The 143,843-nt window shown below is 44.1% G+C and overlaps 5 protein-coding genes across 16 annotated transcripts in view; 3 read left to right on the forward strand and 2 right to left on the reverse strand.

Annotated features, from left to right (window-relative positions):
- Positions 1 to 7,678: 7,678 nt before the first annotated feature.
- Positions 7,679 to 18,272, forward strand: LOC139409212 (perilipin 3). 5 transcript variants are annotated; one of them, XM_071154050.1, is made up of 8 exons: positions 7,679 to 7,813; positions 13,591 to 13,695; positions 13,993 to 14,188; positions 14,295 to 14,374; positions 14,513 to 14,789; positions 16,633 to 16,979; positions 17,095 to 17,313; positions 17,468 to 18,272. In XM_071154050.1, the coding sequence occupies exons 2-8, from the start codon at positions 13,627 to 13,629 to the stop codon at positions 17,588 to 17,590; spliced, it is 1,311 nt and encodes a 436-aa protein (XP_071010151.1). In that variant the 5' UTR covers positions 7,679 to 7,813; positions 13,591 to 13,626; the 3' UTR covers positions 17,591 to 18,272. The 5 variants fall into 5 exon arrangements, with proteins under 5 accessions (XP_071010151.1, XP_071010148.1, XP_071010150.1 ...); XM_071154047.1 differs by lacking the exon at positions 7,679 to 7,813 and adding an exon at positions 8,382 to 8,492; XM_071154049.1 differs by lacking the exon at positions 7,679 to 7,813 and adding an exon at positions 8,437 to 8,560.
- Positions 18,273 to 18,595: 323 nt separating this feature from the next.
- Positions 18,596 to 54,483, forward strand: LOC139409213 (AN1-type zinc finger protein 5-like). Of its 3 annotated transcripts, XR_011634380.1 has the most exons (7): positions 18,704 to 18,752; positions 23,009 to 23,218; positions 23,411 to 23,525; positions 23,733 to 23,851; positions 24,035 to 24,139; positions 26,071 to 27,225; positions 54,436 to 54,483. XR_011634380.1 is itself a non-coding variant. In XM_071154054.1 (6 exons), the coding sequence occupies exons 2-6, from the start codon at positions 23,059 to 23,061 to the stop codon at positions 26,217 to 26,219; spliced, it is 639 nt and encodes a 212-aa protein (XP_071010155.1). In that variant the 5' UTR covers positions 18,596 to 18,752; positions 23,009 to 23,058; the 3' UTR covers positions 26,220 to 27,369. The 3 variants fall into 3 exon arrangements, 2 of the variants coding, with proteins under 2 accessions (XP_071010155.1, XP_071010154.1); XM_071154054.1 differs by lacking the exon at positions 54,436 to 54,483 and having other exon boundaries at positions 18,596 to 18,752; positions 23,009 to 23,209; positions 26,071 to 27,369; XM_071154053.1 differs by lacking the exon at positions 54,436 to 54,483 and having other exon boundaries at positions 18,611 to 18,752; positions 26,071 to 27,369.
- LOC139409214 (abhydrolase domain containing 17A, depalmitoylase b) lies at positions 40,618 to 48,687 on the forward strand. 5 transcript variants are annotated; one of them, XR_011634382.1, is made up of 6 exons: positions 40,961 to 41,893; positions 42,092 to 42,465; positions 44,065 to 44,259; positions 44,639 to 44,818; positions 45,804 to 46,372; positions 46,442 to 48,687. XR_011634382.1 is itself a non-coding variant. In XM_071154057.1 (5 exons), the coding sequence occupies exons 2-5, from the start codon at positions 42,095 to 42,097 to the stop codon at positions 46,027 to 46,029; spliced, it is 972 nt and encodes a 323-aa protein (XP_071010158.1). In that variant the 5' UTR covers positions 40,618 to 40,684; positions 42,092 to 42,094; the 3' UTR covers positions 46,030 to 48,687. The 5 variants fall into 5 exon arrangements, 3 of the variants coding, with proteins under 3 accessions (XP_071010158.1, XP_071010157.1, XP_071010156.1); XR_011634381.1 differs by having other exon boundaries at positions 40,962 to 41,893; positions 42,089 to 42,465; XM_071154057.1 differs by lacking the exon at positions 40,961 to 41,893 and adding an exon at positions 40,618 to 40,684 and having other exon boundaries at positions 45,804 to 48,687.
- A 6,845-nt stretch (positions 54,484 to 61,328) lies between the features above and the next one.
- On the reverse strand, positions 61,329 to 98,719 carry LOC139409216 (ral guanine nucleotide dissociation stimulator-like 1). 2 transcript variants are annotated; one of them, XM_071154058.1, is made up of 17 exons: positions 98,213 to 98,719; positions 76,884 to 76,994; positions 73,649 to 73,857; positions 73,273 to 73,347; positions 72,887 to 73,080; positions 67,818 to 67,951; positions 67,000 to 67,319; positions 66,802 to 66,886; positions 66,602 to 66,691; positions 66,376 to 66,462; positions 66,121 to 66,153; positions 65,885 to 66,006; positions 65,658 to 65,747; positions 65,224 to 65,410; positions 64,765 to 65,013; positions 64,531 to 64,645; positions 61,329 to 64,447 (listed from the first exon to the last, which is right to left on the reverse strand). In XM_071154058.1, the coding sequence occupies exons 1-17, from the start codon at positions 98,366 to 98,368 to the stop codon at positions 64,260 to 64,262; spliced, it is 2,445 nt and encodes an 814-aa protein (XP_071010159.1). In that variant the 5' UTR covers positions 98,369 to 98,719; the 3' UTR covers positions 61,329 to 64,259. The 2 variants fall into 2 exon arrangements, with proteins under 2 accessions (XP_071010159.1, XP_071010160.1); XM_071154059.1 differs by lacking the exon at positions 98,213 to 98,719 and adding an exon at positions 79,057 to 79,309.
- Positions 98,720 to 109,655: 10,936 nt separating this feature from the next.
- LOC139410163 (procollagen galactosyltransferase 2-like) overlaps positions 109,656 to 143,843 on the reverse strand; it is a 44,932-nt gene continuing 10,744 nt past the window's right edge. Inside the window, exons 2-12 of the mRNA XM_071155614.1 lie at positions 127,644 to 127,754; positions 127,352 to 127,469; positions 127,012 to 127,146; positions 126,614 to 126,818; positions 123,551 to 123,670; positions 119,382 to 119,455; positions 117,636 to 117,742; positions 117,355 to 117,487; positions 117,109 to 117,236; positions 116,799 to 117,005; positions 109,656 to 110,707 (exon numbers count right to left, since the gene is read on the reverse strand). Of these exons, the coding sequence (XP_071011715.1) occupies positions 110,428 to 110,707; positions 116,799 to 117,005; positions 117,109 to 117,236; positions 117,355 to 117,487; positions 117,636 to 117,742; positions 119,382 to 119,455; positions 123,551 to 123,670; positions 126,614 to 126,818; positions 127,012 to 127,146; positions 127,352 to 127,469; positions 127,644 to 127,754 (1,618 nt within the window). The 3' untranslated portion in view covers positions 109,656 to 110,427. The remainder of the gene's footprint in view (positions 110,708 to 116,798; positions 117,006 to 117,108; positions 117,237 to 117,354; positions 117,488 to 117,635; positions 117,743 to 119,381; positions 119,456 to 123,550; positions 123,671 to 126,613; positions 126,819 to 127,011; positions 127,147 to 127,351; positions 127,470 to 127,643; positions 127,755 to 143,843) is intronic.

Here is a 143,843-nt window from a genome sequence, read left to right on the forward strand (position 1 = left end):
AAGGCCACTGGCGTTCCCCACAATGTGGGGGGGGCAAACAAGCTCTGGACTTTTGTTGTTGTCATTGTGTTGGAGTCCCCCTTGAAGTCACCCTGATAGAATTAGGAATTAGAATAATGGAATGGACATGAACCTTCCTATGATGGGGTAAAAGTTGGATATATTTGTCAGGGAGTTGGTCAACCATGGTTTGCCAGTGCTGTGATAAGATATTGTGTCAAATAATTCATTTTGTCAGCTAGCTAGCCATCCAGTTTTAAAGGAATGATTCCATGTTTCAAATTAACTGCCAATATGACCACATTCCATTCAAACAATGCAGTCAATCCACTGCCGTACACTGGCTGAAGTCAGATAAGACTTTAGACAAGTTGTAAATGCAACAAGTACTGATATTGTATCATAATAGCACTCTCAGCTTTTCAAGAACACTACATTGAGACATTTATGGTCTGTTTACATATATTTTAGTGGCTATTTATACAGAACATTTTTATAAAACCAGAATAAACTGTATTTATGATTATATGACAATATTTTAGTTTGACAATTATATTACACAATTCCTGATATATCACAAGCCTTCGTTTTATTTGCCTGCATAAGTAAAACCAGGATTATCCCTACTGCCATTCATTCCAATTAGACTGGTTTGGATTTCTTCCTGACCTATATAGCTGCCATTTTAACCCCATTCTGGACATAGCCCCACCATTTATTTTACAGTACGTCACCTTGCTATAGTTACTCAGTGTACTGCAACACATCCGTCCTTTGTTTGGCGATAGCACAGTTGTAGGCCATCACTGTCAGGACAGATCCAGTCATATCCCAGCCTGACAATTAATATTTCAGGGCTAGTCGTCTCCCCCGTGTTCCCATCACCTCTGCTGTTGCCTCTGTGCCATTGGCAACCCCCTCTGCCCAAATAATCCCACTAGAATAAACAGAGGCACACCAGTCGCGTGTGTTTCAGACATGTTGAAAAGTAATCAATTAGGAGGCTATTGTTTCCCAGGGAGGAAACTGTGCCTTATTTGTTACTTTTTGTTTTGTATGATGTTTTGGGGGCTTTTTTAGTTTGTTGTTTTAAAGAGCCAACAGAGACTCAGTAGAATCATATTGTCAATATCGTACAACCTGGAAAAGATGTATCTCATTTAAAGTCTCAGGCTGTTCCAACTTCCTCAACAGAGGCCTTTGTGGTTATAACTGAAAAGATTCAAGAGACGTACACTTACACAGAGCCAAATACAGTTAATGACTATGATGAGTATTCATTTTAAAAGAATAAGGATGAGTTCATGCTTCTTGAAAATGTAACATTTGAATGCCCCCTGATGCACATAATTAGGACAGTTTTTCCATCCACTATTTCTAAGACATGATTTTTAATCTGAACACATTGTTCAAAGGTAGAATAGGGAAAAAAGCCTTTAGAAAGAGCTAGAGAGTATTAGACACACTAACCTCAAAGCTGTTTCAGTTTTCATTATGCATTGACAAGCCACATCATTAAACCCCCCAAAAACATTGAATCATTGTTGAGAAGCAATCAATATGGGTTATTCATTCATTGGAACAGGAGATATATATATATAAAAGACCTTGTACTCTCTTAGAGGATAAGGGTAGATGGAGGCAGGTAGGGCTACAGTATACTAACAGTATAGTACGTGTGTGGTTGACTTGACCACCTCTGATGCATGGTCAACCTCTGCTCTCTATATGAGCTATGTTCTTGGTCATGTCTAAGACCTACATCAGCTCAGCCAAGGTTACGCCTTATTGATGTGTTATTACACCATAAATTGCCAGGGCAAAAGCTCATATCAAGTTTCAACCTTGAGATGATTTATAATGGTGTGGTCCATGTTACTGATACCTGATGTTGCAGCCAGGATGCCCAAAATATGTTGCAGTTGAAAATGCATTGAAAATAGGACTTCTGCTGATGGTGTGTAGAGGGTCGATCTTACATAAAAACAGACTTGAATTGAAATGGGCATAAAATGGAGAGAGGGTAAAGAATTCAAATAGATTGAAGATGCAGGTCTTTTGACCTTAGAATCAACATTCAGGTGTTGCATTTACAAAAACTAATTTTAATGCAAGTGTGGGGAAGAAGCTTTTTAAAGCTTTTTTTTTTACATTCTTCGTGTAACACACCTGTACCATCTGTTTTTTATGTAAACATGAATCATTACTTTGTAATTCTATTGCATTTTTGTTTTGCAGAGTGATCACACTAACATTACCTCACAAAGCCTCCCTTGGACCAATTCATCTTCCAATGCAAAGAAGTGTATCAATTCTACCCGTTTGGGCCTTCTTGAAACCTTTATGGTGGATGTGTCCTCATCACTAGTCAGTTTATTGGGTTTGGGTAAAATAAATAGAATCCTAATCAGATTTTTTTAACCCTGGGCTTGGTTAATTTGACCCAGACATTTTCAGTAATGCTAAAGTAATATACAATCTTGCTGATAAAACTAACAGCTGCTGCACCATACAACCCTAGCAACCTGGCTAAGTTGCCAATTTAGTCTGCTCATCTAGAATGGTATGTTCTCAGACACAGGGAAAGTTCTAATTGTCCTAAGGGATCAGTCATTCTCTTGTTATCTCCTAATCTTCAATTACTCAATATCCAGAACAATTTGGCCCACAATCAATTGATCCAATGGAGCAGAGTCAGAGTTAAGCAGAAACAGATGACACTATGGGCCTCCAGGGCACATGCTGGTAACCCCCGTCTGGGGAAATTGAAGGAGGTGGAAGTAAGAGGACACTGGGGAACATTAAATTCCCACACTCTCCAAAAACACACAAACTAATAACTGAAAAATATATGATAGAGGAGTAGGAACACAGACACCCCACTGTTCTCCAGCTAGCAGACTTGTTTAATTTCTCATTCCTTAATATGTCTGCATGCTGTGTGAATGTTTACTTTCAGAAGGGTTGGTGATTATAAATGTAACCACAGAATTAATTTCACTTCAAACATGAACCAAAATGTAACTGCGGAAGCCATTCAGAGCATCTCTGATAGCAATATTAAAGTAATCTCTCTCTGCATTTTGGCCTAATAGCTGTGAAAATATAAAAAGGCAGATAATGAAAATTATAATGGGTCATATTTTATCGTGATTAGAATCTCCTAATGAAATGGAGGAGTTTTTGTGGAAATGGAATCCTGCATAACAAATAATGGTAATGGAAATGATTGTGCCTGGCATGCTGGGATAACATATTACCAGCCACCAGTAGCCGTGCGTGGTAAAATCACTGGGGAAGCCAAGCCAGAAAAAAAACATATTACAATCTATGTGTTGTGATAATTGCATTGTTGGCTCTAAAACCTGTTAGTTCATATGCATTGAAACCGTGATATATAGGCCTAAGGCCGAGACAATGAGAAGACAGTGGCAGAATAAATTCAACCACACATTTGTTTCATCACAAAACCGGAGAGCAACCTCTGTCCAGTGAAGTCCACAAAGAATATTGCAATGTAACAAACAGTTACATGACCTACAGCAGGGTCAAGTAAGTTAATGTTTCTGACATCTTCGGACTACTAAACAAATATTGATTTAGAACCACGGCGAGTTACCACAAGTTGCAAAGAAAACAGCACCATTTCAACTTCAACATTTCAACATCATCAAATCACCTACTGTATGCTTAGTCTAATATAGTGACAACTAAAAGATAAAAACAATTTAGTCAGTCATTGTAAGCTAAATGGATATATATTTTTTAATTTAACCTTTATTTAACTAGGCAAGTCAGTTAAGAACAAATTCTTATTTACAATAACCGCCTACTCTGGCCAAACCCGGACGATACTGGACCAATTGTGTGCTGCCCTATGGGACTCCTAATCACAGCCAGTTGCAATATATATTGAACCAGGGTCTGTAGTGACGTTTCTAGCACTGAGATGCAGTGCCTTAGACCACTGCGCCACTCGGGAGCTCCCAAATATGATGTGGCTGTCCGTGGTTCCGATTTGTGTGCTTGTGTTTGTGCAAGTAGAAAAACATGTTGACTCACCTTACTTGTAGAGAAATTCTAATGTGATCCTCCTCTCTATCATGTTGACGAAACAGTCTATGATTGTCATACAGTACACACTTTTATTTTTTGTTGTTCTAGGCTACCTGGCTAAATTGCTTGCTCGCTAGACTAACTTCCTTTCATGGGCAACGTTAGCTAGTTAACATTAGACTTCTACATCTAGCTACTGTTGAAGTCGAAAGTTTACATACACCTTAGCCAAATGCATTTGATCTCAGTTTTTCACAATTCCTGACATTTAATCCTAGTTTTGTGCTGGCCACCAGCTTTGCGCTGGCCACTCCAATACCTTGACATTGTTGTCCATAAGCCATTTTGCCACAACTTTGGAAGTATGTTTGGGGTCCTTGTCCATTTGGAAGACCCATTTGCGACCAAGCTTCAACTTCCTAACTGAGGTCTTGAGATGTTGATTCAACATAGCCACAATTTTCCTCCCTCATGATGCCATCGGTTTTGTGAAGTGCACCAGTCCCTCCTGCAGCAAAGGACCCCTACAACATGCCACCCCCATGCTTCACGGTTGGGATGGTGTTCTTTGGCTTGCAAGCCTCCCCCTTTTCCCTCCAAACATAACGATGGTCATCATGGCCAAACAGTTCCAGTTTTGTTTCATCAGACCAGAGGACATTTCTCCAAAAGGTATGATCTTTGTCCCCATGTGCAGTTGCAAACCGTAGTCTAGCTTTTTTATGGCGGGTTTGGAGCAGTGGCTTCTTTTTTTGCTGAGCGGCCTTTCAAGTTATGTCGATATAGGACTCGTTTTACTGTGGATATAGATACTTTTGTACCTGTTTCCCCCAGTATCTTCACAAGGTCCTTTGCTGTTGTTCTGGGATTGATTTGCAATTTTCGCACCAAAGTACGTTCATCTCTAGGAGATAGAACACGTCTCCTTCCTGACCGGTATGACGGCCGTGTGGTCCCATGGTGTTTATACTTGCGTACCATTGTTTGTACAGATGAACGTGGTACCTTCAGGCGTTTGGAAATTGCTCCCAAGGATGAACCAGACTTGTGGAGGTCTACAATTTTTTTTCTGAGGTCTTGGCTGATTTCTTTTGATTTTCCAATGATGCCAAGCAAAGAGGCACTACGTTTGAAGGTAGGCCATGAAATACATCCACAGGTACACCTCCAATTGACTCAAATGATGTCAATTAGCCTATCAGAAGCTTCTAAAGCCATGACATTTTCTGGAATTTTCCAAGCTGTTTAAAGGCACAGTCAACTTAGTGTATGTAAACTTTTGACCCACTGGAATTGTGATAGTGAATTATAAGTAAAATAATCTGTCTGTAAACAATTGTTGGAAAAATTACTTGTGTCATGCACAAATAGATGTCCTAACCGAATTGCCAAAACTCGGCATTTGTGGAGTGGTTGAAAAACAAGTTTTAATGACTCCAACCTAAGTGTATATAAACTTCCGACTTCAACTGTACATATTAAACGTCCATCCTCTCAATCCAGGGGCACAGTGTATGAATTTATGGTTTGATCAGAATCGCTGTTATAATCATTGGCCAGTAAGGAGAATTAAGTAATTCCATTAAGGAGAATTAAGTCCAAATCCCTTATCTCCATCCATGGCTAATTTAGAAAAGGAACAATTTTAGCTAGCTAGCTAGCTAGCCACAGGAGAACAACAACACAACAAGGTGCAACAATTCAAGTTGTTTCTGTCAATTATATATTTATCTTTATATATTTATCTTGATGCGATGTGATTGGAGTGAAGCCAAATCCAAACTGGCTTCCCTTGACACATTTTGTTGGTGAGCCAGGACTATTCACAGTTGAGCTCGCTCAGTTTAACTCAACTCTGATTGGCTATTATTTTATATATATTTTTCTTATTAAGGCAGGCCAAATGCTCGCTGGCTTCCCTTGCATTCAACGCTACAAGTGGCAACAATGTCATAATCTTTATGACCAGACAGCATCAGATAGATGGCCTACAAACACAGAAACAGAGGTGTGCTGTTTCTCTTGCTCGGATGCTTTCTCAAGTGAGATATTAAGCCTCTTGCGAATTGAAGAAAATTCTGAAAACACAGAGTGACGAAAGCTTAAAAAAAAAAATTGGAAGCCTGGCTTCCCTTGACATCCATGGATACACTCCACTGCCAGCCAAACAGAGAGACACATTGTTCTAGCGTTTAAAACAATGGGAAGAGCTTATATCATATGAACTCCACATGTCAGGGAATCATATCATTTTTATCTACCTATGGACAATCCTCACTAGATATATTTTATAGAGATATTCTACATATGTATACCATACATTTTCTGTAAGCCTCACACTTGCATTTATAAATGCATCCACATGCCCTTCTCTTTCATCGGCTTCATAGTGGATTTACTCTGTTCTAAAATATAAAAATAAACTTGTAGTTAGAATTTGTTTAAAAGGATCCTCTCAACAAGTCTTCAATATGGGTGCCAAGCAGACTTGAAAGACCTTGCAGAGGTTCAGCCACATACAGCGAGTGAGGCTGCAGCACATTGGCCTCTCTTTGTGGGTAAAGAATGCCCTCTTCAGGTGTAGCTACCCATTGCAGTTACACTGCATTACACAGAAATACTGTACAAAGCCACTCTTGTTGCTGTAGTAATTATTACTTGCGTCACAGATAGAACAATTAGACAGATATTTCACCAGATGTATAAATGTGAAGCATCCGTTTCAACTCACTACCAAATTTGGTAGGAAAATGATGAAAGGAGATGGATTTTGGCCGACATTCTGAAAATTTTATCATCAATGAAATATTTGATCTCAATACAGTTTTCTGTTCACAAAACTAGAATCTGTTTTGAACAGAGTGGACTAAGTTTTGTAGACTTTGGCTCTTGACAACGTTTTAAAAAATCGCGTTGTTTAGAAGTGCAAAGGCGAATTGAGTTATTGCACACGCGCATTTCAGAGTAGGCGTTCCCTAACGGAAATATGCAAATATTTACTAGAACAGGAAAATAGGATCTCGCTATTTCGTGCTTGGCTCTGCCCACCTCCTTACTTGTTCTGCCCACTATGACTCATTTGTTCCCACTGGAAACGACATGCTGTGGTCTATCTTGGTTTAGTTATACAAATCTTTGCTTGAATTTTAATCACGGCAACCCAGAAGCAAAATATCACCTTAACTACTAGATTAGGTTCTAGGCAGGGAAGAGGTGAGAAATACGAAACGTTGTCTACCACGTCAGACTTTCCACGATAGATTTTATTTATTTAGATTTTCTTTAACCTTTATTTTATCAGGGAGTCATATTAAGATCACTGTCTTTTTTTTTTAACAGATGAGTGCTGAATTACATACAATACTAAAAATACACACAATCAACATATAAATACAAAATATAAACAGAAAGAAAAACACGGTCATAAAAACAAATACTTAAGTTATTTACTTAATTACTAACATTACTTGCTAGTCAGAACTAGGAAAGTCGGACATTTCCGATTTACTAACCGCTTGTAGTTGTAATATTCAACAATTCAGGAAGTCCGAGTTTCCTTGTTCAGCCTAATATTTGAACGAGGCACTTAGCCTACCTGCAATGGCGATTTCCGTCATTGGTGCAGGTTGAAAGTTGTTCATGAGGCGTCAACATTAACCTAAATGTAGCAGGCGTAAAATAAACCGTCCCCATAGGCAATTGGCTTTCAAGACATAGGGTAACATATTTGGCTGGCCGATGTTCGTATTTATTGCAGGTAGGCTATAAAACATAAATTATATATACAGCTACTTTGCATAGAACAAAATACCATACAACGTGATTTGAGGTAAGAATCACAACTGCAACGTTTGTAACAGTTTATGGGTCTTCAAGATGTAAATGATTAAATATTGCTAAGTCTAAATCATTTATTGACCCTTAAACCAGATTTCATTGAAGATGTGAGGCACCTGATTGCATTGAAGGGTAGGCCTAATAATCACAACAGATGTTCTGTGATTTTAACCGGCTTTATGAAATCAGTAAAACTCACGTTTGTGTGACATTTTTCAACACCTGATGATGCAATGTGAGGTTGTGTTCCCCATCTATTTATAATCTAAATGTATTAGCCTATACCAATAATTAGTCTCATCATCAATTATGACATGAACACAACACTAACATAAATAGAAATCCACAGACATTATAGATAACGCTGGATATTCCAAAATGTATAATCATACAGGCACACATATTGATATCATAATTGTTAGGCTACATGGTTTCATGTAACCTAACTACATTCATTGGCTACTGTTCCGTATAGCTAGTTTCGTTTCAGTTTACAGTGATTGGTTAACTTTCAGGAACAATTTGACAACCCCGCCTTTGCTCTGACCATGTTTTGCCAAGTGTGCTGTCAGGGTTTGTTCGGGTCACGGCTATCTGGGGTAAACTTCGCAGCCAAGTCAACGGAGGACAGGAGCATGCCAAATATATTATTTTTATTATCAGCGAGGTCAGTGACTAAATTGACAACCTGTCTGGAAACTAATATTTGGAAAAGCATGCGGAGCTGTATAATGCGGTAACATTAGAATAACAACTTGTAACCTTCTAGCTTCGTCTTTGACCAGGCTTGCTAACAAACTCTACTGTTATTCTAGATGTCTGTTTAAGTGCCTGTTTTAATGTATATTTAGATAAAAGTTAATCAAACTACTGTAGACTAGTTGCTCACGTTCTCTACCAGAGAAGCTATTCATTTTACTGTACTGGGAAAATCACTTTTGTGGGGTAAAGTTCAATTTTTCAAAACACTTAACGATGGCTTATTTTCAAATTGTCATTTGGGCACTCAGACCTCTTATTTGCTTATTTGTGAAGTAGTATTTTTTTCACACTTTCACCTGTCATAATTGTAAATGATTTGACTGGAATTGGAACGTTGTAGGCTGCTGGGACCAATCATTTATATGACTGTGACCCAAGTCTTTCTTCATACAGTCAGTCATTGCTTGCATACCAACCTACTGCCACCTAGGCCTGCTCTACTGGCTTTAGGGGTCTCACAAAGGGGTAAATCCATTTGAATTCAATCACTTTTTGATAGAATTCCTTTTGATTTGAACGAAACCTCCCATACATACTTGCCCCTTGTAGAATTGTTCAGAATTTGTATATATGTATTGTTTTTTACCTGAATGGAAAAACATACAAGACACAAAGGTGTTCAAGGTTGACCCATATTTGGTGGGGTGTATGCATTTTTGCATACCCCACCATCCATGTCGAGTTTATTATTTAAAGTGGTGTTACCACGCTGCTTGCTGGTAGAAGGCTCCGCTACACTATCCTCAGCATGGCCAAGTGCAGGCAGCTGCATCAGTATGCACATGTAGAACTTCCTAGTGGAGAGCTCTGCTCATGTCCATGTAGTAGCATATCTGTTTCCACCTCCTCTGGCCAGACAGCTGCTGGTAGTACTGCATGCACCTCTGCCAGTACTCCTCCTGGCTATAGCACCCTGGGTGACTGAATGAAGGGGCCTGCCATGGACCAGGAGAGGGGCCTGCTGAGGTTATGAGCTGGGGATGTCCCAACTGCTTCCTTCCCCTACGCCAGAAACGGCCTTGAGTGGGCTCAGCAGAGGGCTGTTCTTGGGCTGCTGTGGAGGTGAGGCCTGGTCAGGAGCCTGAGGGAGGTTTACGGTTCCCAGGTAGGTCAGTGTCAGAGGCTCATCCGGCTGGACCTTCAGACCCTTTAGAGAGCTCAGACGACTGATGAGAGAGAGGAGGCATGTGGAAGATCCTTCATGATGACCACACATCGAATATGGGTGTCTGGATGGGTCTCCTTTACCTTTGGGGCCTGCTCTGAGGTGGGGGGCAGTTTGCCTGTCCCACGTAGGTCAGGGCATCCACCAGTGAGACCTGGTGAACAGGGTCAGTACCAGAGCCACAGGGATGGTTGCTGCCACAGTATTGGTTTGACCTGAAAATGACAAATCCATATTGCTGTTGCTATAAAATAAAAAAAACACATATAGACAGTAGGGATTTCAAATTGCTTTGAAGATCTAAGATTTTGGTGACATTAGAATACGTTTTTCAACTGTCCATTGGTGATATTTCCACCAAATGGATTTGTTGCGGATAAAAATCAGCTTGTAAATGTAGTGCACACAAAATATATACTTTTCACTTAAGTTTTCATGTACCAAACAAATGTCTAAAGTTCAATGTGTTTCCATTGCATTTTTAACTTTAGTGATAGATTTCTCACAAAAAATGCTGTTAACTGTTGTGCATACTCTGGTCTTGGCACATGCTCTCTAGCCAACAGCTTGCAGATACAGCAGGTAGTAGTCTACATGAGATTATAAATAGTGAGAATATTTTTATTTGTCAAACGGCAGTCAAGCATCAATAATCATGTCACCAGAATAAGACCCTCGATATTTATTGTACAGGAGCATCAAGATTACCGTGCACTTTCACCACTTTATGAAGTCATAATTTAATCTGTAGCCTAAAACTGCGTGGTTTCCCGAGTCGCAGTAGAAGGACCACGCACCATATCATCACGTAACTCCAAGTTTACTGCGATATGATGGTTATTATACACTATGTATACAAAAGTATGTGGATAACCGTTCAAATTAGTGGATTTGGCAATTTTAGCAACACCGTTGCTGATAGGTGTTAAAAATCAAGCACACAGCCATGCAATCTTCATTGACAAACATTGGCATTAGAATGGCTTTACTGAAGAACTCAGTGACTTTCAACGTGGCACTGTCATAGGATGCCACCTTTCCAACAAGTCAGTTTGTCAAATTTCTGCCCTGCTAGAGCTGCCCCGGTCAACTGTAAGTGATGTTACTGTGAAGTGGAAACGTCTAGGAGCATAAATTGCTCAGCCGCGAAGTGGTAGCCCACACAAGCTCACAGACCGGGACCGCTGAGTGCTGTAGCTGTTGTCTGTACTTGGTTGCAACACTCACTACCGAGTTCCAAACTGCCTCTGGAAGCAACATCGGCACCAGAACTGTTCGTCGGGAGCTTCATGAAATGGTTTTCCATGGCTGAGCAGCCGCATATAAGCCTAAAATCACCATGCGCAATGCCAAGTGTCGGCTGGAGTGGTGTAAAGGTCGCCGCCATTGGACTCTGGGGCAGTGGAAACGAGTTCTCTGGAGTGATGAATCATGCTTCACCATCTGGCAGTCTGACGGACAAAGCTACCTTCCCAAATGCCTAGTGCCAACTATAAAGTTTGGAGCTGTTTTTCATGTTTCGGGCTAGGCCCTTTAGGTCCAGTGAATGGAAGTCGTAACGCTACAGCATACAATGACATTCTAGATCATTCTGTGCTTCCAACTTTGTGGCAACAGTTTGGGGAAGGCCCTTTCCTGTTTCAGCATGACAATGCCCCATGCACAACCAGGTCCATACAGAAATAGTTTGTTGAGATCAGTTTGGAAGAACTTGACTGGCCTGCACTGAACCCTGACCTCAACCCCATCTAACAACTTTGGGATTAGTTGACGCCAACTGCGAGCTAGGCCTATTTGCCCAACATCACTGGCCAACCTCACTAATGCGCTTGTCCCTGCAGCAATGTTCCAACATCTAGTGGAAAGCCTTCCCAGAAGAGTAGAGGCTGTTATAGCAGCAAAGGGTGACCAACTCCATATTAATGCCTGCGATTTTGGAATGAGATGTTCGATGAGCAGGTGTCCACATACTTTTGGTTATGTAGTGTATCAGTATTTGCTCATAAAGGCGTTTCCACTGCCATTTCTCGCATAATAAATTTTACTGACAAGATGCCAACACGTCAAACTAATTATCTGTCAGCATTTATAAAATTGTACCGAAACTTCCAGTTTCCATCATAGCAGTTTTTTTTACAGTATGACTTTACTCACATAAAAACTGTGGATGGAAATGTAATTGGTACACAATAACCACGTCTCAAAGACACATCAATGACATCTGCCATTCTACAATCCTAAGACTAGACAAAGCAACAGCATCACCATACAATATTTTACGATGGCCCTGCCCTCCGGAGGAATAAAATGTTCTTAGCATTATGGATGAAAGTAGATGGTCTTGCTGGAAGATCTCCCTGTCCCATCAATGGTACAGACTGATCATCTCCCTGTATATATATTATATATATATTATATATAATATAAATATATATATATTTCTACAGTTCTACAGGATTTAAATGTTCAATTGTGATGTCATCCAATTGACATTTTTGCCAACATTTTTCAGAATCTTCATAATAAAATACAATTTTGCCAAGCATTTAGTTTAAGGTACTGAAAAATCACATGATCAAAATGCCACATTATTATATAGACAAACATCAAATTGATGGCCTACATGAGCAAATTTGGTATGCAGTGAAACAGAGCCAGGGCCCAGACAAATGTGTAGTGGAGGAGCTCCTAGTGCTACTGTTTGTAATATTAGCAATTATTGTATCTGCCTCCATCATAATGATATATTTTGGCTATGTTTTTTTGTCCTTCCTATGGCATCAGGTGCTGTAGGTGTCCAGGATGGTGGGAAGTTTGCCCCCGGTAATGCGTTGGGCAGACCGCACCACCCACTGGAGAGCTTTGTGGTTGTGGGCGGTGCAGTTGTCATACCAGGCGGTGATACAGCCCGACAGGATGCTCCTAATTGTGCATCTGTAAAAGTTTTAGGTGTTAAGCCACATTTATTTAGCCTCCTGAGGTTGAAGAGGCACTGTTGTGCCTTCACCACACTATGTGTGGGTGGACCATTTCAGTTTGTCAATGATGTGTATGCCAAGGAACTTGAAGCTTTCCACCTTCTCCACTACGGTTCCATCAATGTGGATAGGGTGCTCCCTGTGCTGTTTCCTGAAGTTCCTGATCATCTCCTTAGTTTTGTTGATGTCGAGTGAGAGGTTATTTTCCTGGAACCACACTCCCAGAGCCCTCACCTCCTCCCTTTAGGCTGTCTCATCGTTGTTTGTAATCAAGCCTACTACTGTTGTGTCGTCTGCAAACTTGATGATTGAGTTGGAGGCGTGCTTGGTCACGCGGTCATGGGCCCCAGTGTTGAGGATCAGTGAAGAGGTGTTGTTTCCTACCTTCACCACCTGGGGGCGACCAGTAAGGAAGTCCAGGACCCAGTTGCACAGGTTGGGGTTCAGACCCAGGGCCTCGAGCTTGATGAGCTATAGTCAATGAACAGCATTCTTACATAGGTATGCCTCTTGTCCAGATGGGACAGGGCGTCCTTGTTCAGTCCTACTTCTGTCCAGTGACGTGAATCATTCTATAATTCAGCCCTATCCAGTTCCATCCTGGCTGTATCCTGTTGCTTGACAAATGAAGCCGACGTGACTGGGTTGTCTATAAACGGATAGATGGAGGGACAGCGCAATAAATCCCCTCACTGCTGTTCAGCTGCATAATGAATATCTGTCTTATGAAGCAAGTAAAAGTTGTCTCATAAGCCATGTAATTTGAGGTGAATCTCCTCTTTTTCATGTCAGAAATTTAAAGAGATATCCTTAAACACATCCTGCACAATGGCCGACAGCGGGAAGACTGATGAGCCCAGTACAGTCACAGCCCAGCCAACTAATGGAGACCAGCAGGTGAGGAGCACCATCACTACGACATTAGTTTACCCGACAACACAGCTCTGATGAAGGGTCTGATACACAAATAACATTGAAACCAGCATTCAGTATTTCACTCAAGTGGATAAATTGGAAATATGCAAGCACTCAAGGATAATATGTGCATGTACACAAAAAAACTCCAGGTGCAGATTGAGTGATCAGACAAATCAAACAAAATATGCAACATGCAATTGCTGAAATTGGCAACACAAAGGCTGTTTCTCCTCTAGTAACTCAGGCTAAATAATAACCATTGTGTTTTGTTTCCAGAGTGTTGTGTCCCGCGTGGGCAGCATCCCCCTGGTAAGCTCTGCGTGTGGTGTAGTGTCCAACGCCTACAGCAGCACTAAGGACAGCGTGCCCCTGCTGAAGGGGGTCATGGAGGCTGCCGAGAGCGGGGTGCGCACTCTTGGGGCAGCCGCCACAACCGGCTCCAAGCCACTCCTGGACAGACTGGAGCCACAGAGTGAGTTCTACTGCGTAGTGACCACAGAGGGACATCACAAAAAAACGTATTTATTTATTTTAGTGGATAATGTTTTTGTTCTGAGTTAATGAATGATTTGTTGCAGTTTCTGTGGTGAATCATTATGCTATGATGGGACTGGACAAGGTGGAAAAACTGCAAATCCTGCAGCAGCCAGCTGATAAGGTGAGTCTCCAAATCTAGTGTTGACTAGTCAACAATACTGCCTCGTGCATCCAATTCAACTAAAGTCCCCAAGAAAACACTTTACTTGATTTAATACCTTGTATATTCATAACAGCTTTTTAATTGTTTCTCCCTCAGCTAGTTTCAGATACAATAAGCATAATGTACCAGTCTGTGAGTGGGACAAAGGAGGCCATGACTGGGGCTGTAACCGGGGCCAAGGAAACCATGACTGGGGCTGTAATGTCGGCAGTGTTCGGGGGTGTGGAGATGACCCAAGCAGCAGCCAGTGGATTGTTCAGCTCATTCATGGTGACCGGTGTGGGCCAGATGGTCAGCAGTGGGGTGGGCCTGGCCCTCAGCCATTCTGAGAACTGGGTGGACCATAACCTGCCTCTCAGCGACAGAGAGCTTGGTCAGTATGAATGAGAAAATAAAACTAATAACCTCTGAATGGACTGTACTTAAATGGAATTGAACCCATCCCTGGTGTGGGTGCTGCTCAGTCGGGTCTAGAGCTGCAAGATGGTTAATTTATGTGTAGCTATGCACAGTTGGAAGTTTACATAAAATTAGGTTGGAGTCATTAACTCCTTTTTCAACCACTCCACAAATTTGTTAACAAACTATAGTTCTGGCAAGTCGGTTAGGACATCCACTTTGTGCATGACGAAAGTCATTTTTCCAACAATTGTTTTAGACAGATTATTTCACTTATAATTCACTGTATCACAATTCCAGTGGGTCAGAAGTTGACATACACTTAAGTTGACTGTGCCCTTAAACAGCTTGGAAAATTCCAGAAAATTATGTCATGGCTTTAGAAGCTTCTGATAGGCTAATTGACATAATTTGAGTCAATTGGAGGTGTACCTGTGGATGCATTTCAAGCCCTACCTTCAAACTTGGTGCCTCTTTGCTTGACATCATGGGAAAATCAAAATAAATCAGCCAAGACCACAGAAAAACAATTGTAGACCTCCACAAGTCTGGTTCATCCTTGGGACTTGGGATTTCCAAACACCTGAAGGTACCACGTTCATCTGTACAAACAATAGTATGGATAATTAGTATAAACACCATTGGACCACGCAGCCGTCATACCGCTCAGGAAGGAGGCGCGTTCTGTCTCCTAGAGATGAACATAATTAGGTTCAAAAAGTGCAAGTCAATCTTAGAACAACAGCAAAGGACCTTGTGAAGATGCTGGAGGAAACGGGTACAAAAATATCTATATCCACAGTAAAACGAGTCCTATATTAGCATAACCTGAAAGGCCACTCGGCAAGGAAGAAGCCATTGCTCCAAACCCGCCATAAAAAATCCAGACTACGGTTTTCAACTGTACATGGGGACAAAGATTGTACTTTTTGGAGAAATGTCCTCTGGTCTGATGAAACAAAACTGGAATTGTTTGGCCATGATGACTATTGTTATGTTTGGAGGAAAAAGGGGGAGGCTTGCAAGCCGAAGACACCATCCCAACCGTGAAGCATGGGGTGGCAGCATCATGGTGTGGGGGTGCTTTGCTGCAGGAGGGACTGGTGCACTTCACAAAATAGATGGCATCATGAGGGAGGAAAATGATGTGGATATATTGAAGCAACATCAAGACATCAGTCAGGAAGTTAAAGCTTGGTCCGAAATGGGTCTTCCAAATGGACAATGACCCCAAGCATACTTCTAAAGTTCTGGTAAAATGGCTTAAGGACAACAAAGTCAAGGTATTGGAGTGGCCATCACAAAGCTCTGACCTCAATCCTATAGAAATGTTGTGGGCAGAAATTAAAAAGCGTGTGTGAGCAAGGAGGCCTACAAACCTGACTCAGTTACATCTGCTCTGTCAGGAGGAATGGGCCAAAATTCACCCAACTTATTGTGGGAAGCTTGTGGAAGGCTACCCAAAACTGTTTGATCCAGGTTAAACAATTTAAAGGCAATGTTACCAAATACTAATTGAGTGTATGTAAACTTCTGACCCACTGGGAATGTGATGAAAGAAATAAATCTCTACTATTATTCTGACATTTCACATTCTTGAAATAAAGTGGTGATCCTAACTGACCTAAGACGGGGAATCTTTACTAGGATTAAATGTCAGGAATTGTGAAAAACTTGAGTTTAAACATTTGTCTAAGGTGTATGTAAACTTCTGACTTCAACTGTATATGTAGACAAGGCGACACTAAAATCACTAGCTCTGATCTCAGACCGTGAATTATCGTTTATAGATTATCGTTATTTTTTTCTGCATACAGCTGCTTTGGCGGAGCCTGCAACAGGTGAGGTGACTACTGCACCAGTGGTGAGCTCTAGCTACTTTGTCCGTCTGGGCAAGCTGTCCTCCAAGGTGCAGGAGCGGGCCCTGGAGCAGTCCCTGGTGAGAGCCCGGCACGCCAGAGATGCCACGTACGCAACTTTGGCACAGATCACCAGCACCCTGGACCTGCTGGAGAAAGCCCGCTCCACCCTGGCCACTGCCAACCACCAGCTGGGAGGGGCACCAGAGCAGCTGCTGCAGCGCTGGAAGGAGTGGCAGGAGAAACAACCTAAACATGGTGGGGTAGAGATGGGGGAGGTGGATGATCCCAAAGACCAGACTGAGGTAGGGAGTCCTGAGTTAGTATTTTCTGTCCAAGTAGCCATGTGAATGAATGTACTTGAACTTTATAAACACTTATAGTTTCCACAGATACCTGTAAATGCCTATGTTTGTGTAGCAGTTGGAGTGGCGAACCCTCTCGATGGTGCGTGGTCTCAGTGACCAGTTGCGGTCTGCATGCTCTGGGGTGGTGTCCAGCGCCCAGGGCTTACCCGGTGCTGTCCAGGACCAGCTGGCAAATGCACGGAAAGCGGCTGAAGAACTGCACTCCTCCCTGGGCAACACTAGCACCCTCACACCCCCCCTCTTGGAGCAGACCCGTCACCATCTAACACAGGTATACCAAACTCTGTTGCTCCATTTCTCCTGTGTGCATTCATTATGAATACACCAGCTGCTGGTTTCTCATTATTTATTGTATGTACATCACCTCAGAGTGATTCATAATTATCTGTTATTTGTGTTGATTGACACATTTTAAATGTTCACAGGTGCGACAGTCTCTGGATGGTGTCGTAGAGTATCTGCTCAATAACACTCCTCTCAACTGGCTGGTGGGACCCTTTGCACCCCAGATCACAGAGAAGGGGGGGGGGCGGGTGGGCTGCGAATAAGGGGGCCCCCCAGAACTAGATTTAGAGGAGGACCGAGAGGTTGGAGTAGATTACTCCAAAAAGGCATCTCTGAGGCCTGGCATGCCTGCATTTTTTGTACAGTGCAGTAAATGTGCTTTCTAAGAACTTACTGCCCGCATCCATAAGCTATGCTGATTTTTTTTTTTTTTACTTTATTTAACTAGGCAAGTCAGTTAAGAACAATTTCTTATTTATAATGACAGCCTAGGAACAGTGGGTTAACTGCCTTGTTCAGGGGCAGAACTACAGATTTTTTTTTTTTTACCTTGTCAGCTCGGGGATTTGATCTAGCAACCTTTTGGTTACTGGCCCAATGCTCTAAGCACTAAGCTACCTGATGCCCTGATGGTAACATATGGAAATCACAATACTGTGTTATAAGGGGAATCTACAACATAAAACTGCCATATTTGGCGTCTAGATCACACTCCAATCTGTGAATGTTGAGAAACGATTTAAAAACAAACAGTAATTTTGTTTCTGTAACTGTATGAAATGCAGTATAAACCTCACATGCAACTGATCTTTAGTCCTCTGAAGTTTACAAATTGGTGTGTGACATTTGTATGTCCTCTCTGCTGTATGTGTAAGCTCCAGCAGGGTCTTGCTGTTGTTTCTGAGTACTGATACAGTAGGCTAAATAAAGTCATTTTGGCTCTGGTCCTGGGCTTCCATTCCATTATTTTAGTTATACAGGATTTAATTTACCTGCATCTTTAACTCATTATAGTTCATACTGCCTAGTGAATATTTAGAATTAATTATGTTGTACTTTGCTGTCATTTTTCGTTATTCCTATAACTCAAACATGTTTCCAAGAACCTGTAACTTATTATAACGCTGTTGTCATTGCTGATATTGACGCCAATGTTCAATGTCACAAGACTCATTAACAAGCATTTTGGATATAAGAAAGGGCCATTCCTTTATATATTTTTTTTGTGTGAAATCTCTATTTTATGTGATACATTTCGGGGGCCATTTATGTGAGGGAAAATAAACGCTCAGAATGACGTCATGGTCGTTGTCTCGAATGTCGGGAGCTAGCGCTTGTTAAGAGGCCGCGCGCACAGAAAGGAAGGATTTATTACTACATTCTGGAGAGCAAGGTCGTCGGCATCTGCAGCACTTCGTATTTCAGGTACTGCTTTGCCGTCGTAAAAAATTGGAAGGTTTCGTTAATGTAAACCGATTCGATGCATTCTCCGACCAGCTTAGAGCTTCATGATAGCTAGCCAGCTAACGCAACGTTCGAAAGTCGTGTTATATTTTAAAGGTAATCTGTCTAATTCATTTCAGACATTACCCAGGTAAACTAGGACAAATTACTTCGCTTGTCATTGTTTTCAATCAGTTAACGTTAGCAGGTCTCTAGGGCAGGCTAAAGTTCTGTAGGCCGAAGTCGTTATGAGCTGAGAGGAAGGAATTGTTTTGAACGTAACCCGAACTGCGTTAATGACTGTCAGCTGTAGTTACTAATTTAGCTAGCTAGCAAGTTAATTTTACTAGCCAGAGCTATTTTTATTGTCAGTTTATGGCAAGTCTAGCTAGCTAACTAGTCAGCAAAATAATGCAGACATCTTGTGTTTTCAATTTTGCTTGTCCAGACCTAGTTATGGACCGCTCAACTCCGTTCTATGGAGGAAGTGTTGAGTTTTGATAACTGGTCGCCGGAAGTCACCATTAGTCGATCCTTGTAAAAATTTCAATTCTGAAGACCCTTACCTATACCAATGCTTGTTCTGTAGAACTGCAGTCCTTCCGCGATGTGCTGAAATTCATACTTTTAATAAACGTAGCGAATACAACCGACTTTTTCCTCATGTTTTGTTCATACAATGTAAACATATTCAATTTGCACATTCCAGTATGGAACGTTGTTTGGGTCTTTGAGTGTCAAAGATACACGTTAAATAACACCGTTTAGTTGTAGAATGTTGTAGAGAGTTAGCTTTAGCTTGGTACCTAGCTAGCACCAATACAACCAGCCTGAAAACAATGACCAGTAGAAACTGCAGTCATCATTATTCTTAACAATGGTTTAGGAATCCTTGTAAGTATTAGCCTGGTAGCCACTTGTTTTTCGCTTACTGAAATTAATTTTACTTAATGAAAATAAATAGCTAGCCAGCTACTAAACCGTGTTGCCCAAAGCTAACCTTATAAGCAGCCAGTTAGCTTCATGGGGCTCGACCAGACTGGGTTAATGTTTGTGAAGGTAGCGACAATAAGGATTTAGGCACCATAGTGGAATATGCGGTCTTGCTTCAAAATAAAAATATATATTTGAAAGTGAAGGATAGAATTGGTTGACTCATGCCATATTTAGAATAATGTTAAACAAGGTTGGAATGTGAGTCAATGAAATGGGGTATCGGTCTACTCGGTGACACCAACAGAACACAACTGAAGAGTATATGCAAATATAAGCGCTACAACACTAATCGCCTCCCCAGTCAGCCTATGTGTGTCCACATTCATATTGCACTGTACAGCTTTACCTAAGGATTGGGTATCCGTCTACTCAATAAGCAGTGTATCCCCCCCCCCCCCCATGTCCTCAGTTATCAGACTCCAAAACATCCACACAGTATTGTTTTTCCTTTGGAATAGTGTTCAATACATATAGGTTGACAGTAAATGTGGCTCATTTCAGTTGTTTGAGTCCCACAATAAGGGCTACGACGCTGATGTTCTCTGGGTGTCACGGAGTAGACCGATACCCCATATCATTGATCCACAATCCATGGGTAAGGTTGTACAGTGAAATAAGTATGCCCCCAATGCAATTCTAGTCTAATACATCCAGCATGATTTGTCAAATTAACAAATTGTTTTATTTTGTGTAACATTCCAACCTCGTTTAGCATGATCTATTCAGTTATGGCATAGTTCTAGTATTCATTCGCATCACTGTCAATGACACTTATTTTGAAGGCTAACCTTCAAAGTCCATTTGTGGCTAATCCTTATTGTGGCTAGCTTCACATAAAATGGTCTGACCACCATTAAGAACTGTCTTATACATTATGGTTATTTTAGATGACACCTAGCTATATAGTTAGCTAGCTAACAATAGCTACTGAAACAGATTGTCGTTTTTTGGAAAGAACATCGTTTGCATCCATGAGCTAGCTAGCTTTTTTTTTTATGACCAGCACTGTAGGTGCCGGAGACAACTTTACCAGCATCACAGCAATGAATCCTTGTGACATATGAAACTTGAGTGGTATTGTAATCAATGTGTAATATCTATGTCAAAATCTATGAACTTGTTAAATTATGTGTATTCAGGTCCTGATTGGTCAACAAGCTTGTGACCCGTCAAATAGTGTTAATTGACATGTCAAATAGTCTTAATTGATGCATATCTTTTTGGACACGCAAAGACACAAATGAGGAAACCGTTGGTTGTATTCGATACAAGATGAAGAGGGGTATTGCGATATGTACAGTGCATTCGGAAAGTATTCAGACCCCTTCCCCTTTTCCACATTTTGTTACGTTACAACCTTGTTCTCAAATTGAGGAACATTTTAATTTCATCTACACACTATCACATAATGACGAAGCGAAAACAGGTTCATTTTTTGAAAATGTCTTAAGTCTTAAATACAAAAAAAACATACACTGCTCAAAAAAATAACATCCTAGATCTGAATGAATGAAATATTCTTATTAAATACTTTTTTCTTTACATAGTTGAATGTGCTGACAACAAAATCACACACAAATTATCAATGGAAATCAAATTTATCAACCCATGGAGGTCTGGATTTGGAGTCACACTCTAAATTAAAGTGGAAAACCACACTACAGGCTGATCCAACTTTGATGTAATGTCCTTAAAACAAGTCAAAATGAGGCTCAGTAGTGCGTGTGGTCTCCACGTGCCTGTATGACCTCCCTACAACGCCTGTGCATGCTCCTGATGAGGTGGCGGATGGTCTCCTGAGGGATCTCCTCCCAGACCTGGACTAAAGCATCCATGATGTCCCAGATGTGCTCAATTGGATTCAGGTCTGGGGAACGGGCAGCCCAGTCCATAGCATCAATGCCTTCCTCTTGCAGGAACTGCTGACACACTCCAGCCACATGAGGTCTAGCATTGTCTTGCATTAGGAGGAACCCAGGGCCAACCGCACCAGCATATGGTCTCACAAGGGGTCTGAGGCACTCATCTCGGTACCGAATGGCAGTCAGGCTACCTCTGGCGAGCACATGGAGGGCTGTGCGGCCCCCCCAAAGAAATGCCACCCCACACCATGACGGACCCACCGCCAAACCGGTCATGCTGGAGGATGTTGCAGGCAGCAGAACGTTCTCCACGGCGTCTCCAGACTCTGTCATGTGCTCAGTGTGAACCTGCTTTCATCTGTGAAGAGCCTCCATCATTCTTAAATGGAAGAAGTTTGGAACCACCAGGACTCTTCCTAGGGCTGGCCAAACTGAGCAATCAGTGGCAGCATCATGCTGTGGGGATGTCAGTGGCAGGGACTGGGAGACTAGTCAGGATCAAGGGGAAAGATGAACAGAGCAAAGTACAGAGAGATCCTTGATGGAAACCTGCTCAGGACCTCAGACTGGGGGCGAAGGTTCACCTTCCAACAGGACAACGACCCTAAGCACAAAGCCAGACCAAGCAGGAGTGGCATTGGGACAAGTCTCAACGACCTTGAGTGGCCTGGACTTGAACCCGATTGAACATCTCTGGAGATATCTGACAGAGCTTGAGAGGATCTGCAGATAAGAATGGGAGAAGCTCCCCAAATACAGGCATGCCAAGCTTGTAGCGTCATACCCAAGAAGACTCAAGGCTGTAATCGCTGCCAAAGTTGCTTCAACAAAGTACTGAGTAAAGGGGACTGAATACTTTTGTAAATGTGATATTTCTGGGGGGGGGGTTATACATTTGCAAAAAAAATTAAAAGCCTGTTTTTGCTTTGTCATTCAGGGGTATTGTGTGTAGATAAGAAAAACAATTTATTCAATTTTAGAATAAGGCTGTAACGTCAAAGTGGAAAAAGTTAAAGGTTCTGAATTCTTTCCAAATGCACTGTAGCTACTGGGTTTCCAACTGTCAATGATATCAGACCACTCAAGTGAAGTGAATAAGTTGATTTTGTGTTTTCAAAGTTAATGTATGTTATGGGTGTCAAATTCTAAACCTAATTTAACAGAATAAGTACAGCCTCTGGATTGGGTAGCCTCCCTGCTAGTAACAAGAAACGGTATTTGTATTGTATCTAACAAATTGATCACTCATATACTAAACCATTTATCAATCATTCTTAGCAGAACCGCTCCCCTGTTGGTCTCCAAGCTCCTTTAGCCTGTTAAGAATGTTAATGTGCACAAATGGCCACTAGTTTGACTAACTCTTCAACCTCATTTCAGGAATATCCTGCCCCCCCCCCCCCCCCTCTCCCCTCCCTTTTTCAGAGAGCATGGCTCAGGAGACCAATCAGACGCAAGTGCCAATGCTTTGCACTATGGGCTGTGGTTTCTATGGTAATCCCCGCACCAACGGCATGTGCTCAGTCTGCTACAAGGAACACCTGCAGAGACAACAGGGCGTGGGCCGTTCCAGCCCCCCAGGTGAGAAAGGTAGGGAGAGGGACACAAAATGGGGGGGCTGGAGAAGGAGGTAGCAATCGCTACTAAAACCTTGGCATTATAAAGCAATAGTGATTTATCCGTTTGTGAAACTTTTTTTTTTTTTCTTCATTGAAGCCATGATTCAACATAAGTAAAATGTCAGTCATAGTCACAATCAATGAACATGTGGTTTGTCTACAGGCTCGGTTGCTTCATCGCCAGTGGGGTCCCTGGGAGCAGCTGGTGTGTCGGTGAAGCGCCAGACAGCGGAACCCAGCGCGGAAGGGGTCACTCTGCCCGAGGAAAGGACATCCAGGTATGCTGCCAGAGAATCAGCTTGTTTCTGCAAACAAACACAGACTGCTAAATGGAAGCCATTCAATTGACAGTAAGCTGTTGCTCAAGAGGCTTTGGTTTATCATCGTGTTTTGGAGTTCCCTAGTCATCCTCCTGAGCTTAATATTAGATTATGGTTTCAGTTGATCAACTCATTATTGGTCTGAGTGTGCATGTGTGTCTTTAGTCCCAGCTCCCCCAGCCCAGTAACCCAGCAAATGACAGCCATGAGTATCTCCCAGGATACTGGAGCCACTGACTCAGACCAGGCTAATGGGGAAGAGGAGGGGACATCCAAAAACACAGGTTAGAACAACTGGGGGGGGGCTCAATACTTTCTTGGTTTCCAAACTGTTTCCCATGTCTATATCATCAGTAACATTATGTGGCATGCCTCCTGCCTTGTCTTGTAATACATAACTACACTGCAGCAACAGTCCTATATGGGTATCTTTGTTTGAAGTTCAGTCAGATGTTGTATTTTAACAGAGCCAGTGGGTGAGGCAGCCCAGACCTTGTCTGATGGTGATCAGACCCCTGACAAAAATAAGAAGAACCGATGCTTCACTTGCCGGAAGAAAGTGGGCCTCACGGGTAAGACTGAAGAGGGTTTTAAGCCAGGTGGACACTACACGTTTTTAGTCAGATCTACAGGCTCCTGATCGGCTACTGACACATTTTTCCAAATTGGAGTAAAACTTAGAGCTGCAGCCTGTAAAAGTGTAAGCACATACTTGATTTGCGTTTGATTGCTGTAATAGGCTCCCGGGTACCTGCGTGTTCCCAATAATTTAACATGTTGAATATATTCTACCTCAAATCGACCATTGTTTCCAAGTGTGAACAATGCTCAGAGCAGATGCGAGACATTTCTCACCACCAGCCAATAGCAGCTACTCGGGACAATAAATTGTTCTCTTCACCTACATTACAAGTTCATCTCTAACCATATTTCGTCCAACCTTTTTATGCAAGTAAAGTACATGTCGGATAAAAATAATGCTATGACAGCCCTGATGGAAACTGAACATTTTTCGCCGAACTTTGCATATGTCAAAACAAAATACGCTGCCAGGGGCGTGCTAGAACTCTTAAAAAATATATATATATATATTATTATGTTAATGAAAGTCGGTGCCCAAATATAGCCTAAACCTATTGTTTGATAATTTTACAATGTACAGTACCATTCAAAAGTTTGGACATACTTAAACCCTGGAATGAGTTTCTTTATATTTACTATTTTCTACATTGTAGAATAATAGTGAAGACATCAACTATGAAATAACACATATGGAATCAAGTATCAAAATATATTTTGAGATTCTTCGAAGTAGCCACCATTTGCCTTGATGATAACTTTGCACACTCTTGGCATTCTCTCAACCAGCTTCATGAGGTAGTTAGCTGGAATGCATTAACAGTTGTGCCTTTTTAATTTGTATAATATTTTTCTTTAATGCGTTTGAGCCAATCCGTTGTGTTGAGACATGGTAGGGGTGGTATACAGAAGATGGCCCTATTTGGTAAAAGACCAAGTAATGGCAAGAACAGCCCAAATAAGCAAGGAGAAACGACAGTCCATCATTACTTTAAGACATGAAGGCCAGCTAGTCCGGAACATTTCAATAACTTTTAAAGTTTCTTCATGTGCAGTCGCAAAAACCATAAAGGGTTATGATGAAATTGGCTCTCATGAGGCCCGCCACAGCAAAGGAAGACCCAAAGTTACCTCTGCTGCAACGGTTAAGTTCATTAGCATTAACTGCACCTCAGATTGCAGCCCAAATAAATGCTTAACAGAGAAAAGCAGCCAACAAATGCTCAGCATATGTGGAAACTCCTTCAAGACTGTTGGAAAAGCATTCTTCATGAAGCTGGTTGAGATAATGCCAGGAGTGCAAAGCTGTCAAGGCCAAGGGTAGTTACTTTGAAGAATCTAAAATGGAAAACATTATTTTGATCTGTTAAAAAAAAAAAAATCTACATGTATGTGTTATTTCATAGTTTTGATGTCTTCACTATTTTACAATGTAGAAAATGGTAAATTGAGAAGAACCCTTGAATGAGTAGGTGTGTCTAAACCTTTGATTGGTACTGTATTTCCACACTGAGGTTTGAATAATACTGTGAAAATTGTTATAATGCCCTTTTTAGTGTAAGAGCTGATTGAAAAGACCGCCTGAAGTTTCAGCCTGTTTTGGAGGGAGTGAGTTTTGGCCTTCCATGTTGACATCCTCATGTGGTGAATTAGTCAATAGACCAATAAAGAATTCCAAACCGCTCTACCAGTAACAGCTCATGTTCAGTTTTCCCCTTTCTACTCAAACAAGCAGTTAACCCACTGTTCCTAGGCCGTCATTGAAAATAAGAATTTGTTCTTAACTGACTTGCCTGGTTAAATAAAGGTAAAATAAAAAAAATAAAACCACTCCCAGAGAGTCCTAGCAAAATACCTGCTTGAGAAATTGCTATTTTCTAAGAAGCCATTTTAATTTAACTTTGTCTATCTCCTCACTCACTAGGCTTCGCTTGTCGCTGTGGTAACCTGTTCTGCGCCATTCACCGCTACTCTGACAAACATGACTGTCCTTACGACTATCGAGGTGCTGCCGCAGCACGCATACGCAAGGAGAACCCTATCGTGGTGGCTGAGAAGATCCAGAAGCTATGAGGACTGAGTAGAAAGGTCTGATGTGCAAATTGTGGAACAATTGCGGCATGGAATAATACCAGATAAAATTGTTTCATGGTAGGATAAGGTGGGTGGGGTGGCGGTGTCACAGCCCCTGCCCAGCCACTTCCTTTAACATCTCCCTCTCTCTCCTAGGGTGACCGCTTGAGTGTGAATGCCTGTGGTGAGATGGTCTGTGTGTGTGCAGTAGGGTTTGGTGAGCATTAGAAGTCTACTGTGGGGAAGGAAGACATTTCATTTTTAACCTTTTTATTGTTTCTTAACTTGGGGGGACTTGAGTTAGTTTTTATATTACCCCCGTGTGGTGGTTAAAATGAGCCAGAAGTAACATGTTGAAGAGCATGCTTATCTCCGATAAGGACATCAGGGGGTCAAGTTAAGATCCATGCTAGGAGTTTCTGTGTATCAGCAATATATTTTGAGGGCTAGAGATTAATTTACTCCCAGAGAAAAACCCTTGTCCAGTTTCTGACAAATGGGCCTTTTTGTTGTAACTTTTCTTTCCCTTCTAACCCTTAGATGAATAGTTCACAACATGGCAACATTTTTTCAAGAAATGTTCTTTGACTTACTGATATTGGGTGCATGAAAGAGCCTCGATATGAGTGATTGAGATTGTTTTTATGAGTGTATGACATCAGATCTATATTAATATATTGTCCTTAGCTTGAAGTTTTTTTGAATATTTTTTTTTTAAATATAATTTGGTTGGTTTGTACTGGAGGATTAGCAGCATGTCAGAAAATCACTTGTTTTCTACTGAACCTTTCAATGATATTTTAGCATTTCCATCTGATTTATGTAACCATTTAAAAAATCAACTTCTTATTGTGATGGAGTGGAGTCCTGTTAATATGTTCAGATTAGGACGGTGCAGAAAATTCTATTTATTATGGAATCAAAGCACAACAATTAAAGTTAACTGCAGAGCATAAGGCATTGAATGTGCAAGTTAACTTACTCAGTTGTTTTCTTCAGCATCTGGGTCTTTATACACTGCTCAAAAAAATAAAGGGAACACTAAAATAACACATCCTAGATCTGAATGAATGAAATATTCTTATTAAATACTTTTTTCTTTACATAGTTGAATGTGCTCACAACAAAATCAAAAATTCAAAAACAAAAATGATCAATGGAAATCAAATGTATCAACCCATGGAGGTCTGGATTTGGAGTCACACTCAAAATTAAAGTGGAAAACCACACTACAGGCTGATCCAACTTTGATGTAATGTCCTTAAAACAAGTCTAAATAAGGCTCAGTAGTGTGTGTGTGGCCTCCACGTGCCTGTATGACCTCCCTACAACGCCTGGGCATGCTCCTGATGAGGTGGCGGATGGTCTCCTGAGGGATCTCCTCCCAGACCTGGACTAAAGCATCCGCCAACTCCTGGACAGTCTGTGGTGCAACGTGGCGTTGGTGGATGGAGCGAGACGTGATGTCCCAGATGTGCTCAATTGGATTCAGGTCTGGGGAACGGGCGGGCCAGTCCATAGCAGGAACTGCTGACACACTCCAGCCACATGAGGTCTAGCATTGTCTTGCATTAGGAGGAACCCAGGGCCAACCACACCAGCATATGGTCTCACAAGGGGTCTGAGGATCTCATCTCGGTACCTAATGGCAGTCAGGCTACCTCTGGCGAGCACATGGAGGGCTGTGCGGCCCCCCAAAGAAATGCCACCCCACACCATGACTGACCCACTGCCAAACCGGTCATGCAGGAGGATGTTGCAGGCAGCAGAACGTTCTCCACGGCGTCTCCAGACTCTGTCACGTCTGTCACATGTGCTCATTGTGAACCTTCTTTCATCTGTGAAGAGCACAGGGCGCCAGTGGCGAATTTGCCAATCTTGGTGTTCTCTGGCAAATGCCAAACGTCCTGCACGGTGTTGGGCTGTAAGCACTACCCCCTCCTGTGGACGTCGGGACCTCATATCACCCTCATGGAGTCTGTTTCTGACCGTTTGAGCAGACACATGTACATTTGTGGCCTGCTGGAGGTCATTTAGCAGGGCTCTGGCAGTGCTCCTCCTGCTCCTCCTTGCACAAATGCGGAGGTAGCGGTCCTGCTGCTGGGTTGTTGCCCTCCTACGGCCTCCTCCATGTCTCCTGATGTACTGGCCTGTCTCCTGGTAGCGCCTCCATGCTCTGGACACTACGCTGACAGATACAGCAAACCTTCTTGCCACAGCTCGCATTGATGTTCCATCCTGGATGAGCTGCACTACCTGAGCAACTTGTGTGGGCTGTAGACTCCATCTCATGCTACCACTAGAGTGAAAGCACCGCCAGCATTCAAAAGTGACCAAAACATCAGCCAGGAAGCATAGGAACGGAGAAGTGGTCTGTGGTCACCACCTGCAGAACCACTCCTTTATTGGGGGTGTCTTGCTAATTGCCTATAATTTCCACCTGTTGTCTATTCCATTTGCACAACAGCATGTGAAATGTATTGTCAGTGTTGCTTCCTAAGTGGACAGTTTGATTTCACAGAAGAGTGATTGACTTGGAGTTACATTGTGTTGTTTAAGTGTTCCCTTTATTTTTTTTGAGCAGCGTAGTTTAGCTTGATCTCTCTCTCTCTGCAGGTTTGCTACTGAGAATAAAGCATGTTCTGCCAGTCCAGGCAGGACATAATGTAGTGTTCTCCTTGAACGCCCTCTTCTGTTCCATAAAGCCAACAGTGAACCACCTTGTTCCCTAACCACCAGCAGATCACTGATATATGCTGAATGATAACAGAACTGGTTGGCAATTAGTCCAAGAATTTGTATATGTGTGTGTAGTAATGTTTTCATAACTACCCTAAAGAAAGAACTGCCGTGGCACTGCTTTCTTTTCCTTGTATTTTCTTTCACCCACAGGTAATTCCTGTGTCTTTGAACAGGGGGTGGAATTTAGTCATAGGGCTAAAATCACTCTGGATGACATTTATTCAAAAGTGTCATTCTAGGTTGCTTTCCTGTTCCTCCTGACTGCCCACATTCGGTGAATCTATTGACAGACAAACACAACCCGTAGTACCAGTAATTTGGACATGTCTCAATCCTCGGCCAAGGGCCTTCGTGTCCCTGTGGTTATTTTCAGGATTGGTCACACTAGTTTGGTTCCAAATAATTAGTGGCAGTTTTGCATTTTTAGGTGAATCAAATGTTTCATAGCGAATGTAATTGAAAAAGAGTTGTGTGGAAAAAAGCAGATACTGAAAAACATCACGTGTGACACCTGGCAAAACAACGAGGCCCTTTTGAGAGAAAGTCTGAATTGAATGAGCTCTCTTATATGAACAGGAAAACATTGGGACTTGACGCCAGGCACCACAGGTTGAAATTACATTTTTGCATCTACTGATTGAGATTTGTTGGTATTTTTGGTCCATTTATTATTTGTATTTTCACAAAGTAAACAATTTCAAACTTGCTGAAAACTTATAATTTCTTTAGTTTGTCATACTACTGTCATCAAAATTGTTATTAATTTTAACCACTAAAATGAACATGCATCATTCATTTCTAAGCCCATTTCATAAGAGATTTACAAACTGGACTTTCAAGGGCTGTTGAATGGGTTTAAATAGACTTTTGGTGTTTGGTAGTCTTCAGTGTATTTGCCTTTAACTGTCATTTCCCAAAAGTCACTTTTCCCACACGCCAACAAATTTCTCAGCTTCAGAAGCATCTGCATTCACCAAATGTTTTGTGGTTATCCTTAGATACATTACATGACCAAATATATGTGGGTACCTGCTCTGCGAATATCTCATTCCAAAATCATGTGCATTAATATGGAGTTGGTCCCCTCTTTGCTGCTATAACAGCCTCCACTCGTCTGGGAAGGCTTTCCACTAGATGTTGGAACATTGCTGTAGGGACTTGCTACCATTGTGAGGTCAGACACTGATGTTGGGCGATTAGGCCTGGCCCGCAGTTGGCATTCCAATTCATCCCAAAGGTGTTGGATGGGGTTGAGGTCAGGGCTCTTTGCAGTGAAGTTCTTCCACCCTGATCTTGACAAACCATTTCTGTATGGACCTCGCATTGTGCACAGGGGCATTGTCATGCAGAAACAGGAAAGGGTCTTTCCCAAACTGTTGCCACAAAGTTGGAAGCACAGAATTGTCTAGAATATAATTGTATGCTGTAGCATTAATTTCCCTTCACTGGGAAACATGAAAAACAGCCCCAGACAATTATTAATCCACCAACCATTCCTGTTGGCACTATACATTGGGGCAAGTAGTGTTCTCCTGGCATCTGTCAAACTTAGATTCGTCCATCGGACTGCCAGATGGTGAAGCATGATTCATCACGCCAGAGAACGCGCTTCCAATGGCGGCGAGCTTTACACCACTCCGGCCGACGCTTGGGATTGCACATGGTGATCTTAGGCTTGTGTTTGGTTGCTCGCCCATGGAAACCCATTTCATGAAGCTCCCGACTAACAGTTGTGCTGAAGTTGCTTCCAGAGGCAGTTTAGAATTCAGTATTGAGTTTCGCAACCGAGGACAGACGATTTTTATGAGCTTCAGCACTCGGCGGTCCTGTTCTGTGAGCTTGTGTGGCCTACCACTTCACGGCTGAGCAGTTGTTGCTCCTAGACTTTTCCACTTCACAATGACAGCACTTTCAGTTGACCAGGGCAGAAATTTGACGAGGGGTGCCACGTTGAAAGTCACCGAGCTCTTCAGTACGGATTATGTTTGTCTATGGAGATTGCATGGCTATGTGCTTGATTTTATACGCCTGTCTGCAACAGGTGTGGCTGAAATAGCCGAATCCACTAATTTGAAGTGGTGTCCACATACTTTTGTGTAAATATAGTGTATATTCTCCAGACATACCCAGAGGGAATTGTTTATATGCTGTCGTAAAAAAAAAAAAAATCTAGTTAACATTTTAATTTGGAAGAATGTTCCAAAAATACTTTTATCTACATGTCTTTATTTTACAGATAGAAAGATGGATAAAGTATTTATCCACAATCTTCTCTGGCCAAGTCCGGTCGTGGGTATCTTTAACAAAAATATTTATTCGGACTTCGTCCATTGTCCAGAAAAATGTATTTGTCTTATGCAAATATGAGCATATTTAATGATATCACCTTTATTTGCATATATATATATATATAATTTTTTTACTCAGACGAAAATGTAATAAAACAATTTTGTGTGTGTCTACATCCAACTGGTAAAAGGTGATTTGTGATATGATTGAGAGAGAAAAATCCCTATTGGGATGTGGTGCCTGGTCTGGATTTAGATGGACCTGTGATTGGAGCATTAGCCTGGGTTGTGTTGCCAGTTAAAGAACGGCTTAGTGAAGGAAAGGTCTAAAATGGCTCAGTCTTGGCATGCAAACACCAAGGTTGCCTGTTGCTGAGCCAAGCCAGGAGCTCAAAGCCCCTGTGGCAAGAGATGAGTCCTCTTGGTTCTCATTTGGAATTTAGGCACTTGGATCTTTAGGTTCCCACTATATAAAGTATCTGAGTGGAGATGGTGCAGTGCCTGTGATACCATGTAAGAAGGGCACGCGTATGATGGACTAGACTCCTGTCTGTGAGAAAAATATATATATACTTTGCTGTAGGTTTTATTCCCTATTGTGATGTTACTGTTTTAAGGGCATGCAGTAAACTGGCTTTAAAGTGGGCAGAGATGTGGCACCGGGGTTACCTGATGAGTATACCCTGTTTTAGGCCAAGGGAACAGAGTTGGTTTGTCCTTCAGTTTGGCTGATTTTGTCTTCTTTGCAATTATGTTTCGCAGGTTGATAGTTACCTTGACTACTCGAACTACCCCAGCATTTAAAAAGGTGAGCAATTTGAATGTTACCAACAGGGTTATCAAGCTATTTTTTATCAATGGAATTGACCAAACAAGATTTCTTTAAAATAAACCTGTATTTATCTAGGCAAGCCAGTTAAGAACAAATTCTTATTTACAATGATGGCCAAACCCAGATGACACTGGGCTAATTGTGCGCTATGTGCCCTATGGGACTCCCAATCATGGCCGGTTGTGATATAGTCTGGAATGGAACCAGGGTGTCTAGTGATGCCTCTAGCACTGAGATGCAGTGCCTTAGATGTGCTGCGCCACTCAGCAGCCCCTGTTGGATCGTTGCAATTGTATGTAAATGAATCAACTTAACCAGCTCAGAATCAGCGCATGATGTTATGAAAACATCCACTACAATTTCAATCTGTTATACTTTAACCTCTACAGGATCGGTGTCTCCCCGTTGGGAAATGTCCTTGTTACTTATGCTCATGTCTTATATATGGACAGAGAGCTTCAATTCTTGTTAATCTAACTGCACTGTCCAACTTATCAGTAGTTATTACAGTGAAAAAAGACCATGCTATTGTTTGAGGAGAGTACAAAACAAAACTTATCACAGCAACTGATTTGATATTCACCTCTGAAGGTAAATAATGTACTTACATTCAGTAATCTTCCTCTTTGTCATCCTGAGGGTCCCAAAGAGAAAATAGCTTAGTTTTGTTTGCTCAAAAAAAAATTATATTAAAATGTAGGAACTGGGTTCTACAGTTTGAACCCTAAAGTGTTTCCATTCAAATGGTATCAAGAATATGCATATCCTTGCTTCAGGTCCTGAGCTACCCAAATCTAACTGCCTGTATGTCATTTTAGGCTAAAGGGTCCGACCCTTTTAACAATGTCATTAAGCTTGTTTGTAGCACAACATAATCATTGTCTGCATTTTGAGGCCATTACTACAAAGCATTTGATCCATGATGATGAGTGACCAAATCTGGCAATATTTCTCTGTCACTGCAGAACTGATTTATTATAATTGACAGTGAAGTACTTTACTCATTTCACTGATGTATGAGAAATGATAGCGTGGACAATAATTGTGTTCCAGAATGTTCAAAGTAGTAGATCTGTCCTGCAGGAAATTGCAGAAGTGCAGTCAAGTCCTTTGGCTCAGAAACACCACCAGATATTTTTTGTTTTTAAAATGTAGGACTGTATGAGTAAGTATAAAAAATAAAAGTTTATTTTAAATTGACACCTGACTTTTGTATTTATTTGTACAACTGAGGTTAAGCAGTACAAATCTGGTAAAGCAGAGGCAGCCCTGGGATGCCAAAAGCAATTTTCCCGCATGGGTTCAGACTTTCCTCTCGAGACAGGTTAATCCTATAAAAAGTCAAACATTACATCACTACCTCCCAATGTACTGCAGTACATTCAATGGACAACACTTAATACAGTAGTCTATTGTTTTACAGCTATACCTTAACTTTTTTCTGCTGTGTTTCTCTGACTCAGCCAAATGCTTAGATGTAAGGTCTCCAACTGCGTGGTTCTGGCACCGGTTCTGACTGACATGTTCTTATAAATTGATCTGTGGATACCGTACATCGGAATGGCTTGAATTGAGCGTCAGCCCTGGTTCTCACAGAAACATTTTTTTTTTTTTCTGAGCCTGTGTGATGTAGGACGTTAGACCTAAAACCACTTCATGCTGGGATGTCCCTCCTACCACTTAATTCGCTCTTCCGACTGTCCATAAACTCCTGGCTGAACCCTACATCACAGGCAAATCATATGCCTGCAATCCTTATATCGTAGTGGTTTCATCATGGTAGCACATTCAGAGATCGATTTTATAGTCATTAACCTAAACTAGATTATATTTTAAACAAAACACTTTCCGTTTGTCATAGATGAACAAGGTTAATGTGGCGGTCTAAGGCACTAAATCTCAGTGCTAGAGGTGTCACTAAAGACACCCTGGTTCGAATCCAGGCTGTATCGCAACCGGTCGTGATTGGGAGTCCCATAGGGCGATGCACAATTCGCCCAGCGTAGGCAGTCATTGTAAATAAGAATTTGTTCGTAACCGACTTGCCTAGTTAAATAAAGGTTAAATGAGATGAAAGGTGAATTCAGGAACATATGCCATGTTTTTCTTGTGTGGGCCTCCCCTCTCTCTACGTACTCACTTAGTCCTGTCTGCTCCCCTCTCTTCCTTGCTGTCTGAAGTTCTGCTTTCCTGGATCTCCTACATTATTACAGAGATGGCATACTATCTGCAGTAGCAATATGGAGTATTCTGAACTGACCAACACACACACTTTGAACAACAGGCATCATTTTTAGCTAAATTGAGCTAAAGGTTAAATCCGGGATAATTTCCCCTATTCCTTAATTATAAGCAGTTCTCTCAATCTTAAACTTGATTAACATTCAACTGTCTTACCCGCCATGTTTGTCTCCAATGTTTATTGAAAACATACATTTGCACAATGACCACTTGTATTTGAAACATTGTTCGTTTTTGGTTAGCTATCTAGCGAATTTTAGCAATAGTGGCATTGACATGAAATTAATCAAAACACCTCAAAACAAGACATGGTATCAATAACATGATGAAACAAGCCATTTATGAGTCCCCACATGGCAGTGTCATTCTTGCTCGCAATCTGGCCATCCAGAATCACAACAGGCTGACTTATGCCCCATAGAACAGCGCACATCGTTTTCGTGACATCAGCCAAACATCTGTTAGCTAGATGCTAAATAATTGTATTGTAAAAAAAACACAATCTACTCACGTTAAATGTATTGAACCTTTTATTTAACTAAGCAAGTCAGATAAGAACAAATTCTTATTTACAATGACTGCCTACCAAAAGGAAAAAGACCTGTGGGAATGGGGGCTGCGATTAAAAATACAAAAATGTTAAAATATGTAGGACAACACACAAATCACGATAAGAGAAACACTACATAAAGAGAGACCTAAGACAACATAACAAGGCAGCAACACAACATGGTAGCAACATTGGGCACAGACAACAGCACAAAGGGCAAGAAGGCAGAGACAATACATCAGGCGAAGCAGCCACAACTGTCAGTAAGAGTGTCCATGATTGAGTCTTTGAATGAAGAGATTGAGAACTGTCCAGTTTGAGTGTTTGTTGCAGCTCGTTCCAGGCGCTAGCTGCAGCGAACTGAAAAGATGAGCAACACATGGATGTGTTCTTTGGGGACCTTTAACAGAATGTGACTGGCAGAATGGGTGTTGTATGTGGAGGATGAGGGCTGCAGTAGATATCTCAGCTAGGGGGGAATGAGGCCGAAGAGGGTTTTATAAATAAGTATCAACCAGTGGGTCTAGCGATGAGTATAGAGGTGACCAGTTTACAGAAGAGTATAGAGTGGAGTGATGTGTCCTATAAGGAGCATTGGTGGCAAATCTGATGGCCGAATGGTAAAGCACATCTAGCCGCTCAAGAGTACCCTTACTATAAATGATGTCTTCGTAATCTAGCATTGGTAGGATGGTCATCTGAATCAGGCTTAGTTTGGCAGCTGTGGTGAAAGAGAGTGATTACAATAGAGGAAACCAAGTCTAGATTTAACTAAGAATGGAATGGTCTACTGTATCAAAAGCTTTGGCCAAGTCAATAAAAATAGCAGCACAACATTGCTTAGAATCAAGGGCAATGGTGACATCATTGAGGACCTTGCAGTGACACATCCATAACCCAAGTGAAAACCAGATTGCATACCAGAAAGAATACTACAGACATCAAGAGAGCCAAGAAAGTTTTTCCAACACTTTTTTGATAAACAGGGCAAAATAGAAATAGACCTATAACAGTTAGGATCAGCTTGATCTCCCCCTTTGAAATAAAGGACGAACCGTGTCTGCCTTCCAAGCAATGGGAACCTCCCCAGAAAGGAGAGACAGGCTTGGCGATGATAGGGGTAGCAACCTTAAAGAAGAAAGGGTCCATCTGACCCAGATGTTTTTTTGGGGTTAAGTTTCCGGAGCTCATTTAGCACCACGGACTCAGTGACTGTCTGCAGGGAGAAACTTTGTAGTGGGGCAGGGGAAAAAGAAGGAGAAGCGTCGGGGCTAGTCGCATAAGAAGGGGTGGGAGATGAGGCAATGTTGGACGGGCAAGGAGGCATGGTTGAGTCAAATAGGAATCCTGACTTAATGAAGTGGTGATTAAAGAGCTCAGCCATGTGCTTCTTGTCAGTAACAACCACATCATCAACAGTAATGGACATGGGAAGCTATGAGGAGGAGGGTTTATTCTTCAGGTCTAACTGTTTTCCAGAACTTCTTGGGGTTAGACCCACAGAAAGAGAACTTCTCCTTAAAGTAACTAACTTTTGTCTTCCGGATAGATTGAGTGCACTTATTTCTCATTTGCCTGAATGAATGTTTGGAGTCATACCTTGTGGGATTGGTAATAATCTGAGAAAGATTTAGGGAGTCCCATTGCTTTAGGACTTGGTCAGCATGTCCCAGTTTAGGTCACTTAGCAGGACAAATTCAGACTTAATGTAAGGGGGGCAGGAGAGAGCTTAGGGCAGGTAGGATACAGGCCGGTGCTGATGGAGGATAGCACCCAGCAACAGTCAACTAAGAGCTATTTGGAAGTTTAATGCTTAAAACCAGCTAATCAAATTGTTTGGGGACAGACTTGGTGGAGACAATCGAGCACTGAAGGTGATCCTTGGTAAAGATTGCCACTCCCCCACCTTTGGAAGATCTGTCTTGCCAAACAAGGTTATAACCAGAAAGTTTAACATCAGTATTCAGAACACTCTTCCTTAACCACATCTCAATACTGACCAACATTTGGATTGGAGCTGTGAACCCACACTTTCAATTGATCCATTTTAGGTGATAAGCTTCTAGTGTTAACGTGCAGAAAACCCAGGCTTTTACAAGAGCAGAAATCAGTGAAGCAGATATCAGAGCCAGAATTGAAGCTTGCAACAGTAGATGGGCCAGGGTGTACATGCACATTTCCTGATATCATCAACAGTAATACAATCAAGGCACGGCATAGGACAGGAAGAGCTCTACAGTGCTGATTTATGACATCTGAATGTGCATCAGATGGCAACAAGATCATATTGTACAGCAATTTCATCAGGTAACATGAATACAAAGCAAGGGGTGGTTAGAATAGGATGGGGAGGCCAAAAGTCTAAGTAACCAATAGAGAGTCAGAGTCCCAAGTATGAGAACAAACAGTCTGTCCCACGGTTGGTTAAGAAAGTTCGTAGTCAACAAGACATGCAGGAGTCATGAGGCAAAATGCACAATTTAAAAAATATATATATATAACGTCTATGGGCTAGCCATTGTAAGTTCAGAGTCACTCGCCCCAACAGTGCGTTTGTGCTGGAGGTGAGCGAAAGCTCGGGAGTGTGGTGGGGGTACCTGTACCAGAGGGGGAGACAGGCCAGGGCAGATGGTGAACAGATTGCCAGGTGGAATCCAAGCAGCAGTGCAGCAGGCAACGGGACTAGGTGTCACACCCACTTGGGAGATGCTTTTATTTCTGGAATAAGATTTCTTGTAGAAAATACCGGTGAATGGTCTTTGAACAGCGGGAGGGGGCTTCAAAGACTCCTGCCACTTGTTGGACCCAAAGGCCTCAACACCTGTCACTTTACTACACCTCAGTGCTAATTAAAGTTGTTTCTGGTCTATCCTAGCAAGCCTGGCACCCTTAATTCAGCATTCAGTCCCCATAAATTAAAATATATAATTGCACTTTATTGTAAACTGGTCTTTTTTTTCTCTTGGCTTTCAAAATAGCATCAGACCAAACACTACTCACTCAGATCAAGGTTGGATAGTGTCTTCAGGTCTCTGCTATTTGTTTGCTTGACCACCCTCCGTATAGCTTGGAAAAAGGAATCCTTGGTAGCAGTAATCCCTCCAGGTAATTTTGGGCAAAATTAAGTTGTAGGTTTGGAGTTTTGATCTGGAATGAAGGCCATGCTGTGGAGAGTAGCATCATTTATTTTTATTTTTTTATTTTACCAGGCAAGTCAGTTAAGAACAAATTCTTATTTTCAATGACGGCCTAGGAACAGTGGGTTAACTGCCTGTTCAGGGGCAGAACGACAGATTTTGTACCTTGTCAGCTACCTTCCGGTTACTAGTCCAACGCTCTAACCACTAGGCTACCCTGCCGTCCCTGCTGAAAATGCAAGTTTATCTAACTCCAAATCTATAATTTTCTAAAAAACATGTTGAAAATATGAAAGCTCACATGCATCTGTTTCTCTCTCTCTTTCTTCAGTTTGCTATATCTTAATGTGTGGCCATGAACACACGTTTCCATAGTTGTCAGTTACCCAACATTGATCCCTCAGCAGCATTTCACACTACACACAAAGAGTTAGCAAATACACAGAGGCCAAAGAAAAATATTGGAGCCCAAAGACAATATCTTGCGCTGAGAGCCGTCTCACAGCATCAGTTCCCCAAAACATTATCCTGAAAAAACATTATTCTGTGCCAGGAATATTTCATTATGGAATTCTCCTAGAACAACAGTTTGCTGTTCCCCCGTTTGTGTGTGTGAGGTTGAAGAGACACATTTTGGGCGAGTTACGCCTCTTGCTTCTCCTCTTCCTCCACTCCTGCAAATACAACAACCGTCTGTGTTTGATGAGCTGCATCTCTCGCCAACTTTCTCAATTAGCTAGCTATCTGTTGAAAAAACAAAGCTGGATAGCTGAGTAAATTTTTTCTCACATTAATTTATAGAAGATGGACATACAGAACATACATTCCATCTTCTATAAATTAATTAGAGAAAAAATTTACTCAGCTATCCAGCTTTGTTTTTTCAACAGATAGCTAGCTAATTGAGTTGCCTTTAACAAAAGTAGCTAACGTTATGTTAGCCTTAAGTACCTACAACCCACACAAGTGGCTCAGGTAGTGCAGCTCATCCAGGATGGCACATCAATGCGAGGTGTAGCAAGAAGGTTTGCTGTGTCTGTCAGCGTAGTGTCCAGAGCATGGAGGCGCTACCAGGAGACAGGCCAGTACATCAGGAGACGTGGAGGAGGCCGTAGGAGGGCAACAACCCAGCAGCAGGACCGCTACCTCCGCCTTTGTGCAAGGAGGAGCAGGAGGAGCACTGCCAGAGCCCTGCAAAATGACCTCCATCAGGCCACAAATGTGCATGTGTCTGCTCAAACGGTCAGAAACAGACTCCATGAGGGTGGCATGAGGGCCCGACGCACACAGGTGGGGGTTGTGCTTATAGCCCAACACCGTGCAGGAAGTTTGGCATTTGCCAGAGAACACCAAGATTGGCAAATTCGCCACTGGCGCCCTGTGCTCTTCACAGATGAAAGCAGGTTCACACTGAGCACGTGACAGACGTGACAGAGTCTGGAGATGCCGTGGAGAACGTTCTGCTGCCTGCAACATCCTCCAGCATGACCGGTTTGGCGGTGGGTCAGTCATGGTGTGGGGTGGCATTTCTTTGGGGGGGCTGCACAGCCCTCCATGTGCTCGCCAGAGGTAGCCTGACCTCCATTAGATGAGATCCTCAGACCCCTTGTGAGACCATATGCTGGTGCGGTTGGCCCTGGGTTCCTCCTAATGCAAGACAATGCTAGACCTCATGTGGCTGGAGTGTGTCAGCAGTTCCTGCAAGAGGAAGGCATTGATGCTATGGACTGGCCCGCCCGTTCCCCAGACCTGAATCCAATTGAGCACATCTGGGACATCATGTCTCGCTCCATCCACCACAGACTGTCCAGGAGTTGGCGGATGCTTTAGTCCAGGTCTGGGAGGAGATCCCTCAGGAGACCATCCGCCACCTCATCAGGAGCATGCCCAGGCATTGTAGGGAGGTCGTACAGGCACGTGGAGGCCACACACACTACTGAGGCTCATTTTGACTTGTTTGAAGGACATTACATCAAAGTTGGATCGGCCTGTAGTGTGGTTTTCCACTTTAATTTTGAGCGTGACTCCAAATCCAGACCTCCATGGGTTGATAAATTTCCATTGATAATTTTTGTGTGATTTTGTTGTCAGCACATTCAACTATGTAAAGAAAAAAATATTTAATAAGAATATTTCATTCATTCAGATCTAGGATGTGTTATTTTAGTGTTCCCTTTATTTTTTTGAGCAGTGTAGTTAGCTTATCGTCACTGCAGCTTTTGAGTCAACATCTTGAAATGTAAATGACAAATCTTGCTTACTGTGAGGTCAATAACTCTGAATAACATCCTCATGGGCTGTAATAGTAGCAAGCTAACAAAGTTTACCTCCGGTTCTCCTTCTCATTTTTGTCTCTCTCCCCCAGAGAATGAACAGTCGCCCGCGTGCGCCAAAATATTATTTATTTGGACGAATTAAAATTCACTTTGGAAAATCACTTTGACTCCGCCTCCTAAAGTACACAGTAAAACTGGCTTCAGGCACCACTAAAAGTGCATGGCAGGCCGGCGCTTATGTTTGGAGTGTAGCCTAGCTTGTTTTACACCACCCCAGCAGGGCAAAAGACTCCGGGCTGAGACCAAAGCCTGGTCTGGTGACTTCAGTTCTTGCCACTCCTGTCATTTACCCCATAGCTGTGACTTCGGTTTTGGAGATGGAACACTCAACCATTAACGGTGATTGTATATCTTGCCTTTCATCTGTTTTATGTGTGTTGAGTTGCATTTACTATACATATATCGCCTATGAGACATAGCTTCTAACTTCTATGTGCTGGAAGAGGTCCATGCAACAACAACAGATAGTGAAAATATGCTGACAACTATTTTCCAGAGAAGTAGTAAAACTCCAGAAATTATACTGTACATTGTAATCTGTTTGATAACATTACGAAGTTCCCCCTGTTTATCATTGGAAGCTGCCCTCTCCGTCACGTCCTGTACCTGTCATTTCCGGAGATGAAAGAACACTGCACATCCAATGGATTAATAAATGACAGTAGCTGCTAATAATTTCAACCACTAAAAACCGATTTGATTATCAAAACGGATATTCGTGACGCTTGTTTTTTTTTTTTGTTCCCAGGCTATATATTTGCGTCGGTGTCCACAAATGACTGTCCTCCTAAAATTTGTGTTTTCAGATCTGAATAACTTAACTAGCTAGCTAGTTTGCTAGCTACCCAATGCTAGCTGCTTAGCTAATACATTTCTGTGACCTAATTTAGCTAACGTTAGCTGGCTACTTAGCCATACAAAAGGTGTTGAAAATTAAGCTTTGATTTGGTTTCTGTGGTTAAAAATAATATTGTTTTTGTGTGTCGTCATTAGCATTGCCGGGATGTGTTTACTTATTCCTTTGCAGGCACGACTTTACGCTTTGAATCATTTGGCTGTACTAACGTTAGCAGTAGAAGGTCAATATTGTTGATGCCAGCTCCAGCTAACTATAGTGGAATACTTCTCAACAAACCGTTAGGCCTATGCGCAATGAGATGTAAAGCTACTGTTAGGCTATTCGATATGAGATGTAAACAGAGTGGGGGCTTCAGCTATCCAGATTCACAGTTGCTCATTAGTTAGCTAGCTAGTCATTTGCTAACAGGAAAAGTAGCCATACCCAGTGTTGGCTGAAGTTAACCTTACTCGAACACCTGAAAACACCTCAATAATAACAGCCAATACTTGGAATATGGATTTCATGTGGACTTCAGCCATACTACAAAATCACCTTATTCTACTTTCAAAATAACATTTTCAGACGACCGTCTTAATTTCAGATTTTTGCTGACAGGAAAACTTTCATGTAGGGGTTGGCTTTGGATCAATTGTTGATTTTTGCCTGTGTTATAGCTTAATATTTTTGCAAATAGTATCCTCTCACAGGTAGGCATAACTTTTTTTTATTCTTTAACATAAAATGTGTTTTATTGTTAGTTTGAGTTGACGATAACTACTTAAAGTATTTCTGAACAATTTTAACAGTAGTGTAATTGTAAATACAACTTTGCATGTCACATTTTTTTGTACTCCTTTGTTTTGAAATCAGATCAACATACAATGTCGTCTTTGCCCCCACAGTAGAAAATGAATGGCCTATCTGTCAGTGAGCTATGCTGCCTGTTCTGCTGCCCTCCCTGTCCGAGCCGTATTGCCGCCAAGCTTGCCTTCCTGCCTCCTGAGCCTACATATTCCCTCTTGCCGGACCTCGATGGGTCTGCGGCCCCAGGGACAGCAGGGTCAGCGGGGCTGAGATCCAGGGGAGGGGTACCTGGAACAGCTGTAGGGGGTTCAGGCAGCACTGGTCCTGCAGAGGGAAAATGGAAGCTCCACCTGACAGAGCGAGCTGAGTTTCAGTACTCCCAGAGAGAGCTGGATGCTACAGAGGTGTTCTTCACCCGCTCCAGCCGTGGCAATCGAGTGGGCTGCATGTACATCCGCTGTGCGCCCACCGCCAGGTTAGTTGCGCAGAACAGTGTGTGTGCACGTGCGTGTACCTTTGCTCATTTAGGTCCTTTTGTCTGACCATATGTCTCACTTCATCTGAACTCGCCCCTTTTTCTCTCGTCTTCGTTTTGTAAAGCCATTATTTTTCCACTCCCTTGTGTCCTATTTCCTTTCTTCCTGTACTGGCATCCTCATTGTGTGTGGCTATCTCAAATCTGTTATCTTCCTGCTTCTGGCATTAATTTGTTTAGGCCATCTCTTTTGACCTACAAATACCATTCTACTTATTCTTACCCCAATTTATGCTAAAATGTTTGCCTGTGGTTCTGTCAGATTTGTCAATTTGTCTTTGATAGTCTGGTTGGCTGAGTTTATACCTCAGTATGTCTTCAGGTAGCAAAATTGTTTCTCTTGTTGTTGTGTTCAGTAATCAACTAAATTGCTTTTCGAAGACATGGACTGGGTCTTGTTACACTTGAGTAATATCAGTGTCACGCATGCAATGTAATATGTATTCCTTGTTCAGGGTCACATTTTGAGCAAAACACCCAAGAGCAAAGATATAACTTACTGTATGGGAGAGGCCCAGTCTATTTAAAGAATCGAGAGTATCCAGTTGCTTTAGGGAGCACAGTTCACATTCATGAATATAAAGCACATGGATGATGCCTAGGGTATAGCAACCCTGTTAATCGTGTAGTACAGGACAAGCAAAAATACCTGATTCAAACTTAGTGAACTAGTCCTCTCTTGAGTCTGTGGCCATAACCAATTTACCTTATACAGCATATTCATGTCCCATGCAAAGAGGTCATTCCTGAGGTTTCAATGGAAATCTGCTGTTCACACAATGCAGGTTAGGATAGGTAAAATACCAGGTAGAGTCCATAGCCGCAGGAAATAGGGGTGTTGGTGGTGCTGCAGCGCCCTCTGATAAATTTGAAATACATTTGCCAAAATTATATAGTGTAATTACTCCTGTCTGTAGCCTACAGACATCAACAAAATCATTCAAAACACCAGAGAGATGCAATTTGGGCAGACAGCGCCTAGTACTTGTTGCTATGCAGCCATAGAAATATAATCTATAGAATGGCTTTGGAATCTCTAACCCTGGCAATTTGACTGGTAAACTCATGGGTACACTCACAATGGTTGCCAGTCATGACTTGAATCCGAACCTCCATTCTATGGATTCTATTTTTGTGGTTGTGAACAGCTATAATCTGCCTTTTGCACATTTCTAAATACAATCGTGGGAAAAACAAAGTTTATAAAGCAAATGCCTGCTGCTGAAAATAGTAGACTAATCTGTCTATAGAAACTACCAAATGTTTTCGCAACAACTCTACATCTTAGGCATAGGAGCATTAGCCATCACCGGTGAGTAGCCTATCTTCATTATTGGGTGAGTCGGTGCCACTCGATAGTTTATTAAGTAGCCTGTACTGTAGCTTATTTATATTTCATCCTAATATTGTTCAATCTTTGTCTCCCCTCTTTTCATTGGCTTGGACTTTTGGTTGCACCCCCAACTCAAAACATCTTCCCCGCAGCTATGGTAGCGTCCATCTTTTTAACCTAGTCGTTGCTCTGTGGCCTCTCACCAGGTTTACAGTGCTGTTCTCCCATGGTAACGCGGTGGACTTGGGCCAGATGAGCAGCTTCTATATCGGCCTGGGCACACGCATCAACTGCAACATCTTCTCCTACGACTACTCCGGCTACGGTGTCAGCACTGGCAAGCCTTCCGAGAAGAACCTCTACGCTGACATTGAAGCCGCCTGGCAGGCCCTGCGCACACGGTACATACGGCACCGCCACTTCGCAGTCAGTGTGGGAGACCTTACAGAGAGGGGAGGAGGGGTGGTGTGGGTGGAGTAATTTCACACAATAAGCTAATGGACTGTCATTAGATTGATGGGATGCTGTGCTATCAACGGCTGCCCTTGGATGGATGTTAGAGTTATGGAGCTACAGCTGGTTTTTGTATTAGGCGTGCCATGTTCACAGACATTTGTTACCTGTCAACTCCTGAATCAATGTGATAATATGGAATGATAATATATATTTTTATCACAGTTTAGGTTTCATAGGAGTGATTTAGGTTCAAATTGTTTGCCACTACAAGCTTTTCCTTGACATTATTGTATTTTATTCCACTCTCTTCCTGGTTGTGATCAGATATGGCATCAGCCCAGAGAACATAATCCTGTATGGGCAAAGCATTGGCACCGTTCCCACGGTTGACCTGGCATCACGGTATGAGTGTGCTGCTGTGGTGCTCCACTCCCCCCTCACCTCTGGCATGCGGGTGGCCTTCCCAGACACCAAGAAGACATACTGCTTTGATGCTTTTCCCAAGTGAGTCATCTACCACACCTTCCTCTTATCTCCATCTTCACATTATTGCAGACTTGTCAAGATTAGCAGATCATTATAGAACTAGAAATGTCAGTGAAAAAATATTTCTGTCCAACTAAAAGAAGAGCTGCAATCTCTTTCATAGCTTCCATGTATTTTATTATTCAGCCTCTCTCCGTCCTCCCTCCCTCCCTGGGGAATCAGCCTTAGTAAATAACGAAGTCATCTCTCACTCTGCATCAGATCATAAGCAGGTGTCAGAAACACTGACTCCTCCAGTCATTTGTTGTATCATCGCCCGTTATTATGTCAAATGTGGTTGTGTGGTATCTGAACCATTAAGATCACATGCTGGTTCACTGAATAGGATTCCATTACAGTCCAGTTCCAGTACCAGGCAGTGCAGTGTGGGAGTAGAGTAGGTGGTGGAGAGGGAGCTGGGGATGCCTCTTATCTGTGGTGAAAGCCTCCGGTGTTCTCCTCCACGCTCCTGAATTCTCCCGCGCCTGTTGCCCAGTTGGCACTCCCCAGCCCACACAACACTCAGCTCCTATACTCAATACTCCATCTAGTCAGAGTGGACTCCAAGTGAAGTGATACTAGCTTGGTTCAGATCTGCATTTGCTGTTATGTGGGGGATGGAGGACTCTCTTCCATCTGAACTAGCAGATGGAGCTGATCTGAGAGGCATTTACATGCAGCAGGATTGTGTTCTCATTATTCTCCCCTTCCTGTCCTGTTTGTCCCTCTACCTGTTAGAGAACAGTTGCTGCTCAGTGCTCAAGGCTGCAGGGCATTTTGAACTAACTGGCCATGCTAGAACAGACTGTACAATGCTTTCTATCCACGGTTACCCTTTAAGAACATACTTGCCCATTAGTTATAACAATGTTACATAATTCCTACCGTACATTGCCGTCTAGGGACTACCTTTGCTTCCCTTATCCCCAGTCACTAACTCCTTTGCCCATTGTGTCTCTGTCAGCATTGAGAAGGTGTCTAAGATCACGTCACCGGTGCTGATCATCCACGGGACTGAGGACGAGGTGATTGACTTCTCCCACGGTCTGGCTCTGTTCGAGCGCTGTCCCAAGGCCGTGGAGCCACTTTGGGTGGAGGGGGCGGGACACAACGACATCGAACTGTACAGCCAGTATCTGGAGCGCCTGCGCCGCTTCATTGGCCAGGAGCTGGCCGCACAGCACGCCTGAACACCCCCACACCGCCTCCAGGCTCCAACCCTCCTCTGGCTCTCCTCTGTTCCCCTGGGTCTCCTCTGTTCCCCTGGGTCTAAGTGGGTCAGGAGGAGTGGATGGCTTGGCTCTCAGAATGAATGATCCTTCACCTTTTGGGGCGACTTTGTCTGGATGTTCGGCAGCCCTGTCTTAGTTGTTTTCCTATTTTTCTGTCTCTGTCACCTGTCATTAATCCTGGTCAGAGAATCTATTCCACCTCCCGCCCCTTGGACAGTGCAAGAATGCACCCAGGCATGGAGGACTCTACCTTCTGCCTGTTTTATTTCTATCTGTCTAAAGCCCCTCTCTATTACCCCAGGCATGGAGGGCTCTCTACCTTCTGCCTGTTTTATTTCTGCCTGTCTAAAGCCCCTCTCTATTACCCCAGGCATGGAGGGCTCTCTACCTTCTGCCTGTTTTATTTCTGCCTGTCTAAAGCCCCTCTATTACCCCAGGCATGGAGGGCTCTCTACCTTCTGCCTGTTTTATTTCTGCCTGTCTAAAGCCCCTCTCTATTACCCCAGGCAAAAACAACCTCAAACAGGTTAGGTGTTCTAAACACATGTACTGTATATCATCTTCTGAGACGTTTACACATGATTCAATTTGAACTAACAACCCTAACATGGGCAAATCCTTGAGTAATGAAAGTCTGTTTTGAGCACTGACATTTTGGTATTTAATTTGAATGGGGAATGTGTGTATTTCTCTTTTCTAACACAACGATGACACTGAGCCACTACTTTACAAATCCTGTGGTGTTGACGTATGAGTATAACTGTCCTATTTGAAAGCAGTTTTGTTGCTAATGTTTCTTGTGGAATCTTTTTTCTTTGCTCTCCTCTTCTTTCTCTCCTCCTGTCTCATCCTCTCCTCCTCTGTCTCATTTACAATTAAGCTGTCAGATTAATAGTCCGTGTCTATGAATAATTTCTTTCATAGACAAATCTTACGTTATTATTAATTATTAAGCATGGTTTAATTCTAATCTAAAAAGTGATTAGAGCATAAGTCATTTTTAAAAAGTTGCTGAATATTGCTTTGGCTAAAGTCCAAAATCTCTCTGCCAAATTAATTGTTTCAAAAGCATCATTAAGTCGCTAACATCCCTCTAAGACGTGATTGATTTCTAACTCTGCAACCACTCTCATGTTTCACTCCCTGATTCATATTCTACAGTAGTTGTACTACAATTGATGTTATGGACATGTGAGTTTACCTTTAGAACACAAACTAAGTCCTGCCATGTTCTCTGAGTTAAGGAGGCATTAGTTGGCCTTTACTCACACAGAACTCAATTCACATCTTACTGGGTTTCTATATGGGATGTTTTCCAATGGATTTTTAAAATCTTTGTAAGTGATTTAGAGTTGTACATATTCAATTTCACTTGAGTTATTTCATCCCTCTAAAAACACAAAATCATTGTAAATTACTAGGCTTATGCTGGTAATGGCCATTCGCATAGTAAATTGGGTCAGGTCAGTTGAGATTAAGCTGGTTGGGTGGATGGAGTATTAACTGAACTTGCTGCTAAAGATGAGGATAAATGGATTGAAAAGGGTCAAACCCTCCACATCCATTGTATACATTAATGCTGCTTAGTTTGAGGGGAAATGTAACAGTCATACATGTTATTTTACGCTGTACAGTGGAATGGATCCAGTGATGTACAGTACTCTTTGCTGGTGTCATGTTGCATGTTTGATTGGTTGCTCTTTTGCTTCATGTTAGGGGTAATAACACTTCATTATAACACTAGTAGAGCTATGGAATAAGATGTGCTCTAATTTATTATTCACTAGGTTTATTTCCAGCAGGCTCCCTTTTCAGCTCCAACTAGCCCTTTTCACTGACTTCCTACTGTTGCCACTATTTCAGACAGACTTAAGATTCCACAATTTCTGACCGACTGTGTGAAAGTCGACCGAATGCCCAACTTCCCTGGCATACAGGGTCCACCACAAGATAGTGGAGGTCCTTTGTTTGGGTTGGGTTTTGGGGGAGTCAGGATTACTTGTACACAGCAATCAAATTTTAACAGTAAATGTTCTGTCTTGAACAAAGCATACCTCTTATGTTCATCAGAACCAAAGAAAGTCCTTCATCACCCATAGTACTTGGGTTTATTGTCCATCACCACATAAAGTTAGGGAACAAAAGTTGTGCGCCCTGAATCAGCCAGGATATGCTCTTGTTCAAGCTGCTAATAGTTTGGTTTGGGACAGCTTAAGCGTGTTTACTCTCTATGGACGATTGTATGGAGAATACAAGCAATACAGCAGATTTGTGTGTGTCTGGGTGGCCTGAGAGAGGAGTGTGTGTAGCAGATGATGGACTCTACTTCGAGTGTGAGGAGTTCCAGACACACATTCAGAGCTTTTGTTTAAAGAAACTAAGTTATAGAAATGTATTTTTTATTCAAATGTGTTTACTATATTACATTGTTTGCAGATTGTTTATTTTTTTGCTGAGGGTTAGGATCCAAGTGGATGATGGGGGTTGGTATGTTATTGTATCCAGTTATGCATTGTTTATTATTTACAACTTTGTTATATTTAGTTTAAAATGTTTTCCTCACCCCCCCCCCCAAAAAAAAAACATCTCTGAAAATAAAATAATGAATTGATAAAATTTGACTTCCATGTCTGACTTAATTTCTAGGATGTTAACCCCATTTGGTGTAGCACAGCTCTCTGTACATTTAAGGTTAAGTCCACTCTATTCACTAGTTTCCCTTTAATCTCTGTGATTCAGCTTTGGCATGCTGTAAAGAAAGAACAGAATGAGTGTTGGATCAGGTTTCAGAGGACTAGTCTACCAGATGCTTGCTATACATATACTGCTGGTGGGTGACCAGGTGACAGGGCATTGTATTGGGGAATGGGGAGCGCATCAAAATAGGCTTAGCTATTTATCTGTGACAAAAATATTCAAATAATCTGTCTGTTTTTATTTTTGTAGTACAAGCCCTTCCAGTCTGTCCAACCTCTCTTCGCAGGCTAGGATGAAGAGTAGGGGGATGTAGCACTGCCAGATGGGATTTAAGCGCTGCTCCCCCTTCCTGCAAACACACACACACACACATACACTTCTCCCAACTCTTCTCAATGGGCTACATACATGAGCACACAGTCTCTCTCACACAAATGTGCTTATCGCTTTGCACAGAGATTAAGGCAGATGCAACAGCACTCCCCTTCTGCCAGGCTGCAAACAGCACAATAGGAAGTTAGAGACTGAGTGACCCACTGTAGCAGTACAATCACATCCACTGTCACCGCCTTGCACTTATACAGTCTACATGGACCATTCATGCATCCATGTTAACTTAGACATGCAACTAGCAGGTTGCTACTAGTAATAGTACTGCTACTACTATTGCAAATAGCAAGTGTGTCCTTTTTGCTAGACAGAGCAGTCAGAACTGTTCATACATTCTTTACATAAATTAATGGAAGATTTTGCAATTTTATTAAGTCTATATAGGCTGTGTTTCCAATATTTTCCATTAATGTCACTGATACAGATGGCTGAATAAACCATCTTGCTGCCACCTGGTATATTCTGCCAGATCAGCGCTCATAGAGGAAAGGACACGAGGAAAGGACACGAGGAAAGGATTGTGGACTCAAATTAAAATTATTGAGCCACAGCCGACCCTGTTGCAGGGCACATCAGATGTATATATTAAAGTGAAGTGTCATTTTCCAGGAAATAGCCTTGTAGTTTTTTAACTTTTGTAAGCTTTTTGAATGGTATACAATGGGGAAAAAGTGGCAGAAGTAAATTCCTCAAACAGGAATATAATTGTATATATCGTAAATTACCTTGTTTTCACAAGTTTGATGACATAATCGTCAAGCCAATTCAAAAGAATAGGGGACAGGACCCGGAAGTATGACTTAGGACAACATTGTATACAGTGACCTCCGTAATTATTCAGACAGTGACAATTTTGTTGTTGTTCTGCCTCTGTACTCCAGCACTTTGGATTTCAAATTCTACAATTATTATGAGGCTAAACTGCAGACTGACAGCTTTAATTTGGGTATTGTCATCCATATCGGGTGAACCATTTAGAAATTACAACACTTTTTGTGCATAGTCCCCCCATTTTAGGGGACCAAAAGTACTGGGACAAATTCACTTGTGTGTAATAAAGTGGTCACAAGTTTAGTATTTGGTCCCATATTCCTAGCACTCAATGATTACATCAAGCTTGTGACATTTGCTGTTTGTTTTGGTTGTGTTTCAGATTATTTTGTGGCCAATAGAAATGAATGATAAATAATGTATTGTGTCATTTTAGAGTCACTTTTATTGTAAATAAGAATAGAATATGTTTCTAAACATTTCCATGATTACAGATAGTCCTGAATGAATCGCGAATAATGATGAGTGAGAAAGTTAGACGCACAAATATCATACCCCAATACATGCTAACCTCTCACCATTACAATAACAGGAGATTAGCATTTTGGGGTGGGAGGGGGATGATATTTGTGCATCTGTAACTTTATCACTCATCATCATTCAAATCAAGACCTGTAAGTGCCTTACTAGTTGAGGCCGGTGAAATGCCTTTGGACATGTCATAGAATATTGGGCATGTCACTAGCATATTGGGTAAGAGGGTGTGATTCTGCAACCACAGGCACTTACTTCTATGTCCTCGGGTCAATTTTGGGGATTTTATAAAAAATTAAACAAATACAAATATTTGTATGTTAAGTTCACACTGGAATCACCCCATACATTTTTAAACACCTCTCTATCAAGTATTTTAGCTACTTTTCAGATGCATTTTACACCTCAATTTCACTATTTTGCCCTTGTCCCATACCCAGACTTTTAAGCTTCTACTATGTTTTTCTGTGAGAAAACAATAATTACACATTATATAATGTTATGTACTACAGAAAGAGTCAATTAATTACAATCTATATCAATATTTATTGTGAGTATGCCCTTTATATTTTTTTTACACAAAATATACCTGTCCTTTGGGAGTGGTGTTATTTCCACCACTGATGACACATTCCTTATTAATAAAGTTTTTTCAAGAGAATGTTAATTTAGTTACCATGGAAACATATTGTGACACTGAAGCACATGGCTGCAGTGGAGAGTTGCTCCAAATGTGATGTCCAGAAGTTGAATCGAGGTAAATATTTATTGTGTAGAGAATATTTTAATTGTCAGTCATTTCTTTTCTTTAATATGTGGTAGAACTTTTGAATTTGTAAAAATATTTTATATATTTAGTGTAAACGATATGCTATCTGTAATACTAACCAAAGCATGCTATGCAGTCTGTCAATTTCCAGAAACTGTAGAAGTGTCATTTCCATCACAACCATTTCCATCACAAACTTAAGTGTGGTGGAAATAACAGAAAGTGGTGGAAATGACACAAATCCATTATCTTATTTGTTTTTACTTGACTTTTTAAAAACTTTAGGCTTATTTAATCATGTTTTAAATCAATTGAATCTAGAAAATTCTCCAAGGTGTGCGTGCACAAGTTGAAAACTAAGTAGTATTTGTCAGCACAGAGGTCACTGTCACGTTCTGACCTCTATTTCCTTTGTTTTTGTATTTATTTAGTATGGTCAGGGCGTGAGTTGGGTGGGCAGTCTATGTTTGTTTTTCTATGTTTTGGGGCAGTTCTATGTTTTCGGCCTAGTATGGTTCTCAATCAGAGGCAGGTGTCATTAGTTGTCTCTGATTGAGAATCATACTTAGGTAGCCTGGGTTTCACTGTGTGTTGGTGGGTGATTGTTCCTGTCTTTGTGTAGTGTTCACCAGATAGGCTGTATTAGGTTTCACGTTCCGTTTGTTGTTTTCGTATTCATTTAGTTATTTCATGTATCGTCATTTATTTCATTAAAATACAATGAACAACCACCACGCTGCGCTTTGGTCCGCCTCTACTTCACAACAAGAGAACCGTTACAGAATCACCCACCACAACAGGACCAAGCGGTGTGGTAATGGGCAAAGGAGAAAGCAGCAGCAGGAGCAGCGCAAGGAGGTATGGACATGGGAGGACGAATTAGACGGTAAAGGACCTTGGGCTCAGCCAGGAGAATATCGCCGCCCCAAGGAAGAACGGGAGGCGGCGAAAGCGGAGAGGCGCTGGTATGAGGAGGCAGCGCGGCGTCGTGGATGGAAGCCCGGGAGTCAGCCCCAAAAATTTATTGGGGGGGGGCTAACAGGGAGTATGGCTACGCCAGGTAGGAGACCTGAGCCAACTTCCTGTGGTTACCGGGGGGCTAGAGAGACCGGGCAGGCACCGTGTTATGCTGTGGAGCGCACGGTGTTTCCAGCTCCGCGTATCGGCCGGGCTAGAGTGGGCATCGAGCCAAGTGCCATGAAGCCGGCTCTACGCATCTGGTCTCCAGTGCGTCTCCTTGGTCCGGCTTACATGGCACCAGCCTTGCGCACGGTGTCCCCGGTTCGCCTGCATAGCCCAGTGCGGGCTATTCCACCTCGCCGCACTGGCAGGGCGACCGGGACCATTCAACCGGGTAAGGTTGGGCAGGCTCGGTGCTCAAGAGCTCCAGTGCGCCTGCACGGCCCGGTCTATCCGTCACCACCTCCACACCCCAGCCCTCCGGTGGCAGCTCCCCGTACCAGGCTGTCTCTCCGGCCCATCCGTCCAGAGCCTTCCTCCTCTCCAGCGCTGCCGGAGTCTCCCGCCTCTCCGGCGCTACCAGAGCCTTCCTCCTCTCCAGCGCTGCCGGAGTCTCCCGTCTGTCCGGCGCCTCTGCCGGAGTCTCCCGTCTGTCCGGCGCCTCTGCCGGAGCCTCCCGCCTGTCCGGCGCCTCTGCCGGAGCCTCCCGCCTGTCCGGCGCCTCTGCCGGAGCCTCCCGCCTGTCCGGCGCCTCTGCCGGAGCCTCCCGCCTGTCCGGCGCCGCTGCCGGAGCCTCCCGCCTGTCCGGCGCCTCTGCCGGGGTCTCCCGTCTGTCCGGCGCCTCTGCCGGAGCCTCCCGCCTGTCCGGCGCCTCTGCCGGAGCCTCCCGCCTGTCCGGCGCCTCTGCCGGAGCCTCCCGCCTGTCCGGCGCCATCGGAGCTTCCCGTCTGCCCAGCGCCATCTGAGCTTCCCGTCTGCCCAGCGCCATCTGAGCTTCCCGTCTGCCCAGCGCCGCCAGTGCCGCCCGTCTGCCCAGCGCCGCCAGCGCCGCCCGTCTGCCCAGCGCCGCCAGTGCCGCCCGTCTGCCCAGTGCCGCCCGTCTGCCCAGCGCCGCCAGTGCCGCCCGTCTGCCCAGCGCCGCCAGTGCCGCCCGTCTGCCAGGAGCCGCCAATGCCGCCCGTCTGCCAGGAGCCGCCAATGCCGCCCGTCAGCCAGGGGCCGCCAGTGCCGCCCGTCAGCCAGGGGCCGCCAGTGCCGCCCGTCAGCCAGGGGCCGCCAGTGCCGCCAGTCAGCCAGGGGCCGCCAGTGCCGCCAGTCAGCCAGGGGCCGCCAGTGCCGCCAGTCAGCCAGGGGCCGCCAGTGCCGCCAGTCAGCCAGGGGCCGCCAGTGCCGCCAGTCAGCCAGGGGCCGCCAGTGCCGCCAGTCAGCCAGGGGCCGCTAGAGCCCCTCCGCCCGGAGCAGCTGCCCCTCTGTCCCGAGCAGCTGCCCCTCTGTCCCGAGCTGCTGCCGCCCTTCTGTCCCGAGCTGCTGCCGCCCCTCGGTCCCGAGCAGCTGCCGCCCCTCTGTCCCGAGCTGCTGCCGCCCCTCTGTCCCGAGCAGCTGTCCCTCTGTCCCGAGAAGCTGCTCCTCTGTCCCAAGCAGCCCCTCTGTCCAGTGGGGTCATTGAGAGGGGTGGGCATGGTGAGTAAGCCACGGAGGCGGACAATAAGGCGGACTGAGACAATGGCGAAGTGGGGTCCGCGTCCCGCGCCAGAGCCGCCACCGCGGACAGACGCCCACCCAGACCCTCCCCTATAGGTCAAGGTTTTGCGGCCGGAGTCCGCACCTTTGGGGGGGGGTACTGTCACGTTCTGACCTCTATTTCCTTTGTTTTTGTATTTATTTAGTATGGTCAGGGCGTGAGTTGGGTGGGCAGTCTATGTTTGTTTTTCTATGTTTTGGGGCAGTTCTATGTTTTCGGCCTAGTATGGTTCTCAATCAGAGGCAGGTGTCATTAGTTGTCTCTGATTGAGAATCATACTTAGGTAGCCTGGGTTTCACTGTGTGTTGGTGGGTGATTGTTCCTGTCTTTGTGTAGTGTTCACCAGATAGGCTGTATTAGGTTTCACGTTCCGTTTGTTGTTTTCGTATTCATTTAGTTATTTCATGTATCGTCATTTATTTCATTAAAATACAATGAACAACCACCACGCTGCGCTTTGGTCCGCCTCTACTTCACAACAAGAGAACCGTTACAGTCACAGACATATATACACTGCTCAAAGAAATAAAGGGAACACTAAAATAAAACATCCTAGATCTGAATGAATGAAATATTCTTATGAAATACTTCTTTACATAGTTGAATGTGCTGACAACAAAATCACACAAAAATGATCAATGGAAATCAAATTTATCAACCCATGGAGGTCTGGATTTGGAGTCACACTCAATATTAAAGTGGAAAACCACACTACAGGCTGATCCAACTTTGATGTAATGTCCTTAAAACAAGTCTAAATGAGGCTCAGTAGTGTGTGTGGCCTCCACGTGCCTGTATGACCTCCCTACAACGCCTGGGCATGCTCCTGATGAGGTGGCGGATAGTCTCCTGAGGGATCTCCTCCCAGACCTGGACTAAAGCATCCGCCAACTCCTGGACAGTCTGTGGTGCAACGTGGCGTTGGTGGATGGAGCGAGACGTGATGTCCCAGATGTGCTCAATTGGATTCAGGTCTGGGGAACGGGCGGGCCAGTCCATAGCATAAATGCCTTCCTCTTGCAGGAACTGCTGACACACTCCAGCCACATGAGGTCTAGCATTGTCTTGCATTAGGAGGAACCCAGGGCCAACCACACCAGCATATGGTCTCACAAGGGGTCTGAGGATCTCATCTCGGTACCTAATGGCAGTCAGGCTACCTCTGGTGAGCACATGGAGGGCTGTGCGGCCCCCCAAAGAAATGCCACCCCACACCATGACTGACCCACCGCCAAACCAGTCATGCTGGAGGATGTTGCAGGCAGCAGAACGTTCTCCACAGCGTCTTCAGACTGTCACGTCTGTCACATGTGCTCAGTGTGAACCTGCTTTCATCTGTGAAGAGCACAGGGCACCAGTGGCGAATTTGCCACTCTTGGTGTTCTCTGGCAAATGCCAAACGTCCTGCACGGTGTTGGGCTGTAAGCACAACCCCCACCTGTGGATGTTGGGCCCTCATACCACCCTCATGGAGTCTGTTTCTGACCGTTTGAGCAGACACATGCACATTTGTGGCCTGCTGGAGGTCATTTTGCAGGGCTCTGGCAGTGCTCCTCCTTGCACAAAGGTGGAGGTAGCGGTCCTGCTGCTGGGTTGTTGCCCTCCTACGGCCTCCTCCACGTCTCCTGATGTAATGGCCTGTCTCCTTGTAGCGCCTCCATGCTCTGGACACTACGCTGACAGACACAGCAAACCTTCTTGCCACATCTCGCATTGATGTGCCATCCTGGATGAGCTGCACTACCTGAGCCACTTGTGTGGGATGTAGACTCCGTCTCATGCTACCACTAGAGTGAAAGCACCACCAGCATTCAAAAGGGACCAAAACATCAGCCAGGAAGCATAGGAACTGAGAAGTGGTCTGTGGTCCCCACCTGCAGAACCACTCCTTTATTGGGGGTGTCTTGCTAAATGCCTATAATTTCCACCTGTTGTCTATTCCATTTGCACAACAGCATGTGAAATTTATTGTCAATCAGTGTTGCTTCCTAAGTGGACAGTTTGATTTCACAGAAGTGTGATTGACTTGGAGTTACATTGTGTTGTTTAAGTGTTCCCTTTATTTTTTTGAGCAGTGTATATATGTACAACATTTAAAAAATGATCCTATACGATACCAGGAACATCTGCAAAAAGACAGGGAGAGATACGAAGAAAAAAGAGAAGGGAGAAGTGAAACAAAGAAGCAAGAGATGGCAATGGAAATGCAACCAACGGAATAGAAGACAGACTTTAAAGAGAACAGTTGCAATGGAGACCTACCTATCAGGCAACACATCACCTCAGTCACCAGATGACCTGCAGCCAGAACATGAGGCCATCATACCTGCCCCTAACTTACCTACCCCTGATGCACACCCTGATACCCCTTCCTCATCGTCTGCAACAGGAAGGAGAAGTCAAATACTTGCTGGAAGGAAAAAGGTTGGAAGAGGTCGCTCAAAAGCATACAGAGATCTTAGTATGACAAATGTCAAACTTGATAAATCTTTACGGAAAGCTGAGAAATACAAAAAAAGGTCTGATCGACGGATGAATAAAATGGAGAGACAAGATTCCCCAAAGACAAAGACAAAACACCAAATGAAGGGAACTCCGAAGAACCTGAGAAGGATTTTATTGTTTCAAAATGCCATCATTGCAGAGTTAAAACAAAAGTATAAAACAATTTGCAGTGACAAGGACAAACAAGTGGCTTCAAAAATGCTCAGATGCAACATCCTGAGAAAGTATGGCCTGGTCAAAGCCCCAAACAGAGAATTTGGATTTTCAGCAAAAGAAATGAGGGCAAATGGAAACAGTCCATCAAGTCTTCAATACTGCAGGAAAAATTAGTGTAACAGAATTACAGAACTACTGCCACAGAAGAGAAAATCACTAGATTCTATGAACGGGATGTCAACAGTAGAGCAAACAGGGAAAAAGGACACACTAACGAGGAACAAGAAATAAAAGCAGAAGCGCTTCTTGATTGGCACAATTCAGAACCTTGATCTGAATTTTAAGACGGAATATTCAGAAATGTAAATGTCCTACTGTGAATTCTGCAAAAGACGTCCTTTTGGGTTGTCAAGCCAACAGTCCAGGATAGGGACACATGGCTCTGCAAAACCCACGCCAACCTCCAATTCATGGAGGACAAACTACAGCATCACAAAGTGATCAGCTGCAGCAACAATGACAACCTTATTGAGTCTTTGTGCTATGAGAACCTGAAGAAAGAGTGCATGTAGACAGAGTTCTCCCTAAAACAAAGCTGAAGAGAGAGAGAAGAAAAACAAAGAGGGAAACATGGAGAAGTTCACTGTACATTTGACAGTAAAATTGCATATTCTACTGGAGTACTTCTCCAAAGGATTGAAAGAGAAGTTGGGGAAACACGTGTACAACATTCAACACCAATACTCCAAACAGAGAATTAAAAGAGAATCTAGGGAAAGAGGAGATCATTGTGCATATTGACTTTGCAGAGAACTACATGTGTAAATACACCAGTGAATTCTAGCCAGTTCACTTTGTTTCCATGTTTTTTTTTTTTTTTTTACACAGATGTCATTTCCACCACACCTTGTCATTTCCACCACAGGTTTGAGGTAAATTTGTATATTATGTATAATTTACATACATTTATTTGTTTTAGATATGGAAATCATACAGTTGTTATCATAATCTCACAAAAAGGTTGGATGGAATATATTATTTTTCATGATAAATAAATGTTTTCAGCTGTCACCAAGGAAAGTTTATACATTCAGGCGTTGTGTTGAATTATGAATGTTAGGAAAACCTTAAAAATCACTTAAAATAACATTCAATACAAGTTCATGTACAAATGTATAAGAAATCCATTATAAATCAATTGTATGATATTTCATTGAACTAAAATGGATGTTTAATGACGTGATGGAAATGACATTTGTCTATGGCTGTCTAGGAAAAATGACAAAAATATATAAATTCCTGAATAGTACGATAGCAGCCATTATCAGATTTAGTTTCTAGACAAATCAAAGACAAGTACAATACTGGTAAAATGGTGTTTGCATAAGTTTTAATTTCTGAAAGACAAAGTGCTCGAAGTTGCAGAATCACCCAAGACTGAAAGGCTGTGAGATTGGCCATCCCACTGCTATTGTTCTAGATCAGTGCTATTCCAACTTTTTCAGCAGGGACACCATGTTTTTCACCAGAATTTCTGGGGACCCCATTTTCTCACAAGAATATCTCGTGACCCCTCCCCAAATCTAACAACACAACCTTAAAATCGGTGCATTTTGATTTTTGCATCAACAAATAACCAATTCATTACGTTTTCAAAATGAAAAGGAACCAATAAATATATTTACTCAATAAAATGTTATTTTCAATTATCTTTCTAAAAAACATTTGTATATTGTCCCATACAAGAATCTTACTCTTACCCCGCGATCCCGACTGAATACCACTGTTCTAGACAAACGTTAGGAGTATGCTAGTTGACAAGGCAGTGGATTTGGTTGGATAGTTGAACAGCTTGCTGAGGAGAGTGGAATGAGGGAGTTGGAGGTGGGGCTGTCTGTGGTTATAGGGAATGTCCCTCTGTGGTTACTCCTGGCACCTTTCATCGATTTAACCTTGGTGGAAAAGAGAAAAGATTGGGAACCACTGATTTCTGACCAAACTTTTTATAGTCCTGTACCCCTTCAAACATTCAACCTCCAGCTGTGTACCCCCTCTAGCACCAGGGTCAGCATACTCTCAAATGTTGTTTTTTTGCCATCATTGTAAGCCTGCCACACACACACACTATACGATACATTTCTTAAACATAAGGAGTGTGAGTTGTCGTCACAACCCGGCTCATGGGAAGTGACAAAGAGCTCTTATAGGACCAGGGCACAAATAATAATATAATCAATAATTTAGCTCATTATTTAACCATCTTACATATAAAACCTTATTTGTTAATCAAAAATTGTGAATAACTCACCACAGGTTAATGAGAAGGGTGTGCTTGAAAGGATGCACATAACTCTGAAATGTTGGGTTGTATTGGCGTGAGTCTCAGTCTTAAATCATTTTCCAAACACAGTCTGTGCCTGTATTTAGTTTTCATGCTACTGAGTGCCGAGAATCCACACTTACATAGGTACATGGTTGCACAGGACATCAGTGTCGTAACAGCTCTGAGCGCAGCCCAATCCAGAAATCTGTCAGTGGCTTCTGATTAAATTACATTTTCACAGAACCACTTGTTGCAATTTCGATGCATCTCTCCTGTTCAGATTTAGGTAAGTGGACTGGAGGCAGGGCATGAAAGGGATAACAAATTCAGTTGTTTGTGTCATCCGTTTCGGGAAAGTACCTGCGTAATTGCGCACCCAACTCACTCAGGTGCTTCGCTATATCACATTTGACATTGTCCGTAAGCTTGAGTTCATTTGCACACAAAATAATCATACAACGATGGAAAGACCTGTGTGTTGTCCTTGTTAATGCAGACAGAGAAGAGCTCCAACTTCTTAATCATAGCCTCAATTTTGTCCCGCACACTGAATTTAGTTGCGGAGAGTCCCTGTAATCCTAGATACAGATCATTCAGGCGAGAAAAAAACATCCCCCAGATAGGCCAGTCCTGTGAGAAACTTGTCATCATGCAAGCGGTCAAACAAGTAAAAATTTTGGTCTGTAAAGAAAACTTTAAGCTCGTCTCTCAATTTTAAAAAACGTGTCAATACTTTGCCCCTTGATAACCAGCACACTTCTGTATGTTGTAAAAGCGTTACATGGTCGCTGCCCATATCATTGCATAGTGCAGAAAATACACGAGAGGTCAGGGGTCTTGCTTTAATTAAGTTAACCATTTTCACTGTAGTGTCCAAAACGTCTTTCAAGCCATCAGGCATTCCCTTGACAGCAAGAGCCTCTCGGTGGATGCTGCAGTGTACCCAAGTGGCGTCGGGAGCAACTGCTTGCACGCGCATTACCACTCCACTATGTCTTCATGTCATGGCTTTTGCGCCATCATTACAGATACCAACACATCTTGACCACCAAAGTCCATTCGATGTCACAAAGCTGTCCATTACTTTAAAAATATCCTCTCCTCTTGTCCTGGTTTCCAGTGGTTTGCAGAAGAGGATGTCTTCCTTAATTGACCCCCCATAAACGTAACGGACATATACCAGGAGCTGTGCCAGGCACACCTAGTCTGTTGACTAATCCGGCTGTAACGCATAGAATTCACTTGTATGCGAAGCAGTAATTGTTTCAAAACATCTCCTGCCATGTCACTGAAGCGTCGTGAAACAGTGTTGTTTGGTGAAGGAATTATCTGTATAGTTTTTGGGGCCTTTTTCCCCTGCATTGTCCCAGCTATATCCAGTAGGAATAATTAAGTCCTCCACAATTGTAGGGGGCTTGCCTGTCCTAGCCACTCAGTAGCTCACCATATAAGACACTTCTAACCCCTTCTTATTAATGGTATCTGTTGCTTTTATACGTCTTACTACTTGAAAGTCGTTTTAAATCTCACTCAAAAAACTCCTGTGGCTTATTTGTCAAATTGCCATGTTTTGTTTCTAAATGTCTGCGCACGAGTGAAGGTTTCATCAAGTTGTGAGATAATACTTTTTGCACATATAACACTGTGGCTGAGGAAAGGCACTACTCCCAATATAAGTGAACCCCAAATCAATGTAGCTCTCATATTTGCACCTCTTCGATGGTCCAATGTCCCTGTCTGTTGTTCGGTGCTTCCCGGGTAAGGGGGCAGTAGCTCTTCTGCTATGGAGAATTGAGAGACTGGGTGTAGTAGTGCATTTATACTGGGTCCCAGCCCATTCAGGTGTGGGAGGACATTTAGTAGCCAAGAGGGCTTTAAAACAAGATACAACTTATATTCGTGCCCCATTGGGTAGAGGTGAGGCCAAATGTTATAAGTTAGTAGGGATCTTCTTTATCGTCGTAGTAGCACATGATTAGGTAAATGTTTAAATGTTTGTTTTCTTTTATTGGAAAGTCTACAGGCTGTGATTGACCACAAACCCCACCGCATGCACCTCTAACGTTTGTTTTGCAGATCACCATTATTTACATTGGAGTCGTTTAGCAGACACTCTAATCCAGTGGCAATGAATTTCTATGAAATTGCACATGAACAGGATGTAGCTTCGAGAGGAGAGGTCATGACTGCATTGAAGTCAGTAGAAATGCCTTAAACGATTTACAAAGCCCACAAATGATATGGTGCACTAGCTTTACAGGACTTCATAGTTACTTGTCATCTCATTGTAACATTTTATGGTGAAGAAATGACCAAGTATATTGTTAAATGGTAATTACAGAGTAATAATTTGAACTATCGTTCAACTCTGGAAATCTTTTTTGTTCAAGGTCAAACAAAAAGACAAATCATAGTAATGATAATAATTTATTTAGGTAGAGAATTCTTTGGCAGTGAAGAAGTACACAAAGTTCATGAGAGAAAAATCACAAGTGCTGAATGAGAATCAAGATAGGAGGAAATCGACCACAGAGTAAACCTTGCCCAGCCTTTTGTATGACCAATAACAGATCAGTACACTGTGTTCAGTGAGATGGCCAGAATGTCAGTATTAGAGAACGAGTGTTATAACCATAACCACAGTGTGCAAGGAGAGAATAGGTATTTATGGCACAGGAGGGACAGCATTCAGTGTGTGTGTGTGTGTGAGACCGATGGGGTGGTGGTGTTAATGCTGGTTAGGCAGTGTGTGGGAGCCAGTAAGGGTTTCTGTTAAAGTAGGAGTGTGTGTGTGTGTGTGTGTGTGTGTAGGCCTGGGCACAGGAGGAACTGAGTTAGTGTCATAGTGTGGGCTGGTGTGATTTATTTTCTTCATATTGTCTGTGACTCAAACTATTGGGAGTGAGTGATTGGCTGTGGCTCGGTGCACAGGTGGCTGCAATGTTGAGACTGTTGTAAGAGCAGACATGACTGCCTATTCCGAATGACAATTTCCATCTGAACGTTTATGCAAACGCAGTACTTGAATGTCATTTTTCACCACAAAATGGGCGGCTCCTTGTAGTACGTAAGCCTACCTAGTCGCTTGCTATGCCGATTTTCTCCACAAAAACATTGAAATGCAGCATATTATTCCTTTTGTGAGGGTGGGGGCACTGTTGTGTAGATAATGAGGCTGTATTTTACCACCAAACTCACTTGGTTGAAATTGAACCCAAAAAATGTGATTTTGTTCCTATCTCTTTTGGCACAAAGCTGTTTCACACACACTGATGTAGTGGTAGAAAAAAGTGGGGTTGCGGTGAAAAAAGTCAAGCTCCTTATACGTTGAATTAATTTTCCCGCAAAACATTTACCCTTCACTACACCACTGGTTTCACTAAATAATTAACTCTACATCTATCAATTTGCTTTAAAAATAAGCACCAGTGTTGCTATAAATCCGTGAAAACAAAAGTGATCTGATGCTAAGAACTAAAGTAGCCTATTTTGCATTGATAACTAAATGTAATCTCAGCAACTGTTCAAACCATAAACATTATAGCCTTATTAGAATCCCCGACAAACATTATAGCCTTATTAGAATCCCCCCACAAAACATATTTTGTTTAGAAGTAATTACTTGATTTTAGGCTACTTCTAAAATGGTAAAACAGCTGCTAGCCATGTGCTTTTTCTCCATGAGCAAAAATGACCACTTTCTATTTTTAGCTGATATGGGAGCGAATACATTCAAGCAGCAGATTAAACTGGAATAATGTTGTAGGTTACACTGGCAAGTAGAAGAATATTTGCCAGGGCATTTATTTAATTATAAATTGGGAAGATGTGGGAAGATGGAAAGGCTAGCTTGCTGTTTTTAGCCTTCAGCCAACTGGCAGGCACAAAATGAGGTAATGTAAAACAAACCGAAACTTTCATTAGATTTAGCTATTATTCAAAAATGCAGTTGGTTTTCTTTTAAATTAGCCAACAGTGGTAGTTTTCAATGTGATTCTTCGTTTTATCACAAATGGGAAGAAAATCTCTGCTATTGCAGCCTTGTGAATGTTTATAAATCGGGGGTCTAGGAACACATGGACCGGCGAGGGTATCATGTTGCCAAACGGCGCTGCTCTAAAAAATTTGACTCCACCCAAGTGCACATGATAAGTGACGGAGTGTTCAGCAGATAGACCTTAACCCTGCACCCTCCTGAATAAGCCCCAGTACTCATTAATGTAATGTGCACCCACTGAGCACTGGAGTGGGAGTCTGTCCCTCTGTCACGATTCCAAATGAAGCACAGCAAATCTGGCACTGTCTTCTTTCTGACAATCTGAATTCACATATAATTTAAGAACATCATCCTTTGGAACCCTCTCCAAGTTTGATACATATACTTTTTTGTTCTGCCCTGTAAAAAACAGAGGAAAACAAAACTATACTTCATTTTGTGCAGAGGTGAAAAGAAGAAGAGCAGGTCACTCATTCCACCCATTTCCCACCTCCTGACGTCACCTAGCCATCAACAAGTGCATCTCTATCAGGACTGCTAATCAGCGCGGCAGGCCGCTCAATCCGGGCCTCACATAGAGACCCATCCTATGTGTCACTACACCCTACAGATGAGATAGGACAGCTAAGCAATTTCAAAAGGAAAGGACTTGTTAAAACCAAGTAGGAACCTATCAGAATGCCTCTATAATGGTATTCGTCACACAGCTCAGAATATTAGAAGCGCAGTCCGGTGTGTTACACACAGTGCACACAATGAGGTGAAGGAAACAAAGAAGAAAGATAGTGACATCACACAGCTCCTGTCAATCAATCACCCAGATTAATACTGACACAGGAGTTCATCATCATTAATAAAGGCAACAGGACTGGACATCGCAGTCTCACTCTCCTTCCCATCTCTGAATGGGAAACATAACAGGCATCACAGGAAAGAAGAGAGTTGATAAAAAAAAAGCTGAATACTGATGGAGGGCAGGAGTCACTCCTCCTGCATGTGCAAAACCTCTTCATGTGGAGAGCGGAAGGTTGCGGGGAGGGGGGCACTGTCTCGCTCTGCCAAAGGCATCTATATTCTATATGGCACTGAAGTCCCACTACACATCCATAATAGTCCATAGGGGTTGGGGGGTGGTAGGGACAGGGATTGGAAGGCCACAGGCTGCTTCTGGAGTTGGGGGATGTATGTGGGCACTGAGAGGTGGGGGTCCGATTGGGGATAGGGGTTTTGGGAATAGGGTATTCAGAGTCTCATTGACTTCAACTCACTCCCCCATGCTTCCTTCTCAGTCTCCCACCCCCTCCAGTCTGTGGTCCCTCCAGTCCTTGTGCCCCTGTCCTGGGAGTCACAGTGTGACCTTGCTGAGGCGCAGAGACAGGCTGGAGCGCTGCTGGGCGCGGGGGAGTGTGGAGGCGCAGCGACTTCTCAGCTGGACCGGCCTCCCCGCGGTGCCTCGCACACGTAGCAGGAAGTCAAAATTGGCTGAGGTGTTCATGGCGTAAAAGACGTTGGCGTTGTCTGGAATCACCAGCTCTGAAAAATGACGTTTTTTTAAGTGACTTTTTCACATCATCACAACTCAGAAGCTAAAAAGAGTGTCAGGGAGAATGTTGTACCTCTCTCGTCAGAGATGACCTGCACCAGCTCATATCCCTCCCCAGGCTCACTCTCCAGGTTGTGTTTGGCCACAGCTCTAGAAATCACTGCTGGAGTCTTATCCTGACTCGTCAACTGGGGAGGAAACAACATATTTTAATATCAAAATTAAATCAAAATCAGGATGAATCGTCACTTCTGAAACACCTTTAGAAGACATTTTTTATAATCTCACATCTTAACATGAGACGTACCAGGATGCTCTTGTAGAGGTTGCCATTGCCCTGCTCCAGGCTGACTCTGATGATGCAGGCGTCCTGGGCCTGGGTGTTGTAGGCCGGGGGCAGGGGGGAGGAGGGGGACATGGGTGTCAGGGAGACAGAGCGACGGTGCATGCAGGGTGGCCCGGGGAGAGAGGGAGAGGCTGGGGTCACTGGAACACTGGCTGATGATGAGGTGGTGTCCATGGAGTGGAGAGAAGTACAGGAAGAAGACTCGGACAACTGGAGAGACAGATGAAGCACAGTAATTAGCACATATACGACCTTCATATTGCCAACCTTTTGGAAAGAATTATAACTTTATTTGCACACATTGGTAAACAAAACACAGAATAGAAAGAAAATAAAACAATAGGGCTTGTGCAAAACCAACCAACTAAATACAACAAAAATGTATCAAGGCAAAAAAAAAAAAGTATCTTAGTGCCATACCTTGTTCTGCTGAGTGTCGGAGGTGTGTATAGGGGTCATGGCCATGCCATCGCTTTCTGAAGGGCTGGAGTCACTAGACGACACACTTACTGAGTCCATGCTCTCCCCAGAGCTGCCAGTAGGGGGCGACCGAGGTGTTTCCCTCAACGGGGAACTCGCTGCCGAGGAGTCTACACCCAGAAACAGTCTGACAGAGAAAAAAGTCAACAAAAAAACATCACAAAACAAAAAAGGACCAATATGTGTCAGATAGATCTAATATAAACAATGATTTAATGGAATTCTGTTAAAACATTCATATTATGGCAAAGGCTCCAAAACTGATAGTAGAATTCTACACCATTACAATATTGTCTATATTATTCAGGGTAGATTTATTGTAAATCAAAATATCAAGTACAGTATATGTTATAATTCCTCTAGAGTGTGCTTACAGGCTAAGTCTCTTGACCATGCTCTTGCGGGGTTTGGGTGAAGTAGGACTGCTGTCTCCCACTCCTTCAATGTCACAAGACATAGCATAGCTGCAAGAGAAACCGAAAAGAATCATGACATCACTGCTATCAGTCCACTTAGCCTGAGAAACAATCAGAAAGAGAGGACAGCAAGAGCTGATCTAGTGATATATATATATAGTGTGAATGATTGATGATGTTTGTACCTCTCCTCCTCACTGTGCTGGGGCTGGCTCTTGAACCAGCGCAGGAAGGCAGCGTCAGCACTCAGACAGTAGCTGTTACACGCAGACTGCAGCAGCTTGATCTGAGCAATCACCTCAAACTCCTGCAAGAGAGAGGTCAATGTCAATCATGTCAATTGAGCTGACACTGCCAACATTAATGACTTTTCCTAATCACCTAATTAGTGGTTTAGAAACAGGTTGAAAATGACACTCACCCTCCGTCTCTTCTCAAAGTTGATGAGCCCACCCTGCAGAAGACACAGAGGACACTGAAAGACTGAACTCTCATCCCACGCTGGGCTGGCTAGACAAACAGCAGTGGACTTCTCTAAAAACTGCCAAACTAATTCCTCACATACTCATGGAAACTCATGCTCTAGTTGCAAACAGTGGTCACAACACACAAGTCTCTACAACCAGAGTCTCTACACCCAAACAGAAGGAGTGAGTAGGATGATAGTAAGGCTCACCTCTACTAGGTCTGGTAGAGCAGTATCTAGCATGGTCAGGTCTGTCAGGAAGGTGCCCAGGTAAGGTATCGTCCCCTGCATGGCACCCTGGGAGGAGAGACAAAGCATTGGTATGTTTTAACCTATCAGCAAGCACAGCTAAGCTACTCACTTTTACCCCCTTCCTGAAAAGGAAACAAACAGGGCCGCGAACCCATAGTGGCTTGTAGCTTGCTCCATCGCTCACCATTTCCTTCTGCAGCTGGAGTCGTTTGTGAATGCGTTTCTGGTGCTCCTTAGCACAGCCTTCCAGATTGGCAAACTTAGAGGTGCCCTCCTGTAGGGGAAATATCAAATCACTACTAAAATCAATCAATTCATCATCAATTAACCACTTCCTCAACATCCACAATGTCTGGTATGCAGGCATTCCCAGAGCAGTCTCACCCTCATCAGCAGCTCTCGACTGGTCAAGTAGTTGTTGTGATCTGAGAAGATGTCTGATAGTTCCTCGAACGTAGAGATGCCGTCTCTGTGGAAATGACAGAGAAAGGTTAGAATTAAATTGGGAATGCATAAGAACTCTATCACATGAGTTGTGAGTGACTGATCAGTTCATATGCATTCAGCTTGTGAAACACCCACTTGTGCACGCAGGACCAGGCCCTCTTCAGTCTGTAGAGTGGGTTGGACTGCAGTGCAGATACGATGGCGTGCAACGAGGAGAAGTTCTTACGCATGCGACACTCCTGAGCGACGTCTATCCAGCGCTGGATGACCCGTGCCCTGAGGTGCGGGCGGATCTGGCGTCGGTGCAGTATGGTGCTGACCACACATGCTGCCACAGCATTGAACTGGGTGATGGTGGCACGGATGGTGGAAGCACTGTGCTTGTTTTGCTTCTTATCCCTCTGGGACCAGATGGAACCCAGACAGTGGTGAGGAACCACCTTCTTGAACAACAACTGGAAACAGACAAACAATGACACTATTAGTATTCAATCTTTTAAAGTAACTGTCCAGTGAAAATATTACTTTAAAAAAAGTGAATATTCTGCTAACGCATACCAAAAAATATTGTGGCCAAAGTATAAATTGGCAAAAAATATATATATTTTTTTAAACACACCTCAAAAAGAATTATCATAAAAATGCTTGCTATTTCCTCATAGAACATGAAGTCATGTTGGCTCATTGGCTGAGCTCGCCAAATCAGCGGTCTACTCGCAATAATATTTTGTTGGGGTCCGCACACACCCTAACAACACAGAAATGCTTATTTATAACCTACTTATCATTTTTTTAAAGGAAAACTACTCCACTCGTATTATAATTATTTATAGGTCGTATTTCATAGAAATATGGTAATACTGGACAGTTCCTTTATAATGTATATTTATCCTATATTGTTCAAATACATTGGAAACCCATACTCCCACCCAGCCTCCCTCAGGCTCTCTTACCGCATCCATATAGGTTAGCTGCTCGGCCACCAAATCTGCATCAAATGACAGGAAGTCTTCCTGGACCTCGATCTCCACTTCCTCATCCTCACCCAGGCAGAAGGAGCTGTTGCCATGGAAACCGCCAGAGAAACCTAGGAAGAGGAGAAATGATCAGATTAATGATTTCATTCATGATGGCAGGGTTGCCAACTTTTGAAGATTGCACTCCAAGCTATCTTCTTTCGTGAAATCCTTTGTGAATGTCATTGGCTCAAACCCCTAGCCTGGGTTAAAGTTAATTTTCTGCATTTCTACATATTTTCATATGGCTTAGGCCCATGACCAGGGTGGAATATATATGGTTTTTATTATTATTATTATTCAAGATTCTCTTACAGTTTGCAAAAATTTTTAAACAAAATCATTGTCACATGCACCAAATACAACAGGTGTAGAACTGACTGAAATGCTTACTAGCAAAGTACTTAACCAACAATGCAGTTAAGAAACATAAGAGTTAAGAAAATATTTACTAAATAAAGAAAATAAAAAGTAGCAATATAATGAGGCATATACACACATACATACACACACACACACAGGGGGTACCGAGTCAATGTGCGAGGGTACAGGCTAGTCGAGGTCATTGAGGTAATAAACGTCCTCTCACTGTCAACTGCGTTTATTTTCAGAAAACTTAACATGTGTAAATATTTGTATGAACATAAGATTCAACAACTGAGACAAACTGAACTTCTAACAGAAGTGGAATAATGTGTCCCTGAACAAAGAGGGGGTCAAAATCAAAAGTAGCCACTAGCTGCATTAAGTATCGTAGTGCACCTCCTCCTCATGGACTGCACCAGATTTGCCAGTTCTTGCTGTGAGATGTTACCCCACTCTTCCAGCAAGGCACCGGCAAGTTCTCTGACATTTTTTGGGGGGCCCTCCCCCTCCGATCCAACAGGTCCCAGGCGTGCTCAATGATATTGAGATACGGGCTCTTCACCGGCCATGGCAGAACACTGACATTCCTGTCTTGCAGGAAATCAGGCACAGAACGAGCAGTATGGCGGGTGGCATTGCAATGCTGGAGGGTCATGTCAGGATGAGCCTGCAGGAAGGGTACCACATGAGGGAGGAGGATGTCTTCCCTGTAACACACAGCGATGAGATTGCCTGCAATGACAACAAGCTCAGTCCGATGATGCTGTGACACACCGCCCCAGACCATGACGGACCCTCCACCTCCAAATCGATCCCGCTCCAGAGTACAGGCCTCAGTGTAGCGCTCATTCCTTCCACGATAAAAGCGATTCCGTACATCACCCCTGGTGAGACAAAACCACGACTCATCAGCGAAGAGCACTTTTTGCCAGTCCTGTCTGGTCCAGTGACGGTGAGTTTGTGCCCATAAGCGACGTTGTTGCCAGTGATGTCTGGTGAGGACCTGCCATACAACAGGCCTCCACCACTCAGCCCAGCCTCTCTCAGCCTATTGCAGACAGTCTGAGCACTGATGGAGGGATTGTGCGCCTGGTGTAACTCAGGCAGTTGTTGTTGCCATCCTGTACTGTCCCGCAGGTGTGATGTTCGGATATACCGATCCTGTGCAGGTGTTACATGTGGTCTGCCACTGCGAGGACAATTAGTTGTCCGTCCTGTCTCCCTGTAGCGCTGTCTTAGGCGTCTCACAGTACGGACATTGCAATTTATTGCCCTGGCCACATCTGCAGTCCTCATGCCTCCTTGCTGCATGTTTAAGGCAAATTCACACAGATGAGCAGGGACCATGGGCTTCTTTCTTTTGGTGTTTTTCAGAGTCAGTAGAAAGGCCTCTTTAGTGTCCTAAGTTTTCATAACTGTGACCTTAATTGCTTAAGCTGTTAGCTGTTAGTGTCTTAATGACCGTTCCACAGGTGCATGTTCATTGTTTATGGTTCATTGAACAAGCATGGGAAACAGTGTTTAAACCCTTTACAATGAAGATCTGTGAAGATATTTGGGTTTTTCCAAATTATCTTTGAAAGACACAGTCCTGAAAAAGAGACGTTCATTTTTTGCCGAGTTGTTGTACATGTCGGTAGAGGTAAAATGACTATGCATAGATAATAAACAGCAAGTAGCAGCAGCATTAAAAAAAAGAAGAAAAAAAAAAGGCAAATAGACCCGGGTAACCATTTGATTAGCTGTCAAGTAGTTTTATGGCTTGGGAGTAGAAGCTGTTAAGGAGCCTTTTGGCCCTAGACTTGGCGCTCTGGTACTGCTTGCCATGCAGTAGCAGAGAGAACAGTCTATGACTAGTGTGGTTGGAGTCTTTGGCAATTTTTTGTGCCTTCCTCTGACACCGCCTGGTATAGAGGTCCTGGATGGCAGGAAGCTTGGCCCCAGTGATGTACTGAGATGTAAGCAATACCTTCTGTAGTGCCTTCCGGTCAGATGTTGAGCAGTTGCCATACCAGGCGGTGATGCAACCAGTCAGAATGCTCTCGATGGTGCAGCTGTAGAACTTTGAGTATCTGAGGAGCCATGCCAAATCATTTCTGTGTCCTGAGGGGGAATAGGGGTTGTCGTGCCCTCTTCAAGACTGTCTTGGCGTGTTTGCCCCATGATAGTTTGTTGTTGATGTGACACCAAGGAACTTGAAGCTCTCGACCTTCTCCACTACAGCCCCGTCGCTGAGAATGGGGGCATGCTTGACCCTCCTTTTCCTGTAGTCCGCAAATACACACTCAAAATGACTTGGTTTGAAGTTACTCTGAAATTATTTGGGCATGAAATTTAGAGTATGCTAGCTAGGTAACATTGAATTACATTGGTTTTTGGTTAGAAAATGCTAATATTGGCCTCCTGAGTGGCGCAGTGGTCTAAGGCACTGCATCGCAGTGCTAGCTGTGCCACTAGAGATTCTGGGTTCAAGTCCAGGCTCTGTCGCAGCCAGCCACGACCGGGAGTCCCATGGGGCGGCGCACAATTGGCCCAGCGTCGTCCGGGTTAGGGAGGGTTTGGACGGCAGGGTTATCCTTGTCTCATCGCGCACTAGTGACTCCTGTGGCGGGCTCCGTGCACGCTGACAGTCGCCAGGTGTAGTGTGTTTCCTCCGACACATTGGTGTGGCTGGCTTGTGTCAAGAAGCAGTGCGCCGTGTTTGGGTTGTGTTTCGGAGGACGCATGGCTCTCGACCTTCGCCTCTCCCGAGTCCGTACGGGAGTTGCAGCGATGAGACAAGACTGTAACTACCAATTGGATACAATGAAATTGGGGAGAGAAAAGGGGTGGAAATACAAAGAAAAAGAGCTAGTATTAATGGTTGGCGGCAGTGGCTAACCATAGGATGGATTGCAGACTCTCCTTGTCCCTAAGAAACAAACATGTAAATATGTAATTCATTTGTGTGAACTATCCCTTTAAAATAGGACCGTAGAAAATCCTGCCTAGAAGTAGCACTCCAAAGGGGCTGGCCACCCCTGATCTGGGGGTTTCAATATATTAATGTGACTTAATTTGATTTCTGCACAGTAGCCCACATTCAAGAAAAATCTCATGAATATCAATCTTCAGGTGTTTTGAGGCTGATTTGCAAAACCTTGCCATCATCTTACTCTACATTAGGCAAGATATTTTCCATTTGTGTCTACCATCTTGGGCACAATACTAAAATGACAAAACAGAATATTTGAGGCAAGGGGCATTTCAACATAGCACATTTTCCTTTTTTACCCCATTGTAGGGGATGGCAATTGTTCTAATGACTTACAGCAGCTATTGTAAAATACAAAATAAATTAAAACAGAGATTAAAATATCCTGAAGACAAGAGGACATAGCTTAAATCTGCCCCTACACCAAACCCAAATTATCTTTCAATGTATTGTTGTCCCCCCACAACAATCATAAACACATTTGGGTTCACAATTTGTTTGTGCAAAATAATGTTTATAATACATACAAATCAAGTCACCTTACCAAGATTCCTGCTGAACGCAGCCTTTTCGTTGTTGCAGCCAAACAAAGTAAATAATGTAGCATATGGATCTGCGCTCATGCAAGTGGTGGATTCAATCACTATAGTAGGCTAGGCTATATTATCACATGCTGTCAAAAGTATTCTGCGACAGGAGTGACAGAAAATTCACTTGTTGACAATTATGCGTAGAAAACAGCGCTACAAGTTGCCGTGCTGCTCTTCTGAAAATGTTGTTCACCAACTTTGATCAGCGGAGAACAAAAGTGCCAATCCAGTCTGCGGTGGTGCTCCCATAGAAAAGCTGCTCCACGCTAATCGTGAGGGACATTTTTTTTTTTAACCAACGGGCATCCATTCGCCTTGGTCCTGGACCCTCACTAAACTAATCACAGGCGTCAATCTACTGCGGTTCACAATGTGGAGGTAGGAAAATTATGGATCTCCCGGGTGAAGGTGCTGCAGCTACAACGCTTATGATATACAGTTGAAGTCGGAAGTTTACATACACTTAGGTTGGAGTCATAAAAACTTAGTTTTTCAACAACTCCACACATTTCTTGTTAACAAACTATAGTTCTGGCAAGTCTTTTAGGACATCTACTTTGTGCATGACACAAGTCATTTTTCCAACAATTGTTTACAGACAGATTATTTAACTTATAATTCACTATCACAATTCCAGTGGGTCAGAAGTTGACATACACCAAGTTGACTGTGCCTTTAAACAGCTTGGAAAATTCCAAAAAATGATGTCATGGCTTTAGAAGCTTCTGATAGGCTAATTGACATCATTTGAGTCAATTGGAGATGTACCTGTGGATGTATTTCAAGGCCTACCTTCAAACTCAGTGCCTCTTTGCTTGGCATCATGGGAAATGCCGATTTGGAGGCACAATTGAAAAGTTAACGCACTGTATTAAATCAGAAAATGAAAGCAGCAGGCCTACTTTTTTAAATGCATGAGAAATAAGGTGTGGCGTGTGAAGAGGGGCAAATATGTCTCACACACACCCAATGGAGAGAAAGAGATAGGGAGAGGGATAGAGACATAGATAAAAAGACTAAAGAATTGAGGGAGGATAGAGTACTAATTAACTAGATATCTTAGACTGTTCACCCACCCTCGGAGTCTGGATCCAGACTGGCCTCGGCTTGTAGCTGCCCCAGTAGACTCTGGGCTCTACGAATGGGCTCCGATCCAGGCAGGGCCCTCTGTAGATAGGCCATGACTCTGTGGAGGCAGGGGTAAGATGGAGGCTCCTGGAAGTCCTCTGGACACTGGTCCAGCCAGACTCGAAGGATGGAGGCCAGGGCACTGAGGGTGAGGAGGGAAGGGGGGCAGAGATAAAGTCAAGGAAGCCTGCTCGGAGCAAGCTTCTGCTGACAGAGGGAAAGGCAGACTGAGGAGCTACACAGTAACAACCCAGCAGCAACTCGGCTTGAATCCATATGGAAAGCAATTACAGACAGACAGACTAAGAAAGTAGGAGATGTTGAGAAATCTTACGTTCGAACGGCTCCTTTGGTTTCAGAGGGTCTACATCGCTCCATCGGTCCTTCACTATCCTCTGGAATTCCATATCTGAGAAAAAGAACCAGATAAAATAACATTTCAGCATCAATGTCTACCATCAGTCTGTAAAAGAAGTGAGACCAATAGGTTTCCTTAGCCTCTCAATGTAGAGCGGCAGTGTTCTTCAGTCACAGTGTGTCACAGCCCAACACTTATACATAAAATTGACCTCATAAAAATCATGTTGATTAGCTAAATTATTTTGAACCAGGTCTTATGGCTGTGAGAAAAGCCTGAACACACTTGGGCCCACTAGGACCAGGAGTTGCCAGCCTCTGCTGTACACTACAGCCCCCAGACCCAGACGTACTTGTCCAACAGCAGCTGCAGCACGGTGTGTGTGCTGGCGAAGGCGCGGTACGTGGACAGGAAGATGCTGGTGTAAGTGAGGTCATTGTCCCCGAACGCCGTCAGCAGGGTCTCCACCAGCCGTTCCAGCGTTCCCGCACGGATACTCCGGATCTTACAGGTTTCCAGCTGGCTCACTGTGTGGCCAGGGGGCAGCCGGTCCCCCTCAGCCTGTGATCAGACAAGATTGAAAGAACCAAGGATATTAGAACGGGGAGAGAAATGGAGGGAGAGAGAGGTGTTGAGACAAAGGTACCCTATATTTAATTCTTAAGCAGATGTGTCTGAGTATTGTGTCTGCTGGGAGAACAATTAGAAGAGAGGAGAGAGATATTTGGTGCTGCTAGCACACTAACAGGAAACTCTCCAATCTGCTTCTAATCACGGAGTGGAGCACCCCTCCTCCACCCTGTCCTCTGGCTGAGAGGGAGGCAAAGAGGACAGCAGACTCAGTCCAACTCACAGTAGCTCTCCACTCTCAAAGTCAGTACTGCTCTCTGGCAAAAATCTCACCACAAATGTACTGACTGTCAAGTACCAAACACATACATTCACATTTGTATAGCATTTCTTCAGATAGCACTCTATGGGCAGTGCCACAACAGTAAACAAAGCACCAGTGTGGCACTGTGGCTCGCTGTTTACATTATCTTGCTTTTCCACTAAAGAAATGAAGGGATTACAATCACCAACAACCAAGAGACAATCAACAGAACAGACAATCGTCTTGTTTTCACTAGCTTACTCATACATTCACATATACAGAACTCCCACTCACTCCCACTCAGGGGCTACAATAAACAAGCACTCCAAATGTATACTGCCATATGATAATGTGGGGCAGTTGTTCTCATCCATATGCTTTGCTTTAACAGGATGCAACATGCAGGGAAAGAAGAATTATGGTGGCAGTTGGATCGTTCCACTTCAAAAAGCACAAGAAAGACGATTTCAACACCCACCATCTCAGATTGTTCTGAAATCGTTTCGGTTGTTAGAAACAGATAAGCATTAGCATTCCTGCAAAAAAATATATATATACATATATATATATAATTTTTTTCCCTGAGAAATTAAGCTGATTGATTGCACACAAATTGACCATTTTCATTTCTAGGATTCATATAACATTCAATATTCAACAATTATAGTACCCAACATCCTATTTGGACCTAACTTTTTTCTAACAATGTGTAAGACATGAGGACTCCAAAGAAGTGGTCAATAACCATCCACAGACACACCAACAACGAGTATATTGGATCAATTCTCTATGTTTGACAAGTAGTATGCCGCTGCAGCTCAGAGTATTGTTTCTTAATCCTATGTCATGATTTCTTAGTGAATTTGGTGATGGTTTCTTTCCCCTGTTCAGAGAAATTAGTCATTGAAGTTGTTGGGTGTATGTCCCACCCTACATCCTGATAATACCAGGTTCTGACCACTAGATGGCGCTGTTCTTGCCATTAGACATTTTTTTAAAGAATCCCCCCCATTGTTAAAGGGATAGTTCACCCAAAATCACAACATTCATTTTTTTTCTTCTTCTTTTTCTTACCCTGTAAGCAGTCTATGGGCCAGGTATGACAGCAACCCATGCTTTGGGTTTGTTTACCTGGCCACAATTTCAAATGCTTTTTGGCATTTGTGGCACAAATCCAATGCAAGTCAATGGTAACTATATTAGCATTTCCGCACTTCTTATCCCAAAAAATCTATAAGTAATATCCTTGAGTTACACAATCAATTTCTAGATACTTTAGGATGATTTGCAAGAAAATGCTAGCATAAGTACCATTGACTTGCATTGAATTTGTGACAAAAATGCTAAATAAGTTTGCATTTTAAACAGTGACTTTAATGACTCATTTGTCTGACCAGGTGGGGGGGGGGGGACAAGTTCACTGAGAATACATTACATAGGATGAAAAAAAACAATAAACAATACTCTGAGCTCCATACTGGTCATCAAACAGAGGACTGATACTATATACACTTGTTGTTGGGGTGAGATTGGTGTGGGGTGTTGGGATGTCTGTGGATGGCTTTTGACCACTTCTTTGGATTCCTCATGTCTTAGTCATTGTTAAAAAAGGTTTGGTCCAAATCAGATGTTAGGTACAATTATTGAATATTACATTAATTATATAAATTAAAATGGACAATTTAGGTGCAATCAATTAGTTTAAATTAATCAGAGATCAAATTATATTTCAACAAAATAATGTTTCCGGAATGCTTATCTTATCGAACTACAGAAACAATTTCAGAATAAATCAGACGGTGGGTGTCAAGGCTTGCTGAAATGACATGGAATGACCTAATTAGAACCAGACAGAGATCATCAGAGGATGCTCCATTGCACCCGTCTCATTATGGCATCTGTACGAGCATGGGCAGTGCCATAGTGGCCATCTCCATTTTGAAGTAGTACATTTTCTTATTCTGCTACTTCTATGAGTTGGTAAACAAACTGAAAGGGTGCATACTGCCACCTGGAATGTGCTGTTTGAACAGGTATAAAGCCAAGGTCTGGCATTTGACTGCCACCTGCAGTTATGGAATGTGAGTATAATTGACTATAATTCATGAGTATAATTCATTGGCTGATCTCTCTTGACGATATGGATGGAATTTTGTGATTCTTCCTTAACCCATAGGAAGTCCCTCTCAGTTGACTACTTCAAAATTGTAAAAGTCCTCAATGGCGCTGCCAGTGCTAAAACAGGCTTTTGGGCACTAGAGTACTCTCTCTCTATGAAACTGGCAAATCAGGAAATCACATGACTTTGACAAACAGTTGAGTAGGCTATTTGTGTAAAAGTTTTTATATGGCCTGCGCAGGGTGTTGGCAAAAATGGGAGAATTCAACAGTTAAATGTTAAAACACCCTGTGATTGCAAATTGACATTACTGCATATCTTACAATGAAACAGACAAGCTCTATCCACAAAACTACTTCTTGTACCCCTCTCCTTTCAAAGAACTATAGACTTATCTAATTGCAAAGTGATTCAATCTGTCCAATGTTGCCATGTTAACTAGTGATTATATCATCAATTCTCCAATGGAAAAATTAAATCTGTCTATAGATATAATGCATTGATCAGGGTTATTGTTTGAGCCTGATAAAGTCTCTCACAAGTTTGCGTGCTTTCAACCAGTGTGTTGTAGTGAAAGAGCAGTGGTCCACTCACCCCCAGCCATCTTGCTCCCTTGTTGGCAGCCTGCTGAATCTGGACCCTCTTCAGTGTCACGTTGTATATTGCTCCCTCCTCCACTTCCTCCCCCCAGTCCTGCACCGAGCTCTGTGGGAGACATAATGAGCTGTTGACACACAGACAAACTATCTTCTAGAACACAGGACCACAACAAAGCTGAACAAACCAAAACTGTAGTAAAATGTATCACATTTAAAAAATAAGTGAAGTGTGTCTAGAAACAAAAGAGGAGTACTTTTGTTATGACTCAAGGACAGCGTGAAAGAGATAGAGAATGAAACCCATACTGAGCAGAGTGCCACTGAGTAGGAGAGCCTGTCTCCCTCATCGCCATACCTTTCACCCTCTCTGAGAGCTGAGGTCAGAGCTGGAGCGGGCCACTGGAGCGCAGGAGATGAGAGCTAAAGCTAAGAACTGTCTGTAGACTAAAGACAATCAAAAATCCTCTGCCTGTCTGAGACTGGCTCAACCTGAAACCTCCCTCCCAGAGCCTGGAACTGGTGGAAATATAGTACATGTCCTGCTCACTGCTCCACACACACACACAATATAGTCTCCTCTCTGGCTCTGAATCCATATTGGCAACATATTGCCTCTCAGCTATGCAGTTCACTCAAATCAAAAATCTGCCCAGTCAAGGAGGAAGGCAGCCACATGCAGTGTAACAGTGACCAGAGCTAATTTCAATCCCATAAAGAGGAGCTGTTTAGAGGACAGAAGCACTCCAGCAAGTCCAAACTCTCACTTTCCACCACTGCCATAACAGGACAATGGCAAAGTCCACTCCCTCCCCAGACAGAGTGGTGGCAGCTAGAGTCAAAGGTTACAGCTAGCTGTTAACAGGCTTACAATGCCAGCTCTTAAGGCCAGTGGCACTTAGCCCGGGACTGTTGTGGGTAGATGTTTGGGTTCTAACAAAAACACAGCACAGAGGGCCATGCGGGGAACCCACCCCAAACAATCACAGTCAGGCACTAATAAACAGTGTGTGGTGGCAATGGGCTCTGGTGAAGAGAGAGAAAGTGTGCCACAGAGGAGTAACCGAGTGCAGGAGATAAAACAGGCCAGAAGGTCTGTATTTTCCATCCGTTTCCTGCCGCTCTGCCTGCGAGATAAATACTTCACTCAGTGAGTTATGCAGTCCAGTCCACTCCAAAACAATAGCAGGAGGTATTTCTGCTCTGTGGCCCAGCCTGCTGAGTCCACAGTCTGCACAGAGCCTGCTCTTTGTGCCAGGCATAAATGTTTTTCAGACTGGGGTTTAAAGGCCTGCCTGCTTTGTGGACCAAGTTGGGGCTTATGGTGTACCAAAGGCCTCGGGCGGGAGTTATAAAAAGAGAGACCGAACAAGTTATTCTGTCACAGGGGACATTTTAGCTCTGTGTCATCTAATAGGCCTATAATACAAAAGCTGAGATAAACACGGTTGTGAATAGTAATGAGTTTAGAGACTACATGGCATATAAATGACCCCAGGATATAAACAGAAGATGGCTTGTTTACTAACTCCAATTTCATAATTGCTGAACAGCCTTCAGTTTGGAAGGATGCTCCAATTCAGCGGAGAAGGATGCCGACTACAGAATAGACTATTTGCTCGGGCAAATAACACTAGTCTGTCTCCGACCCGCTTCTGCTGACATCACAGAACACGGGTGTTGAGCCAAGTGAAAACAATACGCTCAAGATAACAACAACGGTGTCAAGTCTTTGGGCTGATCCGTAAGCTTTGTGCTTGCTCCAGACGCAGCTGCAGGGACCCGTGAAAGGAGCTCACGCCCCAGGGCCAAGGCAATTGTTCTACCATTTCACTCTCCGCTCAGAGACAAACGTTTTTCATTTCTATGGGGAAAAACGAATGGTATCATATATTCGGACACTAGTTACATTTCCATAGCGCGGCCGCGTCTTTACGCAAAACGTTTACGCGCAGGCGATACAGACCATTTTAAGTGCTCCACGAGAGCGTTGTGGGAGAGAAAACAATTAAAACTCAATGTTCAAATTCATCGCCCGCCGCCCCCCCCCCCCGCTTTCTTTCCTTTATTCGCTTCTTTCCCAAGCCTCTCCAGCCGCTCTGAAAGCTGACTCTCAAACCACAAAAGCAACAGTCTGCAGCACGGAAACAGTGGAACTTTTTTTTTTTTACCATCTTAGCTTTCCAGGCGAATCTCATGGTCAGCGCTTCTCTCATGATCCGGGGACTGCATCAGAACACGGTATAAACAGTCAACCCAGGCAATAAATGTTTCCAGTCCACAGCGACATACGGTGCGGTCCTGCTCTGTAAAATATTTTCTTCACTACACAATCCGTCACAGCTCTCTTGTCTGTGTTGTCCCCCTCTCTCAAATCCTCCTCCTCTCTTTCAATCTCCCTTCTTCCTCAGTCCCCTGTTGAATGGCTGAGCTCCGCCCACCGCACTCGCGGTCCTCACAATAACCCCTCCCGTTACCATTTTCTTTAGATTTGTAATTTTCAGGAGACTGTGCCCGTCGAGATTTTCGTTGATATTACGCATACATGCTTGTGTGTAAAGCTTAAAGGGTCAATCTGAAGTTCCTTCATCCATTTTTGGACATTCATTAATAATATGTACATATTGATTATTGAATAACATAATTTATAATTGCCTCATGAGCTTAGTTCAACTGTCAAACCCCATCAGAACCCCAAATATAAGCTTGTTTTACTCCAGTGTTTGTAAACATTGTAAATAAACGCTATATACCCCCAAAACATGCTTGAAACTATAATTTTTATATCTTGGATGGTCAAGTTCTAGCTCTGTCCATGAATTTGAGTGGTTACATTTCTCCAGGCCCACCCTTTAGCTTTTAACCAAAACAGTCCTAGCTCTGTCAATGAATTTGAGTGGTTACATTTCTCCAGGCCCACCCTTTAGCTTTTAACCAAAACAGTCCTAGCTCTGTCCATGAATTTGAGTGGTTACATTTCTCCAGGCCCACCCTTTAGCTTTTAACCAAAACAGTCCTAGCTCTGTCCATGAATTTGAGTGGTTACATTTCTCCAGGCCCACCCTTTAGCTTTTAACCAAAACAGTCCTAGCTCTGTCCATGAATTTGAGTGGTTACATTTCTCCAGGCCCACCCTTTAGCTTTTAACCAAAACAGTCCTAGCTCTGTCCATGAATTTGAGTGGCTACATTTCTCCAGGCCCACCCTTTAGCTTTTAACCAAAACAGTCCTAGCTCTGTCCATGAATTTGAGTGGTTACATTTCTCCAGGCCCACCCTTTAGCTTTTAACCAAAACAGTTCTAGCTCTGTCCATGAATTTGAGTGGTTACATTTCTCCAGGCCCACCCTTTAGCTTTTAACCAAAACAGTTCTAGCTCTGTCCATGAATTTGAGTGGTTACATTTCTCCAGGCCCACCCTTTAGCTTTTAACCAAAACAGTCCTAGCTCTGTCCATGAATTTGAGTGGTTACATTTCTCCAGGCCCACCCTTTAGCTTTTAACCAAAACAGTCCTAGCTCTGTCCATGAATTTGAGTGGTTACATTTCTCCAGGCCCACCCTTTAGCTTTTAACCAAAACAGTCCTAGCTCTGTCCATGAATTTGAGTGGTTACATTTCTCCAGGCCCACCCTTTAGCTTTTAACCAAAACAGTCCTAGCTCTGTCCATGAATTTGAGTGGTTACATTTCTCCAGGCCCACCCTTTAGCTTTTAACCAAAACAGTCCTAGCTCTGTCCATGAATTTGAGTGGTTACATTTCTCCAGGCCCACCCTTTAGCTTTTAACCAAAACAGTCCTAGCTCTGTCCATGAATTTGAGTGGTTACATTTCTCCAGGCCCACCCTTTAGCTTTTAACCAAAACAGTTCTAGCTCTGTCCATGAATTTGAGTGGTTACATTTCTCCAGGCCCACCCTTTAGCTTTTAACCAAAACAGTCCTAGCTCTGTCCATGAATTTGAGTGGTTACATTTCTCCAGGCCCACCCTTTAGCTTTTAACCAAAACAGTCCTAGCTCTGTCCATGAATTTGAGTGGTTACATTTCTCCAGGCCCACCCTTTAGCTTTTAACCAAAACAGTCCTAGCTCTGTCCATGAATTTGAGTGGTTACATTTCTCCAGGCCCACCCTTTAGCTTTTAACCAAAACAGTCCTAGCTCTGTCCATGAATTTGAGTGGTTACATTTCTCCAGGCCCACCCTTTAGCTTTTAACCAAAACAGTCCTAGCTCTGTCCATGAATTTGAGTGGTTACATTTCTCCAGGCCCACCCTTTAGCTTTTAACCAAAACAGTTCTAGCTCTGTCCATGAATTTGAGTGGTTACATTTCTCCAGGCCCACCCTTTAGCTTTTAACCAAAACAGTCCTAGCTCTGTCCATGAATTTGAGTGGTTACATTTCTCCAGGCCCACCCTTTAGCTTTTAACCAAAACAGTCCTAGCTCTGTCCATGAATTTGAGTGGTTACATTTCTCCAGGCCCACCCTTTAGCTTTTAACCAAAACAGTCCTAGCTCTGTCCATGAATTTGAGTGGTTACATTTCTCCAGGCCCACCCTTTAGCTTTTAACCAAAACAGTCCTAGCTCTGTCCATGAATTTGAGTGGCTACATTTCTCCAGGCCCACCCTTTAGCTTTTAACCAAAACAGTCCTAGCTCTGTCCATGAATTTGAGTGGTTACATTTCTCCAGGCCCACCCTTTAGCTTTTAACCAAAACAGTCCTAGCTCTGTCCATGAATTTGAGTGGTTACATTTCTCCAGGCCCACCCTTTAGCTTTTAACCAAAACAGTCCTAGCTCTGTCCATGAATTTGAGTGGTTACATTTCTCCAGGCCCACCCTTTAGCTTTTAACCAAAACAGTCCTAGCTCTGTCCATGAATTTGAGTGGTTACATTTCTCCAGGCCCACCCTTTAGCTTTTAACCAAAACAGTCCTAGCTCTGTCCATGAATTTGAGTGGTTACATTTCTCCAGGCCCACCCTTTAGCTTTTAACCAAAACAGTCCTAGCTCTGTCCATGAATTTGAGTGGTTACATTTCTCCAGGCCCACCCTTTAGCTTTTAACCAAAACAGTCCTAGCTCTGTCCATGAATTTGAGTGGTTACATTTCTCCAGGCCCACCCTTTAGCTTTTAACCAAAACAGTCCTAGCTCTGTCCATGAATTTGAGTGGTTACATTTCTCCAGGCCCACCCTTTAGCTTTTAACCAAAACAGTCCTAGCTCTGTCCATGAATTTGAGTGGTTACATTTCTCCAGGCCCACCCTTTAGCTTTTAACCAAAACAGTCCTAGCTCTGTCCATGAATTTGAGTGGTTACATTTCTCCAGGCCCACCCTTTAGCTTTTAACCAAAACAGTCCTAGCTCTGTCCATGAATTTGAGTGGTTACATTTCTCCAGGCCCACCCTTTAGCTTTTAACCAAAACAGTCCTAGCTCTGTCCATGAATTTGAGTGGTTACATTTCTCCAGGCCCACCCTTTAGCTTTTAACCAAAACAGTCCTAGCTCTGTCCATGAATTTGAGTGGTTACATTTCTCCAGGCCCACCCTTTAGCTTTTAACCAAAACAGTCCTAGCTCTGTCCATGAATTTGAGTGGTTACATTTCTCCAGGCCCACCCTTTAGCTTTTAACCAAAACAGTCCTAGCTCTGTCCATGAATTTGAGTGGTTACATTTCTCCAGGCCCACCCTTTAGCTTTTAACCAAAACAGTCCTAGCTCTGTCCATGAATTTGAGTGGTTACATTTCTCCAGGCCCACCCTTTAGCTTTTAACCAAAACAGTCCTAGCTCTGTCCATGAATTTGAGTGGTTACATTTCTCCAGGCCCACCCTTTAGCTTTTAACCAAAACAGTCCTAGCTCTGTCCATGAATTTGAGTGGTTACATTTCTCCAGGCCCACCCTTTAGCTTTTAACCAAAACAGTCCTAGCTCTGTCCATGAATTTGAGTGGTTACATTTCTCCAGGCCCACCCTTTAGCTTTTAACCAAAACAGTCCTAGCTCTGTCCATGAATTTGAGTGGTTACATTTCTCCAGGCCCACCCTTTAGCTTTTAACCAAAACAGTCCTAGCTCTGTCCATGAATTTGAGTGGTTACATTTCTCCAGGCCCACCCTTTAGCTTTTAACCAAAACAGTCCTAGCTCTGTCCATGAATTTGAGTGGTTACATTTCTCCAGGCCCACCCTTTAGCTTTTAACCAAAACAGTCCTAGCTCTGTCCATGAATTTGAGTGGTTACATTTCTCCAGGCCCACCCTTTAGCTTTTAACCAAAACAGTCCTAGCTCTGTCCATGAATTTGAGTGGTTACATTTCTCCAGGCCCACCCTTTAGCTTTTAACCAAAACAGTCCTAGCTCTGTCCATGAATTTGAGTGGTTACATTTCTCCAGGCCCACCCTTTAGCTTTTAACCAAAACAGTCCTAGCTCTGTCCATGAATTTGAGTGGTTACATTTCTCCAGGCCCACCCTTTAGCTTTTAACCAAAACAGTCCTAGCTCTGTCCATGAATTTGAGTGGTTACATTTCTCCAGGCCCACCCTTTAGCTTTTAACCAAAACAGTCCTAGCTCTGTCCATGAATTTGAGTGGTTACATTTCTCCAGGCCCACCCTTTAGCTTTTAACCAAAACAGTCCTAGCTCTGTCCATGAATTTGAGTGGTTACATTTCTCCAGGCCCACCCTTTAGCTTTTAACCAAAACAGTCCTAGCTCTGTCCATGAATTTGAGTGGTTACATTTCTCCAGGCCCACCCTTTAGCTTTTAACCAAAACAGTCCTAGCTCTGTCCATGAATTTGAGTGGTTACATTTCTCCAGGCCCACCCTTTAGCTTTTAACCAAAACAGTCCTAGCTCTGTCCATGAATTTGAGTGGTTACATTTCTCCAGGCCCACCCTTTAGCTTTTAACCAAAACAGTCCTAGCTCTGTCCATGAATTTGAGTGGTTACATTTCTCCAGGCCCACCCTTTAGCTTTTAACCAAAACAGTCCTAGCTCTGTCCATGAATTTGAGTGGTTACATTTCTCCAGGCCCACCCTTTAGCTTTTAACCAAAACAGTCCTAGCTCTGTCCATGAATTTGAGTGGTTACATTTCTCCAGGCCCACCCTTTAGCTTTTAACCAAAACAGTCCTAGCTCTGTCCATGAATTTGAGTGGTTACATTTCTCCAGGCCCACCCTTTAGCTTTTAACCAAAACAGTCCTAGCTCTGTCCATGAATTTGAGTGGTTACATTTCTCCAGGCCCACCCTTTAGCTTTTAACCAAAACAGTCCTAGCTCTGTCCATGAATTTGAGTGGTTACATTTCTCCAGGCCCACCCTTTAGCTTTTAACCAAAACAGAGGCGGGGTAACGCTTTGTTATTGTTTCAACTAAGGATTGACCCTTTAAGCCAGATAGTCCTTGTTCCAGTGAGACAATACAAGAAGGCTGGAGATGCAATCACGATTGTGTATTGTTTATGTGAATAGGGTATGTGTGTGAGAATAGTCAACAACTGTTCCACTGTTTATGTATTTGTACACATAGTCAACAACTGTTCCACTGTTTATGTATTTGTACACATAGTCAACAACTGTTCCACTGTTTATGTATTTGTACACATAGTCAACAACTGTTCCACTGTTTATGTATTTGTACACATAGTCAACAACTGTTCCACTGTTTATGTATTTGTACACATAGTCAACAACTGTTCCACTGTTTATGTATTTGTACACATAGTCAACAACTGTTCCACTGTTTATGTATTTGTACACATAGTCAACAACTGTTCCACTGTTTATGTATTTGTACACATAGTCAACAACTGTTCCACTGTTTATGTATTTGTACACATAGTCAACAACTGTTCCACTGTTTATGTATTTGTACACATAGTCAACAACTGTTCCACTGTTTATGTATTTGTACACATAGTCAACAACTGTTCCACTGTTTATGTATTTGTACACATAGTCAACAACTGTTCCACTGTTTATGTATTTGTACACATAGTCAACAACTGTTCCACTGTTTATGTATTTGTACACATAGTCAACCACCAGTGGTGTAAAGTACTTTAGTAAAAACACTTTAAAGTACTACTTAAGTCGTTTTTTGGATATCTGTACTTTACTATTTATATTTTTGACAATTTTTACTTTTACTCCACTACATTCCTAAAGAAAATGATGTACTTTTTACTCCGTACATTTTCCGAGACAATCAAAAGAACTCGTTACATTTTGAATGCTTAGCAGGACAGGAAAATGGTCCAATTCATGCACATCAAGAGAACATCCCTGGTCCTCCCTATTGCCTCTGATCTGGAGGACTCACTAAACAGAGAACATCCCTGGTCCTCCCTACTGCCTCTGATCTGGAGGACTCACTAAACAGAGAACATCCCTGGTCATCCCTACTGCCTCTGATCTGGAGGACTCACTAAACAGAGAACATCCCTGGTCCTCCCTACTGCCTCTGATCTGGAGGACTCACTAAACAGAGAACATCCCTGGTCATCCCTACTGCCTCTGATCTGGAGGACTCACTAAACAGAGAACATCCCTGGTCCTCCCTACTGCCTCTGATCTGGAGGACTCACTAAACAGAGAACATCCCTGGTCCTCCCTACTGCCTCTGATCTGGAGGACTCACTAAACAGAGAACATCCCTGGTCATCCCCTGCCTCTGATCTGGCGGACTCACTAAACAGAGAACATCCCTGGTCATCCCCTGCCTCTGATCTGGCGGACTCACTAAACACAAATGCTTTGTTTGTAAATTATGTCTGAGTGTTGGAGTGTGCTCCTGGCTATTCATAAATTGTCAAAAATAATAATAATTTGAAATGATTTATACTTTTTACTTTGACTTTTGATACTTAAGTATATTTTAGCAATTACATTTACATTTGATACTTAAGTATATTTAAAACCAAATACTTTTAGACTTTTACTCAAGTTGTATTTTACTGGGTGACTTTCACTTTTACTTGAGTCATTTTACTCAAGTATGACAAGTGAGTACTTTTTCCACCACTGTCAACCACTTACTTGAGTCAGTGGAGAGATAGCCAGTGGAGAGATAGCCAGTGGAGAGATAGAAATCAGCAGGTGGTCAAACATTTAGAGAGTTATTATGAAGCCATTAGGATGATCAGTAAAGGAATGTCTCATGTAATAACTTCAGCCACCAATACCCACACAATGCACTGCGAGTAATGTACTGCACCAGTAGTAGGACTAGACTTCCAGTGGACAATGGGAGCCCTCTGTAGGAGAGTAGGCTGGCCATGCCGTGACCCGTGTCCTCTGACTCTCACACACTGGCCCATGTAACACACAACGTCACACAGCATCACACCAAACGTCACACACAGTGTCAGTCGGTGCCCACAGACGTACAGGCCGGCCAGGGTGTCACTGCTCCCCAAACAGCCCAGTCCAGGTTGGCTGCAGGCCGGGCCAGAGGCCAGAGGCTGCCTGCCTGGAGGGCCAGGGGTCCAGGGAAGCCCTGTGTAGCCTGGCTGGAGGCCAGTTCCCAGGCTGGCTTGCCCCACCATCCACATCAGTCTCCAGGGCTCTGGGAAGCATCGACAGGCAGTGGGAAAGGTTGTGACCCCTGGCTCTCCCCCGGGGACTGTTGTGCTGCTCTCAGAGGTGAGTGATGTCATCCTTCTGTGCGACAATACTCCTTCTGACAAATGTGACAGGCACAGCTCAACTCTACTGGACCGATGAGCACACATCTCCCATTTCACAAGGACTTGGTTTGGGATGCAGAGAGAGAGGGCTAAGATCTTTGGTGCAATCTACGGAGTCTGGCGCTGCACTGTTCAGATTAAATAAGAGACTGTTTGTATTGGCCCAGCTGCTGGGGATAATAAATAATGCCATATATCTGGTTGATTTACAGTACTAAGATCCTACTGCTGCTCCAACAGATCTTATAGTCTGGAGCAAGTCTCTATGGAAAAGGAGGTTTGTTTGTCTGGGGGGCCGGAGGAGGGGTGCTGTTCATCCTGAGATCTGTAATAAAATATATCTCCAATATCACAGCACAGACTGGGGGACAGAAGGGTCAGCTCTCCCCCTGGCTGGACCCCTGGACCCCCGGCCGCCAGCCTTCCCTCTGGGGGACCCCTATCTACACCCCCCTCCCCCCATCCTCCCCTCTGTCTCAACAAAACCAGGACAGGGAGCTGCAGCGCAGAGTGGAGCCGGACAAAAACAGGAGGCGCGCGGTGCTGTTGTTGCACCACTGTGGGGAAAAAGGCACATTCCAGGAAATCTCCCACTTCCTGCCTGCAGCCTCCGGACTCCACAAAGCCTGCTGTCTTCATACATGACGGGTGGGGCTGGCAGGGCTAGAGCCATAACACACTACTACTGCTATAGAGGGACAGGAGAGGAGAGGAGAGGAGAGGAGAGGAGAGGAGAGGAGAGGAGAGGAGAGGAGAGGAGAGGAGAGGAGAGGAGAGAACAGGACAGGACAGGAAAGGAGAGGAGAGGAGAGGACAGGAGAGGACATGAGAGGACGGGAGAGGATAGGACAGGAGAGGATAGGATAGGACAGGACAGGACAGGAGAGGACAGGAGATGAAAAGAAAATAAAAGTAGAGGAACCATAAAACTCTACATCAAGGGGACAGGATTGCATCAGAACACTCACTTACAGCGAGAAGAGAAGAGAAGAGATGAGACACTCAGTAGAGCACTATAGGGATCTAAATATCCATCTCAGAGCCAAGAGAGTTTAGCAGATAAGACAGCCAGACCATTCAGGATGGTTTGAAGCTGCTCTGTTTAAGTGAAGAGGATCAAGAGGTCATTGTCAGAGAAAGTGTACTGTACTGTTTAGTGGGTGTTGCCAGAGCTGTGTGTGTGTGTGTGTGTGTGTGTGTGTGTGTGTGTGTGTGTGTGTGTGTGTGTGTGTGTGTGTGTGTGTGTGTGTGTGTGTGTGTGTGTGTGTGTGTGTGTGTGTGTGTGTGTGTGTGTGTGTGTGTGTGTGTGTGTGTGTGTGTGTGTGTGTGTGTGTGTGCATGTGCTCGTGTCATAAAGAGTTCACAGCAAGGTCAGGAGCTCATGGAGAAGCCATTTAAGCCAGAAGAGATCAAGCCAAAACAATAACAAAGTCATTAGTGGAATTCATAGGGAATTTAGGAATAATTATAATATTTTGTACATCAAGCTGGATGGACATTTTAAGTTGAACCTTTATTTAACTAGGCAAGTCAGTTAATTAGGAACAAATTATTATTTACAATCATGGCCTTTCATTAGCCTGATATGAGCAAAAAATAAGATTCATCCTCACTATTAAAGTATTGGCAGCTGTTAGAGCCAGAGACTCCAGTGGAAACTCTGTCATTGCATCATTGCATAACAAGCAGTACTTGGAAGGTCCTGTCAGCGTCCAATACCAGTCTGTCTGTCTGTCTGTCTGTCTGTCTGTGAGACACATGGAGGGATCACTTCCCCGAAGCCTCTACTCCCACTACTACTGCCACTATTGTGACTACGTTATGTCAGGTACACTTTGTGCCTGTGTGTGGGTGGGCCATGTGTCCTGCTATATGTGTCTGTGTGTAATTTACACTGTCTGCGCATGCAGATCAGTGTGTGTGTATGTGTGCGTGTGTGTGTGTGTGGTTGTGTTTTAACCACACTATCCAGTAGGGAGTGGTATATACTGTATGTAAGATGGTGAATTTATCCAGAATCAGCGCTGGGTTTGCCAGCCACAACGCCTGAGGAGTTGGTTGTTTTTAGGACTTTATGATCTTCTAGCTTTGTAAAATGCTCCGCCATTTCCTGGTTGCTAAAATTCGAATAGTTCGCCTAATTTCAGTTTGTGTGACAAAACATGCATGTATAGTGTAGAGAATCATTGTACCATCTAAACTGCTGTGAAATATATTGTACCATCTAAACTGCTGTGAAATATATTTTCTATAACCAAAAATATTGTATTTTCAGCTGTTTGAAGCTGGTGTACAAAACTGAAAGTGAAATACTTATATTTCCCTCACTAACTTTAAACATCAGCTGTCTGAGCAGCTAACCGATCGCTGCAGCTGTACATAGCCCATCTGTAAATAGCCCACCCAATCTACCTACCTCATCCCCGTATTGTTTTTATTTACTTTTCTGCTCTTTTTCACACCAGTATCTCTACTTGCACATCATCATCTGCTCATCTATCACTCCAGTGTTCATTTGCTACATTGTAATTACTTCACTACTATGACCTATTTATTGCCTTACCTCCTCACACCATTTGCACACACTGTATATAGACTTTCTTTTTTTTCTATTGTGTTATTGACTGTACGCTTGTTTATTCCATGTGTAACTCTGTGTTGTTGTTAGTGTCGCACTGCTTTGCTTTATCTTGGCCAGGTCGCAGTTGTAAATGAGAACTTGTTCTCAACTATCTTATGTGGTTAAATTAAGGTGAAATAAAAAATAGATATTAAAAAGGGCACAGTCAGTAACCACCAACAGATATTGTGATCTCTCAATCATGCAGATTACAGTTTCCACTCTCTTGCTCATGTTCCTCCTCCTCTCCTCTTCGCTCTCTCCCTCATGTTCCTCCTCCTCTCCTCTTCGCTCTCTCCCTCATGTTCCTCCTCCTCTCCTCTTTGCTCTCTCCCTCATGTTTCTCCTCCTCTCCTCTTCGCTCTCTCCCTCATGTTCCTCCTCCTCTCCTCTTCGCCCTCTCCCTCATGTTCCTCCTCCTCTCCTCTTCGCTCTCTCCCTCATGTTCCTCCTCGTCTCCTCTTCGCTCTCTCCCTCATGTTCCTCCTCCTCTCCTCTTCGCTCTCTCCCTCAAATGTTCCTCCTCCTCTCCTCTTCGCTCTCTCCCTCATGTTCCTCCTCCTCTCCTCTTCGCTCTCTCCCTCATGTTCCCCCTGTAGTGCATGTTTCCCCCCCACTCTTCCTGTAGTACATGTTTCCCCCCCACTCTTCCTGTAGTGCATGTTTCCCCCCCACTCTTCCTGTAGTGCATGTTTCCCCCCCACTCTCCCTGTAGTGCATGTTTCCCCCCCACTCTTCCTGTAGTGCATGTTTCCCCCCCACTCTCCCTGTAGTGCATGTTTCTCGCCTCACCTCTCATTTTTCTCTCCCCTCTTTCTCTCCCGTCTTCTTCTCTCCTCCTCTTTCCTCCTCAAAATCAAATCAAATTGTATATGTCACATATGCTGAATACAACAGGTGTAGGTAGACCTTACCATGAAATGCTTACTTACAAGCACTTAACCACCAATGCAGTTCAATGAATAGAGTTAAGAAAATATGTACTAAATATAATGTACTAAAAATGAGGCTACTTCCCGGGGGGGTAAATGTAGACTTGGCGCTCCGGTACCGCTTGCCGTGCGGTAGCAGAGAGAACAGTCTATGATTCCGGTGACTGGAGTCTGTGATACATTTTTTTGGGCCTTCCTCTGACACCGCCTAGTATATAGGTCCTGGATGGCAAGAAGCTTGGCCCCCCTATAGTCCACGATCAGCTCCTTTGTCTTTCTCACGTTTAGGGAGAGGTTGTTGTCCTGGCACCACACTGCCAGGTCTCTGACCTCCTCCCTATAGGCTGTCTCATCATTGTCAGTGATCAGGCCTACCACTGTTGAGTCAGCAAACTTAATGATGGTGTTGGAGTCGTGCTTGGCCATGAAGTCGTGGGTGAACAGGGAGTACAGGAGGGGACTAAGCACGCACCCCTGAGGGACCCCTGTGTTGAGGATCAGCGTAGCAGATGTGTTGTTACCTGCCCGTCAGGAAGTCCAGGATCCAGTTGCAGAGGGAGGTGTTTAGTCCCAGGGTCCTTAGCTTAGTGATGAGCTTTGTGGGCACTATGGTGTTGTACGCTGAGCTGTAGTCAATTAACAGCATTCCTTTTGTCCAGGTGGGAAAGGGCAGTGTGGAGTGCAATTGAGATTGTGTCATCTGTGGATCTGTTGGGGCGGTATGCGAATTGGAGTGGGTCTAGGGTTTCCGGCATGATGGTGTTGATGTGAGCCATGACCAGCCTTTCAAAGCACTTAATAGCTACTGACGTGAGTGCTATGGGGGGGTAATCATTTAGGCAGGTTACCTTTGCTTTCTTGGGCGCATGGACTACGTCAGGGAGAGGACTCTGATCCATTGTTACCCTGTGAGGCCCTGTGTGAGGCTCTATCAGTGGCCTCCTGGCCTCATTAGCATAGTGATTCATACAGCCGGCCAGACTCCAGAGGAATGACATCATCACCACTGCCAGTAAACCCCACTAAGACCCTGAGAGCCCCTCCCCTCCCTCTGGATGGCCACCAGCTGGGGCTGCAGTGTCTTTGGGAGAACAGACAACATTACACCATGGCTTATACAGACTGATCCTAGAACTGCCTCAGAAAAGAGTAAGATGAAATTGCTCTTAGATACTGAGGTCAGTTTTACATTTCCCCCCACCTAAGCTGATCCTAGATATGTGCCTAAAGGCAACTTATAGGCCTATCCAAAGCTTTCCGAGAGGCAATATTACAGGCTGATCCGGAGTGTTCCACAGTGTTCATCTGGGGTCAATAGGCTTGAGCCGCCCTCGGCACCAAAACAAGGATAATCCTCAGTTCTAGGCTGTGTTTTATGATGACTCACACTGTACTGCCATGTCTTATAGACATTACGGTAACTTGGGGTATCCCCAGTAGCCCTCCATCCCCACCCCTGACCCCCTGCCTATAAGCCCCAATTAAGAAGTGTGGGTCTGCCTGTCTGGCCTCCTGTTCCAGTCAGAGCCATCTGTTTCTCATAGCCTCTGTAGCACTACAATTCTGCTGAGATGAACACCCACGGATGCATAGAACCACTGACTCCGTTCTATATTGAAAACCTAGAAATGGACACACTAGATCTACAAACATTTTATGGCCTGAGGGTTCAGACTACAAGTGGGTGAGATGCTGACATGCCAGATTGCCTGACCATTCATATTAATAACTGTCCTCAGTACACCACCCTGCACTGCCCACTTGCCCTCTGTACCCTCTCCTCCACACACACACACACACACACACACACACACACACACACACACACACACACACACACACACACACACACACACACACACACACACACACACACACACACACACACACACACACACACACACACACACACACACACACACTCTGCCTGCTCAGGCAGAACACACAGTAAGCTGGGACACATGACTGGGATCAGGCTGGGCTGTTGTGGGGAGGGGAGGGGGCTCACATTGTTTACCACAGTCCTCTTGCACAAGCTGCCAGGGGCTGGGGTTTTTGTGGTGTGCAATCCAGGTTTTGTGTGCGTGTGCATGATTTAGTGCATCTATTTGATTTAAAAAGGTTAGTGTGCTTACATAGCCTACAGACACTGTACCACTATCATCCGCAGCCTGAAGCCCATCCAAATGTGTGATCAACATCGACCCCCCCCCCCCCCCCCACATGCACACACAGCTGCTACACTATCAAAACCACTCAGAATTGTGTTACCCAGTAGGGGGGCCCCTATGGTGTGCCCCTATGGTCTGATGAGTTTCTGCCCCAGTTGAGTGATCTGATCCTCTGGTGTGATATGTGATGCCCAGGCCTGGACTGGAGGATGACAGGGACAATAGCCTGACTATTGACTCTTCACAACTTCTCTATGCCACAATTAATCCAGGACCCATAATACAGTATGAACCATGGAGCAGCTAGCTAGACTTGTAAGATGCTACCCAAGAGTGTGAAATTAATAGGATGCCAACAAAGAGGTGTACTTTGAAGAAAATATTGCAGACCCATGTATTTGGTAAATGGGTCTGCAATATACCAAATCAAATCAAAGTGTATTTGTCACGTGCGCCGAATACAATAGCCTTCCTACAGTGTTGTGAATGATGTACAGTGTTATTTTGAAATAGCCTTCCTACAGTGTTGTGAATGATGTACAGTGTTCACCTTACAGTGAAATGCTTACTTACAAGCCCTAACCAACAGTGCAATTTTTAAGTAAAAAATAGGTATTAGGTGAACAATAGATAAGTAAAGAAATAAAAACAGTAAAAAAACAGTGAAAAATAACAGTAGCGAGGGAGGCTATAACAGTAGCGAGGTTAAATACAGTAGCGAGGCTATAACAGTAGCGAGGTTAAATACAGTAGCGAGGTTAAATACAGTAGCGAGGCTATAACAGTAGCGAGGCTATAACAGTAGCGAGGCTAAATACAGTAGTGAGGCTATAACAGTAGCGAGGCTATAACAGTAGCGAGGCTAAATACAGTAGCGAGGCTAAATACAGTAGCGAGGCTATAACAGTAGCGAGGCTATAACAGTAGCGAGGCTAAATACAGTAGCGAGGCTATAACAGTAGCGAGGCTATAACAGTAGCGAGGCTATATACAATAGCGAGGCTATAACAGTAGCGAGGCTATATACAATAGCGAGGATATAACAGTAACGAGGCTAAATACAATAGCGAGGATATAACAGTAACGAGGCTAAATACAATAGCGAGGATTTAACAGTAGCGGGGCTATATACAATAGCGAGGATTTAACAGTAGCGAGGCTATAAACAGTAGCGAGGATATAACAGTAGCGAGGCTATAACAGTAGCGAGGCTATAACAGTAGCGAGGCTAAATACAGTAGTGAGGCTATAACAGTAGCGAGGCTATAACAGTAGCGAGGCTAAATACAGTAGCGAGGCTAAATACAGTAGCGAGGCTAAATACAGTAGCGAGGCTATAACAGTAGCGAGGCTATAACAGTAGCGAGGCTAAATACAGTAGCGAGGCTATAACAGTAGCGAGACTATAACAGTAGCGAGGCTATATACAATAGCGAGGCTATAACAGTAGCGAGGCTATATACAATAGCGAGGATATAACAGTAACGAGGCTAAATACAATAGCGAGGATATAACAGTAACAAGGCTAAATACAATAGCGAGGATTTAACAGTAGCGGGGCTATATACAATAGCGAGGATTTAACAGTAGCGAGGCTATAAACAGTAGCGAGGATATAACAGTAGCGAGGCTATAACAGTAGCGAGGCTATATACAATAGCGAGGCTATAACAGTAGCGAGGATATAACAGTAGCGAGGCTAAATACAGTAGCGAGGCAAAAACAGTAGCGAGGCTATAAACAGTCCCAAAACATATTCCAGTCTGTGCTAGCAAAACAGTCCTGCAGTTTAGTATCTGCTTCATCTAACCACTTTTTTTTATAGAGTCACTGGTGCTTCCTGCTTTCATTTTTGCTTGTAAGCAGGAATCAGGAAGATAGAATTATGGACAGATTTGCCAAATTCAGGGCAAGGGAGACCTTTGTACACGTCTCTGTGTTTGGAGTAAAGGTGATCTAGAATTTATTTGCCCTCTGGTTGTGCATTTAACATGCTGATAGAAATGAGGTAAAACGGATTTAAGTTTCCCTGCATTAAAGTCCCTGGCCACTAGGAGCGCCGCCTCTGGGTGAGCGGCTATTGTTTACAAATATGCACAGACCGCCCTCCTTGTCATACCGGAGTGTGCTGTTCTTTCTTGCCGGTGCAGCGTATATCCCACCAGCTGAATATCCATGTCGTCATTCAGCAATAATTTGGTGAAACATAAAATATTACAGTTTTTGATGTCCCGTTAGTAGGATATTCGTGACCGTACCTCGTCTAATTTATTGTCCAATGATTGTACGTTGGCAAGTAATACTGATGGTAAAGGCAGATTTCCCATTCACCGCCACCGTATCCTTACAAGGCACCCCGCCATGTGTCTGTACCTGCTCTGTACCTGCTGTCTCTCTCTTGCCAATGACAGGGATTTCGGCCTTGTCGGGTGTCTGAAGTACATCCTGTATGTCCTGCTCGTTGAAGAAAACATCTTTGTCTAATCTGAGGTGAGTGATCGCTGTCCTGATATCCAGAAGCTCTTTTTTTGCCAGTAAAATACGGTGGCAGAAACATTATGTACAAAATAAGTTACAAATAACACAAGAAAAAAAAAACACATAATAGAACAATTGGTTAGGACCCGTAAATTATGTGACTGGAGTAGTCAGCCTTTTTCTGTACTTTTGGGTCAACACAGAAACACAGTTCTATTTAGGACAATCAAGTGTCAGTTTCCTTCCCCAGACTGTAGCAACGGGAGGTTTGTTGAATGGCAGTGTTTTTACAGACAACCTCAGTCCTCCTCTGTGTCATAATAAATCACTCCCTAACAAACCCAACTCCATTGTCGTGTCATAATGGCACATGACTGTCAAGAAATGAAAGGTTAGCTAGAAAGGAAACATTTGAACGTCACATAAAAAGAAAATAAAAGAAAAGAAGACGAAAACGGGAAGGAGGACTGCTTGGTCAGCTTTTCTATTTTTCCTTGGAAACCACATCATCATTGTGGATTTACTCTCGTGGTCTGCTATTGCTTCTGCTATTTCAATGGCCCACTATCGAATGGCCCTGCTTGGTTTATTACCAGTCATTGGGTTTTGTTGAATATTGCCTGCATTCTAGTTTATTGAGCTCTGTGCTTTATCACCAAACTGCTCTGCTACACTCTCTGTGGCTGTGAGTGGAAAAACAGATCCCAGTATCATCTTCCATGAGCCAGGAGCCAGGAGCTAGGATCTAGGAGGCAGCTCTATCTGTCTTTATGAGGCTCTAAGTCCCCAGTAACGTTGAATAGGGACACCTCAGCATTCTCTCTTTCTGACCTGCACTTTGAACCTGGCGGCCATCATCCACAGACCACAGGACCACATAACAGCGCCATTAAAACACATTAGTTCAATCACTGCTTTACTTTATGGCTGGCCTGGTTTCGTAACCGATCATTAAGAAGAGGAGAAGAAAGGAGGAGGGGGAGGGAGGGAGGGAAAAAATGGATTACAACAATGCTTCACAAGCCAAGGGAGCAGAACTGTCAAAGTCTCAAAGTTCTACTGGACATAAATGCATAACAGGCATAACTGTTATGTAACTGTAGTCTGTAAAATTGGAGCAATTTTTCTCTTGTAACCACTAACAGGAGGAAGAAAATGTAATACTAAATGCACCTGTGACATTCAAATAGATAGGGAGGAAATAGTCTAATATAGGAAAACATAGTGTGAATAGATAGGGAGGAGAGAGTCTAATATAGGGAAACATAGTGTGAATAGATAGGGAGGAGAAAGTCTAATATAGGGAAACATAGTGTGAATAGATAGAGAGGAGAGAGTCTAATATAGGAAAACATATTGTGAATAGATAGAGAGGAGAGAGTCTAATATAGGAAAACATATTGTGAATAGATAGAGAGGAGAGAGTCTAATATAGGAAAACATATTGTGAATAGATAGAGAGGAGAGAGTCTAATATAGGAAAACATATTGTGAATAGATAGGGAGGAGAGAGTCTAATATAGGGAAACATAGTGTGAATAGATAGGGAGGAGAAAGTCTAATATAGGGAAACATAGTGTGAATAGATAGGGAGGAGAGAGTCTAATATAGGGAAACATAGTGTGAATAGATAGGGAGGAGAAAGTCTAATATAGGGAAACATAGTGTGAATAGATAGGGAGGAGAGAGTCTAATATAGGGAAACATAGTGTGAATAGATAGAGAGGAAAGAGTCTAATATAGGGAAACATAGTGTGCTATCAAAGTACAGTGAGGTTGGTCATTCTCTGACAAACAATCAAACAAACACGATTCAGACTGCATTTAACACACACAGACTCGTTGTTTGGTGTATCAATGCCAAAACGAGCTTAGACCTATTAGCCTACACACTGTGATTGTGTACATGTGCGTATGTACACAAAATCTGTGTGTGTGTATTATTATTTCGTGTGAAATCACAAATCTGTGTGTTTGGAATATGTATGTTTGGAATATGTATGTTTGGAATCTGTGTGAGCAGTGGTCAGTGGGAGAGGCCTGCCGTCCGGCCTGGCCTTTCTGTCCGGGAAACAATGGGCGGAAACTGTCCAGCGAGTCGGGAAGAGACGTCAGCCAGGATGTCAGATAAGAGGACCAGGGGAGAACCATCATAAACATTCACAATGTCACACTTTATATCCACGGAGCACACACAGACCTCCATTCAGATTATATCCATATTCACCATATCAACACTATGTACTTTAGTACTGAGCCACAGACCTACTAATAGTTGCCGTATCTACATTTCATTGGTTAAACATACACAGACCACCCAAACACCTCTATTCTTAGATACCACATCAACAATGTTTAGGCGAATGCCAGATTCAAAAGATTCAGGGCTCAAATAGGTACACAAAACATCTCTCTCATGCAAACACTCAAAGTGACATGGTTAATAAACTGTTATTACCTCTCTATAAACACACACTGATAGTACATCATATGTAAACACAACCATGGTTCATGTTCCAGCTACATTGCTGATAGACTCTGATGTAACCACTTCTTGGTAGTTGGAACTTAAACTGTGTGGAAGGCAGCAGTGAGGCAGGTTCCCTGAATGGATGGATGACCAGCAGGTCAGTAGCGGTCAGGAGTGGTCAGAGAGAGCGACCGTGTGTTACCAGTGGTCAGCACTACCTACATGCTTCTGTGCAGCAGAACTGCTGACAGGGGCTAGAGACGAGGCTTCGCTTCCCGCTCAACAACAACCCCCTCCTTCTCCTCCCCTCTTTCCCTCCTCCGTTTCCTCAGAATCACCACAACCACACAGATTGATCTTTGAGGAATAAACAGAGCTCAGCAGAAGTACAGGTCACACTTCTCTGTGAAGGTAGAGCTGTCTGTCTGCCATCTGCCTTCACTACTGTACACAATCACATTGGACTGTTCCTTCTAGTACACTAAAGACTTTGGACATTGAATGGTCTGCCATAGTCTACTTTTCTGTCAATTTCCTGAATCCCTTTGTACAGTGTCTCTCTCACACCTCAGCCCAACAATGAAACTACCAAAACATATCTCCTTGAATTTGGCTCTGCAGACCTGAACACAGCATCACTGAGAGATTGAACACAGAGACAACAGACAGAGAGACAGAGCAGGAAAGTGTATAGACCCACTTCAGATGAGAAGACCAGTCCATCGTACTGGAAGGACACAGCAGAAAGTGTGAAACAATGTTTCCCTAACATTAAAGACTATCCACCATAGACAGAGACACACAGAGAAGGGTACATGAAAGACAGCTACACACACACACACACACACACATACACACACACACACACACACACACACACACACACACACGCACACACGCACGCACGCACTCACACATACGCACACGCACACACACACAAACACACACACTCCGGTAGTGACTGACCCAGTGTCGGGGGCTGCTCTCTGGTGATCGAGCCTGGTACCTCTGCAGGGCCACCCCTCCCTCCCCATCTAGCAGAGAGGCCTCCATGTCGGAGCAGTGTCCGTGGGGACCGGGGGGCCAGGGCAGCAGGATGGCCAGGGGGTAGTGGGATATCATGGTGCCCCAGCGGCTCAGCGGCAGGGTTGGCTGGGCTGGCAGGACATATTCTACTCTGGAAGGCAGCGCGAGGGTGCTGTTGGGGGTTACTCTGGATCTCTGGATCTCTGCTTCCTCAGTGTCTGGATCAGGGTGGTAGAATGTTGTTGTGGATCCACTGGCTCAGAGTGGCTGTTGTCACTGGTCTTCTGTACCCCAAGGGCTCAGGTTTTATTCTCTGTTATATTCTCTGCCTGTGTGGTTCAGTAGGCTGGTCAGTCCTCCTGCTCCCAGGCTAGGTTGCTGTGTCTCTGGTCTTGCAATTCCCTCTTCGCTATGTTCCTGGAGGTGTGAGTGAGGCTTCCTCTCCAACAGACACCGTTTCCTCTTTCTCTTCTCCTTTAAACTCACTCATTCTCTCTCTTTTCCCCTCTCGGTGTGTGTGGAGCTTGGTTGTAGCCTACCAGCTCTGACCAAATGAGTGATTAAATTCTATTGTCTATCTCTCTTTCTCTCCCTCACTCACTCTGTCTCAGCCAAGAGTGGGAGGAGCTTAGGATAAGCCCCTTAACTATCCAGTGACTAAAAATGTGGATGAAAGACGGGAAAAGAGAGAAGGGAGGTTGATGTTATGGAAGGAGGATGTCAGGATTTCCAATATATTCTAATGGATGTTTTCCATGATGTTAACTTGGATGGCCTAATTTATGTGGTACCTGAGCCAAAATTAATACACCACTCAAACCACTAAGCTCCATAGCCACAGCCAATATGAGAAAAGTAACACAGATCATGTTAAAGTATGATAGAGGTCTGGGTTGTCCCAGAGATCTGAGAGTAACAGTACAACCCTAACTGCTATGTGCTTCAGCAGTTACTAATTCTACTGGTTTGTTAACCAACACCCAACAAAAAGTGGCAGATGATGCCCTTTGAGACTGGAAGCAATGTTCAAATGGTCATAAATGGATAACGTTGGAGAATAGGATTTAATAGGGACTGAGAGAGAAAGAGAGAAGAGTGTGTGTCTGTGTCTGTGCGTGTGCGTGTGCGTGTGCGTGTGAGAGAGAGAGAAGAGTCTGTGTCTGTGCGTGTGTGTGTGCGTGTGTGTGTGCGTGTTTGTGTGTGTGTGTGTGAGAGAGAGAGAGAGCGTGTGCAGTAGGGAAGAGAGTCAGTCATGTGTAAAACGCAGCAGTTGCTGAGGAGGATTATCTGGGACCAGGCACCGCTCACACACACACACACACACACACACACACACACACACACACACACACACACACACACACACACACACACACACACGTAGGCCTACACTCAGACCGCCATGCCTGGTTGCAACAGTGAATAGGCCACAGAGTGAGGAAAGTTGCTTCCGATTGTTGCCAAAGCTTTGGATTCAAGCCTAACATCCTGTCCTCAGGTGAATCAGCAGCCACTGTAGAAACATCAATACATCCGGAGCAGCCCTCTAAATACTCCTGTACACACACCAGTCATCACTAATTCACTCACTGACCTAGTTAGTAACGGTTTCCTAACTCAACCACATACACACTCACATGCAATCTGGTGAAATCTGACCTATTCACTCTGTGCTACCATGTAGTGGATGTAAGGCCTAGCTAGCTAGTTTAACCTCATCCCCTAAAACATCAACTTCCCTGAAGCACAGTAACTGTAACCTCTGGATAATAGAAGTTGAACTGTCCTTGTAGTGTTATTGTCACGCCCTGACCTTAGAGAGCCGTTTTATTTCTCTATTTGGTTAGGTCAGGGTGTAATGTGGGGTGGGTATTCTAGGTTTTGTTTTCTATGTTTCTTTATTTCTATGTTTTGGCCGGGTATCAATCAGGGACAGCTGTCTATAGTTGTCTCTGATTGGGAATCATACTTAGGTAGCCCTTTTTCCCTCCTTTCAGTGTGGGTAGTTGACTTTGTTAGTGGCACTATAGCCCTGTAAGCATCACGGTTGTGTCTTCGTTTGTTGTTTTGTGGAGGACATTTTAAATAAAAGGAAAATGTATGCTCACCACGCTGCACTTTGGCCCACTTCTTTCGACAGCCGTGCCAGAACTACCCACCACCAAAGGACCAAGCAGCGTGGCCAGGAGGAGCAGGGATCCTGGGCCCGGGAGAAGAGAGAATGGAGGACATCTTGGACATAGGAGGAGGTTAACCATCCAGGGCCACGATAATCATCCAGCCAGGACGGGTTGTTCAGGCTCTATGCTCGAGACCTCCAGTGCGCCTCCACGGCCCAGTGTATTCAGTGCCTCCGCCAAGAACCAAGCCTCCTGTATGTCTCCTCAGCCTGGTGAGTCCTGTGCCTGCGCCCAGAACCAGGCCTCCTGTGTGTCTCTTCAGTCAGAAGCCTCCAGTGATGACCCATGGCACGAAGCCTCCAGTGATGATCCATGGCACGAAGCCTCCAGTGATGACCCATGGCACGAAGCCTCCAGTGATGACCCATGGCACGAAGCCTCCAGTGATGACCCATGGCACGAAGCCTCCAGTGATGACCCATGGCACGAAGCCTCCAGTGATGACCCATGGCACGAAGCCTCCAGTGATGACCCATGGCACGAAGCCTCCAGTGATGACCCATGGCACGAAGCCTCCAGTGATGACCCATGGCACGAAGCCTCCAGTGATGACCCATGGCACGAAGCCTCCAGCGACGGTCCCCAGTCCAGGGGGCCCCAGGCACCGGTCCCCAGTCAGGGGCCCGTGGCGAGGGTCCCCAGTCCGTGGTCGGCGGCGAGGGTCCCCACACCAGAGCCGCCACCAAAGAGGGGTGAGCCAGAGGTGGAGCGGGGTCTACGTCCTGCACCAGAGCCGCCACTGGGGATAGATGCCCACCCAGACCCTCCCCTATAGGTTCAGGTTTTGTGGCCGAAGTCCGCACCTTTGGGGGGGGTACTACTGTCACGCCCTGACCTTAGAGCCGTTTTATTTCTCTATTTGGTTAGGTCAGGGTGTAATGTGGGGTGGGCATTCTAGGTTTTGTTTTCTATGTTTCTTTATTTCTATGTTTTGGCCGGGTATCAATCAGGGACAGCTGTCTATAGTTGTCTCTGATTGGGAATCATACTTAGGTAGCCCTTTTCCCCTCCTTTCAGTGTGGGTAGTTGACTTTGTTAGTGGCACTATAGCCCTGTAAGCTTCACTGTGTCTTCGTTTGTTGTTTTGTGGGGGACATTTTAAATAAAAGGAAAATGTATGCTCCACTTTGGCCCACTTCTTTCGACAGCCGTGACAGTAATTGCCAATTGATTTCGGAGTACTGGTGGTAACATGACAGGGGTTGTACATTCTACCGAACACGCGTTGACACACCCAATGAGAGTGAATCAACCCAAGTGTGGCCAGAGTTCAAAGTGTTTTTGTATGAATGAGATGACAGAGGAAGGAATAGTGAGTGAACAGAATGCAGTGTCAGCCTGGTCGCTCCTAAAGTCAGATTTCTTCTGGACTTCTAGTGAACTGCCCCCCCCCCCCCCCCCCCCCCTCTTCCTCTCCCCTCCTCCCTCGTTTCCTTTTTCTGTTGTTCATTCCACTCTTTTCCCCCAGAAAAAGCAGAACACTCCAATACTTACTCTCTTTCCCGCTATCTCCTTCTCTCTTTCCTGGCAATTCTCTCTCTCTCTCAGTGTGGCCTACACAATTTTACACAGCTGGGGGAAAGCGAGACCCAAAAGTCTCACAACACAGCTCACACGCAATACACTCACACGCAGTACACACAGCAGATATTGCTGACACAACTCACAGCAGTGTATCTTATGAGTATACAACCCAAATGAAATACCAGCGAACTAAAATAAACACATTTTTTTTGTATCATATTACCATTTCACATGTATCTTATGCGACAGAGAGCAAAAACATCTCAAATTTCCTCGTCTGATGTCATTCTTCAGAGTCTTTGCCATGCCAAAATCATATTACTTATTCAGCTTTGTATAAGCAGAGACAAATACAGTATTTAGGGTGCCCTTCCCAACAGTAACTCTTTACACAACACACTCCAGTGCCCTTGAGTGGCCACCGTGATTGTTACCATGGTGCGTGGTACGGCCAGGGCCGTGCAGAAAACAAAACATGACTACACAGTGACTGTCTGAAGAGCTGTGGATGACAAAGACTGAAGGAAGTGTTGCACATTACCAGACAGACACAGAGGGGACAGTGCGACACAGAGCCAACACTATCTCTGGATCAGTGACGGAAGAAGAGGAGAAAAAAGGATGGAGGCAGACAGAAAGACAGTAAGAGAAGAAGCACTGTGTTTCTTAGAAACCAATAGTATTTCCTTTTCTCCATTTAATTTCTCTTATCTTTTACTCTACCCACTGCTCTCCTGCCATTTTGTTTTGTAAATAACAGATCTGCACCACAGGGTTCCCAAGTACGGCCAGGTACACTTATTCTCCACCAAGCTCAGCAAAACACCACTCTGCTATTTTTACAAGAGAAACTGTTAAGAAGAAGAGACTTACTTGGGCCGAGATACACAAGCAATGGACATTTGACTGGTGGAAATCTGTCCTTTGGTCTGATGAGTCCAAATTTCAGATTTTTTGTTCCAACTGCCATGTAGGTGAACGGATGATCTCCGCATGTGTGGTTCCCACCATGAAGCATGGAGGAGGAGGTATGATGGCGAGGGGTGCTTTGCTGGTGACACTGTCAGTGATTTATTTAGAATTCAAGGCATACAGCATGGCTACCACAGCATTCTGCAGCAACATGCCATTCCATCTGGTTTGGGCTTAGTGGGACTATCATTTGTTTTTCAACAGGACAATGACCTGACACACCTCCAGGCTGTGTAAGGGCTATTTGACCAAGAAGGAGAGTGATGAAGTGCTGCATCAGATGACCTGTCCTCCACAATCACCCGCCCTCAACCCAATTGAGATAGTTTGGGATGAGTTGGACCGCAGAGTGTAGGAAAAGCACCCAACAGGTGCTCAGCATATGTGGGAACTCCTTCAAGACGGTTGGAAAAACATTCCAGGTGAAGCTGGTTGAGAGAATGCCAAGAGTGTGCAAAGCTGTCATCAAGGCAAAGGGTGGCTACTTTGAAGATTTCTCAAATATAAACTATATTTTGTTTTGTTTAACACTTTTTGGTTACTACATGCTATATGTGTTATTTCATAGTTTTGATGTCTTCACTATTATTCTACAATGTAGAAAATAGTACAAATAAAAAAAACTCTTGAATAAGTAGGTGTGTCCAAATGTTTGGTACTGTATGTCACAAGCACTTTTTTTTAAAGACTTCATCATTCCTGGTGTACAAGATAAAAAACATGGGCACCGCACAACAGAACACTTAAACTGGAACGATACACTCAGTAACGGTTGCAGAAAAAGGCCTGTGTACCATACCCCCAAATGTTCTAATGAGCCCCCTCTTCTAGCTGGGTTTGGTGGTGGCTAGCTTATGCTGGGCTTAGTGTGGTCTAGCCCCTGTTGGGCTAGTGTCGGCTAGCCTGTGTTTTGCTGATGTGTGATTGATGTGGGCTATCCTGTGTTGGGCTTGGCGTGGGCTGGCCTGTGTTGGGCTGGTGTGGGCTTGGTGTGGGCTGGCCTGTGTTGGGCTGGTGTGGGCTTGGTGTGGGCTAGCCTGTGTTAGGCTTGGCGTGGGCTGGCCTGTGTTGGGCTGGTGTGGGCTTGGTGTGGGCTAGCCTGTGTTGGGCTGGTGTGGGCTTGTTGTGGGCTAGCCTGTGTTGAGATTGGTGTGGACCGTGTTGGGCTGTTGTAGGCTGGTCTGTTTTGGGCTTATGTGGGCTAGTCTGTGTCCACCTTGCCCACCAAATACCCACATGGGGCCAATGGGGTCATGTTTGCTCTGTAGAGACGTCTCTACTTTCCTTCCAGTGAAGCTGTTACTCATCATGAATCAACTGAGTCAAGAGCCCAGTCTCTCCTCTCCTCTGGCATAACTGACTCATTTCACCCCGTTACACAAGAATATCACATCTTACGTAATAATAATCAGCTCTCAGCAGCTCAATACATCTTAAAGAAAAATATTTTTTTCCTTTGGTGAATAACAATGACCATTTACATAGAATACATTTGTCTCTCAACAGACACACTGCAATAGATATGCCCTGCTGTTCCCACACATTTAGTTGTGCATATATTTTGGTAAAGTGGTGAACATGATGTTCCCGTGTACAACACTTGTTTACCTGGAATATTTTCACTGTGTCTGTGTGTACTGCCCCTGCAGGTCAGTGTGATGAGTGACCATCAGGCAGCGTCCAGCTCTCCTGACTGCCCTCAGTGTCCCCAACACATCCTGACAGGGGCAGAGGCAGCTGTGTCCTACTCCCAGTTCTGTGAAGCATTTGGCTTTCCCATGGGGTCCTCGGGGACCAGGGCCCTGCGGCTGTTCTATGAGCTACTGGGCCCCAGTGGGACCTTAGTGCAGAGGGGCCAGGCTAGCAACTGTCTTGCACAAGGTCAACACCCTGAGCCCCTGCTGTTTGACCATCAGGGGTGAGTCAGAGTTCGTCACTCATACTCTCAATGCAAACTGTGTAGCAATGTCGATATTGTATGCATTTACTGCAAGGCTCTTGTGTGTCCCTCCCCAGCTACTTGTCCTCAGTACTAGAAGTGTGTGAGGAAGTGAGCTACATCATACTGTACTGTAACTACACGCCGTGCCAGGAGTGTTCCCAGACCCTGATCTCCTTCTTGCTGCACTATCCATGGGTGCGCCTGGATCTGCTCTTCTCCCAGCTCTACCACACAGCCCCCAGCCAAACCCACAGTCTGGACAACCAAACAGGCCTCCGCAGCCTGGCTGCCCTCTGGCCTCGACTCACACTCAGCCCCATCTCTGGAGCTGCTTGGGGGCATCTGCTAAGGTGTTTTGTTAGAGATGTCCCACCGTCAGCCCTACAGCGCCCCCTGCTGCCTGAGAGGGTAGAGGCGGACAGGGTTAATGCAATTCACATATCAGCTATTACAGGCATAGGCCCTGCCTTTTTGGACCTCCCACTGAGGACATACACAGAGCCTGTGGAGAGAACCCACACTCCCCAAGCGCTCACCCTGCTCTCTCCCCCACACCTGAACACATCCATGCACATCTCCACACCCCAACCTAGGGTAGTTAATGCCCCCCTCCCAGCCTATCTTCACCCTATCAATGTGGTCAGACATATCAGGATGCCTCCACCTTGGAGGGGTCAACCCCAATCTCCTCCCTCTTCCTCTGGGTTCTTGTCCCCCCTGCTCTCTCTGCGGCTGCCTGGGCGTCTGGTGGAGATAGTGCGGGAGGTAGAGAAGGAAGTGCGAACAGCAGTCAGTCAGTTCCAGCACAGAGACTTGAAAAGAGGAAGATCCAGAAGAAAATAGTGCAGGGGAGTCACAACACAATTCTCAAAAATGAAACTGTCATGTGTATAATATTTAACCAACAATAATGAATGGAGTTGATGCCAGCTGTGTTTTGCATTGTGTGCTCCGTATACTCTGTTTGTGTTTGCTGTGAGTGTGTACTTGCCTGAATACCTGTCTGCCTACCCATGTAGATGCACCCTGTTTTGGCACTGCGCTAGAGGCTAGAGGACAGGATGGTGAGAGGTGGGAGGACTCTGCATGTGTGCGTGAGTCTGATGCTCAGAGGGGCACAGGGTCCTGGAGCACACTGGAGAATACTACACAGCCCCATCCCTACCCAGCCTAGCTCAGCACTGCAGCCTATAGCCGGACAAACAAACAAAGAGAGAGAGAGAGAGAGAGAGAGAGGGAGAGGGGCGGGTGGGGTGCAGCACAGGGAAAACAAATAGAAAGAGAGAGAAAAAAAGGAAGGGAAGTGACAGAGTAGAGAGAAGTGGAAAGGGGGAAACGAGGAGAACAGGAAGAGGGGAAAAGGGGAGAGGGGAGGAGAAGCAGGGGAAAGCATGTGCCAGAACAGACTGGGACTGATGAATATTGCAGACTTCATCTGAGCAAACTGATGTCAGGTGTACTTTATCGCTCTCTGCACTCCCCCTGCCACCCCCCTAAAGTACTGTACATGTACGCATACTGCACACCCACCCTCACATATGTACAAACAAATGCAGCTCAAGTATGTAGAAAAGCAGACAGGCCAGTTCTCCAACTCCCCATACAAACATATTATTTATAAAGCTGAACACATTAATATTTCAAATCTACCAATCTCATTACAACCATACCCTGCCCAATCTAAACTATCAAGTCATTTGGTGGTGATATTAAACAAAATAGGAATGAAGTGATGTACAGAGAAAGGTAATAACTCAGTGTGTGAGGTCAGCAGTATTTCCTACCTGAGTGCGTGTGCAGAATCCCTCCATTAGAGAGACACTAGCATCGTCTGCTCTGCTGCATAGAGGAGGAGGACAGGAAGAGAGAGAGAGAGAAAGATGGAGGGAAATCTCTTAAAGATATGCTCTCTTCATTTTCTCGCACTCCGTCATGTGTCTGTCCTGTCGTCTACTGTCGTTTGACACATTCATCTCCGCGATGCCTCAGCCTCTGTCCAGCAGCAGCAGCAAATCAGAACCACTCGGCCCCAGCTTTATCTCTTGCTTTCACACTCACATACGTACCCACTAACACACAGTACAGCAATCACACACTATCTCTCCCGTTGTGCTCCCTCTCCAGCTGCAGTGCTGAACTACTGACTCACACTAACAGCTGCAGTGCCGCTCTGCACCTCTCTATCTTACGTCCTCTGTGGCCGTCTATCTGCGTGTATGTGTGTGTATGTGTGTGTGTGTGTGTGTGTTTGTGTGTGTGTGTATGTGTATGTGTATGTGTGTGTATGTGTGTGTGTGTGTGTGTGTGTGTGTGTGTGTGTGTGTGTGTGTGTGTGTGTGTGTGTGTGTGTATGTGTATGTGTATGTGTGTGTATGTGTGTGTGTGTGTATGTGTGTGTGTGTGTGTGTGTGTGTATGTATGTGTGTGTGTGTATGTGTATGTGTGTGTGTGTATGTGTATGTGTGTGTATGTATATATGTATGTGTGTGTGTGTGTGTGTGTGTGTGTATGTGTATGTGTATGTGTGTGTATGTGTATGTGTATGTGTATGTGTATGTGTGTGTGTGTGTGTATGTGTATGTGTGTGTGTATGTGTATGTGTGTGTGTGTATGTGTGTGTGTATGTGTATGTGTGTGTGCATGTGTGTGTGTGTGTGTGTGTGTGTGTGTGTGTGTATGTGTGTGTGTGTGTATGTGTATGTGTGTGTGTGTGTGTGTGTATGTGTATGTGTGTGTGTGTGTGTGTGTGTGTGTGTGTGTGTGTGTGTGTGTGTGTGTGTGTATGTGTATGTGTATGTGTATGTGTGTGTGTGTGTGTGTGTATGTGTATGTGTATGTGTATGTGTGTATGCATGCCTGTGTCCCTGTGTCTTTGGGATGAGTATCTTCACGTGTGCTGCCTGACAGCGCTTTATTACTACAGCTTGAGAGTGAACCAAAGTATTTTAATAAACAGAATTCAACCTTGTACTCTATGGTCATTGGTCATTGAATGAAAAGGGGACTCCTACTAAATGAGCCAAGGCGTTGTTGATTTAGTCAGACATTCTCCTTCTGTACCATCGGTATCCCCTGGCTGGTTGTCCTTTGCGTTCAGGTAATAACTCTAATCAATTAAATTTGCATTATCACTCACAACCAGATAAAAAGTAGGATCAAAAGTACATTATAAACTGGGTGTTTCCAGCCTTGAATGCTGATTGGCTGAAAGACGTGGTATATCAGACGGTATACCATGGGTATGACAACAAAAAAAAGTTTTTACTGCTCTAATTACATTGGTAACCAGTTAATAATAGCAATAAGGCACCTCGGAGGTTTGTGTTATATGGGCGATATACCACAGCTAACAGCCCTTAGTCGTTGTATATTGGCCATATGCTACACCCCCTCTGGCCTTATAAACCAGGGTTAGGGTTAGAGTTGAGCCAGGGTGTGGACATAGGACAAGAGGAAAGTGTGGAGAGACATGGCGGATAACAGTCAACATGGCTCAACCCTAACTCTAACCTGTAAAATGGGGCTCCTCCTCCACCTCTGAATTCCAAATTCAACACCTGCTCATGACCAGCAGGTGGCGACATTGCCTCTCTTTCTATTTCAACAGAAGGAGATTGAGACTCAGGGACAATGTCAACACAGACGAGACAGAATATCAACATGTTCACAGGTATTTTCGCAGTTAGTTAAATACCTGTGGTGTGGTTCTGATATGGTGCTGTAGGTTACTGTGGCCTCCTCCTTATCATCCTCCTGTCCAGCAGTAGAGGTATTCAGGGCTCAGAGGCAGACTTCTCCATATCCAACCTGCCTGTCTCTTTATGGAACTCATGTGTCTCGTAAAATCCTCCGTTCTGGACAGTTTCTCCTCTTCTCTCTCTCCCTTCCTCTGTTCCCCATGCAGGTCTGAGCCTCAACGGCTGATTCTACGGACGGGAACAGTAAAACCCAGAGAGGAATTTCCTATAACCTGACCACGGTGCACACCCTGGGATAGAACATAGTGTACTGAATACGGAGCTGAGTATCTGCCTGTACATGCATCCAGTGCACATGCTTTGACTATGACTGGGGCCCGAAAAACTGTGGCCAGCAACTAAATGGGATTTACTGTACATGAGTCGTGTTCTTGAGTGAAATGTTGCCGTCGACCAAAGCTGTGTCTATGCTACAGACAGTAAGGTCGACATGACGAGGTCGTGGGAACAGTGCAGTAGTTTAGGTTAGTGATACAATTGAAATAACAGCAATACACGGCCAAAACCTTACACCATAGTCGTTTCAAACCCTGTAGCCATAACAGAGATGATAGCAGGAGATATGGCCGAATCAAACAAACAAACTGCAGAGTGAATGAAAACACTGATTTGTAGCACCACCATTCCAGTTAGATGAAAGGCCAGGTTCAGCTCAGCTCAGTGTAATGCCAGATGAGTGTAGTCTGATCTGTGTGTAACAGGGCCAGTCTGCTAACTGCTACAACAGTATCTACAGGTTCACAGGCTGACTGTCTCAGGGGAACACTGTCCTCCATCATCTCTGTCCTGACCTGCTTCTTACAAAGAATCAAATGGCAAATGATTGTGACAGTGTGTGTGTGCGCTCTTGCATGTGTGTATGAGTGTGTATGTACATGTATTGAGTGTGTCTGGTAGTGACAGTGATATGACATCATAGCAACTGACAGCACTCCTGGGTATACTTGCGATCATGGAAAAACACAAACACCAGCCTGCATGCACACAAGCGTACACACACAACGTCATTTCAGACAGCTGTAAGATTCCTTTATTCCCTGGGCTGCCCATAAACCACATGTTATTTTTAAATTACAATAATCATCCTGTTTTAACAATACAATAAACATTGGTTTGTGAGTTTTATCTCTGTACTGCAAACAGCAATATCTGTCTTCCACATGTTGCAGTCTCAGGTCGTCCAGTCTCTGTCTCTCTCACATCGTCCCTGCATGGTGTGGGTGTTCAGGTCCCCCCAGTCCTTCTCTCTGAGTCTCTTCAAGGTCTCTCTCTGACTGTGTGTGTGTGTGTGTGTGTGTGTGTGTGTGTGTCAGACTGTAGAGCGCAAGGGGAATAAATACATCTGAGGTCCTGGGCCCACTTTCTCAGTGCACAGACCAATCCACCCCTCATCAGGCATCCAATGGGATTCACATCTCAGCCTGCTAATATGCTAGTAGACAGCAGATAGCCAATGAGAAAATGCACTGAGCAGAGTAGTTGACTGTGTATCCAGTTGTATGTGTGTGTGTGTGTGTGTGTGTGTGTGTGTGTGTGTGTGTGTGTGTGTGTGTGTGTGTGTGTGTGTGTGTGTGTGTGTGTGTGTGTGTGTGTGTGTGTGTGTGTATGTGTGTGTGTGTGTGTGAGAGAGAGAGAGAGAGAGAGAGAGTGCATGCGTGCGTGCATGCGTGCGTGCATGCGCATGAGTGTGTGAATGTGTATGTCCTTGTGTGTGTCCGTGTGTATGTCCATGTGTGTGTCCGTGCAAAAGCACGTCTACAAGTCTCTCTCTCGTCCTTCTCAGAGTTCATCACGTGTGGAGCGGGCGGCAGGTGGAGGTGAGTCTCCCGTCACACTGTTCTGAGCCACGGTGTGGATGCGGCCTTGCTGCTCTGTCTTCCTGGCGTGCTGGTGCAGGCGGTCCCAGTCGGTGGCGGTGGCCTCGTCGTCCCAGATGGTGGAGGTCTCCGTGTCACTCACGTAGCCCGGCTCGCCCGTGTAGTGGGTGGGGTACAGGAGGAGAGGCTCCACAGAGAAGGCCTTCAGGTCCCGAGGCTCAAAGTGAGACATGAAGTCAGAACTGTGGGGTACAGAAAGGAGAGGCTTATATATGGTAATTCAGCACCACCTGGTCAAAGTTGATCATGGAAGCTGGCAGAGACATAGAGTGATAGACGGATTATTCCAGTATCTTGAAAAGACACTTTAACATGTCATCATCAAAATATAGAACTAAGAACAGACATAGCCCTTGGTTCACTCCAGACCTGACTGCCCTTGACCAGCACAAGAACACTCTGTGGCATACTGCACTAGCTTCGAATAGTCCCCGTGATATGCAACTTTTCAGGGAAGTCAGGAACCAATACACACAGTCAGTTAGGAAAGCAAAGGCTAGCTTTTCAAACAGAAGTTTGCATCCTGCAGCACTAATTCCAAAAGGTTTTGGGACACTAAAGTCCATGGAGAATAAGAGCACCTCCTCCCAGCTGCATACTGCACTGAGACTAGGAAACACTGTCACCACTGATAAATCCACGATTATCGAGAATTTCAATAAGCATTTCTCTACGGCTGGCCATGCTTTCCACCTGGCTACCCCAAACCCGGCCAACAGCTCTGCACCAGCTCTGCACTCCCCGCAGCAACTGGTTTCCGAGCTGGTCACGGGTGCACCTCAGCCACACTCAAGGTCCTAAATGATATCATAACCGCCATCGATGAAAGACAGTACTGTGCAGCCGTCTTCATCGACCTGGCCAAGGCTTTTGACTCTGTCAATCACCGTATTCTTATCGGCAGACTCAACATCCTTGGTTTCTCTAATGACTGTCTCGCCTGGTTCACCAACTACTTCTCAGATAGAGGTCAGTGTGTCAAATCGGAGGGCCTGTTGTCCGGACCTCTGGCAGTCTCTATGGGGGTGCCACAGGGTTCAATTCTCGGGCCGACTCTTTTCTCTGTATACATCAATGATGTCGCTCTTGCTGCTGGTGATTCTCTGATCCACCTCTACACAGACAACACCATTCTGTTTACATCTGGCCCTTCTTTGGACATTGTGTTAACAACCTCCAAACGAGCTTCAACACCATACAATACTCCTTCCGTGGCCTCCAACTGCTCTTAAATGCTAGTAAAATGAAATGCATGCTCTTCAACCGATCGCTGCCCACACCCGCCCGCCCGACTAGCATCACTACTCTGGATGGTTCAGACTTAGAATATGTGGACAACTATAAATACCTAGGTATCTGGCTAGACTGTAAACTCTCCTTCCAGACTCACATTAAGCATCTCCAATCCAAAGTTAAATCTAGAATCAACTTGCTATTTCGTAACAAAGCCTCCTTCACTCTTGCTGCCAAACACACCCTCGTAAAACTGACTATCCTACCGATCCTCGACTTCGGCAATGTAATTTACAAAGTAGCCTCCAACACTCTACTCAGAAAATTGGATGCAGTCTATCACAGTGCCATCTCTTTTGTCACCAAAGCCCCATATACTACCCACCACTGCGACCTGTATGCTTACATTGGCTGGTCCTCGCTTAATATTCGTATCTATAAGCCTTTGCTAGGTATAGCTCCGCCTTGTCTCAACTCACTGGTCACCATAGCAACACCAACCCGTAGCACGTGGTCCAGCAGGTATATTTCACTGGTCACCCCCAAAGCCAACACCTTCTTTGGCCGCCTTTCCTTCCAGTTTAATGCTGCCAATGACTGGAACGAATTAAAAAAATCACTGAAGTTGGAGACTTATATCTCCCTCACTAACGTTAAGCATCAGCTGTCAGAGCAGCTTACCGATCACTGCAGCAGTACACAGCCCATCTGTAATAAGCCCATCCAACTACCTCATCCCCATACTGTTATTTATTTTGCTCTTTTACACCCCAGTATCTCTACCTGCACACTCATCTTCTGCACATCTATCACTCCAGTGTTTAATTGTATATTTTAATTATTTTGCCACTATGGCCTATTCATTGCCTTACCTCCCTTATCCTACCTCATTTGCACAGACTGTATGTAGACCTTTTTTCTATTATATTATTGACTGTATGTTTGTTTATTCCATGTGTAACTCTGTGTTGTTGTTTGTGTCAAACTGCTTTTCTTTATCTTGGCCAGGTCGCAGTTGTAAATAAGAATGTTCTCAACTGGCCTCCCTGGTAAAATAAAGGTGCATTTAAAAATAATAATAATAATAATAATAATAATAATAATAATAAATCTAAGTGAGTCAGAGAGTGGCAGGGGTGCAGAGAGGGGAGAGGAGTGACACGTCCACTTCAATCAGTCAGGTCCTGTCAGCCAGAGGTCAGCTGGTGGAGGTCAGCCCCCCCCTGTGGCCATTTGAGTGTCAGCCCTCAAAGAGAGTGTAACCTAATGCCTGAATTTCTGCCCAGGGAGGTGAACCCTAAGAGAGACTTAGTCTGAGTGTTTAATTCTCCCAGCGTCAGCACAGAGCAGGCAGAGGAGAGGAGAAACTGCAGGGCATCCCTAACCCACTTTCACACTCATTCACTCTCTTCAGACTTAGCTCTCTCTTTCTCGCTCTCTCTCTCTCTCAGATACTCCCATATTTAAATTTCCCACACATATTACACAACCTACATTTACCAACTACACACATTGCTGACTGTGTGTTTACATAGCACTCCTTCTCTTTCCCTCTCCTGTGCTCTCTCTCACTCACACACACACAAACACACGCTGTGGTCTGAATTTACATAGTAATTCATACTCACACTCAGACACGCACACACACAGATACACAGACACACAGACGAATACACACACACACACCCTATAGAGAGGTCAGTAGTGCTGAGAGATTAATTAGCTGCACCATTAAGAGCATCTTGACTGGCTGCATCACCACTTGGTATGCCAATGGCATCCGACCGCAAGGCGTTACAGAGGGTAGTGCGTATGGTCCAGTACATCACTGGGGCCTAACTCCCTGCCTTTCAGGACCTCTATATCAGGCAGTATCAGAGGAAGGCCCTAGCAATTGTCAAAGACTCCAGCCACCTAAGACACAGACTGTACTCTCTGCTACCTCAAAGCAAGCGGTACCGATGCACCAAGTCTGGAACCAACAGGACCCTGAACAGCTTCTATCCCCAAGACATAAGTTAACCAAATTGCTACCCGGACTATCTGCATTGACATATGTGATGACCCTTTTTATTCATCACATACACTGATGCTACTGTTTATTATCTATCCTGTTGCCTAATCACTTTACCCATACCTACAGTGGGGCAAAAAAGTATTTAGTCAGCCACCAATTGTGCAAGTTCTCCCACTTAAAAAGATTAGAGAGGCCTGTAATTTTCATCATAGGTACACTTCAACTATGACAGACAAAATGAGAAAAGAAAATCCAGAAAATCACATTGTAGGATTTTTAATGAATTTATTAGCAAATTATGGTGGAAAATAAGAATTTGGTCAATAACAAAAGTTTATCTCAATACTTTGTTATATACCCTTTGTTGGCAATGACAGAGGTCAAACATTTTCTGTAAGTCTTCACAAGGTTTTCACACACTGTTGCTGGTATTTTGGCCCATTCCTCCATGCAGATCTCCTCTAGAGCAGTGATGTTTTGGGGCTGTTGCTGGGCAACACGGACTTTCAACTCCCTCCAAAGAATTTCTATGGGGTTGAGATTTGGAGACTGGCTAGGCCACTCCAGGACCTTGAAATGTTTCTTACGAAGCCACTCCTTCAATGCCCGGGCGGTGTGTTTGGGGTCATTGTCATGCTGAAAGACCCAGCCACGTTTCATCTTCAATGCCCTTGCTGATGGAAGGAGGTTTTCACTCAAAATCTCACAATACATGGTCCCATTCATTCTTTCCTTTACACGGATCAGTCGTCCTGGTCCCTTTGCAGAAAAACAGCCCCAAAGCATGATGTTTCCACCCCCATGCTTCACAGTAGGTATGGTGTTCTTTGGATGCAACTCAGCATTCTTTGTCCTCCAAACACGACGAGTTGAGTTTTTACCAAAAAGTTATATTTTGGTTTCATCTGACCATATGACATTCTCCCAATCTTCTTCTGGATCATCCAAATACTCTCTAGCAAACTTCAGACGGGCCTGGAGATGTACTGGCTTAAGCAGGGGGACACGTCTGGCACTGCAGGATTTGAGTCCCTGGAAGCGTAGTGTGTTACTGATGGTAGGCTTTGTTACTTTGGTCCCAGCTCTCTGCAGGTCATTCACTAGGTCCCCCCGTGTGGTTCTTGGATTTTTACTCACCATGATCACCATTGTGATCATTTTGACCCCACGGGGTGAGATCTTGCGTGGAGCCCCAGATCGAGGGAGATTATCAGTGGTCTTGTATGTCTTCCATTTCCTAATAATTGCTCCCACAGTTGATTTCTTCAAACCAAGCTGCTTACCTATTGCAGATTCAGTCTTCCCAGCCTGGTGCAGGTCTACAATTTTGTTTCTTGTGTCCTTTGACAGCTCTTTGGTCTTGGCCATAGTGGAGTTTGGGGTGTGACTGTTTGAGGTTGGGGACAGGTGTCTTTTATACTGATAACAAGTTCAAACAGGTGCCATTAATACAGGTAACGAGTGGAGGACAGAGGAACCTCTTAAAGAAGAAGTTACAGGTCTGTGAGAGCCAGAAATCTGGCGTGTTTGTAGGTGACCAATACTTATTTTCCACCATAATTTGCTAATAAATTAATTAAAAATCCTACAATGTGATTTTCTGGATTTTTTTTCTTCTCATTTTGTCTGTCATAGTTGAAGTGTACCTATGATTAAAATTACAGGCCTCTCTCATCTTTTTACGTGGGAGAACTTGCACAATTGGTGGCTGACTAAATACTTTGTATATGTACAGTACATAGCTACCTCAATTACCTCATACCACTGCACATCGACTCGGTACTGGTACCTTGTGTACATAGCCAAGTTATCATTCATTACTCATTGTGTATTTATTTGTTGTGTTATTATTTTTTATATATTTTTCTCTACATTGTTGGGATGGGCCCTGTTTACGAAGCATGTGACAAATAAAAGTAGATTTTATTTAATTGAATTTTATTTCACACACACACACACACACACACACACACACACACACACACACACACACACACACACGCACGCACACGCACACACACGCACACGCACACACACGCAGTCTCTCCCTGTCCATCTCTCCCCACCCCCATGCTCAGCTCTGGATCAATGGGAATCCTGTCCCTCTCACCAGTAGCAGGAAGAACCATTCCGGACCCACATTCCTCCGAGAGCCAGAGTGAGGGAAAGAGAGAGGGAGAGGAAGAGAGACGGGAAGAGAGGGGAGGACAGAGGGGAAAATGCAAAGAGGGGTAGGAAGACTGAGGGAAAAAGAGGGGGAGTGGGAAGGGCGGAGAGGGTTAGGAGAGAGGTGAGAGAGAAAATGGGCAGGGGAGCAAGGAGAGGCAGAGGACAGGGTGTCAGAGACAGAGATGGGGCTAAGAGGTGAGAGAGGGGTAGAGCAGGATTTCCCCAGGAGGAAGCAGACAGATAGGGAACCATTGTGTGTCCTACGAGGGTAAGGGACCCACTCCATACAGGAGAGAGAGAGGGGGGGAGACAGAGATGAATAGAGAGCGAGAGAGAGGAAGAGAAAAGGAGGAGGCAAGAGAGAGATTGCGTGTGGAAAGGTGTTGAAGAGAATGAGTGAGGGAGAAAGAAGAGGAAGACGGGGGCATGCTGGTATACCTCTAAAACAGCAGGCTATATAGACACATGTATTTTTGCCTATGTATGTATTACTGTGCGTCACACTTCATTTTTGTTCTGATTGGTCGTCTAGTCTGTTTCTAGTCTCTGTGTTTGTCTGTCTGACTTTGACTGTCGAAACGTAAGTCTGTCTGCATCCTCTCCGTGTTTGTTTCTGCACTCCTCTGCATACAATATAAATGCTGTTATAAATGTAGATGCTAAAATTAGTCTGTCCCTCATGCAGATGGTATCTCAATACGAGTCTGTTTGTCTTTCTGTCTCTAGCAGTCTTTCTATGCACTTCCCTGTCCCTCTGTCTGTCCCCGTCGGTTCTCCTGTCCGTTCCCTGTCTGTCCGTCCCCCTGTCTGACCCCCTATCTGTCTCCGTCTGTGTCAGTCAGCCAGTCACTTACTTGGGGTGTTTGTTGAACATGACAGGGAGGAACTCATCGACAGGTAGCATCTTGCTGAAGGCCTGAGCAGCCAGTAGCTTCCTGGCACCCTGCGCTGACAGGGCATAGCCCAGCGTCCAATAAGAGTAGTCAGCCTCCACCAGGTTATTAACCCCTTCCACAGAACGCTCCGGTTGGTGCACCTGCATACGCTTACGCCCAACATAGCTGCAGGAGAGAGAGAGAGAACGATAGATGAAATGAATTATACATAAGCCCAAAATGTAGAATTACACATCATAACAATGCTACTTGTAGACTTATTTCTTACATTAGATCCCAGTCCAGCTGGGCCTTCTCTACTTCCTCTATGATGGTCATCATTCGCCTCTTAAACCTGGGCTCAAAGCGCACGTCATCCTCCAGCACCAGCACCTTGGAAAGACCACGCTCCGCCATCTGACAACAGCACAGAGAATAGGTCTGAGGTCACAAATCCGCAAGAGGACACAACCACTGAGAGGATAGGGGATCTGCATCCATCTATCGTAAGGACAGTATGGTTAGTTCAGCATACCTGTACCCAGGTGGAGTGGTGGCTGAGGAAGCAGCCTATCTCTCCTCTGGTTAGAACACGGCCAGAGTACGGGTCCTGATAACCTGGAATCATCTCTATACCCAATGCCTGCAGCTGAGAAGAGTTCAGAGCCCTGAGAGAGAGAGAAGGAGAGTGAGAGAGAGAGAAAGAGAGGGATTGTGATCGATGAACAGAGAACTCATTTAAACCATAATGTCCCATGCAGCTATTCAGTCCTGTGTGTGTGTGCGTGTGCGTGTGTGTGAGAGAGAGAGACCTACTTGCCGTCCACTGCATCAGTGATGGTGGCCTGCAGACCCAGAGAGGCCATGGTGCTCAACATCCTCTGTCTCCTGTCTAGACGACGTTTCAGATTAATCAGGAATATCTGAAACGAAGGGAGGGAAGGAAGGGGGAGAGAAGAAGTGAGCAATCAGGAGGAAGAGGGGGAGTAATCAGAGTAGGAAAGTAGAGTTGGAAAAAAGGGGAGAGACACGGGGGTAATGGATGAAGGAACAGGAAGTAAGAGCAGGAAAGGGAGGGTGAGAAATAAATGTCACATCAATATAAATAGTTCCTCTAAACCAGCGGTGGGCAATAAATTAGGCTCGAGGGCCACATTGGGATCTCAGAATTAAGTGAAGGGATGCAGAGAATTTTTTCGGACCGATTTGTTTTGCAAAAGCAATTTGTGGGCCAGAAAAAGGGGCAGTTATTTGAAAACTTGTAGTTCCATTATAATTTCTACATACTTTCTATCTGGTTTCAGACATTCAAGATTGGCCTGGTGTCACGTCTACACCCACTCCTCCCCTCTGGCGCTCAACATCACTGGTTTACTAACCACCGGTCCTGGCAACCATCATTACGCACACCTGGCATCAATCATTATGCATACCTGCGCTTCATCATGAGGCACACCTGGATTCCATTACCTCACTCATTACCTCCCCTTTATCTGGCATCCCTTAGGTTCATTCCCCAGGCAGTATTGACTATGTGTTTCATGTCTGTACGCTACTCTTGTTTATTGTATTGTGCCATGTTCCGTTTATTGTTAAACTCACCACCTGCACTTGCTTCCCGAGTACCAGCGTCTACGATACAGAATACTGCCTCAACAAATGGAAGCAGCAGGACATCAGGACATCTCCCAAATGGTTGATGAACATGGATACCTACTTCGTCAACACCACGACCAGCTGGTGCAACTGGGGAAGGCTATGGAAGATGTGCTTCAGTCTTCAATGTCTCAAACATACCAGAGAGGCGTTGCCTTCAATTAGTGGAGGATACTCTGCCACCAGTCGACCCAGCACACCAGTCCATGTAACAGTCCGCCCAGGTCAGCGATGCCCTTCTGTCCCTCCCAGATAGATAAGATGGAACCCCCATCTAAATGCCGTGGCTCCCTATTCTAGTGCCTCCTCTATTTTGCGCAACAGATGGGAACCCCAACCACTGAAAGGTCCAAAGATGCCACGGTTATTTCTCTGCTGACTGGGCGGGCATTGGAGTGAGCTACGGCTGTCGAGGAGAGGAGGAGCTGGATTCGTATAAAGGGTTCATGGCTCTGTTCAGAGGCATCTTTGATCATCCACCGGATGATGAACAACTTCTAAAGACTGTTGACATCTACAGGAAGCCTTAGGAAGTGCAATCTGACCCCACAGACACTGGATAGGCATTCACCTGAAAACTACAAACCTCAGAATTCCTGGTTGGATTTTTCTCCGATTTTCACCTGCCATATGAGTTCTGTTATACTCATAGACCTTATTTTAACAGTTTTGGGAACTTTAGAGTGTTTTCTATCCAAATCTACTATTTACATGCACATCCTAGCTTCTGGGTCTGAGTAACAGGCAGTTTACTCTGGGCAAGCTTTTCATCCAAACTTCCCAATGCTGCCCCCTATCCCAAACAGGTTTTAAACCTCCCCCGGGCCAGATTGAATGGTCTCGCGGGCCTGGTCTGTATATTGCCCACCCCTGCTCTAGACAGTCAGTGCCAGTGTCTTACTGTACCTCATCAAAGCCCATCTTGTCCTGCGGCATCTCGGGATTGTACAGGTACTCTGAGGGTGCTATGTTGTGATCAACTGTAGAAACAGAGGAGTTAGAGTTAATACAGCAGAGTGGAATCAGAGAGAGTATGTCCTCTAGGGTCAAACTGGTTTATTTACCATTCTCATGAGCAGAGAGAAATGCTGAGGGAGGAAGGAAAGAGAACTAGAGTTAGCAGAGAGGAAGAGGCGAAGCGAGAGGGTTAAGTGACAGATTTGGTCAACAAAAAATGCAATTGCTAATTTCCTACTTGGGGCTTATTTGATTGAATATATGTTTTGTGATGGTTAGGTTATGAATGTTCTGTTTGTCTGTTGCCAGTTCGTCTTGTCAAGCTTACCAGCGTGTTTTTCGAGTTCCTGTTTTTCCTAGTCCACCCGGTTTTGACCTCTTGCCTGTCCTGACACTGAGCCCGCCTGCCTGACCATTCTGCCTGCCCCAGACCACAAGCCTGCCTGCCACCCTGTACCTTCTGGACTCTGACCTGGTTATGACCTCTTGCATGTGCTCGACCTGCCCCTTGTTGCTCAATAAATATCAGAGACTCGAACCACCTGCCACCTGCCTCCTGTGTCTGCATCTGGGTCTCGCCTTGCGTTGTTATAGTACGAACTGGCCATGACTGACCCAGCAGATGCAGACCAGCTCCGTCACACTGTCTCCCTGCAGGGAGCCACCATTAAAAAACATGAGGAGCTTCTCCTCATTGAATCCCCTCACGTCCCTGTTGTGTTGGGATCTTCTTGGCTCCAAAAGCACAATCCCGTTATTGACTGAACCATGAGTTCAATCCTGTGTTGGAGGCTGTTCTGTCACTCCCACTGCCTTAAAGCGGCGCAGCCACCCCCGAGACATCCTCCTCAGGGTTTAAGTAAAGCCTCAGATTTCTCTGCTGTTCCCACAGAGTACCATGATCTCCTGGAGGTATTCAACAAGGCTCGTGCTACCTCTTCACATCGTCCCTATGATTGTGCCATTGACCTCCTCCCGGACACCACACCACATCGAGTTCGGCTATATTCCCTATCCGGCCCCGAGATCAAGGCCATGGAGGAGTACATTGAGGACTCTCTGGCTGCTGGGAGCATTTGTCCTTCTGCATCACCTGCCAGCGCAGGATTTTTCTTTGTGAAAAAGGACAAGACCCTACGTCCATGCATCAACTGCCGGGGCCTCAATGACATCACGATTAAGAATCGTTACCCCCTGCCACTCCTCCCCTCTGCTTTCAAACCTCTCCAGGGGGATACCATCTTTCCAAGTTGGACCTTTGGAATACCTACCATCTCGTCCGGATACGTGAGGGGGACGAGTTGAAGATGCCTTTCAACACGGCCAGTGGACACTATGAGTATCTGGTCATGCCGTTTGGGCTCACTGTTTTCCAGGCCCTGGTCAACAATGTGATCCATGACATGCCATGCTGAATCATTTTGTGTTTGTCTACCTCGTTGACATCCTTGTTTTCTCCCGGTCTGCCCAAGAACACGTCTGACAAGTCCTTCAGCGCCTCCTGGAGAACCAGTTGTTTGTGAAGGCTGAGAAGTGCGAGTTTCACCGCTCTACTATCTCCTTTCTGGGATACGTCATCGCTGAAGGAAATGCCCAGATGGATCCTGAAAAAGTGAGAGTGGTGGTGTATTGGCCCCAACCCACGTCCAGAGTGCAACTGCAACGTTTCCTGGGGTTTGCTCATTTCTACCGCCGCTTCATCCGGCTCTACAGCACACTGGCGGCTCCCCTCTCTACACTCACTTCTCCCAAGGTACCGTTCACATGGTCCCCAGCGGTTGACACGGCTTTTGTGGATCTTGAGCATTGGTTCACTACTGCCCCATCCCCCATCCATCCGGACCTGTCCCGTCAGTTTGTGGTTGAGGTCGATGCTTCTGATGTTGGAGTGGGGGCCATCCTGTCCCAGCAATCTGCCCTGGACCAAAAGCTCCATACCTGTGCTTTCCTGTCCCATCGTCTCAACTCCGCTGAGAGAAACTACCACTACTACTAACCACGAACTTCTGGCGGTCAAGATGGCGCTGGAGGAGTGGAGGCACTGTCTGGAAGGTGCGGAACATCCATTTGGGTTTGGACCGACCATAAGAATTTGGAATATCTCCGCACAGACAAGCGCCTTAACTCTAGGCAGGCCTGTTGGGCTCTGTTATTCACCAGGTTCAACTTCACCATCTTCTACCGCCAAGGGTCTAAGAATGTGAAGCCAGATGCTCTCTCTCATCTGTACAGTTCCCTGCCACACCCTCTGACTCTGAGACATCCTCCCTACCTCATGCCTTGCGGCTTCAGTTGTCTGGGGGTATTGAGACCCTGGTCCGCAAGGTACCAGGTCCTGGAATGGGCTCATTCCTCCAGGCTTACCTGTCCTCCTGGCTCCTGTCAAACCCTGGCCTTCCTCTGGCAACGCTTCTAATGGCCCACTATGGTTCCTGATGCCTCTGCCTTCGTCACTGCATGCACGGTATGTGCCCAGATTTCATCTCCAGTCCAACGGCCAGTCGGAGCGAGCGAACCATGACCTGGAAACGACACTACGGTGCCTCGTCTCAACCAACCCCACTACCTGGAGCCAATAACTGGTCTGGGTGGAGTATGCCCGGGAACACTCTTCCCTGCTCGGCCAGTGGACTCACCCCATGGAGCACTCGAAAGGGGAATCAGTCCCCGCTCTTTCTGGAGCAAGAACAGGAAGTCAACATACCCTCGGCCCAGGTGTTCGTCCGCTGGAAAAGAGCTTGGGCGGCTCTTCTCAAGACCAACTCCAGGTATTGTCGACAAGCGGACCGCTGCTGGACTCCGGCTCCCCGTTATCGTCTTGGGCAGAGGGTATGGCTATCAACATGGGACTTGCCCCTCCGGGTGGAGTCCCACAAACTGTCCCCCCCGTTTCATTGGTCCCTTCCCCATCTTTAGAGTCCTTAATCCCACTGCTGTTTGTTTTCTGTTACCCTGTACCCTCCATATACACCCTACTTTACATATGTTCAGGATTAAGCCCTTGTCTCACAGCCCTTTATCTTCTATTTCCATGCCCACCCCCCTCCCCGTGTCATCGATGGCCATCTGGCGTACACGGTGAGAAGCCTCCTGAGTGTTCGACCACGGGGCAGGGGTTTCCAGTACCTGGTTGACTAGGAGGGCTACGGCCCGGAAGAGAGGGTGCTGGGTTCCCGCTAAGGACACCCTGGTCAACCAGATATGCACCCAGGTAGGACGCCAGGTGGTGCCCCTGGGGGGGAGGGTACTGTCACACCCTGATCGGGTTCACCTGTCCTTGTGATTGTCTCCATCCCCCTCCATGTGTCACCCATATTCCCTATTACCCTCAGTGTATTTATACCTGTGTTTGTCTGTTGCCAGTTCGTCTTGCCTTGTCAAGTCAACCAGCGTGTTTTCAGAGTACCTGTTTTTCCTAGTCTGTTTTTTCTAGTCCTCCCGGTTTTGACCTCTTGCCTGCCCTGACACTGAGCTCGCCTGCCTGACCATTCTGCCTGCCTCTGACCTCAAGCCTGCCTGCCACCCTTTACCGTTTGCACTCTGACCTGGTTATGAACTCTTGTCTGTCCTCAACTTGCCTCTTGCCTGCCCCTTGTTGCTCAATAAATATCAGACTCAAACCATCTGCCTCCTGTGTCTGTATCTGGGTCTCGCGCTATAACGTCTCGTGTCGTTATAACGAATGCACTGATATAAATGGACGCAAGTGGCATTTCGTCAACTTGAAAAAACAACTTCATATTGGAGTTGTGGCAGTTTACAAGTGTATCTGCTCTCTAATAGACTAGAATGGTCTCGCCTCTTCCCGCCATCTTTGAGGACATGTATTTCCATTGTTAGAGTAGTCACTTGACTATCTTGTCAATATAATAGATCATCTTTGGAGTTAGTAAAGCACTGCAGCAGGCCTGAGACAGAAAGAAGTTGTGATGGGCTATAGATGCTTAAACTATTAACTGCTATTCCGGTGATAAGCATCAGGGTTAAGGATAGGTTTTTGCTTAAGGGTTAGGGTTAAGTTTAGGGTTAAGGCTTGGGTCAGTGTTAGTGGACCATCTGTAGGGGACTGTGTTATTTAGAGAGGTATGTGTGTGTTTGTCATAGGTGTGTGTGCTTACTCATGGCCTCAGCGATGGTGTGTGTGAAGCTCTCCTTCTCGTCGTCAACATTCTGCGAGGCCTTCAGAGGAACCGGTAGGAAGCCATAGTGCTCTCTGTTACACACGTACATCTGCACATCTGGAAACAAACACAGTCACACAGAGTTCATCAACAACACACTGATACACACATACACCTGGACATCTGGAAACAAACACTGCTATACACAAACACTACCATGATTGTATCAGCGAAGTACATGCTGGTAGACAGCCTACAGACTCGCACAGCTAAGCATACACAATGTCTCATATAACCACAGTATTTAAAGGAAGATACAGTAAGCACAAGGATATACAACTGACGGAATATATACAACAATGTCTTGGCATTGTGATTTGAAGCAATCCGGAATTTTTTGGGAGAGGCTGTTGATCCTCTGTGGCCGAATCACGCTCTCTGTTGTAATGTTTTGAAGGATTGTATTTGTTTTTGTGTAGACAGGAGTAGTTGTATGGTTTTGGCGAGTTCAATTCGGTTTACTTTGGCTTCCGCAGGCCTATTGGACACCTATGGTTTTGTGTATAAGTAACTTAGGCACTTTAGTGTACATACATACCATGTATACATATTCATTCAATAACATGTACCATTTGTGGGTATTAGGGCCTCTTCTGAAAGGTAACTAAGAACTCGATGTCTGACAGGTTCAATCACTCATGATCAGTATCATTCTGTGGTCACTGGTCATCATCATATTCCTGTAGCATTTCAGATGGATACAGTTAGTATTGTCTCGGTTATTATCTATGCTTAGAGCACGTCAGTGGTTGTATTGAATTGTTTAATGCCCTAACCAATGGAAGAAACACTTAAAGAACATGGCCGTGTGTGTGTCAATGTGTGTGAGAGTTGTGTGCGTGCGTATGAGAGAGAGAGAGACAGTGAGATGTGAGTAAGTGTGTGACATTACTGTGTTTTTAGTACGTGTTTGTGCATTCCTGTTATGTGTGTAATAGTTCTGCTGTTACTCTACCAATCATTAGCCACAACAATTAAATCAAATCAAATGTTATTGGTCACATACACATGTTTGCGGGTGTAGCGAAATTATTGTATAATTACACACATTCAGTCAAGTACAGTGCCTTGTGAAAGTATTCGGCCCCCTTGAACTTTGCGACCTTTTGCCACATTTCAGGCTTCAAACATAAAGATATAAAACTGTATTTTTTTGTGAAGAATTAACAACAAGTCACAATCATGAAGTGGAACGACATTTATTGGATATTTCAAACTTTTTTAACAATTCAAAAACTGAAAAATTGGGCGTGCAAAATTATTCAGCCCCTTTACTTTCAGTGCAGCAAAGAGAGTCTCCAGAAGTTCAGTGAGGATCTCTGAATGATCCAATGTTGACCTAAATGACTAATGATGATAAATACAATCCACCTGTGTGTAATCAAGTCTCCGTATAAATGCACCTGCACTGTGATAGTCTCAGAGGTCCGTTAAAAGCGCAGAGAACATCATGAAGAACAAGGAACACACCAGGCAGGTCCGAGATACTGTTGTGAAGAAGTTTAAAGCCGGATTTGGATACAAAAAGATTTCCCAAGCTTTAAACATCCCAAGGACCACTGTGCAAGCGATAATATTGAAATGGAAGGAGTATCAGACCACTGCAAATCTACCAAGACCTGGCTGTCCCTCTAAACTTTCAGCTCATACAAGGAGAAGACTGATCAGAGATGCAGCCAAGAGGCCCATGATCACTCTGGATGAACTGCAGAGATCTACAGCTGAGGTGGGAGACTCTGTCCATAGGACAACAATCAGTCGTATATTGCACAAATCTGGCCTTTATGGAAGAGTGGCAAGAAGAAAGCCATTTCTTAAAGATATCCATAAAAAGTGTTGTTTAAAGTTTGCCACAAGCCACCTGGGAGACACACTAAACCTGTTGGAAGAAGGTGCTCTGGTCAGATGAAACCAAAATTGAACTTTTTGGCAACAATGCAAAACGTTATGTTTAGCGTAAAAGCAACACAGTTGAACACAACATCCCCACTGTCAAACACGGTGGTGGCAGCATCATGGTTTGGGCCTGCTTTTCTTCAGCAGGGACAGGGAAGATGGTTAAAATTGATGGGAAGATGGATGGAGCCAAATACAGGACCATTCTGGAAGAAAACCTGATGGAGTCAGCAAAAGACCTGAGACTGGGACGGAGATTTGTCTTCCAACAAGACAATGATCCAAAACATAAAGCAAAATCTACAATGGAATGGTTCAAAAATAAACATATCCAGGTGTTAGAATGGCCAAGTCAAAGTCCAGACCTGAATCCAATCGAGAATCTGTGGAAAGAACTGAAAACTGCTGTTCACAAATGCTCTCCATCCAACCTCACTGAGCTCGAGCTGTTTTGCAAGGAGGAATGGGAAAACATTTCAGTCTCTCGATGTGCAAAACTGATAGAGACATACCCCAAGCGACTTACAGCTGTAATCGCAGCAAAAGGTGGCGCTACAAAGTATTAACTTAAGGGGGCTGAATAATTTTGCACGCCCAATTTTTCAGTTTTTGATTTGTTAAAAAAGTTTGAAATATCCAATAAATGTCGTTCCACTTCATGATTGTGTCCCACTTGTTGTTGATTCTTCACAAAAAAATACAGTTTTATATCTTTATGTTTGAAGCCTGAAATGTGGCAAAAGGTCGCAAAGTTCAAGGGGGCCGAATACTTTCGCAAGGCACTGTAATTAAGTCACACATCTGGTCAACATCAATTACCCAGCCTGCCTTGTTTCCTTCATTTAAACACCTGATCGGTTATTTTGTAAAACATGCCTTTAGCACAAGACATAGTACTAGTGGTTGTTTCTGAACCAGGCTATATGACTGTAAGCTTACACAGTTGGTAGGTGGGAGGGGTAGCTATAGTGTGAGGGCTATGTTTTACAACATCCAATAACATGGACGAGGATTTTGTTTCTGGACAGGCTCATGGTGACCACACGTGGCGGGGTTGAAGGGATGGGGGGCGATTGGGGTTGGGGGTGTGTGTTGAACTCTGACCTGCCTGCCGGGCAGAGAAGGAGAACACCATGATGTCATCGAAGGCCCAGCTGTAGTCAGGGTGAGGGGGGTAGAAGGCCAGCTCCCTGCTGGCGCCACGCCTCAGGTCCAGCAGGAAGGTAGAGTGCACCATGGGTACAGCGAAGCAACCCAGACGCTTCCACTCCCTGATTGGCTGGTAGTCAGGGGTACGTTTGTAGTAACCCTGGGGGAGAGATGGAGAGAAATGGAGAGGGAGAAAGATGAAGATAGAAGGAGACAGAGAGAGAATTTAAAATGTGAAGGGCTAAGGGGTATCGAGTGCTATGAGGTCCCAAATGGTAATTGGAATTACTTTAATTGCCAAAGTGAAGAGGTGACAAAGAGAGTAATGATGTGGTCTCTATTAGGCTGTTTACCTGTGGAGTGATGCCACACCAGAAGTTAGAGTAGAGAGAACGTGACTCTAACATGGGAGCTACCAGAGTCAGGTTCTCAGCCATGAGCAGGTTGAGAATCTTTGGGTTGGTCAGCAGGTTATCACCGTCTGCAAACTAGATACGGAGAGAGACAGAGCAGGATACCGCATAAACACACAGAATGTAATCTAACAAACATCTAGTATTGCAGGTATACAGTCTCATGAAACCAGAGAAAGAAAGCAGGTATCATCATTCACGTACAATAATGCGGCTAACTAATGTTACACTGAAATGTAACACATGTAATCTCATAGGTATGTTATGAACTCAGTCTCACCAGTATGTAATCTGCCCAGCGTTCCCGTGCTGCCTTAAGAGCAGCCTGCCTCAGTTTCATCACATGGTTGAAGCGGGACGGAGGCCAGTGCTTGGGCCCCCACTCATCAGTATAGGACCTGAGGACATGACAAAGAGCTTTATTTTCAGTGTCTCATATTCACCATGCACTGATGAGCAGTGAACTTCAAAGATGTATAAAATGTAAGAATGTGAACCAGACTAGATGGTGTGGTGAGATGCCCTGAGTCTGGGGAGGAGAGGTTGGCTGGGAGGGGGTAAAGTATACTTACTTGGGCTCCTCCATAGGTCTCCACTCCACATAGTGGTACTGGTCCTGAGCCTGCTTCAGCCACTCCCTCAGCATGGCTGTGCTGTTGTCCACACTGTGGTCTGTCGCTGCCCTGAGACACAACATATTATGGGACACTATATTAACACAACGTAATGCACAAACAAGGTAATGCAGTGCCAACTCACTGTAGCCCTAATATTTTTCATTATTTAAAAAAACTGCAGAAAATGTGGTGTTTCTATGTCAAACAGTTTTGTTATATTTCAGGCTTGTGTAATATAAAGTGTAATATTGTGATGCAAACTCGAAATTGAATACATTTCAACTCTATATCTGACATGATACAGGTGTCTTCTTTTTTAAAGCTCATAACCATGTGTCTGAGGTGTATACGTTTGTTTGAAAGTAGATTTATTTAAGACCACCAAGAAACACTTTGACCCTGATTTAGCCCACTGCAGTATTAAAAAAAACATGACGAGAGTGTCAACATAACACATCAATGTAATGTGTCGACATGATACAGCAACATAGCTGATATACTGTGTGTAGGATCAGAACACACGCACACACACACAGTGTCCTGTGTAAATCAGGTCTGGCAGACAGTTTGGAAAGCTATAAGGTGGAAAGGCTGTAAGTACAAACCACAGAGAGTAAAAAGAGCAACAAACAAACAGGCCAGAGTGTACAGTACAGTACTGCAGCTGGAACACCTCAACCCTCCTTACTGACACTGCTGCCACTGTCTGCACACCGTTTGCCTGTCCTTACACACACCTACCCCAACTCTGTCATAGACTCATCCAGTCACACATTCACCCTGTCTTTCTCACCCATGCTATCACACTATCACTTCTACAGAGTTGTGGCCTCACAGTAATAGCCTATGACCTTGAGAGGGTATCTATAGTACAACTTCAACATAATCAAGTACATCTAACCTGCTTCCCTCTCTCTCTGCACCTAATACAGTATGTGCTTAATGGAGGAAAGGTCAATAGAGAGAGAGAGCGAGGCCAGTGTATCTGTAGAGGTCGCAGTGCCACTGCCGGCACACACACTCACACACACACACACTGGAGTTTTCCACTGCTTGCTGTAATATTCCCGACCATAACCTCTCCAGACAAACTCATTGCCTACTATGTTGGAGTGCAGACAGACCAGAGATAGCAGTGTATAAACACACATTTTACAAAATCGCTGCTAACACTGTCCACCGTGAGATAACACTGTAGACAGAATTCATTACACACACCCAGTTCAGAGATAACAATATTGACATCTGTGACACACACACAGCTCCAGAGAGAGAGAGAGAGAGTGAGAGAGAGCGAGAGAGAGAGAGATCTCTCAGCAGAGAGATTTGTTGTGACTTCATATTAACAGCTAGACACTAACAGATTTCCAGACAGACAGCGCCAGTCCAGCTGGAGAGAGAACGTAGGCCTGAAGGACCACAGGGGCAATCATGGGGTTAATAACAGCCCTTTCACAATGTGTGTCCCAGTGTGTGTGTTCGTTCATGTTTGAGCCTGTGTAAGGAGGTATACAGTGCCTTCAGAAAGTATTAATTTCCACCTTGTTACAAAGTCAGATTAAAATCGCTAGAAAAATGTAAATATTTGTACAAAAATTATTACAAATAAAACACTACTATATCTTGATTAGATAAGTACTCAATACACGTTAGAATCTCCTTTGGCAGTGATTATTGCTGTGAGTCTTTCTGGGTTTGTCTCTAAGAGCATTGCACACCTGGATTGTACAATATTTGCACATTATACTTTTATTTTTTTTTCAAGATCTGTCAAGTTGGTTGTTAATCATTGCTATACAGTCATTTTCAAGTCTTGTCATAGATTTTCAAGACAATTTAACTGTAACTAGGCCACTCAGAAACATTCAATGCCGTCTTGGTAAGCAACTCCAGTGTATACTTGGCCTTGTGTTTTAGGTTATTGTCCTGCTGAAATGTGAATTTATCTCCCAGTGTCTGTTGGAAAGCAAAGTGGAACATGATTTCCTCTAGGATTTTGCCTGTGCTTAGCTCTAATCCATGTATTTTTATCCTATAAACTCCCTAGTCCTTGCCGATGAGAAACATACCCATAACATGATGCAGCCACCACGATTGAAAATATGAAAAGTGGTATTCAGTGATGTGTTGTGTTGAAATGTGCCCCAAACATAATGCTTTGTATTCAGGAAATATAGTGAATTGCTTTTCCACATTTGTTGCAGTTTTACTTTAGTGCCTTATTGCAAACAGGATGCATGTTTTGGAATATTTTTATTCTGTACATGCTTCCTTCTTTTCACTCTGTCTATTAGGTTAGTATTGTTAGTATTGTGGAGTAACTACATGTTGTTGATCCATCCTCAGTTTTCTCCAATCACAGCCATTAAACTCTGTAACTGTTTTAATGTCTCCATTGATGTCACGACTCCTACCGAAGGTGGCTCCCCTTCCTGTTCGGGTGGCACTCGGCGGTCGTCATCACCGGCCTACTAGCTGCCACTGATCCCTTTTCCCCTTACTGTTTATTGGTTTCACCTGTTTTGTGTTTAGGCTGATTAGTCGGGCTATGTTAACCAGTAGGCCCGCCTGCTCTTTGTGAGGGATTGTTTTGTGTTGCTACTGTGCACGTTTGAGGTTGACGTGTTTTCGTTCTTGGGTTTTTCTCCGGACTGTTTGAGTCCCCGTGTTTGGTGCATTTGTTTTGTTGTGCACCCTGTGTTTCGTGGGGTGGCTTATGTTTGCCTTGTGTGCAATTAAAAGCGCTACCCTGTACTCTCTGCTTCCTGCGCCTGACTTCGCACCCACTACGCCCAGAGCCTTACAATTGGCCTCATGTTGAAATCCCTGAGCGTTTTCCTTCCTCTCCGGCAACTGAGTTAGGAAGGACGCCTGTATCTTTGTAATGACTGGGTGTATTGATATACCATCCAAAGTGTAATAAAAATATCTTCACCATGCTCAAAGGGATATTCAATGTTTGCTTTTTTATTTTTACTGATCTACCAAAAGGTGCCCTTCTTTGCGAAGCCTCCCTGGTCTGTGTGGTTGAATCTGTGTTTGAAATTCACTGCTAAACTGAAGGACCTTACAGATACTTGTATGTATGGGGTACAGAGATGAGGTAGTCATTCAAAAATCATGTTAAACACTATTATTGCACACAGAGTGAGTCCATGCAACTTATTATGTGACTTGTTAAGCACATTTCTACTCCTGTACTTATTTAGGCTTGCCATAACAAAGGGGTTGAATACTTATTGACTCAAGACATTTCAGCTTTTCATTTTTTATTAATTTGTAAAAATGTAATAAAAATAATGATTCCACTTTGACATTATTGTGTGAAGGCCTGGGACAAAATAATCCAGGCTGTACAACACAACAAAATGTGGACAAAGTCAAGGGTATGAATACTTTCTGAAGGCCTTCAGACCCTTTGCTCTGAAACTCAAAATTGAGCTCAGGTGCATCTTGTTTCCATTGATCATCCTTGAGATGTTTCTACAACTTGATTGGAGTCCACCTGTGATAAATTCAAAAGATTGGACATGATTTTGAAAGGTACACACACACCTGTCTATATAAGGTCCCACAGTTGACAGTGCATGTCAGAGCAAAAACCAAGCCATGAGGTTGAAGGAATTGTCTGTAGAGCTCTGAGACAGGATTGTGTGTGTTTTTGCTTTGTCATTATGGGGCATTGTGTGTAGATTGATGAGGGAAAAAAATGATTTAATACATTTTAGAATAAGAGTGTAACGTAACAAAGTGTCGAAAAAGTCAATGGGTCTGAATACTTTCAGAATGCACTGTACATGCTTTATGGTAATGTCAGCAGTGGTTTACGTGTGGTTGTGTGTGTGTGTGTGTGTGTTGCAGAAACATGGGAAGAGAGGTCTAATGAAATTAGCGAGTGTGTGTGTTTGCTCATCGATTGGTTATGTGGGAGTAAGCAGCATTCAAAATTTTGGATGAAAAGCGTGCCAAAATTAAACTGCCTGCTCCTCAGGCCCATAAGCTAGGATATGCATGTAGATTTGGATAGAAAAGACTCTAAAGTTTCCAAAACTGTTAAAATAATGTCTGTGAGTATAACAGAACTGATATGGCAGGCGAAAACCCGAGGAAAATCCAACCAGGAAGTACTATTATTTTGAAAGGCTGTTTTTCCATTGATAGCCTATCCACCATACAAAGACTTAGGACCCAGTTCACGATCTCTATGGCTTCCTCAAAATGTGACCAGTCTTTAGGCATTGTTTCAGGCTTTTACTCTGAAATATAGATACACCGCTTTCAATGAGAGGACAGTGGAAATTTCCATCCATGAACCAAGCACGTGATCGGGATTTCTTGTTTACCTTTTCCATTGACGAAGCTTTTGTCCGGTTGAAATATTATAGATTATTTATGACAAAAACAACCTAAGTATTGATTTTAAACATGGTTTGACATGTTTCTACTCTCTTTTATTGTACTTTTTTGACTTTTCGTCTTGGTTTTGAGAGCGCGCATTGTGCCTTTGGATTTCTGAACAAAACGCACCAACAAAACGTAGGTATTTGGACATAAAGATGAACTTTATCGAACAAAATGAACATTTGTTGTCTAACATGGAGACCTGGGAGTGCCACCAGATGAAGATCATCAAAGGTAAGTGATTCATTTTAATGCTATTTCTGACTTTTGTGACACCCTTCTTGGTTGGAAAATGGCTGTATGGGTTTCTGTGGCTAGGAGCTGACCTAACATAATCGCAAAGTGTGCTTTCGCTGTAAAGCCTTTTTGAAATCTGACACAGCGGTTGCACTAAGGAGAAGTTCATCTGTATTCATATGTTTAATACTTGTATCTTTTATCAATGTTTATAATGAGTATTTCTGTAATTTGATGTGGCTCTCTGCACTTTCACTTGATGTTTGTTTGAGACAATGCATTTCTGAACACAACACACCAATTTCAAATGAGGTTTTTGGACATAAAGATTAACTTCATCGAACAAAACACACATTTTACTGTGTAACATGAAGTCCTGTGAGTGCCATCTGATGAAGATCAAAGGTTAGTGATTCATTTAATCACTATTTCTGACTTTGTGAGCCCTCTTCTTGGCTGGAAAATGGCTGTATGGTTTTCTGTGACTAGTTGCTGACCTAACATAATCGTTTGGTGTGCTTTCGCCGTAAAGCCTATTTGAAATCGGACACTGTGGCTGGATTTACAAAAAGTTTATCTTTAAAATGGTGTAAAATACTTGTATGTTTGAGGAATTTTAATTATGTGATTTATGTTGTTTTGAATTTGGCGCCCTGCAATTTCACTGGCTGTTGTCGAGGTGGGACACTAGCGTCCCACTTGTACCAGAGAGGTTAAGGTAAAAACACCTGACTTGGAGGTAATGAGCGGATGTGCATGTGCACATGTTTTTTCAACCACAAAATTGCTGCAGGAAATGCATATGTTGTTGGTACATGACTTTTTCAAATGAAAGACCTAGCTCTGGGATTTAAATAGGTGTGGATTTGTGAAAAAGTCCAAAACAGAGGAGCTTCGATATGTTCTGTATATGAGGATGCGTGTATGTGCAGGTGTGTGTGTGTGTTTTGCGAGTGAGCATTCTGGAGCATGTGTTTGAATTTCATTACATTGTTCCCTTCCTTATACGAGTCTGTGAGGTCACACTGACAAATATGTCAGAAGGATTGTATCTCATACCTTAGGAAAAAGTAAACCTATTTAGTAAATTCCTCACCACGCTTATTAAAACAAAACACAAACAAACAGATGACCACACTAAGGTTTGGTTTCCACATTCCCCACTAAAATGTTAACACAATTCTAGGAGGAGCCTATTCAACCATGTAGCAGTTGAAGGTTTCTGACTGTTCTTCATTCTTCACTAAACCCCTCTGAGCCGTAACACACAGCTCACATGGGGGGCTGTACAGGCAGAGGATAGGCAGGCACATGTCTATCTTTCACTTCTGTGTCTCTACCTACAGTTTTTTGAGGTGAATCTCCATCATTCCATATCCTCTCTCCATCTCCTATTCCACACATGCATGTCCTGTTTCCGGGAGGATCTATCCTTTCCAGGCCTCTCAATGTCCTCTCCCCAGCCAGGGAGTGTCCAGAGCAGCAGCTTGAGTTCCTGTGTGTCCCCTGTCTCCCAGGCTGCCTGGTCATCCCCACATCCCCCTAACCACACTCACATGCACTGCAGCCAAGCCTGGAAGTCAATAGCAATGATGTGCGAAAGGAAAAAATGAATGTGCTTGTGGGATACTGTGTATATCTTAAAGTGTATTCATGAGTGCACATAGTGCCCGTGTCTTAGCGCTCCTGTGAATGTGTGTGTACTGTACATGTGAGAGAGAGTGTTGAGTCCTGCTAAGTTTTGTAGGTGTTTAACCCTTTACGCTAGTGGGAATTGGCCTACTGTATATGGATAGGGCTAAATATACATGTTTCTGACAGAAGAAATATGAAAAGCATATGCAGAAGCATGGTAGAAATGACAAGAGAACAGTTTGGAGATTATAGGAAAATTATTAGACCAAAGTTGAGGAGAGTTCACCTGACACAAGACTGAATACAAACATTACACTGTTGATTTATATGTGCATTTTACATTTACTGTACTTTTCACCGTATTTGTTGATAACGAAATCTGAAAATACTCTGGATACATTCAGTAACATGATAAGAATATTCCTGGAAAATGTGAGGTAGGTGAAAAGTAAGGGGGAAAAAATGACAAGGGTTTGAATGAGAGGTCTAATGGGTGTCTCCAAGTGGTCACAAACCTCTCCATAGTGTGCACAGTTCCTACGTCATTTCACGGCACTTTTATGACTCAAAGAAGAGTATTCAACTATAAGGTGCTTTTATGAGCTCTCCTAGCTGTGCCTTTGAGGAACTAGAGCAAGAACACTTGTAGTTGTGTTGAACACAACCCCATCCCCGCCATCACACAATTATGGTTGTTGTTTATGCAATCCAAAAACGGCCATTTTAAATCCCAGTCTGGGTCAGGTGGGCATAATTTCAAAGCTTGTTATATTGCCAACATGACCAGTTACCTTTTAAATACGATCTTACAGTTTTAGGCTTTCACAGGGCAATTCAAAGAAGCAGATGGTAATTGTGGTGCGCATGGAATGGAGTCACGAGATCATTCAGGTGCGTGTTCCACGGCAAATGTTCCTCACAATAGATAAACATAGGCTCATTCTGTTCAGAACAACCCAGGGTATGACGCCATGTCATCACACATATTGATCATAAACGTTAAAACTGTATATGACATGAGTTTTATGATATGGAAATGTGAAGTCCTCTTAACTTGGAGCATTTTTCTCACTCAGACAACAAAACATTTGCAAAAGTTGCCCAATTAACTTCTTGTCACATGGAGTGATCAAGTTCAAAACGTCCGTCAGTCAAAACCCATACAGAGCTGTGAAGCGCAGAGCCGTTTATAGCATTTTACTGTACAGCTTCTCAGTGCCCAAATCTGCCATTTTCAACCCGTATGAGTGTAAAGTAACAATTCAGGCTTTGAGGGTTTGGACTGAACACTGGTCCCCCCTCCTTCTTTTCACTCATCTCTCACTTTATTCATTCACGCTGCCCTCTTGGAAGTTTCCAGTAACTCTCCAGCTCATTATCTTCAGGCCTGGAGCACTGCATCTCTGCTTTCTTTCTTTCTGATATGCATCTGGACAACACATGCTCATAGGTTTCACCTACACATCCTTCCCCTCTCTTTCTCTCTCTCCATCCCTCTCTCCTTTATCTATGGGTCCCACTTGGACTGGCTATGCCATTATCAGTGAGGAAGGTGTGATTAGCTGACAGTGATCAATGGGAGGGGTCCGAAGGGTCACACCTGGTCCAAAAACACTCAACAAACACTTCAGTGAAAGTAACGAGGCCTAAAATCCTTCTAATGTATCTGGATTGGACATGACCTCGTACTGTAACTAGTGTTAACAGATATGCATCACTCTGTCTAAATTGTGTGTGTGTGTGTGTGTTAAGTCTGCAGTAGCCCCCCTCCCCTCCCCAGGCTGATGTGGCTGAGGCAATGCATGCTGGCCTGGCAGGGAAGGGGGGGGGGGGGGGGGGAGACCTACTAGCCGAATTACTCAGAACATTCACAGTCAACACACGGCAGAATGGCCCATGCTCCTCCCCCTTAGAGCCCATACAGCAACTCATCCTCACACACATGACTTATCCATACACACTCTCAGTCAGGCCAAACAAGGTAACTTGCCAATATTATATGTCAGAAGAATCTCTGTGTTCTTGCCCTCTGGGCAACCCATGCATACTATTTACACACTTTCATCCATAAATTCACACTGTCGATTTCTACACACATTGAATGCCTTGCTCCCTAACATGCAATTTCTCACATTTAGTCACCCACATGAAATACACAGACAACTTTGAAATATACACTGAGTGTACAAAACAATAGGAGCACCTTCCTAATATTGAGTTGCACCCTCCCCTTTTACCATCAGAACAGCCTCAATTCATCAGGGTATGGACTAAACAAAGATTCAAAAGCGTTTCACAGGGATGCTGGCCCATGTTGACTCCAATGCCTCCCACAGTTGTGTTAAGTTGGCTGGATGTTCTTTGGGTGGTGGACCATTCTTGATACACACAGAAAACTGTTGAGTGTGAAAAACCCAGCAGCGTTGCAGTTATTGACACAAACCGGTGCACCTGGCACCTACTACCATACCCCGTTCAAAGGCACTCTTTTGTCTTATCCATTCACCCTCTGAATCCATGTCTCAATCTCTCAAGGCTTAAACATCCTTCTTTAGCCTGTCTCCTCCCCTTCATATGCACCGATTGAAGTGGATTTAATAAGAGACATCAATAAGGGACCATAGCTTTCACCTGGATTCACTTGGTCAGTCTATGTCATGGAAAGAGCAGGTGTTCCTTAATGTCTTGTACACTCAGTATATATTGTCACTATCACTCTCAAGCATAAACGCTCTCATCGATCTTAATATGCTCTCTGAAAACCCTAACCGCTGTCTTACTGCACATCTAGATGAATAACCTACTCAGTCATGTGTAGATCATTTCAAACTGATAGTAAATTATACAATCACAATCACTTTGTTTATAAGGGACAATAAGAAAGACAGATCAACTGAGAGAAAAAGAGAGAGAGAGAGAGCGAAGAGGTAGGGGGAGAGAGACGGGAGGGATAGAAGAGAGATGGATAGAGAATGAGAGAGCATGAACAGCGGTAGTAAAGTGTGTCTCTGTGTTTAAGACAGGATGATGACACACAGACAGGCAGACTGACTGACTGGGCTAAAATTGTATGCTCCTCTGGCCACTGTTGAATACACAACTGTCCTGTCATCATTACGTCCCTCAAAACACCTCTCTCTCTCTTTCTCTCGGGTATTTTCCTGTCTTTCTGAAGAGAAATCGAATACTTTGTCTGGATAGCAGTTTATTTCAGCATTGGCCAGATCCATTGTTGCTGGGCTGCCTCCAGAACTATTGGGTAAGAGACAATCACTTCAGTGCTAACAGGCCCTTCTAACTGAGCACTCTGCTCTGTTTCAGCTCCCCTTTGGGGATCCACTGACACTAACACATGGCCCGGGATGTTCTGAGTACAGCCACAACTCCTGGCAGGGGACATGGAGCTGTTTTCTCTGATGTCAGACATAGGTCTGGGAACAGTCCCATATCCTCTCAGGTTTTATGAGGGAGCAACTGGTATTAACACTCCTCAGGTAAGAATGGTGTGTGTAAATCATATAAGGAGTGTGTGTGTTCATATTATGTTGAGTGAATCATGTAGTTCCTGTGACACGGAGCTATTCCCTAAGCATAAGTCTAGCCCAAGGCGATGGGAAATTTGGTATGGGATTGGTAATGGGAATCAGAAGGAGAGGCAGGGTACTGGCCAGCTGAGTAGAAACAGACACACACACACCACCACATGCAGACCCCAACGGACTGACACTGGGCCAGAGCACTGAGGATAATTAAACACACACTCACATACCAGCCATGTGCCAGTGATATGATCTAATGCACAGAGTGAGAGAGGGAAATCAAATCAAAGAGAGAGAGAGTGAGAGGGAAAAAGAGAGAGAGAGAGATGGGGAGAAGATGATACAGAGAAACCAAGAGAGAAAAAAATCTGATATAATAATTTACATTCACAAAAGCCCAAATTGTCTGCTTCAAATTCAACAAAATCTTATCCTGTCTTCTTCTCCCTTTCCTTTCTGTGAAAAAAAAACACTCCCAAAAATGTAAAAGGGTATCCTGACATGGTCAAAAAGACATAAACCAAGGCCCTCATCCCCAGGCCTGACAGAATAATTAAAACCATGAGATACCGCTCCAGAACCCACACTGCTATCAGACCTGAGGTGACACAGTTGCACTCGGAGGTGGATCAAGGTTCTATACTCCCAGAAAGATTCTACGCAGCACGATGGAATTCTAGGAGACGGAATATAGTGTAGATCAGAGGAAATAGTTGGTTATTGGACTGCTACTTAGCTTTCGATGTTGTAATCCAGTAGAAAGGGAGCTCTTTGGAAGCAAGGGTAAAACTTTCCAGTTTGAATGTTTGTTGCAGCTCGTTCCAGTCACTAGCTGCAGCGAACTGAAAAGAGGAGCGACCCAGGGATGTGTGTGCTTTGGGGACTTTTAACAGAATGTGACTGGCAGAATGGGTGTTGTATATGGAGGATGAGGGCTGCAGTAGATATCTCAGATGGGTGGAGTGAGGCCAAAGAGGGTTTTATAAATAAGCATAAACCAGTGGGTCTTGCGACGGGTATACAGAGATGATCAGTTTACAGAGGAGAATAGAGTGTCCTATAAGGAGCATTGGTGGGAAATATGATGGCCGAATGATAAAGAACATCTAGCCGCTCGAGAGCATCCTTACCTGCCGATCTATAAATGATGTCTCCGTAATCTAGCATGGGTAGGATGGTCATCTGAATCAGGATAAGTTTGGCAGCTGGGGTGAAAGAGAAGCGATTACGATAGAGGAAACCAAGCCTAGATTTAACTTTAGCCTGTAGCTTTGATATGTGCTGAGAGAAGGATGGTGCACCGTCTAGCCATACTCCCAAGTACTTGTATGAGGTGACTACCTCAAGCTCTAAACCCTCAGGGGTAGTAATAACACCTGTGGGAAGAGGGGTATTCTTCTTACCAAGCCACATAAGCCTTTGTTTTGGAGGTATTCAGAACAAGGTTAAGGGTAGAGAAAGCTTGTTGGATACGAAGAAAGCTTTGTTGTAGAGCATGTAACATAAAATCTGGGGAGGGGCCAGCTGAGTATAAGACTGTATCATCTGCATATAAATGGATGAGAGAGCTTCCTACTGCCTGAGCAGATGTTGTTGATGTTTATTGAGAAGAGCGTGGGGCCTAGGATCGGGCCTTGGGGTACTCCCTTGGTGACAGACAGTGGCTGAGACAGCAGATTTTCTGACTTTATACACTGCACTCTTTGAGAGAGGTAGTTAGCAAATCAGGCCAAAGACCCATCAGAGACACCAATACTCCTTAGCCGGCCCACAAGAATGGTTTACTGTATCAAAAGCTTCGGCCAAGTCAATAAAAATAGCAGCAAAACATTGCTTAGAATCAAGGGCAATGGTGACATCATTGAGGGGCTTTAAGGTTGCAGTGACACATCCATAACCTGAGCGGAAACCAGATTGCATACCAGAGAGAATACTATAGACATCAAGAAAGCCAGTCAGTTGATTATTGACAGGTTTTTCCAACACTTTTGATAAACAGGGCAAAATAAAAATAGGCCTATAACAGTTAGGATCAGCTTGATCTACCCTTTAAATAAAGGATGAACCGTGGCTGCCTTCCAAGCAATGGGAACCTCCCCAGAAAGGAGAGACAGGTTAAAAAGATTGGAGATAGGCTTGGCGATGATATGGGCAGCAACCTTAAGGAAGAAAGGGGATAGTCACATTAGAAGGGGTGGGAGATGAGGAAATGTTGGACGGACAAGGAGGCATGGCTTAGTCAAATAGGAATCCTGACTTAATGAAGTGGTGATTAAAGAGCTCAGTCATGTGTTTCTTGTCAGTAACAACCACATTATCAACATTAAGGGACATGGGCAGCTATGAGGAGGAGGGTATATTCTCCAGGTCTTTAACTGTTTTCCAGAACTTCTTGGGGTTAGACCCACAGAGAGAGAACTGATCCTTAAAGTAACTAACTTTAGCTATCTGGAGAGCGTCAGTGAACTTATTTCTCATTTGCCTGAACGATAGCCAGTCAGCCTGAGTATGCGTGTGCCGAGCCTTTCGCCAAATGCAATTCTTGAGGTAGAGTAACTCTGCAAGATCACAGTCGAACCAGGGGCTGAACCTGTTTTTAATGATTATTTTCTTCATGGGGTCGTATTTGTTAACAATACCACTGAAAATATCAAAAAAGAAGGTCCAAACGTCTTCGACAGAGGGGATCAAGCTGATTCTATCCAATTTTACAGAGGCCAGCTCATGAAGGAAGGCTTGCTCATTCAAGTTTATTAGCAAGCATCTATGACAAATCAGCACAGGTCGTTTCACTGAGCAGTCATTACAAAACCCAGGCTGTAAAACAGTGATTACACTAAGGTCAATACAGAAAACACCAGACTGATACCTATCAGGATTATTTGTGAGGATAACATCGAGGAGAGTTGCATTTTCTGGGTGTTTGGAGTCATACATTGTGGGATTGGTAATAATCTGAGAAAGATTTAAAGAGTCCCATTGCTTTAGGATTTGGTCAGGTGGTTTAAGCATGTCCCAGATTAGGTCACCTAGCAGGACAAATTCAGACTTGGTGTAAGGGGCCAGGAGAGAGCTAATGGCAGTTAGGGTACAGGCCGGTGCTGATGGATGACTATAGCACCCAGCAACAGTCAACAAAGAGCTATTTTTAAGTTTAATGCTTAAAACCAGCAAATCAAATTTGGGGACAGACTTGGTGGAGACAACCGAGCACTGAAGGTGATCCTTGGTAAAGATTGCCACTCCCCCAACTTTGGAAGATCTGTCTTGCCGAAATAGGTTATAACCAGAAAGGTTAACATCAGTGTTCAAAACACTCTTCCTTAACCACGTCTCAGTAATAACCAACACATTTGGATTGGAGCTGTGAACCCACACTTTCAATTGATCCATTTTAGGAAATAAGTTTCTAGTGTTAATGTGCAGAAAGCCCAGGCTTTTACGAGAGCAGAAATCAATGAAGCAGATATCAGAGCACATGTCTGAATTGGGGCTAGCAACAGTAGGTGAGCCAGGGTGTACATGCACATTCCCAGATATCATCAACAGTAAAACAATCAAGGCACGGCATAGGACAGGAAGAACTCTACAGTGCTGATTTATGACATCTGAATGTGCATCAGATGGCAACAAGATCATATTGTACAGCGATTTCATCAGGTAACATGAATTCAAAGCGAGAGGTGGTTAGAATAGGATGGGAGACCAAAAGTCTAAGTAACCAATAGAGAGCCAGAGTCCCGAGTGTGGGAATGAACATAGTCTGTCCCGCAGTTGGGTAAAGAAAGTTTGGAATCAACAAAGTGTGCAGGAGTTATGAGGCAAAAAGCAAAATAGAAAAATGCACAATAAAAAAAATATATATAACGTCTTTGGGCTAGCCATCGTTTGTTCAGAGTAACTCGCCTCAACAGTGCGTGTGTGCTGGAGGTGAGCGAAAGCTCGGGATTGTGGTGGGGGTACCTGTACCAGAGGGGGAGACAGGCCAGGGCAGATGGTGAACAGATTGCCAGGTGGAATCCAAGCAGCAGTGCAGCAGGCAACGGGACTAGGTGTCACACCCACTTGGGAGATGCTTTTATTTCTGGAGGAAGATTTCTTGTAGAAAATGCCAGTGAATGGTCTTTGAACATCGAGAGGGGGCTTCAAAGGGAGGACACTTCAAAGACTCCGGCCACTTGTTGGGCCCAAAGGCCTCGACACCCTTTACTTCACACCTAAGTGCTAATTGAGCATTACCTCAGCATTCAGTCTCTATAAAGTAAAATATATCATTGTAATGCACTTTTTTTCATTTTTTTTCATTTTTCTTTTTCTTCTTGGGTTGCAAAATAGCATCAGACCAAACACAACTCACTCAGTTTCAGGTTGGATGGTGTCCTCAGGTCTCTGCTGTTTGTTTGCTAGAGCACCCTCCACATAGCTTGGAACAGGGAAATCTTGGAAGCAGTAATCTCTCTGGTTAATTTTGGTTCAAAATGAGGTTGTAGGTTTGGAGTTTTGATCTGGAGCGAAGGCCATGCTGTGGAGGGTAGCATCCTGCATATGTACCTACCGAAAAATCCAAGTTTATCTAACTCCAAATCTATCCTTTTGTATAAATGTTGAAAAATGTGAGAGCTCACATGTACAGTGGGGCAAAAAAATATTTAGTCAGCCACCAATTGTGCAAGTTCTCCCACTTAAAAAGATGAGAAAGGCCTGTAATTTTCATCATAGGTACACTTCAACTATGACAGACAAAATGAGGGAAAAAAAATCCAGAAAATCACATTGTAGGATTTTTTATGAATTTATTAGCAAATTATGGTGGAAAATAAGTATTTGGTCACCTACAAACAAGCCAGATTTCTGGCTCTCACAGACCTGTAACTTCTTCTTTAAGAGGCTCCTCTGCCCTCCACTCGTTACCTGTATTAATGGCACCTGTTTGAACTTGTTATCAGTATAAAACACACCTGTCCACAACCTCAAACAGTCACACTCCAAAGTCCACTATGGCCAAGACCAAAGAGCTGTCAAAGGACACCAGAAACAAAATTGTAGACCTGCACCAGGCTGGGAAGACTGAATCTGCAATAGGTAAGCAGCTTGGTTTGAAGAAATCAACTGTGGGAGCAATTATTAGGAAATGGAAGACATACAAGACCACTGATAATCTCCCTCGATCTGGGGCTCCACGCAAGATCTCACCCCGTGGGGTCAAAATGATCACAAGAACGATGAGCAAAAATCCCAGAACCACACGGGGGGACCTAGTGAATGACGTGCAGAGAGCTGGGACCAAAGTAACAAAGCCTACCATCAGTAACACACTACGCCGCCAGGGGCTCAAATCCTGCAGTGCCAGACGTGTCCCCCTGCTTAAGCCAGTACATGTCCAGGCCCGTCTGAAGTTTGCTAGAGAGCATTTGGATGATCCAGAAGAAGATTGGGAGAATGTCATATGGTCAGATGAAACCAAAATATAACTTTTTGGTAAAAACTCAACTCGTCGTGTTTGGAGGACAAAGAATGCTGAGTTGCATCCAAAGAACACCATACCTACTGTGAAGCATGGGGGTGGAAACATCATGCTTTGGGGCTGTTTTTCTGTAAAGGGACCAGGACGACTGATCCGTGTAAAGGAAAGAATGAATGGGGCCATGTATAGTGAGATTTTGAGTGAAAACCTCCTTCCATCAGCAAGGACATTGAAGATGAAACGTGGCTGGGTCTTTCAGCATGACAATGATCCCAAACACACCGCCCGGGCAACGAAGGAGTGGCTTCGTAAGAAGCATTTCAAGGTCCTGGAGTGGCCTAGCCAGTCTCCAGATCTCAACCCCATAAATCTTTGGAGGGAGTTGAAAGTCCGTGTTGCCCAGCAACAGCCCCAAAACATCATTGCTCTAGAGGAGATCTGCATGGAGGAATGGGCCAAAATACCAGCAACAGTGTGTGAAAACATTGTGAAGACTTACAGAAAACGTTTGACCTCCGTCATTGCCAACAAAGGGTATATAACAAAGTATTGAGATAAACTTTTGTTATTGACCAAATACTTATTTTCCACCATAATTTGCAAATAAATTCATTTAAAAAAAAATCTCTAATTTTGTCTGTCATAGTTGAAGTGTACCTATGATGAAAATTACAGGCCTCTCTCATCTTTTTAAGTGGGAGAACTTGCACAATTGGTGGCTGACTAAATACTTTTTTGCCCCACTGTAGCTGTGTCTCTCTCTCTCTGAGGGGGCGTGACATCTGTGCTAACAACACTATAATACCTAAGGCCTAAGGGCACACATGGTTTGGATGGTACTCTCTTTCATCTGCATGTAGCATTAAAACATGATTTGTG

The sequence above is a fragment of the Oncorhynchus clarkii genome, chromosome 5, assembly GCF_045791955.1.
Source record: "Oncorhynchus clarkii lewisi isolate Uvic-CL-2024 chromosome 5, UVic_Ocla_1.0, whole genome shotgun sequence".
Lineage (NCBI taxonomy): Eukaryota > Metazoa > Chordata > Actinopteri > Salmoniformes > Salmonidae > Oncorhynchus > Oncorhynchus clarkii.

Coding starts and splice junctions, on each gene's coding strand:
- LOC139409216 (XM_071154058.1), bottom strand. CDS start 98,368: ATGATATCCCACTACCCCCTGGCCATCCTGCTGCCCTGGCCCCCCGGT. Junction 76,995..98,212: donor AGAGCAGCCCCCGACACTGG/GTCAGTCACTAC, acceptor TGTCTCCCACAG/AGCTCGGTGCAGGACTGGGG. Junction 64,448..64,530: donor GGTCATCTCTGACGAGAGAG/GTACAACATTCT, acceptor GTCATTTTTCAG/AGCTGGTGATTCCAGACAAC.
- LOC139409214 (XM_071154057.1), top strand. CDS start 42,095: ATGAATGGCCTATCTGTCAGTGAGCTATGCTGCCTGTTCTGCTGCCCT. Junction 44,260..44,638: donor TGGCAGGCCCTGCGCACACG/GTACATACGGCA, acceptor GGTTGTGATCAG/ATATGGCATCAGCCCAGAGA. Junction 44,819..45,803: donor TGCTTTGATGCTTTTCCCAA/GTGAGTCATCTA, acceptor TGTCTCTGTCAG/CATTGAGAAGGTGTCTAAGA.
- LOC139409213 (XM_071154053.1), top strand. CDS start 23,059: ATGGCTCAGGAGACCAATCAGACGCAAGTGCCAATGCTTTGCACTATG. Junction 23,219..23,410: donor CAGCCCCCCAGGTGAGAAAG/GTAGGGAGAGGG, acceptor GTTTGTCTACAG/GCTCGGTTGCTTCATCGCCA. Junction 23,526..23,732: donor CCCGAGGAAAGGACATCCAG/GTATGCTGCCAG, acceptor GTGTGTCTTTAG/TCCCAGCTCCCCCAGCCCAG.
- LOC139409212 (XM_071154047.1), top strand. CDS start 8,442: ATGTTTTGCCAAGTGTGCTGTCAGGGTTTGTTCGGGTCACGGCTATCT. Junction 8,493..13,590: donor TCGGGTCACGGCTATCTGGG/GTAAACTTCGCA, acceptor TTTTCATGTCAG/AAATTTAAAGAGATATCCTT. Junction 14,375..14,512: donor TGCAGCAGCCAGCTGATAAG/GTGAGTCTCCAA, acceptor TTTCTCCCTCAG/CTAGTTTCAGATACAATAAG.